Below are 121,896 nucleotides of genomic sequence, written 5' to 3' on the forward strand. Positions count from 1 at the left end.
AGGAAAGGCAAACCTACCTTTCTAGCATTTGTAGATTAGAGAAAGCTTTTGACAAAGTTGACTGGAATACTCTCTTTCAAATTCTGAAGGTGGCAGGGGTAAAATACAGGGAGCGAAAGGCTATTTACAATTAGAACAGAAAGCAGAGGGCAGTTATAAGAGTCGAGGGGCATGAAAAGGAAGCAGTGGTTGGGAAGGGAGTGAGACAAGGTTGTAGCCTCTCCCCGGTGTTATTCAATCTGTATATTGAGCAAGCAGTAAAGGAAACAAAAGAAAAATTTGGAGTAGGTATTAAAATCCAGGGAGAAGAAATAAAAACTTTGAGTTTCGCCGATGACATTGTAATTCTGTCAGAGACAGGAAAGGACTTGGAAGAGCAGTTGAATGGAATGGACTGTGTCTTGAAAGGGGATATAAGATGAACATCAACAAAGCAAAACGATTATAATGGAATGCAGACGAATTAAGTCGGGTGATGCTGAGGGAATTAAAGTAAGAAATGAGACACTTAAAGTAGTAAAGGAGTTTTGCTATTTGGGGAGCAAAATAACTGATGATGGTCGAAGTAGAGAGGATATGAAATGTAGACAAGAAATGGCAAGGAAAGCGTTTCTGAAAAAGAGAAATTTGTTAACATCGTGTATAGATTTAAGTGTCACGATGTCGTTTCTGAAAGTATTTGTATGGAGTGTAGCCATGTATGGAAGTGAAACATGGACAATAAATAGTTCGGACAAGAAGAGAATAGAAGCTTTCGAAATGTGGTGGTACAGAAGAATGTTGAAGATTACATGGGTAGATCACGTAACTAATGAGGAGGTATTGAATAGGATTGGAGAGAATAGGAGTTTGTGGCACAACTTGACTAGAAGACGGGATCGGCTGGTAGGACATGTCCTGACGCATCAAGGGATCACAAATTTAGCATTGGAGGGCAGCGTGGAGGGTAAAAATCATAGAGGGAGACCAAGAGATGAATATACTAAGCAGATTCAGAAGGAGGTGGGTTGCAGTAGGTACTGGGGGATGAAGGAGCGTGCACAGGATAGATTAGCATGGAGAGCTGCATCAAACCAGTCTCCGGACTGAAGACCACAACAACAACAGTAATGGAATTCCATTCTCCCAGAATCGGGTTGAACAAATAAGGGTACTGACAGTACGCACAGCGTCCGCGGCATATTACACTCGACCAAGGATCACCTTTTTGAAGCCACATATCTGTCTCCCATCACGACACATAACTTTGAAATTTTCCTCAAAGGTGTCTACAACCTTCCTTCGTAATGGAACAAAAGTGTGGCGCCGAGGAGCGCCACCCTCGGGTTCGAAGACGCTTCAGACTGCAAGATGTCGACCCAAGTGAAAAGGCACCATAGCTCAGAAGTTATTCGGACGTGTAAAATGGGATACTGATCTCACATTGGCACCAAATTTCACCTGAATTCGGTTCATCGCCACTGTGGCGGCTTTTCCCAATGGGAAGGCCACCCTACCCTCTCTTACCCACTGTTTATCACCTCTAATGACGCCTCTGTGATGGAACACAATGCCCGGCGTTGAATCGCTCGGCTTTCTTATGAGTGCCAAGGAAAAGTTTTTAGGCAAACTGTCAATCGCAATCAGCAAGAAAACGTCTCAGGGGCTGCCATATAAGGAGCAAAGATAAAATCATACCTATCCTACGGACATTGATACCTACTCATCTCGCGGTCGAGGTGATGGATGAGCAACAGAAAGACGTTGTTGATAATCTTTGATACTGCTGACATCTTCCAGACGCTTCAACCCATCTCCAACAACATCGTAGGCTGGTAACCCCACTCATTTGGAGCGCATTGCGTGTGCAATTTGTGCTTTGTTGTACAGGGTGGAGCCACTGTGGATCGTTCGAAACCATTCGACGACGTCTGAAGGTAATCAGAAGCAGCAAAGAGTGTTTGGGCTTTATCAGTGCTCCTGTTTCACACCCCCCTTTGGTGTGATCACGGAGGGCTGTGGCATTGAGACATACGCAAAGAAAACTGTAAAGGGTCCCTCTAAGAAACCCTCCCCCAACTCCCAACTTCGGCAGAACCCACGGTGGCACCCGCCCACATTTATTGAGATCTTAAAAACTGTAACTTTACAGAGAAACCCTACAAAGTTATCCTAGGGGTTTGCACGCAGGAAACCACTTGACACTCCTCTGATGCCATTTTCCCGCCTGCAGGTGCCTAGGGCTACTTCTCTGGTTTTCTCTGGAAAGGCACATTTTAACAATCCTCGGTAATTCAGGGAGTGTGACCCCGGCGATACTGCCAAACGTTAAGAGGGGAGGCTTTGTCCTTATATTCAAGCGTTTGTCACACCGTTCCACGGTCTGTCCACAAGAGCACTGGAAAACCGTAATCACCGTTTTCTGCATTGGGCCACGTTCACATTTCGTGGGAGAGTTTTGAACGATAAATAGTGGTTTCAGCCTGTACACCAGAGCAAAAATTGCGCTCACACCGAAGTCAATATTGATGAGATAACGTTAAATAGGATTGTTAGCCCACGATGTCCATAGAAACGGGATGATGCTTTAGGGAGATGTCAGCAGGATCAAAGATTGTCAGGAACGTCTTCCTGTTAATCATCACACTGCAAACTGCTGTTTTCGACGGCGAAATGTGTGAGAGTCAACGCCGAAGGGAAAGATGTGATTTCATTGACGCCTGCTATGCCATCCCCTTAGGCCTTCTCGTTTTGATTCTGAGCGCCAGTGTGATATAAATGCTTTCCTCGGTCACACATAAAAACTCGTTTGATTTCAACGCTGAGTGACGCAGATGTGAGCTCCGTCGCAGAGGCATCAAAAGGAGTGAAATGTGTTTAAGACGACCTTCCCATCATGTGACACGTCCATGGTAATGTAGGGCAGAATTGTGGTGAAATTTGATGCTGCTGTGACATCATTAACTCATTTTACATGTTACGTGAGGTTGTGACCTTTGTTCATTTTTCGCGTACGTCGGCACCATGATCTTTGATGCGTCGTCGACCCAGAATATGACATAACAACAGTTCCACGCTTTTTCACCGTTACAGAGGAACGCTGCAGACACCTTTGAGTGAAATTTCATATTTATGAGTCGCAATGGGAGACACCCCCCCATGAACCATGGACCTTGCCGTTGGTGGGGAGGCTTGCGTGCCTCAGCGATACAGATGGCCGTACCGTAGGTGCAACCACAACGGAGGGGTATCTGTTGAGAGGCCAGACAAACGTGTGGTTCCTGAAGAGGGGCAGCAGCCTTTTCAGTAGTTGCAGGGGCAACAGTCTGGATGATTGACTGATCTGGCCTTGCAACATTAACCAAAACGGCCTTGCTGTTCTGGTACTGCGAACGGCTGAAAGCAAGGGGAAACTACAGCCGTACTTTTTCCCGAGGACATGCAGCTTTACTGTATGATTAAATGATGATGGCATCCTCTTGGGTAAAATATTCCGGAGGTAAAATAGTCCCCCATTCGGATCTCCGGGCGGGGACTACTCAGGAGGATGTCGTTATCAGGAGAAAGAAAACTGGCGTTCTACGGATCGGAGCGTGGAATGTCAGATCCCTTAATCGGGCAGGTAGGTTAGAAAATTTAAAAAGGGAAATGGATAGGTTAAAGTTAGATATAGTGGGAATTAGTGAAGTTCGGTGGCAGGAGGAACAAGACTTCTGTTCGGGTGACTACAGGGTTATAAACACAAAATCAAATAGGGGTAATGCAGGAGTAGGTTTAATAATGAATAGGAAAATAGGAATGCGGGTAAGCTACTACAAACAGCATAGTGAACGCATTATTGTGGCCAAGATAGATACGAAGCCCACACCTATTACAGTAGTACAAGTTTATATGCCAACTAGCTCTGCAGATGATGAAGAAATTGAAGAAATGTACGATGAAATAAAAGAAATTATTCAGATAGTGAAGGGAGACGAAAATTTAATAGTAATGGGTGACTGGAATTCGAGTGTAGGAAAAGCGAGAGAAGGAAACATAGTAGGTGAATATGGATTGGGGCTAAGAAATGAAAGAGGAAGCCGCCTAGTAGAATTTTGCACAGAGCACAACTTAATCATAGCTAACACTTGGTTTAAGAATCATGAAAGAAGGTTGTATACGTGGAAGAACCCTGGAGATACTAAAAGGTATCAGATAGATTATATAATGGTAAGACAGAGATTTAGGAACCAGGTTTTAAGTTGTAAGACATTTCCAGGTGCAGATGTGGACTCTGACCACAATCTATTGGTTATGACCTGTAGATTAAAACTGAAGGAACTGCAAAAATGTGGGAAATTAAGGAGATGGGACCTGGATAAACTGAAAGAACCAGAGGTTGTACAGAGTTTCAGGGAGAGCATAAGGGAACAATTGACAGGAATAGGGGAAAGAAATACAGTAGAAGAAGAATGGGTAGCTCTCAGGGATGTAGTAGTGAAGGCAGCAGAGGATAAAGTAGGTACTAAGACGAGGGCTGCTAGAAATCCTTGGGTAACAGAAGAAATATTGAATTTAATTGATGAAAGGAGAAAATATAAAAATGCAGTAAATGAAGCAGGCAAAAAGGAATACAAACGTATCAAAAATGAGATCGATAGGAAGTGCAAAATGGCTAAACAGGGATGGCTAGAGGACAAATGTAAGGATGTAGAAGCTTATCTCACTAGGGGTAAGATAGATACTGCCTACAGGAAAATTAAAGAGACCTTTGGAGAGAAGAGAACCAAGTGTATGAATATCAAGAGCTCAGATGGCAGCACAGTTCTAAGCAAAGAAGGGAAGGCAGAAAGGTGGAAGGAGTATATAGAAGGTTTATACAAGGGCGATGTACTTGAGGACAATATTATGGAAATGGAAGAGGATGTAGATGAAGACGAAATGGGAGATACGATACTGCGTGAAGAGTTTGACAGAGCACTGAAAGACCTGAGTCGAAACAAGGCCCCCGGAGTAGACAACATTCCATTAGAACTACTGACGGCCTTGGGACAACCAGCCCTGACGAAACTCTACCAGCTGGTGAGCAAGATGTATGAGACAGGCGAAATACCCTCAGACTTCAAGAAGAATATAATAATTCCAATCCCAAAGAAAGCAGGTGCTGACAGATGTGAAAATTACCGAACTATCAGTTTAATAAGCCACGGCTGCAAAGTACTAACGCGAATTCTTTACAGACGAATGGAAAAACTGGTAGATGCAGACCTCGGGGAGGATCAGTTTGGATTCCGTCGAAATGTTGGAACACGTGAGGCAATACTGACCTTACGACTTATCTTAGAAGAAAGATTAAGGAAGGGCAAACCTACGTTTCTAGCATTTGTAGACATAGAGAAAGCTTTTGACAATGTTGACTGGAATACTCTTTTTCAAATTCTAAAGGTGGCAGGGGTAAAATACAGGGAGCGAAAGGCTATTTATAATTTGTACAGAAACCAGATGGCAGTCATAAGAGTCGAGGGGCATGAAAGGGAAGCAGTGGTTGGGAAAGGAGTGAGACAGGGTTGTAGCCTCTCCCCGATGTTATTCAATCTGTATATTGAGCAAGCAGTAAAGGAAACAAAAGAAAAATTCGGGATAGGTATTAAAATTCATGGAGACGAAGTAAAAACTTTGAGGTTCGCCGATGACATTGTAATTCTGTCAGAGACGGCAAAGGACTTGGAAGAGCAGTTGAACGGAATGGACAGTGTCTTGAAAGGAGGATATAAGATGAACATTAACAAAAGCAAAACGAGGATAATGGAATGTAGTCAAATTAAATCGGGTGATGCTGAGGGAATTAGATTAGGAAATGAGACACTTAAAGTAGTAAAGGAGTTTTGCTATTTAGGAAGTAAAATAACTGATGATGGTCGAAGTAGAGAGGATATAAAATGTAGACTGGCAATGGCAAGGAAAGCGTTTCTGAAGAAGAGAAATTTGTTAACATCGAATATAGATTTATGGATCAGGAAGTCGTTTCTGAAAGTATTTGTTTGGAGTGTAGCCATGTATGGAAGTGAAACATGGACGATAACTAGTTTGGACAAGAAGAGAATAGAAGCTTTCGAAATGTGGTGCTACAGAAGAATACTGAAGATAAGGTGGATAGATCACGTAACTAATGAGGAGGTATTGAATAGGATTGGGGAGAAGAGAAGTTTGTGGCACAACTTGACTAGAAGAAGGGATCGGTTGGTAGGACATGTTTTGAGGCATCAAGGGATCACAAATTTAGCATTGGAGGGCAGCGTGGAGGGTAAAAATCGTAGAGGGAAACCGAGAGATGAGTACACTAAGCAGATTCAGAAGGATGTAGGTTGCAGTAGGTACTGGGAGATGAAGCAGCTTGCACAGGATAGAGTAGCATGGAGAGCTGCATCAAACCAGTCTCAGGACTGAAGACAACAACAACAAACAACAACAATGGGAGACAATCACGGCGTACCGCAAAACTGAATCCTTAATTCGGTTGCGCAGTGTAGTTGCAAAATAGGACAAGGAAGAGTAGGCAGTAAAACTGAAAATGATATAAAGACACATTGGCTGTAAGGTGATCGCAGTTCACGACAGAGTGTAACGTAAAAGTACAAAAATTTGTTCATACCCTTGAAAGGAAACGATGGATATATTAGTACATCATGATACAACGAAAGATGTTTTCCTTTGGTAAATTTTGGGTTATTTCTATCATAAATATTCGGAACTTCCAACACTTATCAACGAATCACTCATTTTATTTGTCATTAGTAGAGAACGATGCATTTCCACTTGTATTCTCTGCTTCGAAGATTCCGTTGTAGCTGACTGATGCAAGCAATTTTTGCGAAGAATGCACCTGAATTATTGAGAATATTCCTAATTACCAAGATTTAATGATAAAGTTTGTTCGTGAGCGAGGGCGTAGTGATAAAATTATTAACGAGCTAGATATTCACACTTCAACGACGACAGCAGTTACACTAACAACACTACCTTCCGTGTGTAACGTATTATTTTCATACGCCAGACTAGGCCACTTGAAACCTTGCAATGGAGTGATTCTGTTACTCCTTACGTAGCTCATACTTAAGAATTACGGACATCACGGAGCATCAAATACTTACCCGAAACTAGACTACAATCATGTTCTGACTGCTCTTGTTCATGACTGTATAGTAGAGTTGGACATTTCTCCACGGTATAATGTATCGACAGTTAATATTCTTGTCAGTACAGAATGTGGTTGTGCGTATTATGTAGTCCGTCAGATATTTTAGTAACAGTATTTTAGTAATGGAGCAAAGAGGGATTGGGGCGGTATTGTGACTGCATGACACAAAGTCAGGTGCTACAGATTTTAGCGAGTTAAATCTTTTCTAAAATTACGGTTTTGTAACATATAAACAAACATTGTAGGTCTTTGTTAGCCAAACATAAATTGTAAGTGATACGACTTTGTCTCTCTTCAACGTTTGTATCGCCTCAAGCAATTCAGCGACTAGCAAGTCCATGTGAATCCAAAACATAAGACACCTTTTGTTGACACACATGTCACATATGACGTAGTTAAATTTCGCGTTAACTGCCAAGCATGCATGGAGTCGACTGTTTTTCAAATCGTGAGTCTTTCAGAAGCTGACTGTTGCATAAGCAACAAAGGCAAATATGACTCGTTCCTCTAAATTTAACATACAGGGTGACAAATATTGAATAGTATGAAGTAAAATCGCCACAACTTTTGATCGGGTTGCGTTAGGCCATTCAACCTGCACAGCTGGCACGGCCATGATGGTAATTAGTATGCGCATGCCCTCGCGCCTTGACGTCCCGGCCATTTTCAGCTGAAAATGTTACGATACACCGCGTCTGAGCATATAGACATTTTTGAAGACCTACTATGCGAGCAATAACAGCCCAGCTGCGGCACAAAGGAACTCTGCTACCGAGTTGAAGCTGAAGACAACTGGTCCAAGTGTGCTAACAATCAAGAATTTGATTCGCAAGTTTGAGAGAACGGGTAGTGTCCGTGATTACAATGTTGGCAATGGTGGTCATCCAAAAAGAGTCAAAACGCCTGCAAACATTGAAAACACACTCGCTGTGTTCCAAACTAGCCCCAACGAAACGATCAGATGAGCTGCATAACAGGTGGGAATCAACTAGGAGACAGTCCGACAATTTGTTGTTGATGACCTTCACCTTTTCCCATATTAAATTCAAACCCATCAGCCTTAAGCCCCAGGGACATGGAACAGCGGTTATGTTTCGCCAACACTATTGTCCACAGAACTGACGAATAGGATTTTGAGATGAACAAGGTTTGTTTTAGCGACGAAGCCCACTTTCATTTGCATGGGTTCGTCAAAAATCGAAACTGGCGCATTTGTGGGACTGAGAATCCGCATTCCGCGATCGAGAAGTTTCCTCACCCTCAATAGGTTGTTGTGCAATGTCCAGCTCCGGAATAATCTGTGTGATATTCCTTTATAGCACAGTGACTACCTAAAGGTATGTCTACGTTTTGGAAGATACTTTCTTCCCCATTAACCAACGTGACCCTGATTTCGAGAAGATGTTGGTGCAGCAACACGGAGCTCGACCCTATGGAAGAAGGAGAGTGACTTATCTGGAAGAGCAGTTTGGGGGACCGCATTTTGGCTCTGGGGCACTCAGGGGCCACTGGCAGGGGGCTCGATAGGCCGCCATATTCCCCGGACCGGAACAAATGCGAGTCGTTTTATGGGGCTATATTAAAGACAAGGTGTACAGCAAAAACCCTACTGTTGAGATGAAAACAGCCATTCTTGTGGCCATCGGCGGCATCGATGTTAGGGCGCTTCCGCGGGTCATGAAGAATTTCGCTATTCATCTGTGCCACATCATTGCCACTGATGCCAGACAAATCGGGCATGTCATAATGGTAAATCCGAATATTTGTGATGACGCTTACATGTTGAATAAAGTCTGTGCACCCCGTAGTTTGTAACTAATTTACGTTTCTTTCATGTAGTTCAATAATTATCACCTTGGATGTGAGATTTCATGTTCTTTGATTGGTACCAACATCACTTGGACTGAACATATTCTAGGAAGGTAGTATAGTTTTAAGAAAATTACTCTAAGACGCTACAATTCAGTATCCACCCACAATTTGCCAGATAAACATGTAAAATCGATGGCGGCTAACAGTACCTGACCACGTTTTTGTTGTAGGTAAAATGGTGGACCACATTCAACGAGCCAATAACGTTCGTACGCGTCTACTCAACAAGCGGAGGCCAGGCTCCGTCGCAGAAAGCTCGCGGCATCGGTTACTATTTGGCTACACACACCGTCATCAGAGCCCACGCCAATGTCTACCGCCTCTACGACGAGTGGTGAGTTGACCTTCTTCATGACAGCTTTGAAAATTATCCGTCTAAATAACTGACAGAGAACAGAAGACATTGGCAGAGTATATGATTATTGGTGTAAATCACACAACACTTTTAGGAAGGTGCTGTAAATTGCAAGACTGGACTTATTTTGAAATCAATCGAATAATGATGCGTGACAGCTAGTGTTTCAGAACAGTTTGACTCGCAGGCAACGAGCGAGGTGGCGTAGTGGTTAGCACACTGGACGTGCATTTCCCTAAATCACTTCATGCAATCGCTGGGATGTTTCTTTTTACAGGGCACTGCCGACTTTGTTCCCCATCCTTCCCTAAACCGATGAGACCGACGACCTCACTATTTGGTCTCCTTGCCCCCCCCCCCTCCCCAAAATCAACCCAACTCCTTAGGTACAAATTCTTCTGAGATCAGCTAATATCTGTTTAAAAACAGAAACATCAGTTTCTTGTGCTACTGTTATTGGGAGGGCGGCAGAGTTATCTTTCTATGTCGTCAGAGGAGGCAGTACTGAATGATTCGACAGAACCACCAGAAGGAGCTCTACCTTTTCGTAGACGCACTATACATCATTTGATTTATAATAATTTGGTCTCGGGATTGAAACTGTTTCCCGGAAGATGTCACACGAATTTCGCTAGATATTTCAGTTTCATATTTTCTGTTGTTTTATTTGCTGTAATAGACTACAATCCGAAGACTGGTTCGATGCAGCTTTCCACGCTAGTCTGACCTGTGCAAGACTCGTCATCTCTGTACAAGTGCTGAGAACTTCATCCATCCAGCCATAAACAAACTGACGATTCCTCGATAAATGAGGATGCTTCATATCAGATGATCTTTTCACCAGGCTGTGCCTTAAAGGTCTGTTTCTTTCACATTTTATTCAGTACGTCCTCTATCCACAAATTCTTCAAAATTATTCTGTGACCCCACATTTAAAAAGATTCTATTCTCTTTCTGTGAGAGACTGTTACCATTCACACTTCGATTCAACACAAGGCTACACTCCAAACGAATCTTCAGAAAATACTTCCTAACATTCGACGTTAAGAAATATCTATCTTTCAGAAATGCTTTTCCTGCTGTCACCCGTCCCCATTTTATATCCTCTCTACTTTTGATACCATAAGTTATTTTTCTGCCCGAACATGACAACTCTTTTAGTACTTTTAGTATTTATTTTCCGAATCTCATTCCATTTGCAGTACTGATGTACTTAATCTACATTTCCTTACCATTCCTCTTGTCTTAATTTTCTAGATATTCATCTTAAAACTCTTACATACTGTTATTCATTGCTCCAACTCTCGTTTCAAGTTGTTCCCTGTCTCTGACCAAATCATACAACTTTTATTTTTTATCCCTGAACCGTAATTCCCTCTACACACTCTTTCTTGGTTTCATTCACAGCTCGCTCAATATCTAGACTGAACTGGCTATACATTTTTCTTTTCCCAACTACTGATTGCCTTCCATGCCCTTCGACACTTATGATATAGTTAATCTTTCGCTCCTTCACAATTTAAAAGATCTTACTCTGTTCAGTATTAGAGAAAGCGTTTACTAGATCGACAAACGAATATGAAGATAGGTATTCCTTCCTTCAACCTATCTTCTAAAATAATTCGTAAGATACATATTGCCTCACGTGTTCTTGTACTTTTACGAGCCCAAATTGATCTTCCTCTCTAAATAACTCACGTCACTATATTCCAACCATGTCCTATCAAACTGATAATTCCGAAATATTTACGTCTGTCAACGCCTACCAATTTTGAAACTGGAGTTATTATATTTTCCTGTGAGAATTTTGTTTGTATACCTTGTACATATATCATGCTAGGGGAACAGTTTTGCCAAGGCATGCTATCCCAAGAATCTCAGTAACTCTCAGGGAGTGTCGTCTGTTCCAATGCTGTCACTTCGACTTTGGTCGGTTAGTCCTCTGTCAAATTCTTCTCCCACTAACGTGTCTGTCTCCCCTCGTTATTTAATTCCTCTTGTCTATCTGTAATATCGAATAACGTTTCATTCAGATCAAGTATATATACAAGCACATACAATGTACTAGCACAGCACGTAGTTTCTGCACTTTTTCCTTGAAAATGACACGGTGGTCACCCGTCGAAATACCGGCGGTTTTCAACATCATCCGGCTGACTTCCCCTTAAGTTATTTAAAGAACATGTATACACATCATACTCACATAAAATTTTATTTTTGCCTCGGTCAACGTCCTCATCGACAAAGTCCCAGAAATAAATTAATATGGTTCCAGTACCCCGGTGACAACCAAGGTTTTCGGAAGGTTTCCGTTGATAGTAGGGCGACTGCCGCAGCTGGTAAGCCACATTTATGCCCAGTTGGTATCCCCATCTGCCCTACCATCAGTTTGTCTGATAATTAGTTGAACAGAACGGCGTCTCTTTAATGGTCTGGATTTGGAGCACCCCACTCCACTTCTGGAGTGACGAATGAAAAAAAAAGTCTGTAATTTTGTCTACATTTCCCTCGAACAGCCACTTCAGCTTCCCCTTCTTTGCTTAGTAACGGATCTTTATACTAATATAAATGTTTACGTTAACTACAAAGGTGTCTAGTGATTCTATAGGTGGCATCAAACTTTTCCCTAGTCGTTAATGCTTCTACAGCCTTACATTTGTCCCATGTTCATATATAAACAGCCATTTTGGACTTCCCGTCATTCTCATTTGTTCTCTACCCCTATCTGATTGGCCACTGTGGCCTTCCCGCCAATCTCATTAATAGTACTCACATTACTTTTTGATATTCTTGTGTAAAAGTTTTTAGTATTTTAACTTTTTTTTAAAATCTTAATTTAACTTGCGAAACAAGTTTATACACTATTGCTACAACAAGAAGAAATGCAGATGATAAACGGGTATTCATTGGACAAATATATTATACTAGAAATTACATGTGATAATCTTTTCATGCAATATGGAACACTGATCCTGAAAATTAAGTACCCAGAAAAACCACCTGTGCCCGTAATAACGGCCTTGATACGCTTGGTCACTGAGTCAAACAGAGCTTGTATGGTGTCTACAGGTACAGCTGCCCATGCAGCTTCGACACGATACCACAGTTCATCAAGAATAGTGACTGGCGTATTGTGACGAGCCAGTTGCTCGGCCACCATTGCACAGACGTTTTCAGTTGATAGAGATTTGGAGAATGTGCTGGCCAGGGCAGCAGTGGAACATTTTCTGTATCCAGTAAGGCCCGTACAGAATCTGCAACATGCGGTCGAGCATTATCCTACTGAAATGTAAAGTTTCGCAGGGATCGAATGAAGGCTACAGTAACGAGTCGTAACACATCTAAAATGTAACGTCTACTGTTCAAAGTGACATCAATGCGAACAAGAGATGATCGACACGTGTAATCAATGGCGCCCCTAATCATAACGCCGGTGATACGCCAGTATGTCGATGACGAATACACGCTTCCAATGTGCGTTCACAACGATGTCGTCAAATACGGATGCGAGTATCATGATGTTGCAAACAGAACCTTGAATCATCCGAAAAAATGACATTTTTTCATTCGTGCACCCAGGTTCCTCATTGAGTACATCTTCGCAGGCCCTTCTGTCTGTGATGCAGCGTCAAGGGTAACCGCAGTCATGGTCTCCGAACTGATAGTCCATGCTGGTGCAAACGTCGTCGAACTGTTCGTGCAGGTGGTTGTTGTCTTGCAAACGTTCCCATCTGTCGACTCAGGGATCGAGACGTGGCTGCAGGATCCGTTACAGCCACGCGGATAAGATGCCTGTCATCTCGACTGCTAGTGATACGAGGCCATTGGGATCCAGCACGGCGTTTCGTATTACCCTTCTGAACTCACCGATTCCAGATTCTGCTACCAGTCATTGTATCTCGACCAACGTGTGCAACAGTGTCGTGATACAATAAACCGCAATCGCGATAGGCTACAATCCGACCTTTATCAAAGTCGGAAACGTGATGGTATGCATTTCTCTTCCTTACACGAGGCATCACAACGTTTTACCAGGCAACGCCGACCAACTATTGTTTGTGTATGAGAAATCGGTTGGAAACTTTCCTCATGTCAGCACGATGTAGGTGTTTCCACCGGCGCCAACCTTGTGTGAATGCTATGAAAAGGTAATCATTTGCATCTTCTTCCTGTCTGTTAAATTTCGCGTCTGTAGCACGTCATCTTCGTGGTGTAGAACTTTTAATGGCCAGTAGTGTATGGCAGGGTTGTTATTCCTTCTGGATTTACTGTTATACAGATATTCACCTGAAAATATTTTGTGCCACGAAACCGATAGCGATCCAATGATAAAAGACCGAATACAGCTAAAGCTGTGTATGAGGACCCAAAATTACTTCTCACAGCTGTTGTTGCTCTCCATTCGGAGACGTGAACGAGTACTTGTCCACTTCGAATATTTTGCGCAGCAGGATGCTATCATCATTAAGTTATACAACAGAGTCACATGATCTCACAAAAAAAAATAATGGCTTCTTCCTTTCATTCATTCGCAGTACCAGCACAGCAACAACGTACTGGCGAAATGTTCCAAACCCAAATCAGTCAGTCGTTAAGACTGTTGCCTGCTCAAAAGGCTGCAGTCCCTCTTGAGGAAACATGGGCTTGTCTTGGCTGTCCAAGGACACCCTTCCGTTGATGTTGCACCTACGGTAGCGTTATCTGTATTGTTGAGTCACGCAAGTCACGACATGATCTGTGGTTGATGGAGTTATGTTATCTACTGCCGTAAATCTCTTCCTGAAGCAGAAGACTGTCGGACTATGTACCAGCATCTATTACTGTATTTCGATAAACTCTGTGCTTTTCCTTCCTGACGATTAAATGGTTATTCTCGTCAGAAGTTTAATTTTTTTTTTCTGGAAGTATATGGATCCCAGGGTAAAAAGAATTTCTAGTAATTGCTGGTGTTCCACGCGGAATTCAGTCTGTAACTGTCACATGTATCTCCGTTTCCGATTCTGCAGTTTTTATAATTAAATATCTATGCGCTGCTCCGTTATTCTGTAATATTGGTTTCTATGTTAATTATGTTGAAATGTAGGCAGGAGACATACCTGCTCCACGTTATGCAACGCTTCTGGAATGGTTTTGCCATTTTTATGTCTGTTCCAGTTCTTCTCTAAATATTAGGCCATTAAGAAAATGTTTCAGACGAGTTTTGTGGAATACGTTGTTTTTTTTTTTTTTTTTTTTTTTTTGCGTAGCGTGCTTAGTTTTCAGTGTTTTCCATTTAAGACAAATTCAAGTGACATTCTCAAGTGATCATTATTGTCACAATTGCAGTTGTTTTATAGCGAGCATGTCATCAAAAGTACTAGTTTGTTACATGATAGATACTGACGACGAAGCTGTATAAAAGACAATGTATATCTGCAGTTTACTTAGTGGTATCGCCAATAAAAAAAGCAATTTCTCAATGCGAAAAGGAGAAGCCGTTGACTTCGGCGCCAAAGCGTGCGAGAATTGTTCAAGTGCCATCGTCTAAAGTGCTGTCGCATTCTACCCGAAAATGATGTCAGGTAATCTACTTCTCCAGTACAATAAGTAAATATGTGTGTATTAAGTGCGATCATTATTTATTCATAAATTAAAATGAAAGGTAAAAACAACTCCGTATTGACAGTATTACGCACAATTTCTCAAACGTGTGACATTTTTCCGCTTCATATTTCGGGATTACATAATCCCATTATCAAGTGCTATAAAACAAGGAAGCAACTCATCAAAAATGTTTCAAATGGCTCTGAGCACTATGCGACTTAACTTCTGAGGTCATTAGTCGCCTAGAACTTAGAACTAATTAAATATAACTAACCTAAGGACATCACACACATCCATGCCCGAGGCAGGATTCGAACCTGTGACCGTAGCGGTCGCTTGGCTCCAGACTGTAGCGCCCAGAACCGCACGGCCACTCCGGCCGGCGCAAGTCAACAGACCGTAATTCTATACGTACTGACACCCATCTCAAAATACTTCTATTGTCCTGTAATGAAACATACGTCAAAACTTCTGTACCATTGATAACATCAGAAGTAAAAATCCAGCAGCCAACATTCATTGTAACATGAAGCTCCTCATAGGACAGCTCATGTTGACGTATTATACTCTCAAGGCGCAGGTGTAAACTGAAGGCAGAGTCTTTCACCTATAAAAGTTAGCCCTATGCACAGAATTTTTGAAGAAAGCTGATGTATGTTTATGAGGGTGGCAAGAGTTCTTATTTACTGGGCCTGTTAACTTATGTTTCCTAAATATTCTTCTCTTAAGCTTGTTGTTCATGTTTTCGAGCCTCAGCCCAAGGCAATTTACAACTAATCGTTGCTCATAGTCCACTGTAAACATTATATTCCTTTACATTTTTTAAGGTCCCTCCCCAATTCGTTGATTTCTTATTCCGATCCCTGGTACCTTGTCAGTATATTTACAAAAATGTTCCGTGCATGAATATTTTACAAAAGCACTTAACGTTTTCCTTAAAAAAAGCTATTTCATGTGTCAAGGAATCCGAGGACTTAATACATTAATGAGCCAGAAAGTTATGACCAGCGACGAACTATCGATATAAACTCATCCAGGCTCTAGCAGTGTCAAATGGTGAGGAATGACTGCTAGTGAAACACCCGGTCGGTGCATGTACTATGTGAGCGTGCTGTCTGTGAGCAGAATGGGGAGGCTCATGACCTATCTGAGTTTGAACGAGGACAGATTGTAGTGACCCGGTGGCTCGGTATGAGCATTTCGGAAGGTGCACAGCTTGCCGGGTGTTCAGGGGGCGTTGTGGTGAGTGTTTTCAACAAGTGGCGAAACAAATTGAAAGCACGTCTACAGGTCATGGAATTGGGCGACCATCCCTCATGACAGATGTCGGATGTCGTTGGTTGGGCAGACCGATAAAACAAGACAGGCGGTTATCTGCTGGGCAGTGTATAAATTTGTCTGAAGACACTGTGCACCTAACACTCCCAACGACGTGCCACTGCAGCTGATGACCCAAGCATGTGCCAATGTTGACACAACGGCATCGACAACTACGACTGAAACGGGCACGTAAACCTCGGCACTGGACGTTGCCGCAGTGGCAGAGCGTTGAATGGTCTGGTGAATCTCGATGCCTTCTTCATCATGCCGATGGGAGGCCGCAAATTCATCGCCTCCCAGGGGAAAAACTTGTTGGCATCTGTACTGTGGGATAGAGACAAGCTGGCGGTGGCTCCATTATACTCTGGGAAACATTCACGTAGGCATCCATTAGTCCAGCGGAGTCGTGTGAAGCACCATGACGTCACGGAGTATCGTGCACAGGTTGCAGACTACTTACACCCCTTGCGGACGATCATGTTTCCCGACGGTCGCGATACTTTTAAACAAGATAATGCACTCTGTCACAAGATCAGGAGTGTGATGGAGTGGTTCGAGGAATACAGTGGCTGTGCTGGCCTCTCAGCTCACCAGATCTGAACCCAATCGAACACATCTGGGATGAGATTGAACGTGACGTCAGAGATGATTTGCCCCTCCTCGGAATTGGCGAGAATTAGGGGACTTGTATGTACAGTGGTGCCAACTCCCTTCAGTGGCCGACCAAGGCCTCAAGGCCTCATTACTTCTACGTCCCGATGCGTCGTCGCTGTTAACTGTGCCAAAGATGGACATACCAGATATACGGCAGACGCTCATTATGTTCTGGCTGAACAGTGTAACTGAACTGATGAGTGACATTAACAAAATCCATCCGTAGAAATAGAGGCTCAGGTGCCTGCACAGTTGCCATCTGGTGGCACCAGTGCCGCACACCGTAATAAAAGAGAGGTCTCGCGCCGAGAAAAACAGCCATGCTATTAGACATGGCACAGGAAAGCTTATATTGTATTTATTAACGATTCATATGGGCTTTGAAAGTGGTAGGTAGACGAATGGGACCTGCTACATAGGAAAGAAGGCTTGCAAAAGAATTCATCATGTAATGGAGAACTAAGGCGTCCCTTTTACATCAGTAAATGCGTTCGACGGTCTCTGATGCTACATCATTTGTTGGCGGTGTAATCTACTGTGATTTATTTTACCGTATCTTTTGCAGGCAGAATCGGCATCGCGGTGAGCACCAACTGGTACGAACCTTTCAACGATGAGGAGAATAACCTGGCTGCCCAGGAGCGTATTTTCTAGTTTGAGGTAGGGGAACTTCACCTTCCTATCGCGGTCTGCTTGACATTGACTGAAGTTTAAATAGTTTATAGTCAATGATTTATTGATATAATTAGGTCTCTTTTAATACTCTAACATTTATAATAGAGTAAGTGACTAGCTCATAGTGTGTCCTTACAAATGCTTTCACATAAGGCATGTGTCAAAAGCCGCTGTAAATCGAAAATGATACATGACTCTGGAGGATTCATGTTTTCTGAAGGTTTTCTACATCTACATCTACATATGTACTCCGCAGGCCACCCAACGGTATGTGGCGGAGGGCACTTTACGCGCCACTGTCATTACCTCCCTTTCCTGTTCCAGTCGCGTATGGATCGCGGGAAGAACGACTGTCAGAAAGCCTCCGTGTTCGCTCTAATCTCTCTGATTTTACATTCATGATCTCCTCGGGAGGTATAAGCAGGGGGAAGCAATATATTCGATGCCTCATCCAGAAACGCACCCTCTCGAAACCTGGCGAGCAAGCTACACCGCGATGCAGAGTGCCTCTCTTGCAGAGTCTGCCACTTGAGTTTGTTAAACATCTCCGTAACGCTATCACGCTTACCAAATAGCCCTGTGATGAAACGCGCCGCTCTTCTTGGGATCTTCTCTAACTCCTCCGTCAAACCGATCTGGTACGGATGCCACACTGATGAGCAATACTCAAGTACAGGTCGAACGAGTGTTTTGTAAGCCACCTCCTTTACCATTATACGCCCGAAATTTATGAATTAAACAGTGCAAGTACCAAAAACACGCAAAGAAATTAAGAATTAAACTACGTAACAAAGAAGTGAGCTAGGAGTATACGACTTTCTGCTGGCAGCTGCTTATCCAACGGCGGCAGGGAGCACACAGTCCGTTTATTCCTTTCGTTGGATCATTTGTTGAAGAAGGTCCCTTAGCGATCAAAAACATACCAATTAATTCCTACTATCCGTTATCATAGCCCTGACACATTAATGAAAGAACACTTTAGAATCAGCGTTTTCGACAGGAATACAATGTAGACTATTTACTATATTGCTTATTCCTGTTGAATATCGCAAATATATACCTATTAACTTATTATTATGTTAAGGGTACACAACAGGAGTCATATTTGAAGCAGTAATTGAAATTCAAGGATGAGAGATATTTAGTTGAAGATGTAGGTGCTACGTAGAATTTGTGCACCAGACAGAATATTGAGACACTGTCGATTGTGTAATATAGGGATCTGTCCCTATACCTGACACTGTCTGTTCTAAAGAAGAACAATGGCAAAATGATAATATTGCTTCAGTAACTAGGGGATGTAGAGGAATCAATGAAAAATACCAGCTTGCGGACACACATAAAAATGCAGTTATTAGTGTTATAAGACTTGAGACAGTCAAGGTCTAGCAACTTCAGTGTAAAATTTATTTGAGTTGATTGCTCATCTATAAAATGATGACTCGTTTATACTGTTCTAGCAATCATATTCAACAGATAAAAATGTCGTTACAATAAGCAAGTCGTCACATGTAATACCAACATGTACTGTGTTAATAAAACTCACCCGCTACATGTTTCTGCTGCACATGCCGAGTTATTCACAGTAAAGAAATTTTAATTATTTGAGGATGATTGCTCGAGCAATCGAAACCAGTCATCATCTGACGAATGTGCGATGAAGATAACAAAATATATTGCACTTGTTGGTACTGCATGAAAATTTTCACAGAAAATTCCGTGAACCAGCTTTCGTAGTAGAATGGGAGAATTTCATCCAGCAACATACAACTCAGACAGACGCTACAAATTTACATTTAGTATAATAAGAGGCGATGATCAAGGAAATGAGCAGCCATTAGACTGTTTGAGACGTTACAGATGTACTTATACCCATGAAACCCATGCTGCACCTTATTAGCTCCATAAGCATAATTTCTTAAACATGGTTTTTGCATTATTATGTACGTAATATTACTGTCCCATTCGTTATCACGATGACGTAATTAACACCTAAGTCACCGAATTTGACATAAAAAGCTACAAAATGGATGAGAGTCACAGAGGTTGTGCTAGTAATGAAATCAGAGATTTTCATAGCAGATCACAGCGTTTTCTTTCTCTCGCTCACCTCTAACTGAAAACATAGACATCAAGGTTTACAAAATGTATATCGTATGTCTGTCAGAATATTTATTAGTTGTGTAAGAAACTGAAGTAAATCAGTCAAGAATTTTTTGATCATTTTGCTTAACAACGTTTCACCTTGTACAGGATGCCCTGGAAATGTTGCGACAAATTTCGAGGAATTGTACAGAGTAACTCGAGGACCAAACAGAGGATAGAAATCATTGTCTGGACACGTCATCTAATGACTCTACAAAGCGTCGAAATAATAGGTGCCGATTCCTGCCATTAGGGCACTCCTTCGACAGAAAGCGTGACCGTAGGTGGAGGGTCTCGCAAAGTTGTTTGTTACTCAGCGATTGTGACTGATTGGCGCGATTGTCAGTGGAGATGATGGAGGTAGGTGCTCCGTAAAAAGGCCAAGTCTCTTACGAAGGCAGTGCTCTGTTGCCTTGGTGGATGACAGTTTAGAACGCGGGTTTACCATACTCAGTGTAAACCAGGGCGGTATTCAATAAGATGCGTAACCTTTTCAAGAATCATGGCTTAGCAATGACGACGAAGATCAGACTTCAACGCTGCTACGTATTTACCACCCACTTCTATGCTGTTGAAACATTGACAGAATCGTTTTGTAAGCGGATGGAGGCTTTTGAGATGTGGCTATACAGGAAAGTGTTAAAAATTCCGTGGACAGTGCATATCAAAAATGTCGAGGCCCTACGTAGAATGAAGAAAGAGAAAGAAGTACTGGCCAAAGTAAAAGCAAGAAAGATTCAGTACCTAGGACACGTCATGTGGAACAACAACAGTTACCATCTCCTCCAGACCGTCCAGCAAGGAAAAATACCAGGGAAGAGAAGCTTTAACCGGAGAAGAATATCCTGGTTTAAGAACATCACAACGTGGACCTCGAAACATCTACAGACCTAATTAGAGCTGTGAGTGCCAGGAAAGGCAAGAAAGTTGCCAACATCCGGAACGGATAGGAACCACAAGAAGACGAAAGTAAGTGTATTTTGCTTCTGTACAACAAAAACATCGTAGATTTTATAGGGCACTGGGAGAAAAATAGACTGCAGGTGGGTACTCCTGTCCAAAGTCATCATAAACAGAGCCAACAGAGCATCCCATTCGTAACAGGCAGGGTCCTTCCACGCAGCAACTAAATCTATTTTCTCCGTTTTCCATCGCGACAATAAGTTGTGATGACTGACTAACAGATAACATTGCGAGACATTCCGCCTGTAGTCCGTCAGTGTTCAAAGTCACGTTTACTGCTGAAGGGGTGGCATAGTGGCAGGCGCTGGCCCCTATCACTTCGACATTCTGTAGCTTGGTTGGATGACTTTGCTGGGCACAGGTTCCAATTCTCTATTTGTTTCTCAACACTCCCTCTACAACTCCTAGGGGTTTGTCACAACATTTCTTGGGCATCCTGTATATTGGCATAAATTTAGGGTTTCACTGTGTTCCTCAGAATACCAGTGTTGTGTGGGAAGTTAATTTTTTAATAACATTGCGTTTTCTCGGCATTAACGTCTTTAATTGGTTATCAATTTTGTTATGGTATCTTTGTTATTAGTTATGATCTGAAATTGTAGCTTTCAATGAATAAAACAAGTGTTCGTCATTCTTTTTACATTCTATTAACCATAAAAATGAAAAGATATTCAGGTAAAGTACCAGGCTTCGCACAGTATTCCGTTACAGGAACAGTTCAGTAACACTTGACGGATAATGTGAAGACAGACTCGGGTCCAAAATTGTTGTTGATAGCAGACGACAGTATCAGAATGTAGCTCTGAATGTGAGACAGAGTTTCTTATTAATTCTCACCTTGTTCCTCGATTTTGCTCGGTGTTCTAGTTTAAGACGTAGAGACGAGCTTATATAGTCAGTCTACTATATCGCTCGCTATTTTGCGAGACAAGGACGTTAGTCAGATCCAGACAGAAACTGCATATTCAGATTAATTAGCATTGTTCTGATGCACCAGCCTACCTGATCCTGGTTCTTATTTGATTTACCACGCTCGTTTAGGCAGATGCTGGGCTTGTCCTCTATCTCCGCCTCATAAAATACGATACAAGAGCATTTAAGACATGATAACTAGGAGAACAATATTAGACGTTTTGCAAACAGATGTGGCACTTAACTCAACTCCCTTACGTCAACTGACGACTTTTGGAAGAGACTCCAGTTGAAAATTACAAATAAAATAATTTCGTATCATCATGAAAACAGCGATCTTAATGGAGTGGGCCAAACGCTAGGAAAGAGAACATACGTTAAACGAACAGACAGATTTCACTAGCCATGTGTGAATCAGATATCATACGGTGCATCTGTTACAGTTTGGTCTGTTCGCGAACCCTATCTTCGTGGACGGCGACTACCCGGCTCTGGTGCGGGAACGTGTGGACAACAGCGGAGCCGAGGGGCGACCCAGGTCACGCCTGCCCAGCTTCACAGACGAGGAGAAAAAGATTATCAACGGTCATTACACCTACTAAGGGGCAGCAAGTGCAGTCATACTTCCTGTCTCAGTTCTGATACTCATTCCTGCAGTTCCTCCTGGCACTGTGTAGTGTTTTCGATTCTACGCTCTGCCTTAGTTGAATGCTGGAAACATTGGAGGTCTTGGGTATCCAATTTACGTGTACAACACGAGCGATGTATATCGAATACCTCACAGTCGAGGCAGCGAATTTGTTTTCTGCATTTCCAGGGGAATATCATACAATGCTATAAATAGTAGTGACTCTATTATGATATCAATGGAAAGTACAGTGACGGAAATTAATTCCTCGAATATATGGTGCGGAAAAGTGCTTGGAGTTTTGTTGGGAGTACATCTTGTTGCCAAATACGGAACCAAAAAAAAAAAAATGCGTCCAATGTCACTGTCTGACAAGCGCTAAATTCTACAAGCAAACCTGTGATGTCGAGTTATAATTCGAGTGTATTGCACAAAATTGTGCATTCCGACAGGCTTAGGCAATTTCAGCAGGACAATACGACACCCCACACATCCAGAATTGATACAGAGTGGCTCCAGGAGCGCTCTTCTGAGTTTAGTCGCTTCCGCTGACCACTGAACTCCCCAGACATGAACATTATCGAGCATATTTGGGATGCCTTGCATGTTGTTAGTTCCCTCCAGCACTACTTTAGACATTAGTCGATTCCATGCCACGTCGTGTTGTGGCACTTCTGCGTGCTCACTGTGGTGCTTTACTATGTTAGGCTCTTCACTGTAGACGAAGTTAAGGAATTTTACTACCTAGGCAGAAAAATACGCCATGTAGGACGCAGCAATGAGGACATAAAAAGCGGACTATCATTGGCTAAAAGGGCATTCCTAGCCAAGAGAAAACTGCTAATACCAGGAAGAGATTCCTGAAGAACGTACATTTTGTAGCACAGCATTTTATGGCAGTGGGACATGTACTATGGGAAAACTGAAAAGAAGAGAATAGAAGGATTTGAGATGTAGGCTATATAAAAATAGATTAGGTGGTCTGTCAAGGCAAGGAATGAGGAGGAGGTTCTTTGCCGAATCGGCGATGCAAGGAATATATGGAAAATACTGACAAGAAGAAGAGACCGGATGATAGGACATGTGTTAAGAAATCAGAGAATAGCTTCCGTGATACTACAGACAGTTATAGAGGGTAAAAACTGTAGAAGTAGACAGAGATTGGGATACATGCAGAAAATAATGTACAATGTCAAGAATGTCGTCTTTTTGTTCATCGCTCAGCAAACCGTCGTTTTCGACCGCTAAATGTGTGAGTGTCAATGTTCCAAGGGTAAGGATGGTTCCACGGACGCCATTTAAGCCACCCCCTTGGCCTCCTCGTGTCACTTGTTAGCGACGGTGTGTCTAAAATGTTTTCCTCAACCACCCACGAGAAAGCTGCGTGATTTCAACCGTGGGAGTCGCGAATCTGACCCCCATAGCAGAGTGGACACTAGAAGTGGTGCATTGTGTGTAAGACGGTGTGTGACGACCTTCTCATGTTGGGACACGTCCTCGGTGGCGTTAGGCAGAATTATGGTGACATTTGGCGCCAATATGCCGTCATTAACTTACCTTTTAGCTCACCTGGATTTCAGAACTGTAGTCTTTTCTTGCATGTATCGAGAAATTGCAGTAAGAAGCGTTGCAGGACGCCACGATTTTACATCGTTACAGAACTTAATTTCGAACTTATGCGTCAGACTGGGAGACAGTTATCGGGTTTCGAAGGAGCGGTGCTTTAATTTTGTTTCTCATTGTATATAGACCCTCAAGATCCACTGAAATCATACGTGTGCAGTATATATAAATTCTCAAGGCTCGCTAAACACATAGGTACAGTTCATATAGTAATTATTGTAACCATTCCCTCAGATATATTTGTCACTGAGATAGAGCGCATTATTTAGCCTACATTACGACATTACGACCCGAAGGGCAAATGCCATCTTTGCTAAGCCAGTGACCTAAGTATTGCACTTCCGGTTGAAATAAACAACACTTCTCCAGCTGACAGTGTAAACCAGTTGATTGCACAGCATGAAATAAGGCGCTGAGGTTTTGCAAATGTTCCTGGAGGGGACGCCCGGTGACCAAGATGTCATCCAGGTAATTCACACAGGCGGGGATAGGCCGAATAAGCTGCTCCAGGAACCCCTGGAAAACGGCCGGCGCTGAAGAGACACCAAAGGGAAGGCGCATATACTTTTACAGTCCGAAAGGCGTACTGATAACAATGATGTTCTGAGATTCGGCATCCATGGGTAACTGGTAGTATGCCTGACCCAGGTTGATCTTTGAAAAATACTCTCCCCTGGAGAGCTTGGCGAGGAGGTCTTCCTGTCGTGGAATGGGGTAAGTGTCTACGAGGGACTGAGCATTGACTGTAGCGCCGAAGTCCTCACAGAGCCGAAAGAACCCATTGGGTTTCATTATGACCACCAATAGCGTCACCCAGGCACTGTAAGTCACAGGCTCCAGAACGCTAGCTGCCTGGAGCCGATAAAGGTTCTGCTTGACCGCTGGCCGTAAGGCCACCGGATGGGGCCGGGCCCGGAAAAAGCGAGGCTGTCCATCCGGCCATAGGATGACGTGCACCTGAAAACCGGAAGCACCGGAGCACAGATCGTCCAAGTCCTGAAAAGGAAAAGCCGTGGAAACGACCTTCGTCGGAAATTGAAAAGCCAAACAGTTGAAACCCATCCAGGCCAAAAATATTCGAAGCCGATGGATGGTCGACGACAAAGAGGGTAAGGAGCCAGGGAACACGCTTGTACATCGCCCACAAAGGGGAATGGAACTGTCTCCGTAGGAGACCAAACGGCGAGAGGGAGATGACAACTCAGGAGAGTCCAGCAGGGTATATGTCACCATATTAAACAGGAAGACAATGGCCCCAGCTTCCACGCTGACGGTTCATCCTGTGGAAAGACCGATTGCAGAGCATGGACTGTATCTAGAGGCCCAGGGAATGGTGGGGGGGGGGGGGGGGGGAGTGGGGGCAGGACAGGAGCGAGTCGAGCGACAACGACAAACCGATCGGATATGGCCCTCCTTGTTACCCAGCGTGCACGTTTTCCAGCGGTAGGGCAATCAGATCGAGAATGTGCAGTAAAGCACCGTGGGAAAGATGGAAGTAGGCCACGCCACCGATGACGAGGGCCTACTGGAGGCGCTGATGCCTTAGAGACGTGGGAGAACGAGGAGTCCCGACGGCGCTGGCCTCTGTCGGCCGGGCCACGTCAACATCGCTAGGGCGGAACCCGCCGTGACGCCTCGATTGTCGCCACCTGCGGCTACGCCCTAAGGCGCTCGTTATCCGCTTGAACAATTTCAAAGGAGTGGGCAATGCGAAGAACCTCTTCCAAGGAGGAGTTGTCGAGTTTCAACACCGCAGTATGGACCTCAGTATTGGGAGCCAGCTGAACCACCACACCACTGATCAGAGAGTCCGCATACGAAGTCTTACACTGCTGATTTGTGCACGTAAAATCGCATCGACAGCTGAGACCCTGCAAGTCCGTGTCCCAGGAACAATGCAATTGACCAGGCCGTTTGTGGTGCTGGTAGAACTCCAGCCGAGAGGCGACCACGTGGTAGCGTTGGACATAATAGTTGGTCAGCAAACGGCAGATCCTCTGGAAAGAGAGAGTCACAGGATCGGACAACAGTGCCAACTTGCAGAGAAGAAAGAACGTGTCTGAGGAGGCCGAAGACAAAAACCACTACCGCTTTAAGGAGTCGTCCGTGACTTCAAAACTGAACTGCTGTTTCTGTCGATGTAAGTCGTCTCCAAGTCTTCTTTAGCGTCATTAAATGGTGGGAACGGCGGCGGACGTGGGAAGGCATCGGATACCTGAGGACTCGCAAGCTGTGGTGGTAATGCGACCGAGGCATGGAATTTGCCCGTTAGCAGTCGCAGCGAATACTGTGAGATGTGTACCTGGAGCGGCGGCTGCTGTATGAGCTGCAGCTGTTGCTCCAGCAAACAGACCAACTTCGCCTCCATACCAACAACGAGCACCCGTTACCTCGTCGCCAAAATGTTGTAACTGCGACCGGAACAGTCGTGGGGTTGACATGACGGAAAGCGCGGCGGGACGCACGGAGCGGCCCGCGAATGACAACTCAAACGGGAGAGGACGGACACGAGCAACGAAAGACCAAACAAACAACAAGATCAAAACAACAGAACCACAAGAGAACCACGTTCACTCGTACACAAAACAAGAAAGTAAAGACGCTGTCTAAGGTAAGTCCAGAGACGCAAACAAGGTTAGAATGGCTGGCTGAGCTTTTATTTTTTTTTCCTTTATTGAGTTTCGATTCCCACCCGAAGGGGGCGGGCTGGCAGCAGCTTAGTACGCAACTCTTCAGCCTACTGCATTTGTTTTTTTAAAAATGAAGATAATAAATAATAAAAGCAGGTGATCAAGTCGGTGACTTAAATGGTAAAATGGCGCAAGATTGTGGAACTTAAAACATAAAACAAAGGGTTGGTGATGCTAATAAAATACACTGGAAGCACAGGTAAAATAATAGACAGACAATTAAAAAACACGACGACAGTCTGGTTTCTGTTCTCAGGATATAAAAAAAAATCACACCCACCGACAGCATGATTTCTGTTCTCAGGAGATAAAAAAAAATCACACCCAGCGACAGCATGATATCTGTTCGCAACAATATGCAAAGATGCACAACACTGAAGGGGGGGGGGGGGCACAAGAGTGAAGGTGTGGCAGAAGGCAGGGGTTGGAGAGGAGAGGAGCAACCAGGAGATGAGGGCGATCAAGGCCACAGGAGATGTAGAGTATGCGGATATGTTCGAGGAATAGGAGCAGATGGGGGAAAGGAATCAGGTCATAGAGCATCTACTTGGGGGACGGGAGGTGCATTTGGAAGGCGAGATGGAGTGCATGGTGCTCGAGGATCTGGGGGGACTTATAGAATTTGGGGGGGGGGGGGAATAAAAACGGATGGGATGGATTAAGAATACATAGGTGTGGAGGATGGTAGTGGAGTTCAACCTTCATCTCTGGTCAGAGAGGAATTTGAGGAGTTGGAGTTGGTTGTGGGCCTTGGATTGGATGGAGCCGAGATGAGGGATCCAGGTGAGGTGATGGTCAATGGTGAGGGTGGGGGAGAGACGGATAGGACGGCTGCAGATAGTAAGGGAAAAATCCAGGAGCTGGAACGAGCGTGTGGTATGACCTACGATGCTTGCCTGGGTCTTGGAAGGATTGATTTTCAGGAGCCACTGGTTACACCGTGCAGCACAAAGGTCAAGGTGATTGCGGAGAAGGCGTTGCGACCGTTGGGGGGTAGGGCAATGAATGCGGTGTCATTGGCATACTGCAGGAGGAGTACTGGAGGGGGAGGTGGCTTGGGGTATATCTGCCGTGTACAGGAGGTAGAGGTGTTGTGAGAGGACCGAGTCCTGGGGCACACCTGCAGAGAGGTAGAAGGTGCGGGAATCGGAGTTATGGATGGTAACGTAGGAGGGACGGCGGGAGAGGAAGGAGGCAATCAGAAGGACGTTGTTGACAGGAAGGGCGTAAGCCTAAACAGGAGACCGGGAGGCCAGACACGGTCGTAGGCCTTTTCGAGGTCGAGGGAGACAAAAATGGTGGAGCAACGGGAGTTAACCTGGAGAGAGAGGAGTGAGGCGTAGGAGTTGGTCATCGGCAGAGAAGGAAGGTCGAAAGCCACATGGGGTATTGGGGAGAAGGTGGTTTCGGTGGAGGTGGTGATGGATGCGCCGCGTAACGATGTAGCTGGCTGAGCGAGAGGCAGGCGCCGTTATTGGCTGCTGGGACACCGTCATCCACTGTGGTGCACTCACACAAAACATGGGCAAGGAGGCACGCGCCGCCACAGCTTACGGCGCTACAGTGCAGAGACCTCTAGGGGTCTTCGCATCGATGCCATCTGGCGTGGATTCAAATTCCGCTGCGCGCGGTACCAGACTTACATTTGTAACAAGAGATACACGCCTACAATCAACTACAACTTGTCCTGCTAATACACCATGAAAACGGCAACATGCCATACAGCGCACAGGAATATTCAGTTTTTGAATGTAGATGTTCAGATAATTCATATTTGGACTATTGAGGTAGGTTTATTTGTTTTATTTTTAAATAAACCTGGTTGAATACCACCGCGCTAGAGTATGTAACTGCACTCAGAACAATAGCCGTGGAGGGAAAATCTATACGACTCTTTTTACGTCTTGTATTCCGATTGTGAAAATCACGGTATAGCTGAAACACAATTTTAATATCAGCAACAAAGACCATCAAGGAGTAAATGTACTTGGAAGTGAGTGTAATAACTCCGAGCTCCTCAAAATGATCATTTCACCCTGCTCGATCATCTACTTTACATAATATGATGTGATTATGTACTTCACACAATATTCTTACTACTTGTTCTTGAAAAATATAAACCTTTTTTCATATCGTGTTCACTGCCACAGGAGATAATTCCAAAAGACGACACTTTGTGAAAACATGCATCCTAAGCGAAGGCTCTTGTGTTTAGTTCTGAATGATGAGAGATACTGGTACAGTTACAGAATCAGATCTTAGTCCACATATCCAACCATCGTGCAACGCTTTTCGGTTTTGGTGATTTTTGAAACATTCCAATTTTCTTTCCGGACTTAGCCCCTTCAAAATAGATTCCCTTGTACAATTATACCCCTTATCTTGCATATCCATTTCATAGATTATTTTCGAATCTCCTTCTGGCTTGATCGCTCGCTTTTAAATTCTCTTAAGTGGTTAGTGCTTCATACTTTCCCAAGAAAAGACAAAAATTTTTGCATCTGCGTTCCATGTTTAATGTTTCTCAGAGTTTCGTGTGTTTCCTCGTAACATATAACAACCAGTCTCTATCTTTTGTAATATGACTTTTATTGTTTCATTAGCTGCATTCATCACTCACAGTTCCAGTTTATTTCAATAAGCAAAATTTTTAGAAAATGATTAATGCGGAAGAATTTCCTTACACACATATAGATAATAAACAGCTGCGACTACTGGCCTCTCCAGCAACGACATTCGTAGAGAACCCTCAATTTTTGGGCAGATACGTTTCACAAACGCTTATGCAGCTTACACTCGGTACAGGGTGTAAGGGTATAAATGCAGATGTCTCTATTGGTTACTAAAGACGACGTAATGAACAATTACATCAATATTTACTTCATTTGAAGACTAATAATTATACGAGTACCGATTACGAGTATATTTTTTTTTTTTTTAGATTTGTTAGTGCCTCCAAGTACATGTGGCAAGAGCAAGCCAGTAATGCAGTTCATACTGACGAGCGTAGCTCACTTAGTGGTGCAGTTACCACCATTCAGCAAAACATCAGACTGTAAATTTCGTGACCTGTTTGTGGGAAGACTGTTCGACGCAAAGAAACAAAGAAACAACAACCAACATATCTATGTCCGTACTTATTTAGGTACCACAGATAAAAAATTTGCACTTATGCCCGTTACATCCCGAATGAGCCTTTAACCAGCTGAACTCGTCTATCGAGATCTGGCAAGGCAAGCTAAGCAATACTTTAATTGTTGTCTGTTCCAAATATATACACATAAAAACATTTATTGTCTCTCTCTGAAACAGAGTTCGATATTCAGATTAAACAAACAGTTAGGCGCATGATCCACTCCTTCTCATATCCGTGCTATCAGTTTCACCTAATTTTGATTTGCAATGCTTTGTGTGCAGTACACCATATTATGACAAAAATAATAGCAGATTTTGTTTTATGTAATATTTTTCGTTGAATGTCTCTTCCTGTAGGTTGTGCCGTGGGGTTTCCGAAACGTATGAACTGGGTGTCGACGAGGTACCCGAACTATCTAATCTTTATCACGGAGAATGGCTACATTGATTCGGGAGAACTGGACGATCAAGGGCGCATTAGCTATTATGGCGTAAGTACAACGTATTAATAGTAACATGGAAATCTTAGTAAATAATTGCTACTCTTCTGTCACGTAAGCTAAATCTATTGTCGCATAATAACAAATGAGAAGCACTATATTGCGTACGTTCTACAGCATTTAGTGTATTCTGCACCACATGTAGTTCTGTTTATATGGAGGATGGGAAGGATTGTATTAAAATTCTTCATCTTACATCTTTTGTTCAGTTGTCGGAAGGATCGAGGCTGAGAGGTTAATTTCACTTTGTAAAAATTTTGTTTGCAATTTTGGGTTAGATGTAAATTCACATTATTAATCGTCGCTATTTCCCGTTTTGTTCCAAAAATATATCATGAGAAAGATCACTCACACAATGACCAACTTCCCTAACAAAAATAGAAAATCACATGGGTGCCGCTTCGCCCTCATCTAGTGGTCGTACGGTAGCGTTCCCGGGTTAGATTCCCGGCGGGGTCAGGGATTTTCTCTGCCTCGTGATGGCTGGGCATTGTGTGCTGTCCTTACGTTAGTTAGGTTTAAGTATTTCTAAGTTCTAGGGGACTGATGACCATAGAAGTTTAGTCCCATAGTGCTCAGAGCCATTTGAACCATTTTTTGGTCGCCGCTTGGATGTCATTATGAGTACGCACTTTGTCAAGAATACGAGTTCCTCCTGACTATGTGGTGACGTTATTTTGCGCTGTTAACACTGTTTGTTGAACCAGATGTGTTGTGTTGACTTTGCTTTTTGTCTCAGTAAAAGACGGATATTTGTGATGTGGTGGCACATTTTGTCATATTAATTTAGACATCTGTCTGTTCTGGGTAAAGATACATAATAATGAATGCAATATTGTATACTTCTTTCGAACGTCATGTATTATTCGTAGGTGGTATTATATGTAGATTTTACCGAGAAGGAACTACTATGGAATACTTAGTCTCGACCTGTATTTAAGTATTCTTCGTAAATCTGTCATTACTATCAGCTATAATGAATTAGTGATAGATGAGTTCCCATTTGGTCTTCGCACGAGGCATTCGGGAGTGGTATAGTTAGGAAAGGATGATACTCGTGTTCCATTTACGATAGCTGGGGGAAGATAACATTGAGTTTACGTGTACCGTCAACTAGAAAACACAGCCCTTGAAGTTCAAATGTATCTGACTGCTTGCTGTGTAATCTACCGCATGCTTCCTTTGTCAGCATATAGCAAAAGAGACAAAGATGGGAAATAGATTGCGTCCACTAGCACTGCCTTCTTCCCATGAAATAGACAACCGTCGTTAACGCAACATGTATATCTACCCTGTTACAGACTGGAATTCTTTGCCGTATTTTCCTGTCTCTATCTGCCGTCTAATCTCAGTTACACTGTAAGTATTTTGATACTGTTTTCGCTAATAGATTAGCTTATTCAGTAATGGGATAGTAAGTATACCTCGTAAATCGGGGGTCGTTTAGTTGATCTGTATTTTTACCGATACAATCAAATAATGATTTATTGAATGACCGAATTTTGTGATCTGGTCCTCACATTCTTGTTTATGATTTCCAAGTTGCTCATTAATTTTTACAAACTGCTCATTACTCGTTTTGTTAACAATGCCAACATGGTACTTATGTCATTATGAGCATCTCCTTTTACTAATTTACAAAATTTATTGCCGTCATTTTTCTGTCCTATTGCTTCATCAATAAAGCTTTTCTGTCCTTAATTCTCCCATGTCTGTATTACTGACCACTATTTCAGATTCGTATTCAATGACTGTTATTGTTAATGATTATTCAACAAAGCACTCCATCAGTAAAAGACAAAAAGGAAAGAAAATACTTCCAATACTTAACTTTGTTGTTTACGCCTACGTTGTTAATTGTTCACCTCATTGTTTATTTTTCACCCCTCCCTCTTATTGACTGCGAACTCCTTTTGGTGCTATTGTTGCTGTTTCGTACCTATGGTTCATATTTCGCCACTCGTTCACATAAAATTTTTGCAGTATATATATATATATATATATATATATATATATATATATATATATATATACTTTTAAACTGGAATAAGAAAAAAAGCACAAAACAATATTCAGATTTCACTTTCAGAAAATCCCGAACGATTTCACCATATTCTGACCATCACCACACTCTTGTAGCCCTAAGTCGATTTATTAAGTTTGAGTTAAATTAATAATTTGGTCAGCTGGTCACAGAGTTCCACAGCACTTGCCACGGTGAGTTAGTGACACCCTGCAGGGAGAGATAGCAACTGTAGAATCTGAATTAACAGTTTTCATAATACTCATCTCTTATTCTTCTTCTCTGTTGTAAGTTGTAGGCTCGTAGTCCATTTTGAAACGCAATTTCTTATCCTTGTCTAGAAGATGCTCGGCTTCATTTTGTTGAATAATATGAACACTGTTGGAGTCTCTGTTGTCGAATAGACATATTTTCAGTCATTTCACTTCACTATAGGTATTAACATCAACCAACATGCTAACACAATAAACACGAAACTTATATTTCATTCTTGCACTTCAAACTCGTGCTTCGAACTGCCCAAGGAAAAGATTTACCTCTAACAACATGTAGCAAAAGAAAATCACCTTGCAAAATCACCTTTGAAACATACATTTCAAAAATGGAGTACAAATAATTATTTATTACTACTTGTCTATAGTAATTACATTATATTATATATGTTGAAGTTTATACTTTTTCATCTAGATACAAATGGACTTCTGGCCTTCAAGTCTTCAACCTGGAAGATGGTCATTTCATGATCCTAGATCGGTTCGTACTGTCACCAGTTTTACTGCAGTTGACAGACGTTTCAAGAGAAATTTTGTGTATCACGGAGAAGCTTGCAACAGAAGTTTCGAGAGAATACTTTCCGCGAAGAGCAGGACACACAATATTTCCTCTCACATGCTTTTCTCGAAATTAGCACGACGTGAAAATTCTGGTAATTAGAGCTAATAAAGAGCCTTAACGTGAATCACTCTTGATAGGGGCCATTGGCAAGTGGGAGAGAGCCGGGGGGATCAGTTAGTAGTACCATAGGTACACTTATCTTCTTAAATATTTGTTTTTGTCATTTCTTTGGGTAATATATTTCAGAAATAGTTCTCCCCTTACCACGTCTTACATTACAGTATACCATAATTAGATGTTACACACTTTCTTTGCCAAAGGTTATTTCAGTAATTACTTTGTAGAACAATTATGTTTAGATATGGTAAATTATCTAGGAGCAGTGAGTTTGCACATAACATTATATAGCTGATATTCATGGTATTTCTTTCTCACAGTTCGTTATCAACTTACTGAATACGGCATGAGATACTCAACCAAGATGTCATATTTGAATGAAACATTACTAGACAAGAATGACATTTATTAAGATAGCTCCATATTTTCTCTCACTACTCATAGGATACACTTAGATTTTAATCGGTTCTTTAGCTGGAAGCAATTATTTTACTGAAAAACATGTTTGGCTTGATATCATTAAGTGAACTTCCACACCTGTTGTTCAGTCTTTATATGGAAGAATGTATGACGGAAATAAAAACAAGATTCTGGAGTGAGATTAAGATTGAGGATGAAAGGATATAGAGATATATAGATACCCTTTCATCCTTGTTAGCTTGTGTTATTGACAGCAGGCAACCAGAACGAAGAATTTCTTCAATAATTTGTCTGTCACAGAAGCGTTTGAATGTACGAATGACGACACCGGTTCACCTGTAATTTCGAGTGCTGGCAACCAACGCTCTAAGCTTGACAATATCTTCCGCTACATTTCATAGACGTTAAGTAACGGCCAGAAAAGTGGTCCCATTTAGAATTCGAGACACGGGCTCTCTATCGAACTACGCTAAAGAAGCTGCTTTACTTTCACATTCATGACAGATGTGTCTATATATAGCAGTATTGAGTAATAGCCTGCATCTGTGGCCGAGCGTTTACATTGGGAACATAAATTAGACTTGCATGGCCGGCCGGTGTGGCTGAGCGGTTCTCGGCGCTTAAGTCTGGAACCGCGCTACGGCTACGGTAGCAGGTTCGAATCCTGCCTCGAGCATGGATGTGTGTGATGTTCTTAGGTTAGTTAGGTTTAAATAGTTCTAATTCTAGGGGATTGATGACCTCAGATGTTGAATCCCATAGTGCATAGAGCCATTTGAACCATTTTTATAGTAATACCCAGGTCATTTATTCAACAGTTTAAATGCAATTTGAAATTTGGTACTGCAATAATTTGCCGTTTCTGAAAAAAATTGAAATTCATTCTTCTGTTCTTTCTTTCACAGTGAAATTCGGAATCTACCACGTGTATTTCAACAGTACTGAAAGGACAAGAACACCCAAGGCATCTGCGAGCTTCCTTGCTGGTAGCTACAGCAACTAGAGTGTACCAGAAGAATAATTCACATAATTATTTCGCCGTAAATGTGTCAAGGAGAACTTGAAAATAAACACTGTAAATATTATTTGCTTTTACATATTAGTGTTACACACGCAGCGACGTCGTGCCGATATATGTGAAATCCATTTGTGAAGGACCAATTACATTTTTGTCTGTAGAAATCATTAACTCGTAACTATTAAACATATTTTGCATTAAGCCCGTTACTGTTGACGGTTCACATGCTATCTGATCCAGACAGCTGGTGGATTCATAAACATACATCAATGGCCATTAAAATTGCTACACCACGAAGATGACGTGCTACAGACGCGAATTTCACCGACAGGAAGAAGTTGCTGTGATATGCAAGTGATTAGCTTCTCAGAGCATTTACACAAGGTTGGCGCCGCTGGCGACACCTACAACGTGATGACATGAGGAAAGTTTCCAACAGATTTCCCATACTCCAACAACAGTTGACCGGCGTTGCCTGGTGAAACGTTGATGTGATGCCTCGTGTAAGGAGGAGAAATGCGTACCATCACGTTTCCGACTTTCGGATAGGTCGGATTGTAGCTTATCGCGATTTCGGTTTGTCGTATCGCGACATTGCTGCTCGCGTTGGCCGAGACCGAATGACTGTTAGCAGAATATGGAATCGGCGGGTTTAGGAGGGTATTATGAACGCCGTGCTGGATCCCAACGGCCTCGTATCACTAGCAGTAGCGATGATTGGCATCTTATCCGCATAGCTGTAACGGATAGTGCAGCTACGTCACGATCCCTGAGTCAACAGATCGGGACTTTTGCAAGACAACGACCATCTGCAGGAACAGTTCGACGAGGTGTGCAGCAGCACGGACTATCAGCTCGGAGACCATGGCTGCGGTTACCCTTGACGCTGCATCACAGACAGGAGTGCCTGCGGTAGTGTACTCAACGACGAACCTGGGTGCACGAGTGGCAAAACGTCATTTTTTTGGGAGGAATCCAGTTTCTGTTTACAGCATGATGATGGTCGCACCCCTGTTTGGCGACAACGCGGTGAACTTACATTGGAAGCGTGTATTCGTCATCGCCATGCTGGCGTATCAGCTGGCGTGATGGTATGAGGTGCCATTGGTTACACGTCTCGATCACCTCTTGTTCGCATTGCCGGCATTTTGAACAGTGGACGTTGCATTTCAGATGTGTTACGAACCGTGGCTCTACCCTTCAAAACCCAACATTTCAGCATGATAGTGCACGACCGCATGTTGCAGGTCCTGTACGGGCCTTTTAGGATACAGAAAATGTTCGACTGCTGCCCTGGCCAGCACATTCTCCAGATCTCTCACCAATTGAAAACGTCTGGTCATTGGTGGTCGAGCAACTGGCTCGTCATAATACGTCAATCACTACTCTTGATGAACTGTGGTATCGTGTTGAAGCTCCATGTACACGCTATCCAAGCTCTGTTTGACTCAATGCCCAGGCGTATCAAGTGAGTTATTACGGCCAGAGATGATTGTTCTGGGTTCTGATGTCTCAGGATCTATGCTCCCAAATTGTGTGAAAATGCAATCACATGTCAGTTCTAGTATAATATATCTGTCCAATGAATACCCGTTTATCATCTGCATTTCTTCTTGTTGTAGCAATTTTAATGGCCAGTAGCGTAAATATCGTTTTCATAATGTAGGATTTTGACAAAGAATAAGTCTCTCGTGTGCAAGCAGTTTTAAGTCTTTTAATCAGCTGAAGAATGATATGCTACACTCTAATGACAGGCCTACATTTCTTATACATATATGAGAGGAGGCAGACGTTGCATTACTGCATCGACATTGTTCTTATTTTGCTTCCTTACTCACATTCTTCCTCTTCTAGTCTACCGTTCAGTGATAAAATTGCATTTAGAACGCTTTGCGAGACAGTGATTCTTAGTGGGTTGGGGATCTGAAGGATATTTTGTAATTTACTGTCCTATGCCTCCACAGGCGTTGACGCAGCTGCAGAACACGCCGCCGTCCGCAGCGACCCTAGCGATAGAGCATGCACCAGCTGTCAGATGTACAAGCATCAGCTTCCTCAGCGGCGCCAGTGTTTCATCTACTTGTGAAGCTGGATGAACGTCGTACCACGGCTTTCTCGGCAGATGTTGTCGGTTATTCGCAAGACAAATGTGGGTACGTGAGTTGGTAGGCGCCATCTACCATCGCACCACAGTCAATCCAAGTAGCAGCCCCACGGCTCGGACCCCGTCCTCAGAATCTGCACTATGCACCGACGGTGCACTAATTTATGAAAGGTCATGGGAGGAATGCGAAAATAACTTGTCGCGTATATACCTTAACACTTTACTAAGCTCTGAAGAAAATTCGTTCATTAAGTTTCTCGATATTTTACCACAACCAGTATAATTTTTTCATTATTTTATTTTCATTATTATAAGTGACGACGAAAAAATTTCCATTCGTGAGCGTTGCTGCTGCGTATGTGCAACGTAACGAGACTCCCACGCGGGCACGTAAGTACCGACATGTAGGCAAGTGATTATTGTTGCTTTTGTTGCTTTCGTGTCTTTCCGAAGTGTATACAGTACATGTGGAAAGCTGTACTATGGTCACGCTACAAGTCCAAACAGGATCAACGTGCCGTTCTTGGCTACCGAAGCACAAACACATCGGAGAGTGAAGAACGTTTATGGCGCAGCATGTTCCTCGAAACCCACCGACTTGGAATGGTGTACTGCTGCTTCTTTATAATTCACTCCCCCATATCGCAAATGTCATGACACAGACGTTCCAACCGTAGTGGGAGACACTCAAGAACATGCTCTACAGTCCTCATCTCTCCCCATGCGAGTAACAAACCTTCGTTGCCTCAATAAAAGGCTTGAAGTGTCAACGATTTCTGTCGGATGAGGATGGACAGCAGGCATTCACGGACTTACTGATCTAAGAGGACACGGCGTTCTATCAGCCGGGTATCTTCTAACAGACACATCGGTGGGATGATTCTCTCAATGCTCAATGCAGTTTAGCGTGGATAGTGTACCGGTTCTGGACTGTACGGAGTCTTCACGATCATCTCTTATCTATTTCTACTGCTGGCAGTGGATGCTCTATATATTCTTTGGCAGCAACTGTTGAACCTTGCACACACATATCTTCTGTAACAATTGTGATATACTTCTTAAAACCATTTGCAGTACTGCACACATTTGTTGCCTATTTATCACTTGCTCATAGTACTTTCTCCTGCTCTTTATTTATGTTTGTAGCAATGTTTATCACCACTACAAACCTTTTGATTTAATTTTCTTGTGCAACTATGTTTTTGATGTAATGCATTTGCTTTCATATCGGTGTTACTATCTTCATGTGTCTTTAATGAGCTATAATATCCAATTCAGAGCTGTTTATGACTGACAGATAAATCTTAGTTGCAGCCTTCCTTGATTCCTGTCTTCCTTAGGTAATACGTGTTTCCTTTTTTTTCTTTTTTTCTAAAGCAGTCAGTTTTTGACTCACTTACTACCATCCCGACTTCGTATTTAGTAGATTTTACATCCTGATCAGTGATAACATTTAGAGTGAGGCAATGCTTGTCATAGACAGTTGACTCTTGGTTCTGTAGCATAATTTTGTTCCGTAGATCATTCCTTACAAACATTATCAATGTTTTTTTGAGCAGTTAGCTACTCTGGGTGAGAAGTTTATTGAAGGGGAAGAGTTCAGTCATAGGTTACTGACTGCAATGAAGCCTGACTCGATGAGTTTTTAGGAAATCTGGATAAAGATCTCCATTAACAAAATATTCCCAATATATTTTACTGTTAAGTAAGCAAATAGATCGACGAGGTTATTTAAAAAAAAATCTTAAAATATTATGTAGGTGCTACTTACTATTTTAAAAGAAAGAATGAGAAACTCTGGCAACCAACTACATAAGACATGTTTATTAGAACTGTTGACACAGGTTTCGATAGTTATAAAATTATCATCTTCAGAAGTAGACTGTGACGCCTATAAATTACACACTTGTTACAAAACATCCCAGGAATAAAGAAATAGCAGATGCGGGTAAAACACTAGAAGTTTCGAGTACACACTCACTTGTTACATGTAGTTTTGAAAACATAACGAAGTAGACTCACAAGTTAAGATAACTTCCCTATAGGCGGCACCACGTGTATAGCATGCAATAATGCACAAATAAGGACACTTCGTTGCTGACATGAAATCAATTGATACACAAAAGCTGGACGTGATTAAATGCGAATATTATCGACAAAATTAGTGCGTGATTATCGAACACTGTGAGCTTACCGTTAATAGTGCAGTATCTTAGGTAAAATATTTTAGAAAATAAATGTGGTAGCAAAACATTTAAAAAAACCTTGTCTTCAAATTCATTATAGGAGAAAAATTCTATAAACCATAATGTCCTTAAAACGACTGTAGGCACAATGGATATATATTTCTCCCTATCAACATAGATTATTGCCTTAGGTAGATGAAATGTAAAGCTGAATTTTATTTTGATTGTAATTAAAACTCTGACGATGTAAAAAATACATTACAGCTTGTAATAGCTGTAATAGCTGTGGATACTGGATCTTCTTCTTTCCAAGACTATCGTTTTACAGTTAATGTTTACAATAAAAAGCACGAGCACTATTTCTATCGCATATGGTTTCATATGCTGCTCCACAAAGAAATTTATAAATATCTATATTTTTATACTTATGGTAATTTTACATTTGGGGGTCTACAAAAGTGATTTGCTGAATTAAGTTTTATAACACTACCTGTTTCTCTATACCGATGAGTATATTATGTTCCAGGAGGCACATTATGTCCACTGGGTTTGGAGACTAATGCATCAAATTGTTATTTAATTATTTTACTCCTCAGTCCTCGAATACTCGATGAAAAAACAGTTCTGTCACTTCACACCGTCTGATACATAGCAGGAGGGAAATAATATTTCTCGTCATTGCTGAATATTTTTCATTTACAACTCTTTTTATTGATGAAGTAGGCTATAAAGTATGCTGTTTAATTTGTTCCTCAATGAAACTCGAGGTTTGTTTCAATCGTGGCCCCTTTTTTATACACTCCTGGAAATTGAAATAAGAACACCGTGAATTCATTGTCCCAGGAAGGGGAAACTTTATTGACACATTCCTGTGGTCAGATACATCACATAATCACACTGACAGAACCACAGGCACATAGACACAGGCAACAGAGCATGCACAATGTCGGCACTAGTACAGTGTATATCCACCTTTCGCAGCAATGCAGGCTGCTATTCTCCCATGGAGACAATCGTAGAGGTACTGGATGTAGTCCTGTGAAACGGCTTGCCATGCCATTTCCACCTGGCGCCTCAGTTGGACCAGCGTTCGTGTTGGACGTGCAGACCGCGTGAGACGACGCTTCATCCAGTCCCAAACATGCTCAATGGGGGACACATCCGGAGATCTTGCTAGCCAGGGTAATTGACTTACACCTTCTAGAGCACGTTGGGTGGCACGGGATACATGCGGACTTGCATTGTCCTGTTGGAACAGCAAGTTCCCTTGCCGGTCTAGGAATGGTAGAACGATGGGTTCGATGACGGTTTGGATGTACCGTGCACTATTCAGTGTCCCCTCGACGATCACCAGAGGTGTACGGCCAGTGTGTGAGATCGCTCCCCACACCATGATGCAGGGTGTTGGCCCTGTGTGCCTCGGTCGTATGCAGTCCTGATTGTGGCGCTCACCTGCACGGCGCCAAACACGCATACGACCATCATTGGCACCAAGGCAGAAGCGACTCTCATCGCTGAAGACGACACGTCTCCATTCGTCCCTCCATTCACGCCTGTCGCGACACCACTGGAGGCGGGCTGCACGATGTTGGGGCGTGAGCGGAAGACGGCCTAACGGTGTGCGGGACCGTAGCCCAGCTTCATGGAGACGGTTGCGAATGGTCCTCGCCGATACCCCAGGAGCAACAGTGTCCCTAATTTGCTGGGAAGTGGCGGTGCGGTCCCCTACGGCACTGCGTAGGATCCTACGGTCTTGGCGTGCATCCGTGCGTCGCTGTGGTCCGGTCCCAGGTCGACGGGCACGTGCACCTTCCGCCGACCACTTGCGACAACATCGATGTACTGTGGAGACCTCACGCCCCACGTATTGAGAAACTCGGCGGTACGTCCACCCGGCCTCCCGCATGCCCACTATACGCCCTAGCTCAAAGTCCGTGAACTGCACATACGGTTCACGTCCACGCTGTCGCGGCATGCTACCATTGTTAAAGACTGCGATGGAGCTCCGTATGCCACGGCAAACTGACTGACACTGACGGCGGCGGTGCACAAATGCTGCGCAGCTAGCGCCATTCGACGGCCAACACCGCGGTTCCTGGTGTGTCCGCTGTGCCGTGCGTGTGATCATTGCTTGTACAGCCCTCTCGCAGTGTCCGGAGCAAGTATGGTGGGTCTGACACACCGGTGTCAATGTGTTCTTTTTTTCATTTCCAGGAGTGTATCTACGTTTTATTATATCCTACCTGATCTAAAAAAAATGTGCTGCACCTGCAAACTTTGGTATTTTACGCCTCATGACAATATTTTCCGCTCTCATCCCTCTTAGTTCCATGCTATTAGCCCAGGTAGTTAAGGCTGAAGGAAAGCTCTAGCACAGTTACATCTTCTGATAGAACAAGCTGGATCTATGCCAATGTGCGAACCTTTATCCATCATAACCAGCTCCTAATTTACTCCTGTAACTGATAAGTTAACGGCTTCTGAGGACAAGTTCGTTACTTTTATATCATGACACAGGACTTGTAACATTGTTCGCCTTTTTTCCCTTCTAATTGTACTGTGATTTAATGTAATCAACAATCAATGAAACTTGCGTTTTTAGTTCTTTTTGGAGTGGTCGTAATGTTCTCCACCCCTCCCCCTTACCTCCTCACCACCCTGCCCCCCCCCTCTCCTTGGTATTACCCATTACTGAAAGTGAGGTGATATTGCTAAGAGTGTTTCAAAATAGATTCTGAATTCCCAGTTCTGATTTCTGCAGTACAAATAAAGAGAGCTTTCCGAAAGATCTAAATATTCATATTATCCTTCTGCATCGCATTCAGAAACATGTAACATAGTGTATCTTCACTTTAGAGGTAGTCTCATTCTCTTCCAATCCTACGTCACTGAACACAGCTCGTTTCTAAGAGTTATTAGTGGCTCAAAGAAGCCGTAGCTACAATTTTTACACTGCCTGCTCAACGTTCCTGTTTATTCGTCATAATTTAAGCTTTACTAATGGACGCATTCAATTGCGAAATAATATGAAGAAGTTAAGTGCTGTATACAGGGTGTCCAGAAATTCCCGTTAGAGACTTCTAGGACTGGTAGAGGGGAGTGTGTACATGATATTTTGAATAGGAACACATGTCGGGAAACGAAACGCTCCCGTTCTATGACATTTTCACTTCACATCATTAATTCAGCCTCTTCTGGGAACTAAATTAGGGGTGACGCAGTACAGTTATTAAGTAACAATTCGGAGAGAAACATAACGAAACATTCATTTAGCACTTAAGCATATTTTCTTGTATTAACACTTAAAGATTACATGTTTACATTATTTCAAAACAGAAAATACACCTGCATAGTTTACTTACAGAACAGTGGTGACGCATTACAACAATGGTTCGATATGCCGACCACCAATGTTGTTACAGACATTGTACCTACTAAGCATGTTCTGGCACATACTCCCCATTCCACTTCGTGCCTATTCAGTTGCTACTCCAGGAACTTGAACTCGTGCCAGCCGAACTTCCTCTGTCTCTACAGGAGTCTCGTAAGCTAAACTCAGACTTTAAGTGACACCAGGTGGTGTGTGTTACATACCAGGACGAGCAGCTCTGAGACTTTTCTCATTTCCTCAACAGACGTGGATGAATTAAACATCTGAACAGAAACCATTGCAGAAACGAATATGGCACGTATCCGGACATGGGTTCCTATTCAGAATACTAAGCACTCACTCGCCTCTAAAAGTCCGTGAAGTTTGTTTCGGGAATTCCCTAACACCTTAAATGTTGGGTTTGTCCTGAGTGACTAGTTTACTTAGTAAACAGTAAGCGGTATTCGCAGCGTAGTGTTGTAAATATTTGAAATGAACTGAAACGCGGGTCGACAATGCATTGTTGGTGGTACAGGGTCATGAAGGCAGTGGGTCTTGTTATCTTATTTCTCGTTTGTTACTTTCAAACAAGAAAACACTGCTTTTCCTGTACTAGCTTTGAAGCTGATAACGCATATCCAATATAACAGGTCTTCGATCAAAACATTCTAATCATTCCAGTTGTGCAATCTGCAAAACTCTTCACATGTTCTTGTGATTCATCGTAGTGATCCAAGTGAATATTTGTTATCGATCAATCGCTCATCCTAGCAAGGTTTCCTGGTTCCAATTATATCCTGTGAGAGATGACAACAGGATGGGCATTAGGCCACTCTCTACTGCTAAGATTTCCAATGCCAGCTTAACATGACGACTCCGTGTAAATAAGAGATAAGATCAGGAGAAAGAAAGAGAATTACATATGCGCAACTGTAGCTTCCTGGGCAAGGTAAATCTCTGGTCTTACTCAGGATGCAAAATTTAGTTCTCAGCTTCACTGGCTGTTGTAAACACATCTATATAATCGTTCTTTTGGCCCCACAGCCGCTGTTTGTTCCTTAACAAGACCCCTATCAATTCTGGCAACATATTACGTGAGCACGGTGCATGATTTTCAATGTTAAAGTAGTCGGAAAATTGAACTTCATGTTTGACGAACGGGTACAAGCCTTGGTATCTTTGCAGTTACCTACCTTGTACCTGTGTTTCCCTCTCCAACGCTTCGTTATTACTTTTTTTAGTGCTGTCCATTTCCACGAAAATGAATTGCCTACTGCAGTATTCTACATCTACATCTACATGACTACTCTGCAATTCACATTTAAGTGCTTGGCAGAGGGTTCATCGAACAACAATCATACTATCTCTCTACTATTCCACTCCCGAACAGCGAGCGGGAAAAACGAACACCTAAACCTTTCTGTTCGAGCTCTGATTTCTCTTATTTTATTTTCATGATAATTCCTACCTGTGTAGGTTGGGCTCAACAAAATATTTTCGCATTCGGAAGAGAAAGTTGGTGACTGAAATTTCGTAAAAAGGTCTCGCCGCGACGAAAAACGTCTATGCTGTAATGACTTCCATCCCAACTCGTGTATTATATCTGCCACACTCTCTCCCCTATAACGTAATAATACAAAACGAGCGTAGCTCAGATGCTAGAGCGCTCGCTTGGTATGCGAGAGGTACTGGGATCGATACCCAGTGCCTCCAGAATTTTTAACACAACTACATGCGCAGCTTGCCATGCAAGTGGAATAATTCACAGCCAGCAGATGTGTCTAGGAAGATACAAGCGAATGATTAGCATCCACAATTGGCAAGCGTGCTGTTATTCGTGCGCAGTAAGCACCCTCCTCCCTTTCGATGTCCTCCGTCAATCCCACCTGGTAAGGATCCCACACCGCGCAGCAATATTCTAACAGAGGACGAACGAGTGTAGTGTCAGCTGTCTCTTTAGTGGATTTGTTGCATCTTCTAAGTGTCCTGCCAATGAAACGCAACCTTTGGCTCGCCTTCCCGACAATATTATCTATTTGGTCCTTCCAACTGAACTTGTTCGTAATTTTAACACCCAGGTACTTAGTTGAATTGACAGCCATGAGAATTGTACTATTTATCGAAAATCGAATTCCAACGGATTTCTTTAGGAACTCATGTGGATCATCTCACACTTTTCGTTATTTAGCGTCAACTGCCACCTGACACTCCATACAGCAATCTTTTCTAAATCACTTTGCAACTGATACTGGTCTTCGGATGACCTTACTAGACGGTAAATTACAGCATCATCTGCGATCAATCTAAGAGAACTGCTCAGATTGTCACCCAGGTCATTTATATAGATCAGGAACAGCAGAGGTCCCAGGACGCTTCCCTGGGGAACACCTGATATCACTCAGTTTTACTCGATGACTTGCCGTCTATTACTACGAACTGCGACCTTCCTGACAGGAAATCGCGAATCCAGTCGCACAACTGAGACGATACCCCATAGCTCCGCAGCTTGATTACAAGTCACTTGTGAGGAACGGTGTCAAAAGCTTTCCGGAAATCTAGAAATACGGAATCAACTTGAGATCCCCTGTCGATAGCGGCCATTACTTCGTGCGAATAAAGAGCTAGCTGCGTTGCACAAGAGCGATGTTTTCTGAAGCCATGCTGATTACGCGTCAATAGATCGTTCCGTTCGAGGTGATTCATGATGTTTGAATACAGTACATGCTCCAAAACCCTACTGCAAACCGACGTCAATGATATAGGTCTGTAGTTAAATGGATTACTCCTACTACCCTTCTTGAACACTGGTGCGACCTGCGCAATTTTCCAATCTGTAGGTACAGATCCATCGGTGAGCGAGCGGTTGTATATGAGTGCTAAGTAGGGAGCTATAGTATCAGCGTAATCTGAAAGGAACCTAATCGCTATACAATCTGGACCTGAAGACTTGCCCGTATCAAGCGATTTGAGTTGCTTCGCAACCCCTAAGGTATCTACTTCTGAGAAACTCATGCTAGCAGATGTTTGTGTTTCAAATTCTGGAATATTCCATTCGTCTTCCCTGGTGAAGGAATTTCGGAAAACTGCGTTCAATAACTCCGCTTTAGCGGCACAGTCGTCGATAACAGTACCATCGGCACTGCGCAGTGAAGGTATTGATTGACTGCGTCTTGCCGCTTGTGTACTTTACATACGACCAGAATGTCTTCGGATTTTCTACCAAATTTCGAGACAATGTTTCGTTGTGGAACCTATTAAAGGCATCTTGCATCGAAGTGCGTGCCAAATTTCGCGCGTCTGTAAATTTTAGCCCATCTTCGGGATTTCGCGTTCTTCTGAACTTCGCATGCTTTTTCCGTTGCCTCTGCAACAGCGTTCGGACCTTTTTTGTGTACCACGGGGGATCCGTTCCATGTCTTACCAATTTATGAGGTATGAATCTCTCAATTGCTGTTGCTACTATATCTTTGAATTTGAGCCACATCTCGTCTACATTCGCATAGTCAGTTTGGAAGGAATGGAAATTGTCTTTTAGGAAGGCTTCTAGTGACACTTTATTCGCTTTTTTAAATAAAATTATTTTGCGTTTGTTTCTGATGGATTTGGAAGAAATGGTATTGAGCCTAGCTACAACGACCTTGTGATCACTAATCCTTGTATCAGTCATGATGCTCTCTATCAGCTCTGGATTGTTTGTGGCTAAGAGGTCAAGTGTGTTTTCGCAACCATTTAAAATTCGCGTGGGTTCGTGGACTAACTGCTCGAAATAATTTTCGGAGAAAGCATTTAGGACAATCTCGGAAGACGTTTTCTGCCTACCACTGGTTTTGAACAAGTTTTTTTGCCAACATACCGAGGGTACGTTGAAGTCCCCACCAACTATAACCGTATGAGTGGGGTATTTATTTGTTACGAGACTCAAACTTTCTCTGAACTGTTCCGCAACTGTATCATCGGAGTCTGGGGGTCGGTAGAAGGAGCCAATTATTAACTTAATTCGGCTGTTAAGTATAACCTCCACCCATACCAATTCGCACGGAGTATCTACTTCTACTTCACTACAAGATAAACCACTACTGACAGACACAAACACTCCACCACCAATTCTGCCTAATCTATCTTTCCTGAACACCGTCTGAGACTTCGTAAAAATTTCTGCAGAACTTATTTCAGGCTTTAGCCAGCTTTCTGTACCTACAACGATATCAGCTTCAGTGCTTTCAATTAGCGCTTGAAGCTCAGGACTTTTCCAGCGCAACTACAACAATTTACAACTATAATTCCGACTGTTCCTTGATCCAAGCACGTCCTGTAATTGCCAAGCACCCTTTGAAATTGCAGCCCATCCCATCCTTACCCAAGTATCCACATCTTCACCGATCCTAAACGAGTCTCATAATTCCTCAGTATTTCCTGCTTGTCTATAGGAAAGTGATATCTTGTGCCAGTAGCCCACTCATTGAACCTCTTTACTACGAGTTGTACATGACGAGTTTCCATTACAAAATCGTCCACAAACAGGGCACACTGCTTGGCATTTCTTAATCTAGACTTTGTACTGTTTACGACTATGGTAAGGAAGGTAACAAATCACCTCGCAGTGAGTAACATTCTCCTGCCCAAAGCATTGAGAGAGCACATCAGGTGCAACTGTCCTAGAATAATTTTTCTTGGAGAAGTATCATACGTCATATTTCCGTAAAAGTATATTCATATACAACGCTGTCTTTGTAGGAAAGTTGGCTGTGTAGCCTCGCTTGTCAGAGTCAGGTTGTCGACATTCGAACGACATCTCCTGAACCCTCAATAAGCGTAGCTAAGGCGCTATGTTGTCGCTAGAATCCAAATCATTCGCTCCGTCATGGCTGCACAGCTCCTAAAGGCGGATTTTCTGTATCTACTGGGCAAGATGGATCCTTTCTGTCTCCCTCTGAGAACTGGATAACTGCAGTGGCTGACATACAACATAGTTGAGGTATTTAGTTTGATACCGTTTGTCGCAGCATGCTGTTCTTGATTCGATCGCGCCCAGGTGCAGTATCACGACTGTAAGACAGAGCCGAATCCAGTACCTGCTGGAGAAGGAAGAGGAATGTGACTCAGACTTGTTGGACCTAAAGTCCATTCCAGCCCAGCCCATTCCTCCAGCAGACTACAGAGTGCTTTCATAGTGGCAGTAGTCGCCGAAAAATGCTTTGACATACCATACCCTGTGCGATATCTCTGGGTGTTGTTTGGAGGCGCCACTGCTGCAGGTGACTCACAGCATTTAGGGGAGACCCTGTAACAGTTGTCAAGAGCTTGTCTCGCTGCTCGAAAGCCTGCAAGAGCTTTTGCTGCTGCGGAGCCACAAGGTTGCGACTGATAACTGAACGGCACTAACCATTTCACCAAACTCACGCTGCCTGATAAGACCACAAGAGGGCTTTAGCATGGATTAGTCGTGCGATGAAATAATCTGGACATTTCTTTCGTAATAAATGACAATTGCTGGAAATACGTCTGCCTTACGCGCTGCTACAAAAATGAGAAAATGTTCACTTCATCCAGGCACGGCTAACTGTGTACTGTATGGTTTGACTGCTGTGCTGGCCGTCAGACGTTTGTCCACTTTCTCTAAAATAGCTAAAACAAACAATAACGAAATTCAGAATGGAAATCTCAAGAAAACATTTCATCTCGTACAGCCGGTGCTACGTAGAGTTGATAATCGTCAGCTTTTCTTCTGGAATGTGTCAGACATAATCAATACTTTCCAGATTATAATTATTTATTTTTCTTTTCCATCTTTGGAATTGTGGAGCTGTAAGACAGGGAGCGTTGGTTGTTTTACACATAGAATATCTGCATTTACCTTAGCGATTCATCACGTCTACAGAGTAATAGCAGATTACGCAGTCAGAAAAGCTGATAACTGGAAACTGGTACTTTAGTTATAAATGTGCAATTATTTCTAATGATTTATTACAGTCAGGTAACCAACTTCTGAATGAGTAACATGTGTTAAAGCTAACAGAAAACCACGAATTCACGGGTTTCAAAAGCTTGGCGATTTCATGTTGTTTCAGTTGTTGGCTCCACTGAATTAAATGTAAATTGAAGACAACTTTTTATGACACTGAGATTCTAGTGCCTTGTTAATAAGATAAGCAAATATCTTAAAACAGGAGACTTCTCGCTTTTAACTTCCGAACTAACGTCGGAATACGTGAGTTTCTGAGTGCAAGTTACAGTAATAGTATATGGTACTGAATACTATTGATAAGTCTTGTGACAAACTCGATGCAATATTTTGTCGGGTTAGTAATTGTTGCATGCTCAGTGCATCTAGAGCGACTTTGTAACATATTATTCACGAACGTATCGGCAGAAGAATTATTTCTCCCCATTTCTCGTTTATATTGTTAAATTGCGAATCATTTCAACAACACGAAGAGCGGTGGGGGTCCAGGTAATCTGAAGAGCTGTGGGTTGTGGTTGGCAAGCAGAACGGATGCATCCATTTTTATATATTGTTTGTATCTCCCTTACAGTATATAAACATGGAAGCATGTTGTATGGGGGCAGGTTTGTGAACCCCTTACCCTCCTCAAACAAACCATGGACCTTTCCGTTGGTGGGGAGACTTACGGGCCTCAGTGTTACAGATAGCCGTATCATAGTTGCAACCACCACGGAGAGGTTTGTGGTGAGACGCCAGAAAAACGTGTGGCCTCTGAAGAGGGGCAGCAGCCTTTCCAGTAGTTGCAAGGACAATAGTCTGGATGACTGACTGATCTGGCCTTGTAACATTAAGCAAAATGGTCTCGCTGTGCTGGTACTGCGAACGGCTGGAAACAAAGGGATACTACAGCCGTATTTTTTCCCAGGGCCATGCAGCTTTCCTGTACGGTTAAATGATGACAGCGTTCGCTTGGGTAAAATACTCCGGAGGTAAAATAGTCCCCCATTCACATCTGCGGGCGCGGACTACTCAGGAGGACGTTGTTATCAGGACAAAGAAAACTGGTGTTCTACGGATCGGAGCGTGGAATGTCAGATACCTTAATTGGGTAGGTAGGTTACAAAATTTGAAAAGGGAAAGGTTAAAGCTAGTTATAGTGGGAATTACTGACGTTCAGTGGCAGGAGGAATAAGACTTCTGGTCACTGAATACAGAATTATAAATACAAAATCAAATAGGGTAATGCAGGAGTGGCTTTAATAACGAATAAAGAAGAGGAGCGGGGGTAAGCTACTATGAACAGCATAGTGAACACATTATTGTAGCCAAGATAGACACGAGGCCCATGCTTACCACAGTAGTAAAAGTTTGTATGCAAACTAGCTCTGCAGACTACGAAGAGACTGAAGAAATGTACGAGGAGATAAAAGAATTTATTCAGGTAGTGAAGGAAAACGAAAAATAATAGTTATGGGAACTGCAATTCGATAGTAGGACAAGGAAGAGAAGGAAAATTAGTAGGTGAATATGGAACGGAGGTAAGGAATGAAAGAGGAAGCCTCCTGGCAGAATTTTGCACAGAGCATAACGTAATCATAGCTAAACTTGGTTTAATAACAATGAAAGAATGCTGTATCCTTGGAAGAGGCCTGGTGACACTGGAATGTTTCAGACTGATTACATAATGGTAAGACAGAGATATAGGAACCAGGGTTTAAGTTGTAAGGTATTTCAAGGGGCAGATGTAGACTCTGACCAGAATCTATTGGTTATGAACTGTAGATCAAAACTGAAGAAACTGAAAAAGGTGGAAATTTAAGGAGATGGGACGTGGATAAACTGACAGAACGAAAGGTTGTAGAGAGTTTGAGGAAGAGCATTAGGGAACGATAGACAAGAACTGGGGAAAGAAATACAGAGAAGAAGAATGGGAAGCTTTGAGAGATGAAATGGTGAAGGCAGCAGAGGATCAAGTAGGTAAGACGACAAGAACTGATAGAAATCCTTGGGTAACTCAAGAGATATTGAATTAAATTGATGAAAGGAGGAAATATAAAAGTGCAGTAAATAAAACAGGCAAAAAGGAACACAAAAGTCTAAAAAATTTGTGCAAAATGGCTAAGCAGGTATGTAAGAATGTAGAGGCGTATATCACTAGGGGTGAGATAGATAGTGCGTACAGAAAAATTACAAACACCTTTGCAGAAAAGAGAACCACTTGTATGAATATCAAGAGCCCAGAAGGAAAACCAGTTTTGACCAAAGAAGGGAAGGTAGAAAGGTGGAAGGAGTGTATAGATGGTCTCTACAAGGGCGATGTACTTGAGGGAAATATTATGGAAATGGAAGAGGACGTGGATGAAAGTAAAATGAGAGATAGGATGATGCGTGAAGAGTTTGACAGAGAACTGAAATAACAAACTCGATTCAAGGTCCTGGGAGTAGAGAATATTCCATTAGAACTACTGATACCTTTGGGAGAGCCAGCCCTGACCAAACTCTACCATATGGCGAGCACGATGTATGAGACAGGCGAAATACCCTCAAACTTCAATAATAATGTAATAACTCCAATCCCAAAGAAAGCAGGTGTTGTCAGATGTGAAAACCGTAGAAATATCAGTTTAATAAGTCGTGACTTCAAAATACTAACTCGAATTCTTTACAGACGAATGAAAAAAATGGTAGAAGCCGATATGGGAGAACATCAGTTTGATTTCCGCAGAAATGTTGGAACACGTGAGGCAATACTGTCTCGACGACTCATCTTAGAAGATAGATTAAGGAACGGCAAATCTAAGTTTCTCGCATTTGTGGACAGTTTTGACTGGAATACCAACTGTCATATTCTGGAGATGGGAGCGGTCAAACACAGGTAGCGAAAGGCTATTTACAATTCGTAAAGTCTGTGGGGCACGAGAGGGAAACAGTGGTTGAGAAGGAAGTGAGCCTATTTTCGATGTTATTCAATCTGTATATTGAGCAAGCAGTTATTGTTGTTGTTGTGGTCTTCAGTCCTGAGACTGGTTTGATGCTTCTCTCCATGCTACTCTATCCTGTGCAAGCTTCTTCATCTCCCAGTACTCACTGCCCTCCAATGCTAAACTGGTGATCCCTTGATGCCTCAGAACATGTCCTACCAACCGATCCCTTCTTCTGGTCAAGTTGTGCCACCAACTTCTCTTCTCCCCAATCCTATTCAATACTTCCTCATTAGTTACGTGATCTGCCCATCTAATCTTCAGCATTCAACTGTAACACCACATTTCGAAAGCTTTTATTCTCTTCTTGTCCAAACCATTTATCGTCCATGTTTCACTTCCATACATGGCTACACTCCATGCAAATACTTTCAGAAACGACTTCCTGACACTTAAATCTATACTCGATGTTAATAAATTTTTCTTCTTCAGAAACGCTTTCCTTGCCATTTCTTGTCTACATTTTATATCCTCTCTACTTCGACCATCATCAGTTACTTTGCTCCCCTAATAGCAAAACTCCTTTACTACTTTAAGTGTCTCATTTCCTAATCTAATTCCCTCAGCATCAGCCGATTTAATTAGACTACATTCCATTATCCTCGTTTTTGTTTAGTTGATGTTCATCTTATATCCTCCTTTCAAGACACTATCTATTCCGTTCAACTGCTCTTCCAAGTCCTTTGCTGTCTCTGACAGAATTACAATATCATCGGCGAACCAACGTTTTTATTTCTACTCCATGGATTTTAATACCTACTCCAAATTTTTCATTTGTTTCCTTCACTGCAGTAAAACAGTAAAGGAAACAAAAGAAAAATCTGGAATAGGAATTAAAATCCTTCGAGAAGAAATTAAAACTCTAAGGTTTGCCGAAGACATTGTAATTCTACCAGAGACAGCAAAGGACCTGGGAGAGCAGTTGAACGGAATAGACAGTATCTTGAAAGGAGTGATAAGTTAAATATCAACAAAAACAAAACAAGGATAATGGAATGTATCTAAGTAAATCAGGTGATGCTTAAGAAATGTGAAACTTAAAGTAATAGACGAGTTTTGCTACTTGGGGAGCAAAATAACTGATGATGGTCGAAGCAGAAAGATATATAATGTAGACTGGTAGTGGCAAGGAAAGCTTTTCTGAAGTAGAGAACATTGTTAACATCAAGTATAATTTAAGTGTCAGGAAGTCTTTTCAGAAAGTAGAAGCTTTCTTAATGTGGTGCTACAGGACACTGCTGAAGATCAGATGGGTAGATCACGTTACTAATGAGGAGGCGTTGGTTAGAGTTAGGAAGAAGATGAATTTGTGTGATAGCTTGGCTAGAAGAAGGGATCGGTTTATAGGACGCATTCTGAGGCATCAAGGGATCATCAATTTAGTATTGGAGGGAAGCGCGGAGGGTAAATATCGTAGAGGTAGACCAAGAGTTGAATACAGTAAGGAGATACAGAGGGTTGTAGGCTGCAGTAGTTATTCGGAGATGAAGAGGCTTGAACACGACAGAGTACCATGGAGAGCTGCATCAATCCAGTCTCTGGCCTGAGGACCACAACAACATCCCCCTTACCACGTAGTCTTCACTTAGGAGTATCTGTCTCTACAACGATCATATGCAGGCGTTTCTGCAGTTTCTGTGGCCTGTTTTTAGTGCTATCATGATTTTAAACTGTCCTGTTGTTCATGTTCAGAATTACAGAATTTCTCTTGGAACATGGCTTTCGCATAAGTAGCTTGCCATGTTTTAGTTTTTGGATCATGGTCCAATATTCCACGTGCTTCCTTGTGATCCGACTACGAAGTTTTAATTTTATTGCCTTGGCGATAGTTCGGACAGGTTATCGTCCAGTAAATGGAGTCTTTGTACCTTTCCTGCTCAGCCTATCAACTTGCTCATTGCGGCTCATCTCTGAGTGACATGAGACTAGAGGAAAGCAACAGGGTGAACCTGCTGTAGGTCCTCAAAGCCTGTCATGGTATTCTGGTACGATCTTTGATCTTGTCGCGGTCGTTGATAGCAATTTCGAAATTGCTTAGCTACCTGAATAAATGTAGATGCTACAATCCTTGTAGCACTCAGGCAAATACTCCTATGTGCAAATTTGGCCAGAGTATTCCAGGGGAAAATATCCTCTATCAGTTTTCCTAGAGATATTGCTCTCTCTAGTACAGATTGCGTACTAAAAACCCGGGCCCAGCTCCTTCATTTGTTTTTGACCCATCAGTAAACTGGACTGACCCCTGAATGATGATGTGATTCGTTCTTCCACTGTTGCTTGCTTCAGCTGAAAGTTATTTTATGGCCAGCTGGCCTTTCCCCGAACATTCCCGCACTCAATATAACGGTGTGAGATCCTGCATATCCTGAAGTCTCCAGTTATCTTTAGTATTTAATCTGTTTGTCCCAGCTGTCTCTATCATGACCCAAGATGTAATGGGGGATGTGCAGCATCGTCTCCATCCCAGCAATCGGTGTTCTGCTAATTCTACCTGTCAAGGCTAAGCAGGACAATCTCTGCACCTTGCCAAGCCCCTTAGAAACCACCTTCTGCTCTACTTTTTTCCACAAAGCTATAATCCCTCAAATTGTTATATGTCATATTACAGTGCTTTGTATCCAGTCTATACTGCAGGTGTTTAGGCTCCAGTTTATACCACAGACCCTTCCAGTGCTCATAAGAGTACACGTGGGGAGAGCCCATGGTAGTTTCATATCCAGTGTAACTCTCGATACTTCACTACCTTCTCTAAGGTAGTCATTTGTGACCGGGTGTCCACATTTTATGTTTGTCGTGGGGTTGACGTAATGTTTCTCCATAGTGTTGTGGAATATTTCTGATGATTGTGGCGAGAATTATATTTAACTTACCTGTCCTGGAGACATCACGTTACCTACTGCCATGGGTATTGGCTCTTTCTTGCGTGGCCATGGCAGTCAAACTGTAGTTGCAGCTGTGCTTAGCTGAAATGCTTAGTGTTGTATCATGACCTAACAGCAACCTGAGCTATGACTCAGACAGCGATGTCGACACAGCGAAGTCGCTGACAGACGCCGCCTCCCGCACTGCGAGGCGTTCGTAACATGTTTGCTGAATATGAAAAGTATAGTCATACTTTTCCCGCTGTATGCCGCCATCTGCGTTTGGTAATTATTTGGAATCGAGTCACAGGTCAGTGAGAGGTTTGTGCTCAGGACTCGCTCACCGAAGTTTCCGTACACAATTCTTTATAAAGACAATTCATCCATTCTGGAAATCTAAGATCTGGACCATTTTCGCCTACTACCGGTAACGATCTTGGCGTGTTATCAGTCTCGGGAAATCCAAGGCTTTAACGAATGTTTTAGTTGTAATAAATTTAATGTTACATATGGAGACAGTAACTGTTCTCGAAAGAACAGGTACTGTTGATGACCGTGCAGCTTGATGGTTAAGTGAAACCCTCAGCTCCCGACAGGTGTTGTTGATTTACCTCGATGTGGACAGCTGAAAATGTGTGCCCCGACCGGGACTCGAACCGGACACCTCCTGCTTACATGGCAGACGCTCTATCCATCTGAGACACCGAAGACACATATGAACAGCGCCACTGCAGGGACTTATCCCTTGCACGCTTCCCGTGAGACCCACATTCCCATATACACTCCTGGAAATGGAAAAAAGAACACATTGACACCGGTGTGTCAGACCCACCATACTTGCTCCGGACACTGCGAGAGGGCTGTACAAGCAATGATCACACGCACGGCACAGCGGACACACCAGGAACCGCGGTGTTGGCCGTCGAATGGCTCTAGCTGCGCAGCATTTGTGCACCGCCGCCGTCAGTGTCAGTCAGTTTCCGTGGCATACGGAGCTCCATCGCAGTCTTTAACACTGGTAGCATGCCGCGACAGCATGGACGTGAACCGTATGTGCAGTTGACGGACTTTGAGCGAGGGCGCATAGTGGGCATGCGGGAGGCCGGGTGGACGTACCGCCGAATTGCTCAACACGTGGGGCGTGAGGTCTCCACAATACATCGATGTTGTCGCCAGTGGTCGGCGGAAGGTGCACGTGCCCGTCGACCTGGGACCGGACCACAGCGACGCACGGATGCACGCCAAGACCGTAGGATCCTACGCAGTGCCGTAGGGGACCGCACCGCCACTTCCCAGCAAATTAGGGACACTGTTGCTCCTGGGGGACCATTCGCAACCGTCTCCATGTAGCTGGGCTACGGTCCCGCACACCGTTAGGCCGTCTTCCGCTCACGCCCCAACATCGTGTAGCCCGCCTCCAGTGGTGTCGCGACAGGCGTGAATGGAGGGACGAATGGAGACGTGTCGTCTTCAGCGATGAGAGTCGCTTCTGCCTTGGTGCCAATGATGGTCGTATGCATGTTTGGCGCTGTGCAGGTGAGCGCCACAATCAGGACTGCATACCACCGAGGCACACAGGGCCAACACCCGGCATCATGGTGTGGGGAGCGATCTCCTACACTGGCCGTACACCTCTGGTGATCGTCGAGGGGACACTGAATAGTGCACGGTTCATCCAAACCGTCATCGAACCCATCGTTCTACCATTCCTAGACCGGCAAGGGAACTTGCTGTTCCAACAGGACAATGCATGTCCGCATGTATCCCGTGCCACACAACGAGCGCTAGAAGGTATAAGTCAACTACCCTGGCCAGCAAAATCTCCGGATCTGTCCCCCATTGAGCATGTTTGGGACTAGATGAAGCATCGTCTCACGCGGTCTGCACCTCCAGCACGAACGCTGGTCCAACTGAGGCGCCAGGCTGAAATGGCATGCCAAGCCGTTCCACAGGACTACATCCAGCATCTCTACGATCGTCTCCATGAGAGAATAGCAGCCTGCATTGCTGCGAAAGGTGGATATACACTGTACTAGTGCCGACATTGTGCATGCTCTGTCGCCTGTGTCTATGTGCCTGTGGTTCTGTCAATGTGATCATGTGATGTATCTGACCCCAGGAATGTGTCAATAAAGTTTCCCCTTCCTGGGACAATGAATTCACGGTGTTCTTATTTCAATTTCCAGGAGTGTATATACTTAAAGGCTACTCAGCCATTGACCTTCTTCTGTGCGAATACTCACAGGTTGCCCAAACTCTTACGGGAATCGCCAAAGTGTGCGCGAGTAATGAGTGCATTGGCAAATATCTATAAAATACATTACATATGTAGAATTGTGGACAGATGGGAATGTGAGTCTGACGGGAAGCGTGCAAGGGATAAGTCCCTGCAATCATTTATAAATTTTATTTTTTGTATAAATTCACATTTGTCACTGTGCTTTTCATTCGTCTTGTAACTTTGGAGTTATATTAAAATGATATTTTCATTGACAATAGAAGATGTATTCATTTCGTCTGCTCTCGTCTCTGTTGCGATTAATGGTAAGATGTGAAGGAAGTCTCCCGAGGAGACAACGGTACCGTCGGCCATATGGCTACTGTTGTTACCCAAATGACGAGCTGTTCTCTGAAAGGCTTCCGTGTATTTTGAGGCCTAGAGTATGAGCGAGTAGTCGGAGGCCTTATGCCTGTTATCGCTGAATGGTAAAAGGCAACGTTTTAATAGCGGCAGGGGACTTTATTTGGTCGTGGGTTATCGAATTACCATGAAGTATTTGTAAAACAAATATACAAACCTTGAAAATATCCATATAAGGGCACACTCGGCAGCAGAGTGAAAATCTCATTCTGGAAACATCCCCCTGTCTGTGACTAAGCCATGTCTCCGCATTATCCGTTCTTCCAGGAGTGCTAGTTCTGCAAGGTTCGAAGAAGAGCGTTAGTGAAGTTTGGAAGGTAGGAAACAAGGTACTGACTTAATTACGGCTATGAGGATGGCTCGTGAATAGTGCTTGGTTAGCTCAGTTGGTAGAGCACTTGCCCGCGAAAGGCAAAGGTTCCGAGTTCGAGTCTCCCTCCGGCACACAGTTATTATCTGCCAGGAAGTTTCTTATCAGCTCACACTCTGCAGCAGAGTGAAAATCACGTTCTGGAAATAAACCTTGCCCGTGAATAAATTTGGCTGAAACGAACTCCGTTGTATTAGTTTAAAATTTTGATTACTTTACGAACGAGTTAACGTGATGTTCTGCATGCGATATTGAGCATAAAAGCGAAAAAACCAAAACTAGAAAATGATTGAAATTATATTTAAAATTGGCTGGAGGTCGCTAAGTACTCTCATTATCCAACACAGGTTGCTGGTCGTCTCGGTAATGTTAGCTCTGTTTTAAGGAAACTTAGTTTATTACGTCTCATCCTTTATGTGTAATATAATGATATAATTTTGCAGCTACATTCAGTGGTATACATTGATATGATCTGTAATTTTTTGTGAATACAGTTAGTAGTAAAGAAGTAAAATGCCGAAGCTTCATGCCTCACTCGGTAGTTCTTCATCCATCTCAGTGTCAGTGTCGTCTTGAACTAAATTCCGTACAATCAGTGTTGTATGTCGATGCTGTCAATCAAGTGTGTTGCAGTTAGTGGCAAAGAAGTACTAGTTAAAAAGTCCTGCGTGATACAGGCACTTTCACTTCGTGGGCAGCGAGGAAGCAGTAATCGATCCACTTTTTTTCCTTTCCTCATTTTTTAGGGCTGTCAGCGAGGAAAAGCTTCGGAAGAGTTTGAAATTATGTGTAACGTTTGCCCCAAGTCGCTAAGAGATCCCATTCTCAAGTACTAGATGAATATGATATGGATATTTGAGCGCTGTTTTATACGCTACTTTTTCATCCGCACCCCTATCACCCCTACCACTTTGAGAGGCAGCTGATTCTTACTTCCACATTGCTTCTATCCAGATTTTGTTCAAGTCGATGCAATTCATTAACAGAACGTATTGAACATTAAGAGCTACGTATATTTTATAAGGTCTTGAGATACTGCCAGAGAAGCAGGTAAATGTTAATTCTCTCAGTAACAAAATGGGTTCAAATGGCTCTGAGCACTATGGGACTTAACATCTATGGTCATCAGTCCCCTAGAACTTAGAACTACTTAAACCTAATTAACCTAAGGACAGCACACAACACCCAGCCATCACGAGGCAGAGAAAATCACTGACCCCGCCGGGAATCGAACCCGGGAACCCGAGTGGGAAGCGAGAACGCTACCGCAAGACCACGAGATGCGGGCAACAAATTGGGGAACATTTCGTTTTACTGTACCAAAAGATTGGTGATTTATGCCCAAATATACGTAGTTCGTGTCTTCTGTTATCCGTACATCTGCAAACGAAAGGGTATTATTTTATGAATGGCAATAAATGGTATATTCGATATGGATTAGTAATATTGTTTTATTGTCGAAACCTATACTGTAACAAGAACTATCTATATGGCATGTTATTGATGATAGCTTTGACATACAAGGTACCTGTAGTCTTGGTCTCGCATGTTATTATGTTACGTACATATATCGACTATTCATATTAAAATAGCCATAGACTGTTGTTTTATTACGCAATTACGTAAAGTATTCTTCTGGTACACTCATGTTGCTGTAGATCCCATGTAGGAAGCTTACTGAAGCCTTTGGCGTTCTTATTCTCTCAGTGCTGTTGAAATCCACGTGGTAGATGCCGAACTTCGGTCTGTAAAAGTATAAGAAATGACACAAATATCTACAGACTCATTAACAAAGTAATACAGGATTAGTTACAACGCTGTATGTCAACAAAAGTAATAAAACAGTCTGTATGTGAATATAGAATCACCCTAAAAGCTTAGTATAAAGTGAAACAGGAAGAAAGTTTCTTATCCACTGCTGGGCTACCCGATAAGAAAGGGAACAAAAAAGAATACTCATCTAAAGGAGCAGCTAAATGAAGATCGCGCTTTGACTACTGGTGTACGGGTGACTTTTTTCCCTCAAGCAAGTGACAGCAGATATATGTTCTAAAAAACAAATGAATAGAGGTAGTGGAGGCAACACTTTAAATTTACCTCCTTATAGAGTAAGAAAACAAATTCCTTACTTACATTCGGTATATAACATAACAGCGGCTTACCTGAAACCAGAATTCCACTCCAAGTTGTCGAGAAGACTCCAAGCTGTATAACCAATTACATTGGCCCCATCTTCATTGATAGCTTTCAGTAATTCTGCCAAGTATTGCTAATAAGAGAAGATGTTCTTTTAGACGTTACATTACTCTGATTATTCGTAGAAATCGTTCGTATCTTTCATGATATGCAGAACACAAGAAGCAAAACTTGCTAAAATATTGCCACATTACATTTATCGTTTTTAAATACCATGTAACCAGTTTTGGGAATTTTCTTTATAACGACGGTGGTCATATTCCTGTTAAATTATATTTATTTGATTCTTAGGAACTACTTATAATCTTTCAACATGACTTGCGAGTTTTATTGTGATACAAAATCACGTAGTGAGCAATGCGACAACTGACCGGCTTATTTACTGAAGAGACAAGGAAACTGGCACACCTTCCTAATATCGCTTTGGGCCCTCGCGAGCACACAGAAGTGCCAGAACACGACGTGGCATGAACTTGACTGATGTCTGAAGCAGTGCTGGAGAAATTGACATCATGAACCGTGCAGGACTGTCCACAAATCCGTAAAAGTACGAGGGGGGGGGGGGGGGGGTTGAGATTTCTTCTGAACAGGAGGTTGCAAGGCTTCTCAGATATGTTGAATAATGTTCATGTCTGGGGAGTATGGAGGCCGGCGGAAGTGCTTAAAATCAGAAGAGTGTCCCTGGAGCCACTCTGTAGCAATTCTGAGGGTGTGGGACATCGAATTGTCCAGGTGGAATTACCCAACGCACAATGGACATGGATAGATTCAGTAGATCAGGCAGGATTCTTCCTTACGTGTCACCTGTCAGAGTCGTATCTAGGCAGCACTCACGATACACCATTACGGAGCTTCCACCAGCTTGAAGAGTCCCTGGATGACATGTAGGGTCCATGGATTCATGAGGTAGTCTCCATACACGTACACGAACATCCCCTCGATATAATTTGAAACGACACTAGTCCGAACAGGCAACATGTTGCAGTCACTAACAATCTAACTTCGGTGTTGACGGGCCCAGGCGAGGCGTAAAGCTTTGTGCCGTGCAGTCATCAAGAGTACACGAGTGGGGCTTTGCCTCCTAAAGTCCGTATCGATACTCTTTCGTTGTATGGTTCTCACGCTGACGCTTGTTGGTGGCCCACAATTGAAATATGCAGGAATTTGCGGAAGGGTTGCATTTCTGTCACGACGAAAGATTCTGTTCAGTCGTCGTTGATCCCGTTCTTGCAGGATCTTTTTCCGGCCGCAGCTATAGTGGAGATTTGATTTTTACCCGATTTCTAATATTCACGGGACTCTCGTGAAGTGGTCGTACGGGAAAATCCGCACTTCCTCCCTACCTCGGAGATGCTGTGTCTTATCGCTCGTGCGCCGATTATAACACCACATTCAAACTCACTGAAGTATTGATAACCTGTCATTGTAGAAGCAGTAACCGATTTCACAACTGCGCTGGACACTTGTTGACTTATATAGGCGTCGCCGTTTTCCGCCTGTTCCCATATCTCTGTATTTGAATACGCATGCCTATACGAGTTTCTTTGGCGTTTCTGTGTAACTTGACAGAGTTGACTAACACTGATTAGGACAGGAGATAAGATGATTGGATACTTAATAAGACATCAGGTAGTAACCTCCACAGTACTAGATGGCTTCTAAACGGTACTAAAACGTACAGGAAGACTACACTGGAATAAACACAACTAATGATTAGGCCGTTGAGTATGAGAACTACACTAAGCGAAGAGTTTGGAACAAGAGGAGAAGACCAACGTTAGATAAATTTAAAGAAAGTAAAAATTTAGAGCTGTACTTTGCAAGGCAGATTACGATTTAACGTCGTGTTGATGGTGAGGTAATTAGGGACGCAGCACAAGCCCTCATAATGGAAGGATGGGAAGGGAATTTGTTCATCTCGTTTCTGAAGTTTTTACTTTCAGTGACTTAGGAAAATCATGGAAAACCTAACTACATATGGTAGGACGGGAATTTGAAAATCTGAAAATTGGGTAGTTCTAATACATCTATGACACCCAGTTAACAATATTTCGGAAATCCGGTGGAACAACCTGAATGGAGTATTGAAAAAGTGTTAGAGTAGGTGAAACGATGAGAGATAACCATTTACTACATTTAACTACTGCGCCACTTTGCTAGCTATTAATATGAAACGTTTTTGACGTTTCTTACTCATTGAATCATACCTGCACCTTCAATTTTTGTTTTATGTCTTTGTTTTCTGATTATATTGTGTTTTCTCGAAAGACACTCGAAAACTTTGAAGTTGTATGTGAATATTCGATACTTACCCCGTAATAACTGATGCGTTTTTCATCTTCGAGTCCTCCCAGATCGGGATAGCCATTCTCCGTGATGAAAATAGGGTAGTTCGGATATCTCGATGAAACCCAGTTAACAATATTACGGAAACCCCATGGCACAACCTGAAGGGAGTAATTAAAAATAGAATAGGTGAAACGATGACTGATATATATTTACTACATTTAACTACTAGCCTCTACTAGCCTAAACATAATGATCATTCCATTAAAGATAAGAATCAAACGTCGTGGTACTAATAACTTGAAAACCGTAAGTACAGTTCAGAAACATAACTCCAAAGATTTTACGAGGCCTCTTGACACGTGAAAGCGATGCGTCTGTTCGTAAGTCGAATTAGGACATTTCGTACTTGCTTAATAAGTGCAATGCTTTAACCGACATGAGCTGTTTCTCTACTGAAATTTATTTCAATATATAAATGAGCAGGAAACCACTTTGTAAAAGGCAGATATAAGTAGAAAAAATGCCGTTTACTTGCCTTTCAACATTACATATGAAACATGAATTAATCAAAGAATCCCAGCAAGATATGGAGTAAAATAAGGATTTGCATGTTTCCCTAACATAAGGATGCATCTGTTAAGAGGATTAAAATGCCAGCAGTAAATAAGTAAACAAAGACACAGAAGAAGTTGTAATATGTGTAGGAGGGATTTTAAGTGTATTTCCATTGTTACGTAAATCCTCCAGCATCTCTAACTATCAGGCTTTGTTAGACAATTAAATTACTTAGGCGTCACTCCCAGTAAACAGTTTTTCTACCTACGCTCGTGGAACAATTGACGAATTTGTGACGGAACAGATACAGGTCGTAGTAGGTAAGTGACCCTAAACGTATGATTTAACTTAGTGCAGAACTGGTCTGCCTGACTATTAACATAGTGTAGACGTGGTACATCGCTGTAGGTTCAAAAACATAACAATAATTTTCGGGAGAGGGGGGTGGGATGCGGAATTGTCTTCTGACTGAACAGAAACGGCACACCTCGATTTTCTGTTTTGGGGCAATGATTTCATCTCAGAGTGAAACTTATTCACAACTTCCGCAGTTATTAGTTTTATATGATCTAATCTCTTCGGCTAACTACAAGTTTTCTCTTTGCGTTTCCTTCCACTATTATGGAATTATTTCGTCATGTCGTAAGACATATCCTCCCTACTTCTAGCTCATATATTTTTTTACACTATTTATCTTGCTTATATGCAGAAAACTCTTTATTCCTTGTTGCCTTTTAAGGCCTCTTGATTTTTAAAGTCCTTTCGTTTTCTGTTTTTCTTGATTTTCACTTCAACGCAGCGCCGCACTCTATACGCAAATTCTTTCCAAATTTGGGAGTATTTTTGGCACTACATTTGCTTTGGCGAGGACTGCTCCCTTCACCTCTGCTATTCTGCTTACAGTTTTTCCTCCCTTCTTGTTTTCTGGCCTGCTTACAGCATGTCTTCCTTGTTTTGTGGACCTCAGTTCTGACGTCCAGTTACTCGTTAATCTCATATCTGCCGTTCCCCAAAGCTGTTTTCTTTCTTTGGTTTGCTCCTAATTCATCGACTGTACCAGTACCCTGCTTATTACATACTACACGTCATATTTCTCACATTCATACTGGACGTTTTTGTCGTCAGATAATCTTATTAACGATATCCTCATCCTATATTTTCATCAGTCTTTTTTTTTTTTTAATACATCTTTTATTTTCCTCAGTACTTCGCCGAGATTCTAGTTAACAACACAGAAGAAATTATACTGGTGGTCATTACATTTGGAATACCGGAAAGGGTATCAAGTATTTAAATTCTCCTTATTATGTGTTTGCAGTATATTATAACGGCAGAAAACTGAAAACGAGACAGAATGAAGAAAAGTACGTAGACTGTTTATCATTTCAGAGGTAACCGCCATAACTGTGAATACATCTACCCCACTGTGAAACAAGGCGGTCAGTGCCTTCATGGAAAAATGTTTGCGGCTGCCTACGGAAGCATGATCGTACGCAGTCGTGCACCTCTGCACCGAAGCCAACAGACGGCCACGAATGTCTTCCTTGAGGGCTCTAAAAATATGGAATAGGGAGAGATTGGGACTGTATGGAGGATGTTTAAGGACTTCCCAACAAAAATTTTGCAGCGTACTCGAAGTAACTGGTACCAAGTGGGCGGGCATTTTATTGGGAGTTTGCTTAGACTACGGTGTAGATGTTTCGCAGGGAAAAGCCCATAAAATACTCCATTAAGTCCCAATCTCTCACCCATGCGATTTCCGTATTTTTGGGGCCCTGAAGAAGAAGACATTCATCCCCATTGATTTGCTTCTGGCGGACAGGTGCACACATAGGTACGATCGTAGCTTCGTAGGCAACCGAAAACATTTTTCCACCAAAGTACTCATTGCCATGTCTCACAGTGGGGTAAATGCATTAACAGTTGTGGTGATTGCTTTTAAATTATTAACAGATTACCTTTTTTCTGATATGTTTCGTTTTCATATGACTATCCTTTATAAGAGCAAATGATGAAACTTTTAGGTGCTTCGTGGGTGGAGAGTATGCGAAATTTTAATACGAAGTATTTGCACCTCTGGCAGCAACAACTTCTCTAACGTAGCTGGACATCATGTCAAACTGTGGTCGCATGACGCTGCCTCTACGCCAAACGTCATCAATAGTAGTGACTGGAAATTGGTGGTGTACCAGTGTTTAAGCAACACGTTAGCAGAGAGAACAAGTAGTCTTGTATTATCTCGCTGACATACGTCACGGAGGCCTGGAAGTCACTGGTATTAACGTTCCAGAAATAAAATAGTTGCTGCTCAGAGTACCAGCTATGCAAATCAGAGGTAAACACGTTGCATACCTAACGGCACCTCATACCATCAAGGGAGGTGATGGACCCAATGTTGACAACTGTACGAAGGCCGTTCAGTAAGTAATGCAACTCATTTTTTTCCTTGATTAGTTTCGGCTGAAAAAATGCGGTAAGTGTTGTGAGTGAAACATCCCCTTAGAAAAATTAATGAATTACTGTGCTGATAAACCTCTTACGTTATTTGATTTTCAAGCAGCTGAGCAGAACTGAACGTACTCAGACATTTTTCTCTTTACTTATTCTGATCAATACTAAACTGACACACAAAATTCTTAGGGCAACGCAGTCTGACTTTAAATAATCCCTACAAAAGAATGGCCCTGACTGACAGTAACGTATACCTTTCATGAATCACTTACCTCACAAAAATCTTCGTTAGTTGAACTACTGCAATACAGCTAGTGCCAATATTGCCAGCTAAATAAAAGATTCTAACTACTGAAGGCACTAACTACTGACAGGCATAGTTAGAAAATGAAAGATTTTGATAGAGAACAAACAACGTATTTACCTTAATAATGTTCAAAAGTCGTCATATATATATATATATATATATATATATATATATATATATATATATATATCAGTTCATGATATCCAGTATTACAAATTTACTTTTTCTGATGGCCACACGTCCAGATCGTCTGGTCTCAAAATTCTGCCATCTCTCTCCCCACATTCACCACTGCTGGCGGCTGACCTCCAACTGCCCAACGCTACGCGCTGTTAACATCCAGCTGCCCAACACTACAATAGCAAATATTCCAACAATGCAAACCAGCCAGAGACTGCACACAGCACAGTCAGTGATTTTCATACAGAGCTCTACGTGCCGTTACCAAAATAAAAACCTAAACAGACTACTTACATGAGACGTAGTGTAATATTACCACTGCAGCCCATAGAGTTTCATGACGCTCCTATTAGTGTCGGGCGCTAGACAGAGCCTTCAAAGTGGCGTCTCTGACTGAGATGCGTCCCTTGTCATCAGCTGTCTACGGGTTTCTCTTGGTGGCAAACCAGAGCATCGCAGATCTGAATAGGCTACTACAGTTTGTCTGTGGAGATCTGGCAGTGAGCAAAGGCACGCTTTCTTTGGGCGAGGTGTCTGTCATCATTGCAAAAAGGTCGCGAAAACTTGTCCAATCTCCCGGGTGCTAGCCAGCCGCGCACAGCTGTGACTCCTGCAATGCTGGCACGTGAGGACACACTCTTACGAGGTGATCGACGGATCGCAATCAAATATCTCACTGCTCTACATGTCTGTGTTAGTAATTTTGACACAATCGTTCACATGTTGTAGTACTAAAAGGTGGGTGCCAGGTGGGTTCTTCGCCGCCTAAAAGGAGACGACAAAACGCAACGAAGGACCATCTGAGAATAATTTTTTGCATGTTACGAGGTTGACCGTTAAAATTTTTTGTCTAAAATAGAAACATCGGTTCATCGAATCGGATACAAATCGGGTATCCATGGAGTGGCACCACACCGTCTGTCCCAGGGAAAATGTCAAAGCGACAACCTCAGCTGGTCAAGTCATGGCGACGGTGTTCTAGGACTCTGATATCTTCCTTCTTCATGCAACGATCAACCCTGAAGTGTGTTGTACGGTCCTGAGGAAAGTGAAGAAACGATTTGAGCGTGCTTGTCGCCACAAAATTCAAAATTAACTTCTCCTACCTCGTGATAACCCAAGGCATCACGCAGGTCTGCATATCCGAGAGAAGCCCAGAGAACATCATTTGACTGTTCTTAATCATCCGATCTACAGTCCAGATGTCGCATGTTCCGGTTTCCATCTGTTTGGCCCAGCGAAGGAAGCACTCCACGGGAAGCAGTACGTGCATAGTGGGGAGGTTATTGATATAGCAAGATAATGGCTCCGGCATTGACCAATAGAGTGGCACAATGCGGGCATACAGTCTTTCACGGTAAGGTGGCGTAGTGTCATAGCATTGAACGAGGCTGAAAAATAAGTTTTTATACCCGAAAGAGTGGTGAATAATATGGTGGACTGGAATCTTGAAGAAATCCAACCTGCACTGAGAAAATATGGGTTGCATTACTTATTGAATGCCCCTAGTAGTCTGACAGCGTTCAGTCTCCTCAGAGTCTCTACAAACAAAGATTTCTACTGTGAAGTTATTTGCAGAAACGTAGCGCCATTTAACAGATGCCGTGTACTAGCGAACGGACGTGCAGCTGTTGAGCAAATGACCTTCTAGATAAACGAAGGGGATACCAAAAGTGTTTCCCCATCGACTGTTCAGCAAACGTTGCTCCGTTTGGGCCTCCTCAACATGCACATACTTCATGCACCCTTGATGACCTATATTCATCGTAGATGGAGAATGGAATTAGCACGTTAAAACCCCAAGTGGACATCCAATGAGTGGCGAGAGGTGGACTTTTCTGATGAATCATGTTTTATGCTCTCACAGGACAGAAGACTACTGGCGTACACAGCGTGAAAATAGCAATATTTATGGCCTAGGGAATGTCTGCGCGCATTTCCTGCGTGATCTCATCGTTATGCAAGTCACAGTGGATCAACACTAGAACGCATCTATCCCTTGGGACCATATCTAGTCCTACTTGCAGTTCGATTTTCCTCTGCAGGATGGCATCTATCAGCAGAACAATTCAACGTGACACACAGGTCGCACTACATGTGCCTGGATCGAAAAACACGAGTACACTTCTCTGACCACCATCTACCCCAGATTTAAACCAGAGTATCTGTGGGACCACTTAACTCGAGCTGTTTCCCGCCTGTAACATCAACCGACGAATGTCGCACAACCGGCCACGATACTGGAGTCAATATGGCTCTACATTCTTGCCAGTACCTACAAAACCTCACTAACTATTTTCCTGTATATCTTGCAGCGGTCAGCGTTGCAAAAGTTGGTTATTTATGTTTTTTACAGGTGGTCACGTTATTGTGTCTAGACAGTGTATACTGCTGCCGGTAAACCTGGGCGAAAGAGTGTTCGGACACGGCTAGAAATATGAAGACCGTCACGAAGATATGAATTCCCTTCCATCCTGTTGACAGCTTTCATTTCCTATTCTGAACTTATAAGAACTATTACTCGAAGAGGACTCCCTTATTCTAAGTAGCTAGACAGTATTCTGACATTACGTAGCCTTCTCTCCTTCCCTACAAAATATTTCTACTCATACTTGATTATCATCTTCCTTTCCATGCTTAATTGCCTGCTTGTCGTCCTTGTTTACTTTCTATCGTCATTCTAATACACCTACGTCCTCACTTCTCTCATGATTTCTAATTTCCGCAGCTGCTACTACCTCTATAACCTCAAACGGATTATACAAGGTGAGCCGTTATGATGTTACAAACTTTCTAAGACAACGGGAAAGCTAAATGCATCAGTGTAGGGTAACTGACACTAGTTCGAAAACGACTGAGTCCAGTGTTACAACCGAGAATCGTTCTGGTACCTTCAACGATAGAATATTTATAACAGCACTTTTCGTGCTAAAATTGGGCTTAAGACTACAGGAGCAACAATTTCAGAGGTGTTAGTGTGTAGAAGAAGGAGGAAAAAAATCTAGTTAACCTGGATTCTAAAGTACACACCTTACGAGCTATGAGCACTTGATCATCTGCGCTAAGCCGGTCGGTGTGGCCGAGCGGTTTTAGGCTCTACAGTAAGGAACCGCGCGACCACTATGGTCGCAGGTTCGAATCCTGCCTCGTGCATGGATGTGTGTGATGTCCTTAGGTTTGTTAGGTTTAAGTAGTTCTAAGTTCTAGAGGACTGATAACCTCAGCAGTTAAGTCCCATAGTGCTCAGAGCCATTTGAACCCATTTTTAAGCCATTTGTGCTACAGTGGAACACACATCTTCTGCTGAACAAGTTCCACAGCTCTTAAGGCACACAGTATGCAGCCCATATTTACTGTTTTTTTTTTTTCGTGTTTTGGTCCATACTGACACCTTTGCAGGTTGCCTATCCTACAGTATTAGCAACAACAGTACTTGTACATGTATTCCACTATCAGAAGTATGAGACTCACTTTCGCTTCCAAACTTTCAACACGGTCGTTTCCGGACAGGGGCACCTTATCTCAAATTTTTACATTTATTTTCTATCATCCCTAAAGGCTTGTAATATCATTCCGTAATCACACCATATAATGTGAAGGTTGTTTTATCAGTCAAGTATAGAGCGGAGATATTAGCCCAACTAATGTTTATTGCTTCAGTCAGTCACGTAAGCAAACCAGCATTCCGACTTGCATTCGCTCTACCTGATGGCCTTAAGAAATGAGAGCATGAAAATAGTTTAATCATTTGCCACAATCACATGTTTTTCTAAAGAAGTGATCTGTTTTGAACTGAACCTTGGTATGTATTTTAAGACCTGAGGATGCTAATACCGGCCGAAATGAGTACATTTCGTAAAAACTAAATGTGATTTGGTCACATAATTACCTTGGTCAGTAGCTCGACCGAAATTTCAGTATTCCGAAAAAGAGAGCATTTTCAGTTTTTCTTTATTTTCATCCTTCGGAGCTGACAACAGAAGCAGTAATCGATTCCAAGAGATATAAAACGAAAGAGAAATATATGAAGCTACTTCAAACGACGAGACGAAATGGCGTTGGGTTTTGATGTAGAAGGGGGAGTCGGGTGACATTACGTCGTCTTCTTCTTATGAACCAATTGCTGGCCTGGTATGTGGTGTGGTGGTTGTGGTTCTATTGCACATGACACTGAGATGCAAAAGTGAAGTCCACATGACCGGAAAGCTGAGTGAAGCTCCCTGCAAAATTATGTGAATTTACTTTTAAAAGGGAGTGACTCAAATCGCGCAGTAGATAATGTCTTATTAAGAATGAATTTAATAGGGGTAGGCTCAGCATCAAAAGTTGATAGTTATTCATGAAATACAGAGGTCATCCGTCACACTAAAGCACATGTTACTTTAGGGAGGCACCTAACTATTAAATGAAAACGCACGCTTATGAAAGATGCTATTTCTTTCCTTCAACGAGCTTCCAAGTGGGACAACCTACAACAAGACAGCAATGAATGCACAGGTAGAGAACGGTTATATTTAATTCCTATCTTCGTATGAATATTAGGATCGCGTGATGAATATTGTCAATGGTCAAGAGAAGAACATTTCAGAAAGCGCTGACGAAAAATGAGCTACAAAGAATAAACCCCATTCACAGATGCAAAGCGCATACCGAAAATCAAACATCTAATTGTGGTCATGAGTTACCGAAACGGCAATCCCAGCTATGTTAACGAATAGTGCGCCCTGTAAACTACTCCACCTTCAAAAGTATTGATAGTTGAATCTCACCAAATAAACTTCCAGTACTCGACTGCAAGCACGCCGGCTGTGAGCGGCAGTTTATAATCTACTGGGACCGTCTTCGCGTGTGCGGCCCACGAGGATACCAGCTAGGCCTCGTTCTTGGAGGCAGGAGGCAGTATGTCCCTAAAAAGAAATTCTAACGTCTGTATCAGGTCTTGCTGAAGCTCCAAATCATCCATCAATGACGGTAATTATTTCGACGGCCGCTCGGTCTCTGTCGAAGCTTTGCCGAGATTGCGACCACTACCATAGTGAGATTTCGGCAGAGCGCCAGCAAGAGTGAGACTTTTTGTTTCTTATATGGGTGGGGTCATGGGTAGAAGCCAAAACTCTTTGCACCCAAGCTTCATGGCAGCCGTTGAAACGCTATGTCTTGCAGATAACACGGAAAATTTCCAATAGCCGCTTTCCTTAAATGAGACCTTCCTCCATGTAGCGATCGCTCCTTTGCACGAGGGTTTTCAAGCAACTAGGGGTATTGCCTTTCATTACTTTAACATGGACTGCTCCGTGTCAGTTGACGAGCAAGGGTGTGGGTTGCAATGGCCCAGAAGACCCTCTAAAGCAACACGTTTATGGCTGTGACGAAGGTCGAACGCTTGCATCCCTCCACCGTCTGTCTCTGATAGACTGCTGTGCCAAATAAACAGAAGAATACATCTTCCCAAAAACCGAGGTAAACAACTAATTCTATTCTTAGTCTGACCATAGGCAACACGTGGAATTACAAGTGCATCGATTCTGATGGCACTTATCCTTGATCTACTTTCCTTTTCACGACAAGTACCAGTCCTGTTGTACCACTTTCAGCTATGGTTGACCTTATTATATCTTCGTCCGACCAGTTGATAGCGAAACTCACCCTGAACCATATTAAGCCGCTGCCAGGCCAAGTGAAGTTGATTATTCGCTGAACGCCAGTGTCGTGTTCCAATGATGGTGAGCCACCCACGTCTCCAGACTTCACAAGACTTGCTGTGTATGAATTCAGTCCAAAGAAATCAGAAGAACCTGTAAATGAAACGTCAAATTTAATGATTTACTCTTCAGAGAGATATTACATATTAGCTAGTATTTGTTCTCTTGTAGGAATAGTAAGTAGCCAATCACTTGCGAAATAGAAGGTTTACTGAAAATTCTTTACCAAGGTTTCAACGTTTGTACAAAGGTCTTCTACAGAAAGAAATGTAAACAAGTGGAATACATGTTGTGGTGGATGTGCTGCAAGGCATCAGTACAAAAATGGATCCACAATTCAACCGTGTTGAGATACAACAAATTTTCAGTTGCACTTTATCAATTTCTAAGAACACATGACATATCTAAACGTTAAAGTAGGTGTTCGAAATGTTGTCCATACGTCTGAACGCAACATTAAACTAGATTTGAAATGAATTGCGAACACTCTCAGGCAGTCCCGAGGAATTCTGTAAACTCTGGAAGATTGCTGCAATCCGCAAGCGTAATTCCTCAGAGAGTTGACTTCGGTAGCGGAGACCAGGCTTTCGACGTGACCTCGTACACAGAAATCCAAGGGACTTAGGGGCCATGGACATGGAAAAGGCCCTCCTCTACCTATCCATGCCGATCATGAGTACGAGTTAGAAGCCGCCGCACTCGTAAATGAAAACACATGTTCAGGCGTTGGTTCAGTCGGATATCATCATGTACATCCGGAAGAACAGTCCGCCAAATCCGCATGTACTGTTGTGCAGTTAGTCTCTCTGGTAGGAAGTGTGATCCAATTATGCGGTATCCGAGCAGACCTGCCAAGATGTTCAACGAACAATGTTACCGAAGTTGTGATATGTGTGTCGCATTAGGATTGACGTCGGCCCAAATGTTATAGGTATGGGAGGTAAATCCAGCATCATCAGTGAACAGAATACTGCTTACAAACAGGGAATTCAGTATATACTGTCGTTGCACATATTAGCAGAAATTTCTCTAGGAGGGAAGTTGCGTTGTTGGGCGCTTGCACTCGCTGGAGGTGATACAAATAGAGTACTTGCCGATGTAACATCCGCCACACACTGCTATGACTCAGGACACGCTCTTGGTTACCAAAACTCCTTGTTGAAGTACTCAGACCTTTGAGTACAATGCGTAAGACGCTTCCCTCACCATCGGGTGTTATTTGTCTGGGTCTACCTTCTTGTACGTGGTATACGAAACTCCCGGTTTCTCTAACTCGCTGATGTAAGCAGCTAAATGTACGTCTGTAGGGCTGCGTGCAGAGAAGAGAATCTTCTTCATACACTCCTGCAGCCTCAAGGGCGCTGCCATTTGTTCTATCTTACATTATGTGCATGTAATCCTACTCTTCACGGGTGTAACCTCTGTCCATGGTGCCTTCACGTTTGTATCTGATTGCGAGGCCGGTAAGGCACAGTGCACGGAGGGTGAAAGGAAAGTAGTTCCCCATGCGTAAAAAAAAAAAAAAAAAAAAACAGATCGCCGATCCCAAACCTTGAGATACCAACATGAATACTGCGGTATCCAGAGGTGTTTACAGTTGGTTCCCAAGAAAAATTAATGCGATAGTTCAGCAATGATTGATTTGCTGACCCATGTTTATTGGAGTTTTTTAGGCCTGTATTTTCCATATGTGACTTATTGACCATTACTTCTGAAACACTTGGTACATATTACTGCTGCTTTTCGGCTGTGTTTGTATTTTAATCTACCTCTGCCGCAACATGAAATACAGCCGTGTATTTCGTTCTGAACAAGACGTTTTTGTAAACGTTGAAACCATTGTAAAGGGATTTTTTAAAAAACCTCTAATTTGCAACTGATTGGCTGTTTGCTATTTGTAAATGAGGATTTCATTCTTAGTTACTGCTCGAGCCATGTACAAAATTTTATGTTATCTTTCTTTAAAATATGTACCAATGTGACGAGGTACCTGTATGACTCAAATACTTGCACACCAGATGAAATATCACATACAATGTGAATACAATGCCCCAGTTACTCTGTTGTATAGTATCGATACATCAGGTGCCTTGTACGAGCAGGAGTTCGCAAATTGATAATTCGGAAGTAAGAAGCCAACGGATGGAATTGAATACGAGGCAGTATGAGGAGTTGAATGAGCAGAATATTTATGGGACAAGTATGTAAACTGATATCCCGTAATTAGTCGTTCTTTATGTGCCCATAGGGCGACGTCAAAGCTTCTGAGTAGTCTTCCAAAAATATTCTTGGGTAATTTTCACAGCATAGATTTTACAACATCTGTGATAACTTCACTTCATCTCGTACAGCTTAAATATCTTATGTCCGAAATATCGATAGTATATCAACGGGAGACTGTCAGTGAGATAGTATTGTGCAACTCAACTTAAAAAGAAAACTAGGAATGATATAACATGACAGAATGTAACCTGCATTCCCAGTATAAGAATCGTGAGGCTACTTTATGACATTGTTCGACACAGTCTTTCTGCCACAATAAACACACGATGGTTCAAGTTGTATAAATGTATAGAAAAGAGTAAGTTGTGATCTAAGCAGATAAGGAATATAATAGAAATGAAGAGGGAAGCCGGCCCGGTGGCCGAGCGGTTCTAGGCGCTACAGTCTGGAACCGAGCGACCGCTACGGTCGCATGTTAGAATCCTGCCTCGGGCATGGATGTGTGTGACGTCCTTAGGTTAGTTAAGTTTAAGTTCTAAGTTCTAGAGTACTGATGACCTCAGCAGTTAAGTCCCATAGTGCTCAGAGCCATTTTTGAAGAAGGAAATTTGTAAAAGTTAAATCGGAGAACAAAAGCCTCACCAACGTTTTCAACATGAAGTTTACCATACCGTAGAATTAGTAGAGGTACTTTTGGACATTTTGTACAAGCTTACCATAACTTTCCACGTGGTCATTTCATATTTTGACTTTTTGTGAAACAACCCATGTCCATGAGGACTGTAGTATCATGTAACAATACCAGACTACTGGCTTACTAAAGTTGACAATGGAATTGAAAATTTTCGTTCAGCGCTGATAGGGTCATGTGGGATCCAGTAGACCCAATGGAGAACACCCACTGAGCCATGCCTCTGGCTCTGTACCATGAGCACCCTCTGCCGCAGCAATACAGGAGGGCTGGCGGCAGCCACATATCCTGCTTTGGCTCAGAACCACTTTGCTATGGGTCACTGCGCAGAAGGAGCACTGTCACAGCTCCAATTCCATTTGCTTGTGCTTACTTCAAGGAGCCTCATCATCAGTTTCTTGCTGCATTATTTGTGATCACTCTCCATTCGCGTGGAGAATACTAGATAAGTATATCTTCTGTTTGTTGTGTTAACTTGTTCACTAATCATTTCTGCTACTGTCTTGCTGCCCCTCGACTGCACTCCGTAACCCACATCTCCTTACCATTGTCTACAAAGTCGTATACAACAGCGATGACTCATGTGTTCCACAAAAGGACAGAAACATCCTGGGAAATTAAACTTCGGAGTATTTGGCACTCATATTTCCGAAGCTCAATGAACCATCTACGAAGGAGGCTTTAACAAGTGCTCTGAGAAAAATGGAGCCCTCTAGTAGGATAGGTAGAGATAGTTATGTAGATTCAAAACGTTAGGGGAGGCCTGAATAGTTAATATTATTCAAATCTAATATTTGTGCTAGTATTGCATGGGTCAAGGAAAGGTTTTACACAATTGAAATCGGCAAGAACAACATGAATCAGAAAATGACAAAGATTGATTGTAACAGGAGTGTAGTAGTCCAGTGAAACGGTCAGAAAAAAAGCCTGTACGTGGAAAAAGGTGGGGGTAGAAGATTTTATTTTTTTAACTCGTTCATATTGTTGGAAAGGTTAGAAAACCATGTTTTGCCAACAAAATTTCTCTTGGGAAAACTTTCTGCAGTCAAAAAACTTCGAAAATTTCGGACTTTTTTCAGTTTTTTCAAAATATCTCAGTTTCATTTACTCCTATCGCTTTGACGTCTATTTTCGTTTTTAAAGAGTGCAAAATTCTCTACAAATTTTATTCTTGCCATTTCTTTCTACTCCCAGTATCTAAGGCGCTACAGCGCGTCACATAATACCAATTTTTCAAATTTCGAGCAGAGAATAGTTGGTGACAATTTCCACGAAGTAAAATTCTGTAGAAAAGGTAAAGTTGTGACTCTCCTTTCTGCGTTCAATTCTGTAAAAGCTGGGAGCACTAAAATTACTCCTGTTGATCCTTTTTTCCAAAGGATTTGGTTAGTGAAACAAAGTGAAGAAGAGTTAAAAGCCTTTCTGAAATATGAACTTGCTCCTTACCCAATGTCCCTATTCTCAGAAAAAGTCATACGAAAAGGAACAAAATCTTCATTCGACAATGCCTTCGTTCCAGTGGAGGATGTGAAGTCAGGTGGACCGAGTAAATTTTTTGTCATTGATGGAGGGTACCTTATCCGCAAAGTGACTTGGACTCGAAATGTTTGCTTCATGTCAATAGCCCAAAGCTATGTTTCTTACCTGCAACGTCAGTTTGGATCTCAATTTGCTATTGTATTTGATGGGTATCCGTGTGAGGGAGACAAATGTAGCACAAAGAGTGCTGAGAGGATTCGTAGGTCCTAACAACATTCTTCGGTTGACGTTGTGGTTGAATCAGAGATAGTGAACTAAGTCCCTGAGGACAAGTTCTTGTACCACGAACGAAACAAGATGCGTTTCATCACACTTCTTAAATTGGAATTTCTCGTGTCTAGCATTGAAGTGCACCAGGCACAAGAAGGTACTGACGTTATAATTGTAACATCTGCCATTTCAAGAACCAAAGATTTTGGAAGTGTGGTCATTGTAGGAGAAAATTTTGACCTGCTTGTGCTCATGATCGGTTTGGGGCAAGGCATTGAAAACTTATTTTTCTTAAAGCCAGGAAGAGGAAATGCAGAAGACAAGTTGTTTTCCACTGCATCTTACAAGTTTGACAGTGAATATATTCTGTTCACTCACGCCTTTAGCGGATGTGATACAACATCTGCTTTTTTTGGTCAAGGAAAAATTAAGTGCCGCAATATTGTTGTGAAAAATGAACACCTAACCTCAGCGCTTTGCACCTTCAATAAACCACATGCTACCCGTGAAGAAATAATAACTGCAGGAGAACAGGTTACTATCGCATCAACTCTATGTATAGTGGAGGCGTCAGCAGTACCCACACACTAGACCATTTGCGGTACCAGCTATTCGCCAAGTCAGCCACAAAAAGCAAACTGAATCTTGCACGGTTGCCATCTACACGAGATGCTGCACAACATCATTCGATGCGGACTTACCAACAAGTCCAAAGTTGGATGGGAACCTGGAAACCTCCTGAGAAATGAGGCTGGAATCACAGTGACCACGGTCCAATACCCGTTATAATGAGTCAAGATCCAGCAGCTGAAGCACTTCTTCACATTGTTTCATGCTTAAGCAATCTGAACTGTGCTCCTGTAGAAAAGTGGGTTTGAAATGTTCGTCAATTTGCAAGAAATGTATTGGGGTCAACTGTGAAAACGTGCCAAAATTTTTAGATGAAGAGAGTGAAGAAGATGTTATGGAGGATGTTGAGGAAACCGCTGACGAAACCAACGAACTTGCTGAGGCTGACTCGCTGTTTAAATAAGAGGTCAATCTGCGATCAACTCTATGTACAGACCCTGAATCCGTAACTCAAGGTATTTCTGGTGACACTGAGGAACCTGGCCCATCAAAAAGTAGGCAGTGATGCTCATATCTGTCTCAAGTGCGCTTAAGTGCGATATGACAAGTATTACACACCCAGAACTGTCAACATTTTTTAGTAACTGTCAATACATTTTAATTGTTATAAAGCTACTTATTTTTAATGTCAACTGTGTGGATTTTATACACAAGAATAATTACCTACCTAATTAGGTTACCTATTGCAGCTAATAATAGTTCAGTTTCCCTGCTCATTTTGTGTGTGTGTGTGTGTGTGTGTGTGTGTGTGTGTGTGTGTGTTTATGTCTCTTAATAATGTATTTTTATACTTATTGTTTTACAAATACCAGGGCTGAGGTGGCCCATAGTGAACTTCAGGTAGTGATATAAGAATCACAATAGTTGGGTGCCCAGCAATTCTCATGTTGCATACAGAGAAATTGAATACCTGAAAGTGAGGTGGTAAATTCCAACTTACAACATGATGTATAATGTATTTATACTACACAAACAGAAACTGAAAAAATAATGTTCAAAAATTAGGTATCTTGCCACTATGCTCAAAATTTGAAAAACTAGTATTTTTGAGGCGCTGTAGCGCTTTAGATATGGGAAGTAGAAAAAAAATTGCAAGAATCAAATTTGTAGAGAATTTTGTGCTCTTTAAAAAAGAAACTAGACGTTAAAGCGATACGACCAAATAAAACTGAGATATTTTGAAAAAACTGAAAAAAGTCCCAAAGTTTCAAAGTTTTTTGACTGTCGAAAGTTTTCCCAAGCGAAATTTTGTTGGCAAAACTCGGTTTTCTAATCTTTCCTACCACATGATCGAGTTGAAAAAATAAAGTCTTCTACCCACCTTTTGCAAGGAATATCTACTATTTGACTGGACTATAGGTAATATACAGAAACTAAGGAAACAGTCATACGATCTTAAAACAAACACATTAGAGTTATAAGTCAACAGTCCAGAGAATAAATCCGCACCAAATGTGATAGATTGGAACAATTAAATACAATAAATTTCATATTCATGAATTTCTTTATTAATCAAACCGCTGAGAAAATGGTACATCCTCAAAAGTGTTCTTTACTCAGCAAACATTATCCAAGTTTTCTGTAGTGTACGAGAACAGAAGACATCATAATGGTCGCACAGAGGAGTCTGTGAATACCCAACAAATATAGCTTGAAACTATAAAAACACCAATGGTCCGATCTCAACAGAAAAGGAATAGCAGCATTTGTACTTGCAGTATGATATATCAGCGAAAGCAACTGCATGAGGGAGCAGAGACTATCTAAATAAAGAACTGGAAGTTGCATAGGAGCAGAAACATATGTGCAAAAAGAAACATACAAGAAGTCTCAAGATTTCTGCATCATCTAGTGCTGGTGTACTAACCATTGATCATCCGCTTCTCCTCCTCTGTGAAGCTGGGCAGCCGAGACCTGGGTCGACCTTCGGCTCTGCTGTTGTTGTCCACACGTTCTCGCACCACAGCCGGGTAGTCGCCGTCGACGTAGATAGGGTTGGCGTACAGGCCCAGCTGTAAGGTGTTCATAATGCAGCAAGTGCTTGAAGCCAAACCATAGAATCTGAACAAAGAAAAAGTCAAACTGTGCAACGCAAACAAGGTGTCTGGGCTACAGATACACACAAAACCTAATCCTTATAATGAAATGACTTCTAATGCTGTTGGGTAAATATGAAATCGATAAAGACACTCTCAAACATGTGATTCTCACTCTTTCCTGAACAGCGCTAAGTCGCACAGCGCATGCTCATCAGTGACAGAGAACACCTATCTCGACATGCTGTCGATCTAAGCATTTCCACTCAGGCCTCCCGACGTCATTTTCCAGTAGGATGTCCCTCCTCCCCCTCCCCCCTCCCCCCCCCCCCCCAACCCCCGTCACACATGATCATGGGGATGTTACCACATTTCCCTGTGAGGCATTTCTTAATCGGACTCCTATGGGTTTTGAAGCATGAGGGCTTATCAGGACTCTGCATACAGAACTGAGTTTCTGTTAGATTTCAGACAATGGATCTAAGTAGTAGCAGAGAACATGACATCTGTCATGATTATGAACATGTGACGAGAGTGGGGTACCTCTTCGATGTCTGCCAAAACAACAAACGCTGCCCACTTTAAACATACAAAACCCTTTATTATTTTGTGCGAGATAGTAACATGTGGATATGAAATTTTGTTTACTGATTGTACTTGCATAAGCAGATTTATCCCTAGGGGTGTCTCCGAAATCTCATATTTAACTTTGTCCACAACTGATATCATACCAAGATCTTTACTTTTATTATGCCTATGTGGAACCTAATTAGTCTTCAATAGTTATTTAAATCATTTGAATTGACACTTGCCTGTATACAGGGTGATTCACAATTCCTGTTACAGGCTTATAGGGTCTATAAAGTGACTTTGAGGATAAAGCCTTGATGATTAGCCCGTGTCCGAAAATGTACTGTCTGGAAAATAGGTTTGAATATCGGATCACTTTCAAATTTCCCATTTCACCATACACATACAACGGACGTAATGAGGGCTGACCAGTGCTCGTCTACAGGAGCACATGACAAGGGCAACGTTTCGTAGTCAGCTTGTCTCCTACATAATGTAGGACGCCCTCTTCACACTCGAGAGTCGGAGCGCCTGTGGAACACCAGAGTACACTCTTCTATCTGTGAGTTTGCCAGTTCCTCGCAGCTACCGCTGAAGTGGGACGAAAACAGTATGTGGTGTCTAGGCCCGGGATTTTAATGACATAAAAACAGATAAATATGCAGGCATACATGTCCTAAAACTTACATAAAGATGACCTTAAAAAATAAAATAATTCTTTTCATAAGCTAATTATCATTTTTATTTGCTCATACACCTTCCGACATGAAATTCAATTCCGAACAAACGCTTAATACAGTACATATTTTTTGGAGAGTTTGAAGCTAACTAGCAGTTATTTTTGAAATTTTTGCTTGTATGTGAAAAAAAGCAGTATACAGTGAAAACAATGACACCTTTCCAAACAATTAAGCTACATTCTTACCACAGCACACCACTAGTTTAAAGTATTCCCAATTAGTTCACATGCCCTGCCAATCTTCAGTTTCTACACAGCTACACTGGATCTCAATATGAATTTCTTAGACTCGCTTCTCACAGGAGAGCTTCTGTAAAGCTTGGAAGGTAGGAGACGACGTACTGCTGGAATTAAAGGTGTGAAGGCGGGTCGTGAGTTGTGCTTCGGTAGCTCAGATGGTAGAGCACTTGCCCGCAAAAGGCAATGTTACCGAGTTCGAGTCTCAGACACACAGTTTTAATCTGTGAAGAAGTTTCATATCAGCGCACACTCCGCTATAGAGTGAAAATCTCATTCTGGAATATTTAGCCATGTAATGACTACAGAAACTATCAGGATTCTGGAACAACTTCTCCGGTAATCACGATGTTTTCTTTCAAAACTCATATCATTTTTGTATCTCCTCTTGCATGGACTCTCACTGCTTAAACAATGACTAAAGAGACGGATACAACAATGGATTTTTCATTGATTTTTGACATCTACAACGCCCTGACATTATCTTTTGATTTTACCTTGTACTAAGGCATCTCTAAAAATGCTATGAGTCATCAGCACCTATTGTCATTTCTGGTGAGGTGTTGATTTATCACTGTATCGGTTCTTTCTACAGGGAAAATGGCGCTTATCTGTTGAATCCCAGAAATCTATCGAAAAGCTTGTAGTGGTACACAGAGTTACGCTAGTTAACGTCACGATGGCAGTCAGAGTTGAAGGGGGCACTTTACTGGTAGTTTTATCATGCTACCTACGGAAGATGACACTACAGCTGAACGACATAGCCACTACTTTGTGGCCCGGAAGTTCGATACTACTGTTAATTTTTATGAAATGAGTTGGATAATGTAATAACTACTCATGACAGGGAAGGGTCAAAGAGAGATATCAGCTGTCGCTTTGCTATGATACATACAAAAATGTGATTTAATTTCTCGGCAAAAATGTGGTTTAATTCCTCGTCAAAAGTTGTTTTCCGATTGATAACGGCCTGTTACGCTCTGTAGACAAAGATCACCATTTTATAACTTGTTACTCACCTTTCATTAATGAGTGGCTACAATCCCTCATTTCGTTGGCATAACTATGAATCTAACAGCATTTACTACTTCAACAAAATGAGTAAGGTTTAGTTACTACATAATCTCCTGAAAAATATCACCATTCAGTCATATTTACTACACAATCTGACAAAAAATATCATCTTTCAGTCATAACCCCATGTAGAGAGAAATAAAACCTCCAAACGAATTTCCCATCTAAAAAAGTTTATTGAGCATCTACTTAAAATTGGTAATATCTCATACCATTGTAAAAGTCAGATTATGCAGTATCACCCATTCCTGTTAAACGGATAACCGTGTTGACAAGACAGGGCTTGAGATCAAACAGTTTATGGTGCGGTTCCCCTACCTGGAACTGAATCACACGTTCCTGAGCCTCCAGGGATTCCTCCTGGTCATCATATGGTACGAACCAGTCACAGTTTAGTGTGATTCCGACTTTACCTGAAAAAAAGACGATAATTACCAATAAAGGCCAAACCACTACTACATTTCATGGTTTTTTGTGTCAGAAAAATGGAAAACAATGGCCGTATGAATGCATCGAGAGTAGACTAGCTTTACAGTGCATGAATGTTAAACTTTATCGGAAATATACTGACATCCTATTACATAATTAAACTAATATCACAGAGCTTTTAGCATTCTTGGAAGATGGGCAACAGCTTCGTGATCTGAAACATCAAAGGCATAATTAGGGCTATTAGCCCTGCATTTAATTCTTTGTGTTGAGGGTCGGCAACCGTTGTGTGCTCGTTGCTGATGAGAAATTGGTGAAAGATGACCAGATCAGCCGTGGCCAATAATAAGCAGAGGCATGACACAGGCATGAGTACAACACTGGATGTTGGCCGGTAGAGCTAACTATCAACCACTTGGGGTGATGTCGGTACCAATTAGCAACCCTGGACTCTCACTACAATCACGGAACTACAAGTAGAGGTAGAAGACTGATGCCGAGGTGGTCATGCTTATGACACTGTCCTGACGTGGCCTCCGTTGGACGGCGGTCTGGAGGTCCTTCATTGGCGGCGATGTTCAAAGAGCCTCTCGCAGAGCCCCAGGAACCTTCGAGACACCCTCTCTGGCAGTATCGATAACCCACGATACTGCGTAACGGAACAGTGTAGCGTGGAAAGACATGAGAACGTTCAACAAATTTTGTTGTGCTTCGTTTTGGTATCAAATGCAACCAGATATTTTACTGCACACGACCTTCTGCCATTGTCTTTCCCTGTCAAAGTACATTGGCCAGTCAAATAAAAAGGAGACAAATGTGAAAAAGTAAGTATAATGTGGTGTGCGTACTGTACGACCTTCGGTACACACACCGTCAGATTATTCGACTTGTCGCTCTAATGAAATAGGCGAGTGTCAGCAATATATCTCGTGGTCTTATCGTAGCGTGTTTATCTTCTGCCGCTAGATCAGACGATAGGAATGCCACTTGCACGCTTAGAGTAGCAGATTGACGGTGGCCAACTTTAAACAGAACTTGATTAATTTTCACACACATTCATTAAAATAATAAAAATCATAGATATTACGTAACTTGATTCTGGATGCTGTTTACAATCGAAAATCTGATTTTCGTCTGGTCTTGGTACGTTAATCTTATTCTCACATATCTCTGATACTTGACAAAGTGTCTAGACATTTATCTTCAGGGCTATGTACAGGAACATGATAATATTATTAGGCGCAGACTAAAAATTGACTACAGGCTAATGCAGACTGACGCAGACTGACTAATTGGAGGTCTGTACACTCGTTATAATACCTCGATAGTTCAGGTATCACTGTGCTAGTGTGATCCGCGAGGAGAAAAGGTTCTACGTTAGCAGCAATCTCATTGGCTGCGTTACATATTAATACGCGGATCGGCGGAAGCAGAATTTGGTCCGTCTCTAAGACAGCGCCATCTCGTAGTTCGGAGACGGACGAGCGCTGCGCCTGCGCTGTTGTGCTTAGCGGGGCGCGATCTATTGGGATAGTTGTGTACGCGCTGACTACGCTGAACTATTTACTCAACATATACTATTGTTTGAGAAGTAATAACCATGATTCTTAATGCTGTTTTCCTACAGAGAGACAAAATGGTAAGTGCTTCATGGAAAAATGTTTGCAGTTGCCTATAAGAATCATGACTGTATCCAGGTGTGCTCCTCTATGTCTGAATCAGATAGAGGGTCAGGAATGTCTTTCGTCGCTGCTCAAAAATGTGAAAATCATTTTGGGATATATCGAAACTTTATGGAGGACGCTTAAAGGCCCACCAGCGGAACTTCTGAAGCGTAATGGAAACAACCTGCAATAAAAATGTCCGTCACACATTCCTAACGCTGCGTCGACTATGCTGACCATAATTTACAATGATGAAGATTGTGTATATATTTTTATGAGGATTACGCAGTGTCGAGGCAAGTCATCATCTATGATCAGCCGTCAGACTATATTCGAAAGCGTTTTACTGTTAATAGAAGCAAGACTTCAACTGTGATATATTCGACGGTTTTATGGCAGAGTGGAACATTTAACGTCAGGAAATCTGACTGTTTTATAAGTGTAGTAATTGATCATTATGCTGCTTGAAGATAACTGATAATGACATTGCGTTACACCAGCAGGCATTTGTAAAGAAATATATAGAACGATGCAACCAAGAAAAGAGTAAAACAGCTGTTTTAGCTCTCTGTTTTTCTCTGTCTTCTGCTGCTTCCTTTTGCAATTGCAAAAACACCTTGTGTGCCCATAAAAATAGTTATACAATTTTAGTTATAGAACGAATAAAACGATATCGGCTGGTCAGTTTTAAGTAAACGGCAGTACACATTTAACTGTAAGTTCTGGACTCTTTAATATGCTACCAGTTTCGAAGCTACATTACTTCTCTATGAGACTATGCGACACAAATAGATCGGGTAAAATCCATTTGAATGTGATCACTGTAGGATCAAAAATAAGATAACTGGTGTCTGCAGATATCTGATATAAACGATGTGATCTGTTCGTGCAATTACTGCTGAAGGTGCATTGATGCGACGGATACAATATCCGAAGATACCTACGGTGTGTTATTCAGCAATTACAGGATGACTCAGCCGGCCGATGTGGCTGAGCGATTCTAGGCGCTTCAGTCTGGAACGGTGATGCTGCTACGATCGCAGGTTCGAATCCTGCCACGGGCATGGATGTGTGGTCCTTAGGTTAGTTAGGTTTAAGTAGCTCTAAGTCTAGGAGACTGATGACCTCAGATGGTAAGTCCCAAACTGCTAGAGCCATTTCAACCAGCATGCCTCACAACTAACGCGATAGCTGTGCCCGACGCTTCCGTGCAACCAATTGAAACGAGGAAACCCCTGGCAGCTGATGATGTGGCCTTTCCTAGGAAACTGACACGTGGCGTATCGCTTTGGCAAGCGAGCGCGCTCACACGCACACAAGCACACAGACACACACACAGACACACACACACACACACACACACACACACACACACACATACACACAAACCTTACATCTACATCTATATTTATACTCCGCAAGCCACCTAACGGTGCGTGGCGGAGGGAACTTTACGTGCCACTGTCATTACCTCCCTTTTCTGTTCCAGTCGCGTATGGTTCGCGGGAAGAACGACTCGAATGTCTCTAATGTTACATTCGTGATCTCCTCGGGACGCATAAGTAGGGGGAAGCAATATATTCGATACCTCATCCAGAAACGCACCCTCTCGAAACCTGGCGAGCAAGCTCCACCGCGATGCAGAGCGCGTCTCTTGCAGAGTCTGCCACTTGAGTTTGCTAAATATCTCCGTAACGCTATCACGGTTACCAAATAACCCTGTGACGAAAAGCGCCGATCTTCTTTGGATCTTCTCTATCTCCTCCGTCAACCCGATCTGTTACATTGAGCCACGGGATCCTCTTAATCTTTAGCTCGAGATAGTGCAGCAACTCAACATGGCATCGACTGAACAAGTGGTTGGACGTCACCTGCAGAAATATTGAGCCGTGCTGCCTCTAAAGCCGTGCATATTTGCGAAAGTGTTTCCGGAGCAGGAATTTCTGCTCGGAGTGACGTTTCGAATGTATCCCATAAGTGTTCAGTGACACTCGGGCAGTCCGGGTGACCAAATCATTTACTCGATGTGTCCAGAATGTTTTTCAATCAAATCGCGGCCTATTGTGGCCCGGCGACATGGCGCATTGACATACATAAAAACGCACCAGGAATAGCGGCAAATGGCCTTCAGGTAGCCGAAGATCAATATCTGCAGTCAAAGATCGGTTCAGTTGGAACACAGGACCCAGTCTTTCCCTTGTAAGCACAGCCCACACCATTATGGAGCCACCACCAACTGGCACAGTGCATTGTTGACAAGTTAGGTCCATGGCTTCGTGGGGTCTGCGCCAGAACCGAAACCGGTTCTTACCAAATGAAATCGGGACTCATGGGACCAGGCCATGGTTTTCCAGTCGTCTAGGGTCCCATCTATACGGACACAAGCGCAGGTGAGGCGCTGCAGACGATCTCGTGCTGTTAGCATAGGCACTCGCGTTGTTCGCCTGCTGGCATAGCCCATTAACGTCTGTTTCTGCGGCACCGTCCTAACGGATATGTTCGTCTTACGTTACACATTGATTTCTGCGGTTATTCTACGCAGTGTTGCCTGTCTATTAGCACTGACAATTCCACGCTACTCTCGGTCGTGAAGACTACATTTCACATGAATTGCGTGAGTACAAATGACATCTTGACCATTGCGCTGCAAAAAATGTTCTGATATGTGTGAAATCTTATGCGACTTAACTGCTAAGGTCATCAGTCCCTAAGTTTACACACTACTTTACCTAAATTATCATAAGGACAAACACACACATCCATGCCCGAGGGCGGACTCGAACCTCCGCCGGGACCAGCCGGACAGTCCATTACTGCAGCGCCCCAAACCCGCTCGGCTAGTCCCGTGCGGCACGCACTGCACTTTTGTACCTTATGTAAGGGATACTGTTGCCATCTGTATACAGGCACGTCTCCATACCAAGTCTTATGTCACTTCATCGTAAAAAAAATAGCAGTATAGCGCCCTCTGATAAATTGAAAATGTTGCTAGTCTTAAGTACTATAACTAGTAATATTAATCTGTGGATGACGGAGAGCTTGATCCTCAAATCTGCAAATCTTTCTAATAAAGCATTTCTGCCCTTGTTGGGCTAACTGAACTTGCAGAACATCAGAAGGTGGAGTTCTGAAAACACTTGTTGGTTGTAGCACTAGCGTCTGCATAATGTCAGAGCAGGAATGTGGCGCGCAATGAATACTACCGGGATAATGAAGACGAAGTTTTTCATCAGTCCATAAATTCTGATGACTGTGTGAATAAATATATTAAAGCACTCTAACTGATCAATAATTCCAGAACACATATTAATGAACGTTAATCTAGGGTGGGTCAACGCTTCGCCATTATGACGGTTTTAAATCTGTTTAGGACATATAATTTGAGGTGCCAGCATGTCTGGCAGTCCATTCTTCATCAACAGCGGAATTCTGAGAAGGCAGTCATGCATCTTGAGCAAGTTCTAAGTTCTAACTCATCCCAAAGGTGTTGTGTTGGGTTCAGACCGCGATCATGGGCTTGTTAGTTCATTTCAGGAATTTCTTGAAGGAATACACTGACACTTGAGTGTATATATCTGTATATTCCCTGTGTTTATTCTAGATTTGGGCTCTTACTCCATTACTGAATAAAATGCTAGATACTTGAAAATGCAAATATCTGAATTTTTTTAAAAAAAATCGAAATATCAGATGCAAGTTAGTATAAAATTACAAGATATACAGTTTCATCTTAGACCAGTGACGTGTTTTGATGTGTAGAATGGTAAAAACGTGGTGAAATAAAATGGCATCCTGCACAGTACACAGAAAAATACGGTAGTGGGATGAGATGTAAGGGCATATATTGTAATTTCATATCAGCCTGCCCCCAAAGGAATCTTCGCTAGGTGTGTCGGTGGTGGAAGGCACGTTGGTCTCCTGCTGGTTAGGACACTGCTGCTGGGTGCTGTAGAGTGACACCACCTGGCACTGAATGATGGGAAACGAGTGACTTCGTGTGATTACACACGCTCTACCCTGTTGCAAACCGCTGGTAGAGTCGGGGTTTGGTGATGACCTTACCAGCCATCACATGTAGCGGTGCAGTGAAGTACAGAGGAGGTGTTTCTCCTGGTTAGTGTGGAGCTCCCTTATTACGCTTAAGAAGACACTAACTGCAGAGTCACATGATCACCTGTTATTGAAGCGGCTCGGAGACGATGAGTGGTTCTATCAGATTGAGAATGCTCCCTGCCATAAAGCGGCTTCTTTCCAACAACAGTTTGTGGACTGTTCTGACCAGAATCCCCACCTCAACCCAAAAAAACACCTACGGTATGCGTCAAACGTCGACATCGCCCCAGACACCAGCGTCCATTACCTTCTCTGATTTCGGCTCTTGAGAAAGAATGGGCTGCCAGACATTCAGACATCTAATTGGACGCATCCCAGGCAGAGTTAAAGCCATCATAAAGGCGAAGGGAGGACACAGCCCACATTAATGTCCATTAGTGTGTGTTTGAATACTTTTGATCATATAGTGCAGGTGGTTATTGAAGCAATGGTCACTGAAGTCCGCATCTTGTTCCAAAGTAAATGACGTTAAAACTTGCTTACTGTGAATGGAATTTTGCACATGGATTTGAGAACAGGTGATTTCTTTGGGGAACAGTTGAGAAAGAAAGTGCGAACTCACCGTTCTGCGTGGAGCGGTACTGCTCGTCGTAGAGGCGGTAGACTTTTGCGTGGGCTCTGATGACGGTGTGTGCTGCCAGGTAGTCGCCAATGCCAGGAGCTTCCTGCGACGGAGCGTGGCCGCCGGTGGTGGCGTAGCCTTTCGTAAACTCGTAAGGCTCGTTGAATGTCAGCCACATCTTCACCTGTGACAGAAAAAGAGCACCACAATACAGGTAGATGTCGATGACTGTATATGTTCGTGGGTAGGAAATAGACATTGAACAGAAACATCGTCTAGTATCTTTGGTTAGTTAAAAAGGGGAGGTATGAAAAATTTCCTTCCTTCTCAGCACAGTTTAGTATAGGTAGGAATTCGCCGAACCTATACCGTTATTCTCCATCCCCAACCACCCCATGTTCCATAAACCTCAATATTTCTGTCGAATTACGTGTGCGCGTACATCCAAGATGTGGGAAAACAGATTAGTGACGAAGTTGATTTTAGAAATCATGTACACTTTTTTCAAAGACTGGTATGAATGTTCCATGACAGCAGTTCCTAAGATCCTGGACATTCTGGGAAAAATACCGCACATAACATTCCCTTGCTTCACTGTGGTAAAATTAATTGAGACGATGTTGATTCTTGGCAAATTCGTCAAAACTGGGTGTGCTCCAATGAAATAAAGGAGTTATATATATTCAGCATGTGAAATTATTTCCGAACATCTTGAATGAAACAGTAACATTTGCACTAATTCTTTTTTTTTAGGTAAGATTTACTATCCAAAACACGGTTCTGAGTCCGGGTCGTGAGCGCGGTTGCCAAGTTTTGCACGTATAGTACAAGGTTTGACTTGCCATGGACTTTATAACAATTGTTTGACATCTTCTTCTGAATGTTAGCGCTGATCTCCATTGGCGGCTATCTGATACAAAAACTACCAATGATAACATACATTTGCCGTTCAAAGTTAAAAATGCATTAAGTGTAACTCAAATTCCCTCATCATCTTTATTCTCGAGAACAGAAACTTACGAAATTTATTTCATACGAGAATGTAGATTTTTTCGAAATATTAGATTTCTGTCCAGTACAACATTCTTGTATTTAGTAATTGTAGCTGGATATAGGATTCATCTTCACTTACATAAATATAGCTTTGATAAGCAACCTCTACGTCTCTGTTTTAGTCTGATATCAAAGCTCTAACATTTAATATTCGAATTATATAAAACCAACTTAAAACACCACCTTCGTTGTTTAGTCTCTTGAAAATTACCTCAAGACTGGAGTTCTTGCTTGTGGAATTGATTCGAAGGCGATGATGTACAGACAGTGTCATTTTTTTTGTCCCTCTTTATATTCTCGTTTTGAGTAATAACAGTAGCTGGATTTGAACTTCATATTTATTTCTGTAAATACTGTTTTCATAAGCAACTAATAACAGATAGTTGGTATATTAATTTAATATCAAGTTTTAGCTTACACATTAGTTACTTGAAAAAGTTAGTTTTGGAGGAAGGCTACAAACCTGTTTGAGACGTTCGTTCTTTTTAATCATTGTAATAACTGAGAATAGAATATCACTTTCACCTTCACTTTTCTACGCAGATCGTGGATTCACTGTGTACCCACCTTCTTATGAATCCACCTAAAATTTTTTACTAAGTAAATGTGATATGAGTCTCTAAGGTAGCGCCAGCTAGGGTGGCCGAGCGGTTCTAGGCGCTACAGTCTGGAACCGCGTACAGCTACGGTCGCAGGTTCGAACCCTGCCTCGGGCAGGGATGTGTGTGAAGTCCTTAGGTTAGTTAGGTTTAAGTAGTTCTAGGGGACTGATGACCTTATTCGTTAAGTCCCATAGTGCTAAGATCCATTTGAACCATTTTTTCTAAGGTAGGATTCCTCTTTGTTTATATAATTTAGTTCAGAATGAAATGCGGATACTCTGCAGTCGATGCACCTATAGTAAGTTCAATAATTCGAAGTCATCTTTCTCTGACAGCAAAAATGACGGCAGCTGTTCACTTCTTACTTCGCTGCGCTGTCAAATCAGTGACGATCACAACCTATTCACATCAGAAAGTTTCTTCGTCCCCTCACCTGAATTTGCAAATGCTTCTTTTAACTGCGCCTTAGTTCTTAAGATTTATTTGACAGTCGGTTTTGCAACCCGCTTCCACATCGTAGGTTACTCTAAGTCAATTTTTAACTATACTATTAAAGATCTGACATTCAGTACCCCGATAACAAAAACAGTAACTTATAACACTAAATTCGTTGTTTCACCTCTCGAAAGCCCTACGAATTTCCCATCAGTGCATGCCTTACAACGTTTTTCGTAGGACGATGACGTAGAGACAGTATGAAGATAATCTCAGCCATATTTAATGGAACGCGATTTTTGCTGGCTACAGTATCGCTACGACGAAACTTATTATTGGATCTTAGGCTGACCGAAGCCAAGAAGAGGAGAAACGTTTTGAACAGAAATGCACTCACCCTGTCACCGAAGTTGTCAAAGAGCACCCTGGCGTACTCGAGGAAGTAGTCCGCTAGGATGGGGTTGGGCCAGCCCCCTATGTACTGCAGGGCTTGCGGTAGGTCCCAGTGGTACATCGTCACCTGGAAAGGAGAGAGTGGAGTGACGCACATAGTGGCTAAGGTATCGCTGGAGTTTCATCTTCTATTGGTTCTACAAACTTTCTGAAATATACTGACTACACTAAAAAGGCATGAATAAATCCTTTTTTGGCGCAGCAACCAACTGTAGTACGTCGAAAATTCCACTGTGCAACCCAAAATAAATGTACTACAGTCGTGTAAGGTTATTTACTACGTTCTTAGAGAAAGTAACTAACATTCAATACACAAAAGGCTGCTTGACAGGAAATAAATAAAGAAGAAATCCGAAAAATGGCTTGATACAAAAATCCAGTTCCACTGATCCCGAGGAAAACACACAGTGTACGGACAACGGAAGATTCAGGCTTAACTTGTCACAGACCAGGAGGTAATCAGGCCTTCCAGATGGATCACAGGTTCGAACTGAGGAAGCGAGGGAGCGAAATTTGCCGCGTCCTTATCAAAGGGCTGATCCCAACATTCACTTTGAATTGCTTAAGGAATTAATAGAAAACCGAAATGTTGATGGACTGACGGTGATTTCACTACTGTTAGTTCAAATTGTTTTCTAGTATCTTAACTCATACGTTACCTTTGTCGATGATGAGTACAAAGAAAGTCCTGGAAATGTAAAATCTAAGCAGTGACGAGAAATGTGAAAGTATAAAACGAGAAGACTAAGCAAGGTGTGTATAGTAAATTTCATTTGGAATGCGATGCATGTGTGGCAAGTTGGTATATAATGATGGACAAGTAAACTTCTCGTCTAATGTAGGATTCTTTGTAACATTCGTATGTTCCTGTAAGTTGTCCTTTATTGACGTTGTTCCATTTGCAGCGGATTACAGTGAACATTATCCTTTGTCTAGCCTCAGCAGCCTTAAGACAATATGATGCTGATGATGAAGTCCCATACTCCGTAAGAGCGTAGGAGACAATGCGGGAGACCCGTACCGCCGTGCTAGGCAAGGTCCTAGTGAAGGTCTTCCGCGATTGCCTTCCTCCTACCGTAATGGGGATGAATGATGATGATGAAGGCGACACAACCACAGCCAGTCATCTCGAGACAGGTGAAAATCCCTGACGCCGCCTGGAATCGAACCCGTGACCCCATGGTCGGGAAGCGAGAACGCTATGGCGAGACCGTGAACTGCGGACTATAAGACAGTATGGAAGAGTAGAAATGTCAAACTTTCTAAGTGCCTAGCCTCACATTAATAAAGAGTAACAGAAAACAATGTATCTCTTCTTTCCTTTCTTTTGTTTTATGGTAACAATTTTTAATAGCTATTTGCATCCAAAAAATTGGAAATGCCTTCTGGTACCACAACATTATATTGCAGATCTCATCACTGCAAAACAATAAAGAGACAGCTTGGATTATAAATAACTTAGTGGGAATGTTCTGAGGGCTGTATCAGGAATTAATTGGTTGTAGGCGCCAATAACAGACATTTTGTTTCAAGTGCCACTAAAACTGAGGCATTACGTTTCATTACTGACAATACAAGTACAGAAAAGCATTATTGCTTTACCTAGCACAACTGCAGTAAACGAAAATGATTACTAATATATTTTAAAATTTTTACGGGAGAATAAGTAAACTACATTCAAGTAAAAAGTCCCTCTGCAATGACTTCCGTTTCTTATTAATCGAAATTTAGATTTTCCAAAGATGACTGTAGAGCCCCTTGTGCTGTGGAGGATGAAATGACAACGTCTTTCTGTTGCTACTGACCGGCACTCTTTCAGACATCTTTCTGATGAATTACGGGATGGCATACTTTAGCCATGGCCTTTGCTCTTTTGAATACATTATCATTTTCCCATCTTCTGTTTCAAAGTAAGTATTATTAAGCTGCTGTTTGAGGTGGATGAGTACGAGACAGTTTGATCATGCTGTGCTTGGAGCTCTTACACATCTACATTGACCACAATGTTGCAGCAGCATATTTAAAATTAAAGAAAATAATTCTATTCCATGGAATGGACCCATAGCATTAGCAGACACAACAACAATTCAGTCTGAATAGTGTGGAACAGAGGTCTTGATTACCTTCCTTTGTTTCTTCAAAATTGCAACACCTCTGTCTCTGAAAAGGTGTGCCCAGTCACCATATACTTGTATCTTATCTTTACAAACCAATCAAGTCTACATAGAGGACACCATGAAAAGTGGCACTCGGTATACGGAACGGAAGCACTGTCAGACTCAATGACGATGTGCGATCTAGCAGTTAATGTTTAAAACACTTGGTGCACGATTTGGCACGTGGAAAAAGTCTTGACAAATGCAACAGAGAACCGAGAACACGTTTTGTTAAAAGATTAACATTGTATTTTTGACATTTCCACAGTAAATTACGGCCAGTTCGGCTAAGTGATTGCGATATTTATAATAACTGAATGCAGTGATCTGCAGTTGAGCATCACCGGCGGAAACAGGCCATGATTTATTATAAACTGAGGTGAACGACTAGAAAGAGGAGCAGTTTCAACTACTTCGTTTTGCTGTCCAATAAGGAAACATATAGTGTCATCTGATAATTTTCTGGTGAATGGAGACAAGGCTATATTCATTTATTTCATTTTTATTTCATTTATTTCTTACGAATGTATTCTCTAACGTAGAAAGTACCGTTTATTGCTGAGACCACAGAACTACTAGGTACTTTCGGAGATAGCAACTACTGTATGCTCAATACTCTCCCAGTTTGTTTTCATATTAGAGATCGGTTATATTGACATTCATCTTCCTGCTTCCGATTACTGATGGTGGACTTATTATTAAATTGTTCATACCTCATCATAATGTAATTTTTATGTGAAATGGATGAAACTGGTAAAATATATTTTCTACTAGCTCACCCTCGCGACGCAGGATGCATTAAAATCCGGATCAAACCTATAAAAGCAACTATACGTCACTTTCAAAGAGAAAATCTCGAAAAATGTAATCAAAACCTAGGGGAATATGAAGAAAATTTTCGTAAGCAAAGATGGGCGTAAAAGACGAAAAGACAACAATATCTAAAAAAAATTAATAAATAATCTGACTAATACGATTTTTAATCGGTATATGCGCGGATAGATGCTAATCAAAAGAGTGTAATGGTAATTTGTTTCTTACCATTTAAAGAGTAAACCAACACACCTATAAAAACGTGTTGTTTCTGTGATAACACGTTCCATCGAACAGGTTCTCTTGTGTACGTACCAACGGTTGAATGTCATTCTCCAGTAGCAGGTTGATGAGGTTGTTGTAGTAGTCAATCCCCGCCTGGTTGATCACGTCTATGTCCCCGTTAGGCAGTATACGCGACCAAGAGATGGAGAAACGGTATACTTTAGCCTGGAACAAATATAGTCTTATACTAGCGTTTTTGCCAACTGCCAAGGTGGTAGCATTCAGCGTAACGAATCTATGGAAGAATATGTAGAGTACAGCAAACTTCAGAACAGATACTATCAAGATAATTCCAACAACATGGAAGCAGCAAGCGCGTTTTTCTATGAAACCTAAGCGCTTCGTAAGAATACGATTTCTCCCACTCTTCATTCAAGGCCACCTCATACGATCTGAACGATCTGTTATGCGATCACTGGCTCCTTATGTCAAAATAATTAGTTTAAGATCCTCTATCGTTTGGATAATTTTGAGTCTAAGGATTCCCAAAACAATAGGCATTAATTTTGACGCAAGGGTCAATGTCAGAATACTCAGGATTGGATAAGAGGTTACACCACTTATTACCCAAAACACCCGTTTCTGAGCCAAAAATATCCTTTTAGGAAGAGATGAGTTACCTCAAGATATAATACCATACGCAATAAGCGAACGAAAATAAGCAAAGTAGACTAATATTCGTGTCGGGCGATCACTCACTTCAGATAACGTTCGAAGAGTAAAAATGGCAGTATTATGTGTTTGAAAAAAATTCTGAACGTAGGTTTTCAACGACAGTTTAGTATCTGTCTGAACACCTAGAAATTTCAGCTGTTCAGTTCTACTAATTATATGTCCATTCTGTGAAATTAAAAAGGTCGTATTTTGTTGGATTGTGTGTTAGAAACTGTAAAAACTGTCTGTTCTATGCGAAATTCCTCCGCGTAATCTCTATCATCGATTTAAAACCTACTTATAAGGGGACCAAATTCAACTATTTACAGGACTGGGGAGGTGACCAGAGGTTCCAACATCGAAAATCATTGTAATTAGTTTCCATAAATTTAAATAAATTTAATTAATATAGTTGAGAGCAGCGCTCTTAAATGTACTGAACGTATTTTCAAAAGAGACTGACATTAACACATGCCAAAAAGTTAGCACACAAAATAAAATACTACTGGTATTTAATCAAAAGGAACGGGCATTACTTCCTGTATTACAGCTTGGTAGCAGAAAGATTTTGGTAACATAAGGAAAGGACGGGGAGGGGGGAGATTCGGTGCATAATTACCACATGACAATTCTGTGGCCAGTTTTCTGAATGTGAAAGGCTGCCTCACTGCATATGCATGATGTAATTGCACCCACTGTGTCAAATGGTGGGGCTTAACCATGGGCGACGTTGCAAAATTCTGCCCTGGAAAATGTACAGTGAAACTGCTTAATGACCCAAGGCAACTACTGTCATGGACTGACTATTATCTCACATCCAACTGCAACCTCTGAAGTCTGGGAAGGCGGATGAGGCGGCCGTGTGCCAGAGATCCATGAACTAGGACTGATTGCTCATCACTGTACCAACAGCTGTGACGAGTAGCGACCAAGGTCTACCTGCACGGACACCGACTGCAAAAAATGAGATTCTCTGTTCTACGCTCCCAACAACAGACGATAGTGGAGTCATATTTTCGTTCACTGCCACTTCTTGAATAATAAATTTGTAGAGGATTTTAACGGTTGTCATTATTTTAAGGAAATAGGTAAGGCCTGTTACTATGGTCGTAGCAGAAATGGATTCTGAGCTACTGCTCTCCAGTACATATGGACTCTGCTTTTTATTCCTTTCTCTCTATATTTTTCTTTGGAAAAATTTGCGTATGGTGATATACACACTTCGAAATAAAATCAATAGTAAATAAAAGGTTGTTCAGCAGTATTAGTAGTAAAGAATAGAACAAGATTCTAAATTCCACAGAGACGATTTTTAATTACTTACTTGGAGGTCTCTGCCATTGTTAATAGCCTTGTACGAAAGCATATCTACGCATCTCAGTAAATGGCGAGGCTGGCTAGAGCCGTCTTGCGACAAGATGAGTTTAATGAAATTGTGTTTTGTGGGGTATTTATGTAGCTAACCATGACAACGCGGAGAGGATGACACACGAAAGAGCTCCAACGCAGATGCCGCACCTATGTCTCCATCCGATAGACAGAACATTTATATCGAAAATATGAGGAATTGCAGAGAGGTTGGGAATTCAATTTGATCCTTTTCGCTTCCTGTCTGATAGGCCATCTCTTCTCCTTCTATGGCAGGCTAATTAATGTTGATGGAAATGGCTACTACGAGGGGGACTTCAAACTTCCATTCTTAGCTGAACGCCATCTCACGTGCTTGAGTTAATGAATACGGATGAGGAGGTAGTTTGGTTGCTCTGCTGTGTGATTAGCGTTTCTACCAGTGATATTGAGGAATAGTATGAGTTTCGGAAACTGGATCATCAGTGTTGTTACTCCTGTTGACAACAAACTGGTAAGTGTAAGTTCGTTGACTTTGTCTTAGTCTAACAGATAAAGGGTGAATTTCGCTATACCATCGTCTGGTATAACAATGAGGAAGAGCCTCTGTACCTCTGATCTCAGCTACAATTCCGTCCCTGCCCAACCATTCAGTGCTGTCGGTTTGAGGTGTCACTCTTCGCAAATGGTGTCATTAGGAAGTGGTATGAATGGACATCGAATCAACATACCGCGTTGTCTGTCGTTGTCATTGTCGCACCACCCTATGCCAGTACACTCACCAAGGCCCTTGCATTAAAGGGATTGCAAGCCGATTCTCCGTATGGCAGTTACACACATACACCTATGTAGTCGGACTGTAGCTTTCAGTTGCTGCCCTAGATGTCAAACAGCAGTGAAATTAAATTTTGGACGATAGACTTAAATTTTTTGCACTCACCCCCAAATCCTTGAGCGCCTGTACGTCCTCAGCATAATGGTGGTACGAATCGCAGGTTACGTCTCCGTTCTCCCCTCTGTGGCCGTACTCTGGATGTTCGTGCAGCATGTGGTCCCAGATGCTCTCTCCTTTGCCTGTAAAGATATATCAAGTCTTACTACACAGAGGTTGGCTTTATATGTGGACTCTTCCATTTGACTTAAGAAAAAACGGTAAAGATGCTGAGTGTTTTTAGAAAGTGTTCAATTTTCCAGCGTTTCATGACAGCGGAAGAAAATTATTGCGATTAAGCTGTTTTCGGATATAATTCCATCAAGTACATATCTGAAATTCTTAGATAAGAGGCATTGCTGATGGAAAATCTTGAGCATTTCTCATTGTGTTACCGAAGCACATGATGTGTTGTCACGATAGGATGCGAGTGCTCTTGTCTGTTTGTTTTTACTCGTATTATATGTTGTATGTAGAGGTGTTTCAGAAAAAAAAGACACTCACGTTATAAAAACGCATACGACAGTATATGACTGAAACCCTACCACACCTTTAAGCTCTTCTACCGATTGATCTTTGTCTGGAGAAAAACTGTATGATATCTGCGGGTTCAATTATCAGTGCGTTTTATTTTGTTTATAGATGCAATGTCTCGTAAGTAAAATGAAGGACACAATGATCTATTATTCGAAATTTGTAGAAACACAACACTATTCGCTAGCATTTTTTTTTAATTTTAACTTTATGTTGTCAGATAGGACTCTCTTCCAAAACTAATAACATGCAGCCGATTACTTCCCAGGATACATTTCTTTTTTGGGAAACACATGACCACGTACATAGAAACCCACCGTAAAACAAAATAAGTAATCTCGATCTAAGAGTTCTAAATTGTACTTTCTCCTTTGGTGTTCCTTACGTGCCGCCACCGTAACTATAGTGTCAGGAATAACGATATCACTATCAGCGTATGTAAACATGTTATGTCTAAAGCAGAAAAAGCCACTGGCGGTTATTATACACTTGGCTTCCGACATCGTTGAATTTTCCGATTGGAAGTGTTATTTAAAATTTGCTGTAGTTTGATGTCACCAGGGCATGTGATGCTGTCAAACAGTATTGGACAGCAATGTTTTTCATCGATTGTACGAGTTTCAACAATTGTATAGCCCAAAGTAAATGCTTTTAAACCTGAGGAGATACCCCATCTTCTTCATCATATTCTCCACAAACGGAGTAAAAACAATTCTTCTAATTTCAGATGCTATCGCTTTTGAATTAACATTAAAATGACAGAATGTCTAGAGGGTTCACTTTCTTCCACATTTAACACCATAGGTAACCTCCCTCACCCAACTATTCAACGAAATACTTTTTTATGATACAATTAAGGATTCTGTGCTGATATATATACAGGTTATTTCAAAGTCTTCGCCTCAGAGTCAGATGGGTGATTGGGGAATATCATTTGTTAAAGGCAAAATGTCCACTGACACTATAATAGTTTATCCTCCTTCGAGGCGGCAGAGCATAGACACTCTGCAGCGCGTGTATGCATTCTTTGTTGCCTACAATCCAGCGATCTGCTCCCCGTACGTAAGCCAAGCAAAATTGAAGTTACTGATTCTTATGATTTTCTTGTTAAAAATCACTTTGCCATTGCACTCGAATAGCTATATGCACACCGCAGAATGTCAACGCCTTACGCCTCTCTGATGGATAGTCAATAGTAACCCGACCCCCAGCTTCGACGGGGAACATCAACAAACATTTTTTGACCAACAATTGTTGTTCCTCGTGACTGATGAGTCTTAGACTTTAGATACAAAGACTTCGAACCACCGTCTATGTGACCAATCTGTTGGTGACTAGGAGTAAAGGTGACCAGAAAGAGTAGCACATCGCAGCTAGCGGCTGTTAACAGAAGACTACCACAGAAAATGAAGTTACAAGATTAACTATGATGTAAATGGCAAATAATTTAGTTTAAGTGAAAGTGAGTAAACGTAAGATTGGAACAGTCTGATGTTTTAATTTAATGTGGTTGTTTGTTGAATATAAGCAAATTTTTTCTTATGCTGTGATCAAGCGCGAATTGCTCGTCCGTAATCTTTGCCAAGAAACTTATTCTAGAAAGTACGCCATCTTCAAGACTTGATTACGTTCCTTAGTTCTTTCACGGCTCAAATTACGAGCATCATGCCAAAGTATTCTATCACGATACCTGAGTAAGCAAAAAGCCGTTACGGAGGTTCAGTGTAGAGTCTCACAGAGCCGTTGGGACTGTTAATCTGTTCGCACTCAGACAGAGATGAACTTTATACAGGCAGACGCATTGTCATAAAGAGAAGCAACATCTATTAACGAGTTGCAACTATTCTTCTTCAGTAATGGCAGCTTTATAAATTTTGTGTCATTTGCAGGAATTCACGGCATCGACTCTGACGTGGTGGTACACTGCAACTAACCAGGCGAGATCAGAAGATTGACTCCGACAGCAACAACCGGTGATTGTCGCTCACGTCGCTAGGTAGCTATGACTGACATAAACAGCTAGTCACGACAAGCCGTATGAATGAACCTCTACCTGCAGATAAAATGTACTGTGACGAGTGTGAAAAGACTGCGTAGACGTAAAACATACTAGCAAAGACATTCATTGGACGCATGACCCAATTTATGGCTAATAATCCACTTGAAAATGTTCCGCAACATCTTCAATATCTTCTAGTGAAACGGAAATCCTAGCGGTGAAAAAAAACTCCTGGCTACATTTACTACGTAAACAGAACAGAGATACTGCTGTCCTTCCTGTGGGGGGGGGGGGGGGGGGGAGGGGAAGTCACCCAATAATCGTTATATTTCTGTAAAGAACACTAGCGCTTGAGTGCATCGTATGTTCCTCCATTGCCAGTCACATATCCATAAGAACACTCTGTAAGCTCGTATTTTGGAAAAATTTGTAAATTTGTGGTACGGACTATGGGACCAAACTGCTGAAGTCATCGGTCCTTAGGCTTACCCAAAACTTTAATCTAACTGAAACTAACTTACGATATGGGCAGCACACACACCCATGAACGAGGGAGGACTCGAACCTCCGATGGGAGGAACCGCGAGAACCGTTCAAGACGCCCCAGTCCGCACGGCTACCCCGTGCGTCCACTCGTACGTTGATTAGTAGTCTTACGGGAATCTAGAAAGGCTTATTCTACGTATTCATCTAATTCTGTTGTTTGCAAAACAGCGTGAATGAATGAAGCTGTGTTTGATATGAGTAATTCTTTTCTAAATCTTTGCTGATACTTTTTGACAATTTTTTCAGGAACGCCATAACGTTTGGGCGTAGATTACGCTCTAGGATACCGACGTTGGTCAGAACCTCTACCAATGGCGATATTGCTAGTGACACGTCAGTACCGGGTGAACGTTTCTCGACACTCTTTTCAAAACAGTCCTCATGTAGCAACTACCATTCTAATTTCTTGAGTCATAAATGCCAGCGGTTCCAGAACAATTTATTTTAAATACGCAACGCCTGTAGTCATACAACGTTCCATTAAGTGAATGGGAGACCTGCAGTACTTTCACAGAGTGCAGAGAGACACGTCCTGTAGACCCAACAGAATCTATAACCAACTCCTTTAACACGTTAATAATTACATCATAATACACCATCTCGGGAATTTTAAAGGCATTTTGCAAGAAGAGGCATTTCCCCACCGTCATTGTAGGGTTTTATTACTACGGTACTGAAACCAGGCAGATAGTTATGAATTCTGACTAATTAAGGATTAAAATGCTTAATGAATATGCTACAAAAATTATTTAAAACGTCTGTCAGTCTATAAATGTTGGTGCCTGGCAGTCGGAGAACATCTATTCCTATTTCAAAATAGGTTTTGGATTCTCCGGTCCACTGCAGACCACATAATGCATCTGGAATTGAAGTGCAGAATGCTTTCGTACATCATCAACACTGATTATAATCTTCTGTGATTTGCAAAAGGCATATATAACATTTTCTGCCATCACATTCTATTCACATTATACAAATAGTTTTGGGGGTTCCTTACAAATTTTTCTGCAGAAATTTTTAGCCCTCTGACTGTTCCAGGTCAGTTCAATCCTAGTGGCAAGCGAGCAAGAGAAGAGGCCCTCATGGTTCGATGTTGAGTGTTATCCTCTTTATCACTGCAATTAACGATGTAGTAGCCATCTTGATTGTCAGTTTAACCCTCCGTATCCAAGGATATCTCAAGCACAGTAGTCCCACTCATTGCCCACCTCAGTACACCAACTGAGGGGAGCCAAATGGAAAGCACAACCTTTGCCCTAAACCACGTGCATAAATTTTCTTTTAGAAACACTCTGGGCAGCATTTTTCTCACCACAGGATTTAGCATCCTCAAACCAGAACCATGTGTGAGCAGCAGTGACCTGTGCTGTCTTACGATCACAAGGAACTGTTCCTTGTGAAAACGATCATCGATATGCGTGAGCAAGGAAACGAGCCAACTACGTGACGTATTGAATCCGGAGTCATGCTGCCTAGTGATATGTTTGCGGCGCCTGATGATATGTTCGCTTTAAGTAGTCTTAAATGCTTTTCAATATTGCGGTAAAGGAATTGATATCCTTTATTTGTGAGTTAGTTCGAGGGTCAGACTTCCGTGCGATAATATGCTCTTGCATGAATAACTTTTAACTTAAATTCCAATAGCTGTGGATTTAGCTATGGATTGTCAGTTTTGTTTCGATGATCGAGTTGTAAAGTTGTGCTTCAGTTTACACAACTTAATTTTTAACTCATTGTGTGATTGTGTTTTCTTGACCATTTCTACTCTGTCATTTATGCATGCTTCATGTGATTGCAAATTCTGGTTAAGCAGATATGGTTTTTTTTGTACTGGTTTTGTAATGGAAACACTGTTGCTCCTTGCATGGAACACGATAGACAATTTCCTGGCGGCCGAGTACCTAGTTCAACGGATGTTGACTCGTATTTTCACTGAAATGCGTTACACAGGAGCATTTCCCCTCAAACTAACGAGAAAGTGAATAGTTTTTGAATGAAGTAGATGAAAATGTTCAGTTGGTAGAATGTCACATTTCAGTAAAGACACCCAGAATTTCTACAAGTATCTGTGTTCCATTTGCAAGAATAAGACGGACAATTCGTATGCACGTTGTCTATCTTGACGGTGTACACAGGACTAAACTCCTTCAAGAAGAACATGGAGGTAGTCCATTACAGTTTTGTCGTTGTCTGGTTGCAAATCGCGTGAGTAGTCCCGTTAATAGTCGTTTACTGATAAAGCCACTTTCAGATGGTACTGTCCAATAAAAGACTCATGTAATACATGTTTTCATTGAAAACTCCCAACTCTTTGCGAAGACACAGTTTTAACAACTCTTTTCTATACAAGAGTGGTGTGCTATGATAAACAGCTCTTGCTTAGGCCTGTCGTGTTACCGCGTCGTCGAACAGCGTGTCGTTATTTTGACGTTCTTGAAAATGAGCTTCCTGCGTTTACTTTGGCTATAAGAGTGGGTATGTAGTTCCACCATGACCGTGTTCCTGCTCATTCTAGTTGCCATGTGACGACTTATGTGAGAATATAGGTCCCAGAACACAAGTGACGAATTCGTCTTTCGGTTTATAATTAAAACGACGCCAAGACTATCTGAGATAACTACACACCCTTTTGACCAAAAATTAAATGTGTAAGTGTTTTGATGTCGGAGGTGGAACTCTTGCGACTTAACTTTGAAATTATACACTTCCTTTGCTTGAGACCTAAGAGTATTTATTTGTGTTCCCTTCGAACGGTTGTAACTCTGTTATTACTAAAAATTTCAGCACATGTAACATACACTGTATTATTCTAATTCGTCTATACAACCTTATTTACGACCACCTCCTCGATTTTTTATTACTTCTTCCGAAACATTTGATATTATTAATGTACTCTACATATCCCTCAAACAATTATACGGTTTCCTGGATACGCAGTTAGTCTGCTTGCTTTAACTGCTTTCAGGTGATTTCCTTGGTATTAGGGCAAGTGCCGAAACTAGATACCCCCTTTCCAAAAATATTCTAATTTGCGCCTCTCTCTCTCTCTCTCTCTCTCTCTCTCTCTGCACCGCTACTGGCTCGCCTTCTGACTGAAAACTTTCTGTGTCAACAGTGGCTCAGATCACTAACCTCCAAACCTATTTTTACGGACAGAAAACAGAAAATAAATACCATTTATAGAAGTAGAGATGCATGTGACGGGTGCCCAAAATGTACAATCAGTTTATCCTTTGTAATTTTTCGTTGCAGCATTATTAGAGTTATTACTATATTCTTGGAGTCCAAGATAATGCTGATGAACACAAAAAGTTCCACTCACCGTCTTCGTTCCAGGCGCCCTCTACCTGGTAGGCTGAAGTGGCAGCTCCAAACAGGAAACCCTCTGGAAACTCATTGAACGCTCTGCTTTCACTCCCGTGGATGGCTGCTAACAGGCAAGAAATGCTCAGCAGTGCCAAGTACGACAGTGGTGCCATAGTGCTGCTTACCGTGCCAGTAGCACAGCACATTACTTGCTTATAAAGCATTATTTATCTGATAACGCTTTCCAAGGGCATGTCCTGATTGCTGTTGTTGATTTAATACCGGACGTGTAACATATTGAGAAACATTCTCTAGTTATCGTAACTAGAGTGACTTGCTGCAGACTGGCCGTGTATGTTGCTGCACTTCTTATCGGACCAGTATACGCTGTTACCATCAGTTTTCATCACAGGTACCAGCTCACATTTTTATCAGTTTTAGCCCCCAGTCGCGATTACTTGGAAATTACAACCGAAATGACAACAAACTCATATACTAGACTTACGCATGCAATGTGCCGCGAATTAATCTTGAAAGGCCGACGGAACCATTAACACCACATGTAATTTTGCTACTGCAATGTAGTAATTTCTTGGTAGTGGACTTTATATAGCACGTAAAACGTGACATATCTTCACAGCTCTGTGGATGCTCTGTGATGTCATATCTATGACTCTTCAATAAACACTACTTCGTACGAAAAAATTAATCTCATGTTTGTATCACGTTAGATACGAGGAAAGAACTGCATGCAAGCAATATGTGCATAGAGGTTTTCAGCCATAGAAATTTCCTTGAAAAATTTCTAAATTAGAAGTGTGCTGTATGTTGAAATATACCTACAGTTTGTCCCTAAACCGAAATTTCATTCCTATATTTGTGTTACCTGTTCTGATGAACTCCACTGGGGACAGCGACCTTATAATAATTCCTCTTCCAATAAAACGGGGAATACATGGTGTCGAGCATCATTCAAAGGCGAGTCAATTATTCCTTTAATTTATGTTATCTTTTAGCTTTAGACAAAGAATTTTACAAAGCATTTGATTGACTCTTTCAGCTTTTTTCATTTTCAAATGATTAAATTTTTCAGTTTTCCTTTCAGAGCACAGAACTATTTCCTCACATAATGGTGGAAAAGACACAGCCATACTTCACAATCTGTGTTAGAGCCCTACTCGACAATCTCTGCTACTTAACGAACCAACAAGCGGAAATTATAGTTAGTGCAGTTTAAATGTCACTGCTTGAAAGAGCTTTGAGAAAAATCACTTGTATTTCAATTCACAGCACTTTATGACTATCATGATGGGAAGACTTTGCACTGCTAAATCACTGAGAAATTCAGGCAGTGTTTCCAGTTCACGTTACGACATATTTACTTGACATTGTATGGGGTTGCATACTCGTTTGATATAATATCTGCAGTCGCATGACAGATTGATGCTGGCAGACGTCACTCAGATGTTTATGCCCCTGAAGAAACTCATTGGACATCAGCAGCTCTTCATTGAGTACGAAATACACGGTACAGTCACATTAACGTGACAACCGGCTATGCTCGACGTCAAACTACAATAAACATTCATAGACGACAGGGGACAGCGCAAGGAATGAATGGTATACAAAGAGTGTTGGGAAAACGCGGAAACAGTGCAGTCGTTGTCTTAAGACGGTAACGGAGCGATTTACTTGACTCTCAAAAGGGCATTAACACTGGCTTTTGGGCCAGCGGTGAAAGCAATTCCGAAATGGCTACGTGTATAAAGTATTTGCCTGCCGCTATGATTAAAGCATACCATGCAGGGTAGAATGGCACTAACATAAGTGGTGCGCAATCGGCGGTGGACAAAGGGGTGAAAGACGACCGCGGAGATGTGTGCGGGCGATTAGACGCGAAAATGTTGAGTGACTAAGTTACCAGATGAACTGAGAGTCTGTCAGCAGGGTCTCCTTAACAACCGTTCAGCTAATTTTCTGCGTATGGGTCACTGCAGAATGCACCTGGTTCATGCACCCAGGCTGACTACAGTTCATTGGCGAGGAAGTGTAGAACTAGCATACCAGTAACCCAACTGGACGTCGAATGAGTATGAAACGAGAGGTCATTTCAGATGAATAACGTTTTATACTCTATCAGCGTGGAACGCCTGAAAGCAAACACATGGCAACAATCTTCGGAAGTGGGAATGCTAGTGGCATTGCCTGGGGGACCTAATCATTCTGAAGGGCTCAATGGGTCAGCAAAGGTATGCATCTAAGCTTGGGCGATGAGCCCACTTCTACGTGATGTTGTTTCTCTTCAGCACTGGAGCTTCCACCAGCAGGGCAACGCAACGTGTCACACTGCTCGCAGTGTTCAATCGTGTTTCAGAGAGCACCAGGGTGACTTTACTTCACTCTCCTGACCACCAGCCTCCAGATTTAAAAGTACACTAGCATCTAGAGGAGAATTTCTCGAACGAGAAACATAGCCACAGCTGGCCATGGCAGTGGAGTCGGCATGTATTCACATTCCTGTCAGTAACCTGAAGAACATAATTGACTCTCTTCCTGTGCGTCTCGCAGCGATACGCGCAGCAAAAGACACTTATTCAGGCTTTTGACTGCGGTCATATTAAAGTGGCTGGACAGCATATATTCCACTGGACAGGTAAGGACGTACATACGTCGTGGCTGTCGTCATGCATGACCTAGAAACCGCTGACCTCACCCATGTATATTAATAACGAGCAGATCACTTCTCACCTAGTCCTGACCAGATTATAATCTGTACTTGCATATGTAAAGATGACAGGCACTATGCGTGAACGATAGATTACTTTCTACCAATACATGTGTAGTAAATACTTGTTTAAACGAGCTGGTACTTTTCCATAATGGCAAAATAGCTAAGATTTTTGGTTCATTCTCTAAACAGTACAAGTACACTCATGGAAATGGAAAAAAGAACACATTGACACCGGTGTGTCAGACCCACCATACTTGCTCCGGACACTGCGAGAGGGCTGTACAAGCAATGATCACACGCACGGCACAGTGGACACACCAGGAACCGCGGTGTTGGGCGTCGAATGGCGCTAGCTGCGCAGCATTTGTGCACCGCCGCCGTCAGTGTCAGCCAGTTTGCCGTGACATACGGAGCTCCTTCGCAGTCTTTAACACTGGTAGCATGTCGCGACAACGTGGACGTGAACCGTATGTGCAGTTGACGGACTTTGAGCGAGGGCTTATAGTGGGCATGCGGGAGGCCGGGTGGACGTACCGCCGAATTGCTCAACACGTGGGGCGTGAGGTCTCCACAGTACATCGATGTTGTCGCCAGTGGTCGGCGGAAGGAGCACGTGCCCGTCGACCTGGGACCGGACCGCAGCGACGCACAGATGCACGCCAAGACCGTAGGATCCTACGCAGTGCCGTAGGGGACCGCACCGCCACTTCCCAGCAAATTAGGGACACTGTTGCTCCTGGGGTATGAAGCTGGGCTACGGTCCCGCACACCGTTAGGCCGTCTTCCGCTCACGCCTCAACATCGTGCAGCCCGCCTCCAGTGGTGTCGCGACAGGCGTGAATGGAGGGACGAATGGAGACGTGTCGTCTTCAACGATGAGAGTCTCTTCTGCCTTGGTGCCAATGATGGTCGTATGCGTGTTTGGCGCCGTGCAGGTGAGCGCCACAATCAGGACTGCATACGACCGAGGCACACAGGGCCAACACCCGGCATCATGGTGTGGGGAGCGATCTCCTACATTGGCCGTAAACCTCTGGTGATCGTCGAGGGGATACTGAATAGTGCACGGTACATCCAAACCGTCATCGAATCCATCGTTCTACCATTCCTATCCCGTGCCACCCAACGTGCTCTAGAAGGTGTAAGTCAACTACCCTGGCCTGCAAGATCTCCGGATCTGTCCCCCATTGAGCATGTTTGGGACTGGATGAAGCGTCGTCTCACGCGGTCTGCACGTCCAACACGAACGCTGGTCCAACTGAGGCGCCAGGTAGAAATGGCATGGCAAGCCGTTCCACAGGACTACATCCAACATCTCTACGATCGTCTCCATGGGAGAATAGCAGCCTGCATTGCTGCGAAAGGTGGATATACACTGTACTAGAGCCGACATTGTGCATGCTCTGTTGCCTGTGTCTATGTGCCTGTGGTTCTGTCAGTGTGATCATGTGATGTATCTGACCCCAGGAATTTGTCAATAAAGTTTCCCCTTCCTGGGACATTGAAGTCACGGTGTTCTTATTTCAATTTCCCGGAGTGTATATATTATGATCACATGTCCTTACGTATTGAAAACATATGAAATATATGAAGACAAATCAACATGACTTAATCATACGGAGTGTCGTTTCAAGCAGATATTGATAGCTTCAGAATATGCTTAGGTTTCACCAAAATCAAATGACTTGTGTCATTATTAATGGATAAATGAATGATTAGTCAACTAGCAAACTTCGATAAGTACTGTACGTATTAAGTAGTGGGAAATGGTAAAAGTTATGGGTATTAGATGCTGCTTTCATTATGACTAGTTTTATGGAGGAACCTTCATTCCATCTGATTCTGAATAATGAGCTGCAATTAAAATGCACTGTGATTTAAGCTGTACATTGCTTAGTGATGCGAGATAATCATAGGAATCTGCCACGGCTATCGTCTGACACCTTGACTATTGTTATCGCGCAATAGCTCTACTGTTAATTAATTTTTAAAATTAATTAAAATTGGTTATACAACTGCAGTGACGTAACTTCTATAGTTTTTGAAGTACAGATGTCATTCAAGGAGCAGTGCGTGCATCTCACTGTCTCTATCACTCTGGTGTAACACGGTGTATCATAACACGCTCCTATGATTAATTAATTAATTTCGAAATTATCAGCTACAGCAGTTTATCCTACAAGTTGCGAAGTCCCCCATATTTGCCGCATTCAACCCTGTCAATACTAAAACAGTCTTCCGCTTCAACCACGCTTGGGAAAAGTTCAGGCGATAGGCAAAGCATGTCCAGTTTCTTACTCGCCAACCTTTGTTAACTCGAACCACCAGGTAGCTCGCTTCTCCTGTTTGCAAAACCCTGCATCTGGGCATTAAGGCTCAAAATAATGAATAGTCAGAAATACAGAAATTACTAAAACTTTCTGGATGAATTTAGAAAACAGTATTTACATGAAAACATTCCTAATGAGTTCCTTCGAACTGTTCACTTATCTTTAAATAAATTCAAAAGGGGATAATATATTGCCTGACAACAAAAATAAGACCATACACGGATGTCACTATAACTTCAAATACATACGCACCATTGAGGAGTGCGTGAATGATTATATACAAAATTCTCGGTGATATAAGTAATAGCCGCCTGCATGCTTTAGTGTTGTTCCAGCTTAGTGTCGTTTCCACGACAACTGTGGAGTACACAATGACGCGACAGAAGATGTGAGATACCTCAGAACATCGTGTCGCACCTTCTTTTGCCCGGCGTAGTGCAGCAAAACAAAAGTGGACGTGGCATGGACTCAACAAGTCGTTGAAACTCGCAAGCAGAAATATTGAGCAGTGACGTCTCTACAGGCATCCATAATTTCGAAAAAGTTCCCGGTGTAGGAGTTTGTGCACTAACTGATCTCTCGTTTATATCCCCAAAATTTTCGACGGGGTACGTGTCGGTCGATCACGGTGGCCAAATAATTCGCTGGAATTGTCCAGAGTCTTCTTCGAACCAGTCGCGAACAGTTGCGGCTCGCTGACATAACGAATTTTCACCCCTAAAAACTACATCTTTGCTTGGGAACATGAAGTCCAAGAATGTCTGCAAAAGCCGAAAATATCCATTTTTGGTCAATGATCGGCCCAGTTGGTCTAGAGGACCCGCCCCTTCCATGTAAGCACAGCCCACACCGTTATGGATGCACCGCCACCTTGCACAGTGCCTTGACAACTCGGGTCCGTGGCTTTGTAGGGCCTGCACCACACTCGAATCCTGACATGAAATCTTACCAACTGAAATCAGGACTCATCTGACCAGCCCTCGGTTCTCCTGTCGTCTAGGGTCCAACCGATGTACTGAAGAGCCCAGAAGAGGCACTGCAGGTGATGCCGTGCTGTTAGCAGGACACTCGCATCGGTCGTCTGCTGCTAAAGCACGTTAACACCATATTTCGTCACACTGTGCTAACGGATACGTTCGTCGTACGTGCCACATTGATTTCTGCTGTTATTTCTCTCAGTGTTGCTTGTCTGTCAGCACTGATAAATCTAAGGAAACGTCGCTGCTCTCGGTCGTTAGCCATTGCTTTGTCCGTAAAGAGAGGCAATGCCTCAAATTTATATTCACGGCACACTATTGACACTGTTTAACACGGAATACTGAATTCCCTAACAATTTCCGAAGTGGATTGTTCCGTGCGTCTACCTGCAACTGCCATTCCGCTTTCAGAGTCCACAATCAGAATGGAGGACGGAAACATTTTCACATAAATAAGCTAACAGGACAACTCCGTCAGTGCACTGCCCTTTTATACCTCATGTACGTGTTACTACCGCTATCTGTATTCGTGCATATCGCTATCCCATGACTTTCGACGCCCGAAAAGAGCGGAAACAGCCTCAGCTTTTGAGTGACCACGGAGGTGCCGAATACTCGAGTGAGGCAGCGTTTCAGCAGCTGACAGAGTTTGGAAGGTGCTCCGTTAGGAGATATGCATTTGGCCAGCTGGTCGAATCGTACAACATCCAGATTTGCGGGGCATTCGGAAGTGACAATAATCCAATGTTGGACTTCACGGGAAAGTGGGTGCAGGAATACTCGTCATCAAGATTCCGAACGACCACATGTGACAACCACAAAGGAGGATCACAGTACTGTGAGCCAAGCACACCCTATCTAATCCTGCATGCGCCTGCTATCTGCAAAATACGAATTACCTTCAACATCCTGTGTGACCCCAACCATTGGTTGGAGACTAGTAGCCCACAGACTAGTGAATGACCATCCTGTGGACAGGCTGCCCTCAACACCACATTAACAACGGCTGCATTTATAGTGACTGGGATAAATGGACTGCTGACGATTGTCGTCGTTCTGTGCTACCCCAGATGACTATCGTCGGCTGGTATGGCGGCGACCTGGGTGGAAGTCATCGTGTTTTGGAGAGGACACCAGTGTAACATCTGGCGTTATGTTCTGAAGAGCCATCAGGTATGACTTCAGGTCACGGTTGGTAGTGATTGAGGGGACTCTGACGGCACAGCGGTACGCTACAGACATCCTGAGTACTCACGTGTTACGTCCCATGCGACGGTATTGTGATGACAATTTTCAGTAGGACAATGCTCGTCCACACATGGTACACGTTTCTATAAACTGACTCCTTGAGGTACACTGTTTTCTTATCTGTCACGGTGAGCCGCCTTAAGTAACAAGGACTGTCACGAATGTATCACGCTCCAGTAGGGATGCTATACGTTGCCGCTTGTGTGCCATATACCTAACTCGGCAAATTTTTTCCACGTAATGCTGTCACCTATGGTGTAGTGCCAAGATACTGCACTCTCATTTCGAACTTGAAATAATTCATAGTGATGCAGTAATTAACGGTTATGCAAGTATGTGAATTCCTCAAATCCCATAAAAGTAGTATTATCTGAATGAAATATCAGGTAGAAACAATCTGAATCGACAAACTCACACAAGTACCTGACAGGATGATGCTACAGAAATGCACACCAGGTGGTGTCATAGATGAAGCTAGCAGCACAGACTCATTGGCAGCATAGTCTACTGGGGAAAATACTGTTAGTTTACAAAGGAGATTACTTATAAAACAGTTTTGTGTCTCATCTCAGAATATCACTGAACTGTGAGGGATCCATTTCAAATACGACTAAGGGGGTGTTGAACGTTTTAAACTAAAGGCAATACGAAAGATCACTAGATTATGGTCACACGTGAGAGTGTCACGGAAATGCTGGAAAGCATGTACTGGCACACGCCAGAACAAATAGTCCCACTTTCGAAGATTCAAGAAGCAATATTAGGAGCCTAGAAATATACTTCACTTTGATATCCTCATCCCCTCCGTATCACAACTGTACGGAAAACGTGGATGAAATTAGACTAACTATATCTTGCACTGTGACGTTTAAAAAGCTGTTCGTCACACATGATTTGAACGTGAAGAAACCGTAACATATGTTGTAGTACTCCCTCCCATGCACTTCATAATAGTTTGTAGAGTATGTACGTGAACGTAGATCGTTCAGCAGCAGGAGTACACGGCTACACGGTAAAAGCCTGTCATCAAAATGGCGAGTGTTTAGTGAAAAAACGACGTGCCTTTCGATGTCATTTTAAAACGCCGCGTAACCAACCCATTACGTCAGGTAATGTAATTCGATTGTGGATAAGCAACTTCCGGCATTTGGGTCGATATCTACAAAACGGGAGCGAGTGTAATCAACACTGAAAACATTGCTGCTATTTAACAGGGAACGGTAACAAATCCATGCTGATCAGGAAGCAAGCCATTCGCTTTGGAATACTGAACACATCAGTGAGAAGGAATCTCCATGATCTCAGATTTAATCCTCACAAACATCACTGGGTCTCATCTCTTAATCCGCTCACAAAATCATTGCGATGCACAATGACGGAAGTTTTCATAAAATAATTTTCTTTGTGTTGTAAATCTGGTTCCTATTTTCGTACTTTCAGATTATGTTGACTGTTAAACAATTTTTCCACAACCTACTAATTTTAGAAGAGCAAGAAACCAAAATGTGAGGATATCTATTTAGAATTTATCATAGGTACAGGGGAGGCCGAGAATTTCACGCAGGGCATTTGTGGTCTATCAATCTGAAAATAACGTCATATTGTTCTGTAAAATGTAAAATTACAGAGTCGGGAATGTCACAATTAATAATATGTTCCGGGCTGTTATGCTGTTGTCGAATGGATTTCACCTTAAAACCCAGTGTTTCGTCCAGTGGATGCACGTCGAGCTAGATTTTCAATATCCTCTCCCTCTCTGCCGCCTTCGGTTTAGTTGGCTGTATATTAATTTATAGCTTCCCCTTGAGGATAATGAAAGAAAAAAGTTTTAAATGTTATGTAATAGTCAATTACCCTTAAAATTCGATCTAAATTTAACAGATACAACCACAGTACTTTTATAATAAGGAAGCCAGGTAAACAAACCTATTTAATAATTGATATTAAGTTCTTAAAACATATAAATTTTTTATTTAAAACTTTGACAAACGTCAATTTTACATTTTGTAAGTGCAAGACCAATATGTTTTTAATATTCATGGACAATTTTAACAAAATCTCGCGTGGCTCTCATGTGGATAGCTTAGGTGTGTTTCGTAGACCTATCTGAGCCTGCTACCCAACTTCACAGATGAAAAGTGTCCTACATCAATTTATTAGTGACGGATCCACCTATGCGACTGTGGTACGCTGTAAACAATTATCATTTACGGTATGTGAATAGTTACTGTGAAGGGAAAATACAACTAAAGCCTAACTGCCTTTCCCTTCCAATTTTTCAAAGCAATTGTATGTAGCTTATGCTCTGTTTTTTCTAATATTCTTGTTCTTTCGTTAACTGAGACCTGTTTATTTTTCAGACCTACTTGTACAGGGTGACAATTATTCAACTACATAAAAAAACGTATATTACTTACAAACTACGGCGTCACACACTTTATTCGACATTTAAACGTCACTACAGAGATTCGGATCTAGGTTAGAATATGATCAATTTGCTTGCCATCATTGGCGATGAAGTGTCGCAGAGGAATAGCGAAATTCTACATGACCCGCTGAAGTGTCGAAACATCGATGCTGTCGATGACCTCCTAATGGCTTCTTTCAGCTCAACAATGTTTTTGAGTTATTGCTATACATCTTGTATTTAATGTAGTATCACAAATAGGAGTAGCATTTGTTCAGATCTGGAGAATATGGCGGCCAATCGAGGCCTATGCCAGTAGCCTCTGGGAAACCAAAGTGCTCCTCCAGAACATCGATCTCCTACTTCGATAAAGTCGAGCATTCAGTAGCTACAGTGTCATCAAGAAATGCGTCACCAGTTATTCAGTCATTGTATATTACACACCACACAGTCACCAGTCTAAGGTGAAGGGATTTCTCCATCGCGAAAAGCGGATTCTCAGTCAACCAAATGCTCCACCATCTAGATGAAGGTGGGTTTCGTCGCTAAACGAAATCGTACTAATTCCTACCATGCCCTGTGGCCAACGGTTCAGTTTTAACGTCCTAACGCAAAGTGTTCAGAAGTCGTATAGGTCAGTAATTGTCACTCTGTATCTTCATAGTGTATTTACTTTTAACTTGCCGGCATGTGCATGTACCTCAAACATGAAGTTCAGATCTTAAATATATTCAGGTACAATTAAGATGTCATTTGATAAATTTCCGTACTACTTTAACACTGTAAATAAAGCACCGTGTTCAATGATTATGTTGCCAAAATTGATAGGGGCCTTGTTAAGAAACAAATGGCAGCTGTGTGGCCTACATAACAGCATACAGATATGTTTACAACAGTCAGAGAAGCTGAAAATTAAATTTTGCATCCTGAGTGACAACCAAAAATTTACATTGCCCATGAAGGTAGAGTGTCGCAGGATGTAATTCTTTTTCTTACTCCTGGCCTTATCTCGTATCTTCAAGGAGTCATGTTAATCCGGCATTGGAAATCTTAGCAGTAGAAAGTGGCCTAATGCCCATCCTGTTGACATCTCTCGCAGGATGTAATTGAAAGCAGGAAACTTTCTTGCGTGGAGCGATTGATCGATAACAAATATTCACTTGAAACACTACGATGAATCACAAGAACATGTGAAGAGTTCTGTAGATTGCTCAACTGGAATAATGAGAATGTTTTGATCGAAGACTTTTTATATTGCGTATTCGTTATCAGCTTCAAAGCGTTTACAGGAAACGCACTGTTTTCTTGTTTGAAAGTAACCAACGAGAAGTAAGATAACTAGACCCACTGCCTTCATGACCCTGTAACATCAGCAAAGAGCAATGCATTGTCCATCCGCGTTTCAGTAAATTTCAAATGTTTACAACATTACGCTGCGAATACCGCTTACTGTTTACTAAGAAACTAGTCATTACGAATAAACATTTAAAGTGTTAAGGAAGTCCCGTAACAAACTTCAAGGGCTATATAGGGGAAAGAGTGAGTAGTATTTTGAATAGGAACCCATGCTCGGAAACGTACCGTTACCGTTGCTGCGACGGTTTCTGTTCAGATGTGTAATTCATCCACGTCTGCCGAGGAAAAGTGAAAAGTCTCAGAGCTGCTCGTCCTGGTATGCAATACGGTAGACAGTATGATGCGAAGTATGTCAAATGGATACCTGGTGTCACTTAACGTCTGTGTTAGCTTACAACACTGCTGTAGAGACAGAACAAGATCTGCTGGCACGAGTTCAAGCTGTTGCACTAGAAACTAAAGAGGCACGAAGTGGAATGGAGAGTATGTACCACGACAAGCTTTGTAGATACAATGTCCGTAACAACGTTGGTGGTCGCTACATCTAACCACTGTTGTAAAGCGTCACCACTGTTCTGGAAGTAAACTATGCTGGTTTCTTTTCTATTTTGATATTATGTAAACACGTAATCTTTAAGTGTTAATACAAGAAAGATGCTTAAGTGATATATGAATGTTTCGTTGTGTTTCCCTCCGAATTGTTTTCTAATAACTGTAATGCGTCACACCCAATTCAGTTACCCAAGCAGAAGACGCTGAATTAAGCATCTGAAATGAAAATGTCGTACAACGGGAACGTTACGTTTCCGGGCATAAGTGTCTATTCAAAATATTATATACACACTCCCCTCTACCAGGTATGGAAGTCTATACCGAGAATCTCTGAACACCATGAATACAGCACTTGTTTTGTATGTAAACAGGGGACCTAGAAACGACGGAGAGGCTCCGTCCCCTCCGCAGCTGCAGTGGTTTACAAACCCACGACGACTACCGTAGTCCACTTCAGCCTTCCGCCACCCCACACCGAACCCAGGGTTATTGTGATGTTGGACCCCTGCTGCCCCCCCCCCCCCCCCCCCCCGCTCCCCGCCCCGCCTCCGGGAATGTCTTATACCAGATGAGTGTAACCCATAAGTTTGAGTGGTAGAGAAATGGTGGTGTACCCGTACGTGGTGAACTTGTTTGCACAGTAATCACCGACATAGCGTAGCTGAGGCGGAATAAAGGGAACGACCCCACATTCGCCGAGGCAGATGGAAAACCGCCTAAAAATAATCCACAGACTGGCCGGCAGACCGGACCTCGACACAAGTCCGCCAGGCGGATTCGGCCAGGCTATACAGCACTTAACTTTATCATCTCATTTTGCAATTAAAAGTCTTCATTAGGAAAGCTTAAATGATGACGAATAAATAGGAACTCTGAGCGGGCAGTGTAAACATTACAGCTACGGCTTCTTTGAGTCATTAGCAATTCTCAGGAACGAGCTGTGTTCGGTGGCGTAGGATTGTAAGAGAACGAGACTACCTTTTAAGTGATGATACAGCATGTTACATGCTTCTGAATACGATAAATAAGAGTAAGATGTATAATTCGATCGTTCGGAAAGCTCTCTTTGTTTGCACTGCAGAAATCATTACTGGGAATTTTGAATCTCTAACCGCTAGGTTCTTTGTGGAAAGATATTGGCTCAGCTTGGGTCCAAAACACCCAATAGCCTGTTGTGTCAACTCTGTAAGAGAATAAAGAACGAAAGAGGAAACGAAACAAAAAACAAATCCAAATTGAAACAAAGCAGGTTCAAATGGTTCAAATGGCTCTGAGCACTATGGGACTTAACATCTATGGTCATCAGTCCCCTTGAACTTAGAACTATTTAAGCCTAAGGACATCACACAGCACCTAGTCATCACGAGGCAGAGAAAATCCCTGAGCCCGCCGGGAATCGAACCCGGGAACCCAGGCCTTGGAGCTGCGGACAAGCAGGTTCACATAATTACTTCTCGAGTAATTCATTCTCTTAATTCCTTGAAACCAAAGAACTAAATATCATACAACCACTCCACCAAACATATTTTTTCCTAAAACAATAGTGTCTCATCAACAACTAAACACGTTTATCAGTTTCATATTTGAGACACTAGTTATCCGAGACTACGGTATATTAAAAGTTATTTATAAGGAACTTCATCAGTCGAAGTTATGGATTATCTGTTGTCTAACATTAATTGGTTTGTGAAGCCTCAGCTTTTCTTGAGGAATCATTGCATACAAATAATCTCGAAAATTATATCACTTTAAAAGAATATTTCCTAGATTAACAGTAGGTCAAAAATGTTCAAATGTGTTTGAAATCATATGGGACTTAACTGCTAAGGTCATCAGTCCCTAAGCTTAAACACTACTTAACCTAAATTATCCTATGGACAAACACACACACCCAAGCCCGAGGGAGGACTCGAACCTCCATCGGAACCACCCGCACAGTACACTAGTTAAGCTGCCGTTGTCTTTATTACAGTGTAATGTTCTCCATCTCAGTTGACTGCGAAACTACATGTTATGCGTCTTATGCACTTATATTCAACATGAGTTGGTAATCAGAAGTTATAACATTTTTAAAATTTTCTGTGTTTGGCTGCAGTTTAATCGTCACTGCTGTAGTTATTCATTATACATTGCGTTCAGGACCACATGGGCAGTATTTCATGATAAATAACTAGTTGTGTTGGGAGTTTACTTTAACAATCACAGTACCATCGCATTTTATAAATGCGCATTACCAAGGAAGGGGGCGGCTTTATGCCTACCATCTAACAACTGAAAAATAAAATTTGTTTATTCTTCTTGATTTATGTTAATAATGTACTATTCAATTATGTATCCAATGTGTATCTAGGTCCCATATCCTCAAAATTATTGTGAAACACTCGTAGCAATATCATGGCACTTGCAGTAATGCGTAATACCAAAGACGGAGGGGGACATTATGACCACTACAAAAAATCAAAAAAATACCAGTTTCATTAATTCACAATAAACTTTTTTATGAGATACTGAAGTGTAAGTATGTTCATCAGAGTGGAAATACGAATATTATATTCATTGAAGGAAGGGACATTTACTATTAAAAAATTAGCCCATTCCACTGTGGCGTGGTGATAAAGTAACTTTATTATGGAGGAATTCGTGATACGTTCCACGTCACGTCATCCTCGTAACTACAAGACGAGTTACTTAAGATCAGTTATACATCATATCACCGACAATTCTCTTAGTGGTGAATCTCGTACAAAGGTTTGGAAAACCTTAAATATGTCTGTTTTAACAAAGGCTACAGCCTCCCCATGATTGACAAGTTATGTACGTTAAAAAAAATATCACCGTGTGACGAAGAATCTATTCTTAATCATGCACCTCGGAACTGCGAATTTTCCATTAGTACATTTTAAGGTGATGTGTCTCATCGTCTAGCTAAACTTTTTTTCAGTTAAAATATAAGAATAGTGTTAACAGATTTAACATATTCCAATGTATGCGCCTTCTGCCTTAACTGAACTTGAGTGCTATGACTGTCAAGCAACCTGAATTTTCCAGGGCTTTTAAAACTAGGTTTCAGGACATTTGCTCAGAAGGATGGCCCAGTTTAAACGTAACTTCGTCTTTCCGGAATACCTTAAATCTGGTAGCTACCAGGCATCCATACTAGGGAACCTAATGATTTTACCACACGATCCCAAAGGCAGAGATTAAAATTGTTAAACATCCATGCACTAAGAATGATGTGTTACCTGATGAATAGTTTACCAGTAAGAAATCTCATGTTCTATGATTCCATGTTTCCAATTCTTAAATAATTTGTGCCTTCGTAGTATCTCTTGTTCTTTACGACCAAGGCATCTGTTACTTATCATGCATGTTTCATTGTGTTTTCCTTGTTTCTTTTTACCTTTATGTTTGTCAGTCTTTTCATTTATTATTACATTTACCTTTATTCTATTGTAATGCGCTTGCATCTGTGAACCCTACTGTGTAGGCTTCTACACTTACTTTTTGCGCTTGTACGTCCAGAGCTGTATATATTTTAGTACAGTTTACTTTTATTTGTCAAACTGTTCATTATTATTTTAGCCGGCGGGGGTGGCCGAGCGGTTCTAGGCGCTACAGTCTGGAACCGCGTGACCGCTACGGTCGCAGGTTCGAACCCTGCCTCGGTCATGGATGTGTGTGATGTCCTTAGGTTAGGTTTAAGTAGTTCTAGGGGACTTATGACCTCAGAAGTTGAGTCCCATTGTGCTCAGAGCTATTTGAACCATTATTGTTTTACGTTTTTTTCCTGGTATAACATTTCATCACGTTTATAGCGCCGACTATTGCCTGTCATGACTTCTAGCCCAATACTTGGCTCGTGCTCTTATCATTCACATACATATGCTCCGTGTGAGTGCGAACGGGTCTCATGGGCCGTTTTGGTCAGGGGTCATATTTAAAGCACGTGGTTTTCTCCTGCACTGCTGTGACTGTTGTCACCAATCATGAAGTACCACGGTTCTCTGGTGTTCTCCTCTTCTCTTTTCTTCTCTACCACTCCCTGTTCCCGTTGTTGGAAACAGGTTGTAGACTATGGGTCAAGCTGCTGGAAAACCAATCTGGAATGTAATTAGCAGTCTTCGAAAGGGAGGTAAGAAGGAAATGACAGGTATTTTGGACAGGTCAGGAAAACTGCTGGTGAATCCTGTGGATGCCTTGGGCAGATGGAGGGAATATTTTGAAGAGTTGCTCAATGTAGGTGAAAATACAATGAGTAATGTTTCAGATTTCGGGGTAGAATGGGATAGGAATGATGGCGGAAATAGGATCACATTTGAGGAAGTGGAGAAAATGGTCAATAGATTGCAGTGCAATAAAGCAGCTGGAGTGGATGAAATTAAGTCGGAACTCATTAAATACAGTGGAATGTCAGGTCTTAAATGGCAACACAGGATAAATGAAATGGCCTGGGAGTCGGGACAGGTTCCATCAGACTGGACAAAAGCAGTAATCACATCAATCTTTAAACATGGAAACAGAAAAGATTGTAACAACTACAGAGGTATCTCTTTAATCAGCGTTGAAGGTAATATCTTATCAGATATTGTTGAAAGGAAAGTGAGAGTATTAGTTGTGGACCAATTGGATGAAAATCAGTGTGGGTTTAGGCCTCTTAGAGGTTGTCAGGACCAGATCTTTAGTTCACGGCAAATAATGGAGAAGTGTTATGAGTGGAACAGGGAACTGTATCTATGCTTTATAGATCTAGAAAAGGATATGACCGGGTTCCTAGGAGGAAGTTATTGTCTGTTCTACGAGATTACGGAATAGGAGGCAAATTTTTGCAAGCAATTAAAGGTCTTTAGATGGATAGTCAGGCAGCAGTTAGAGTTGAGGGTAAATTGAGTTCATGGTTCAGAGTAGTTTCAGGGGTAACACAAGGCTGCAAGCTGTCGCCCCTGTTGTTCATATTATCTATGGATCATATGTTGAAAAGAATAGACTGGCTGGGTGAGATTAAAATATGTGAACACAAAATAAGCAGTCTTGCATATGCGGATGACTTAGTTGTGATGGCAGATTCGATCTAAAGTTTACAAAGTAATATTTCAGAGCTAGATCAGAAATGTAAGGAGTATGGTATGAAGATAAGCATTTCCAAAACGAAAGTAATGTCAGTGGGAAAGAAATATAAACGGATTGAGTGCCAAATAGGAGGAACAAAGTTAGGACAGGTGGACGGTTTCAAGTACTTAGGATGCATATTCTCACAGGATGGCAACATAGTGAAAGAACTGAAAGCGAGGTGTAGCAAAGCTAATGCAGTGAGCGCTCAGCTACGATCTACTCTCTTCTGCAAGAAAGAAGTCAGTACCAAGACTAAGTTATCTGTGAACCGCTCAATCTTTCGACCAATTTTGTTGTATGGGAGCGAAAGCTGGGTGGATTCAGGTTGCCTTATCAACAAGGTTGAGGTTACGGATATGAAAGTAGCTAGGATGATTGCAGGTACTAGTAGATGGAAACAATGGCAGGAGGGTGTCCACAATGAGGAAATCAAAGAAAAACTGGGAATGAGCTCTATAGATGTAGCAGTGGGGTCATGTTACACGCATGGGAGAAGCAAGGTTACCCAAGAGACTCATGGGTTCAGCAGTAGAGGATAGGAGGAGTCGGGGCAGACCAAGGAGAGGGTTCCTGGATTCGGTTAAGAATGATTTTGAAGTAATAGGTTTAACATCAGAAGAGGCAACAATGTTAGCACTGAATAGGGGATCGTGGAGGAATTTTATAAGGGGGCTATGCTCCAGAATGAACGCTGAAAGGCATAATCAGTTTTAAATTATGTGTCGTTTCATTCGGCCTCTTTTCTAATTCTCACTTTGCTGTGAGGGATAGGATCATACCTGCGATGTTTTTAACGTCATTTATTACACTGGGCAACAGAATTAAAGTATCACTTTTTCTAAACTACTTAATTGTCTCCCACCGCGACGCATAAATTTGAAATATGGCTCAAAGGTGCCTACACATCCCCTCTGTAAAGGTGCAAGGCGTGATGCCCTGGGACGTCAGCGTTGTGCTCGACTACGCTTCAGACAGCGAAGAGTCGACACTTGGGAGAAAATGCAACAGCTCAGAAGTGCACTTGACGGGTAGAAAGGTTTAACGGTACTACATTGGCACCAAATTTCACTACAATTCTTCGCAATGTCGCCGAGGGGAAGATCGTCACAACTTCTCCTAACCACATTTCACCCATTTCTTTGATGTCTCTGCGACTAAGGTCAACACCACGACACCCAGCATTGAAATCACGTGGGTTGGGTGGACAAAGTCGTCGCAGGTAATCGACACACAAAAGCCTCAAGAAATAGCAGTTGATTCCCAAAGATTTCGCTGTCAGAACGACAGTTCACAGTCCCATGATGAGTAGCAGGAGACGTTATTGAAAACCTTTCACTCTGTTGACGCCCCCACCTCCTCCAGCCGTTTCGAACCTTGCCTAAGGACATTGTGGGGCTGTGTCCCCTAAACGATATCGCAAACTTTTTAGTGCATCTATATGACAGATTTTATTCTCGTGTACAGGCTGGAACCACTATCAACAATTCAAAATCTTGCGGCGAAATTTGAAGTTCATCTGAAGCAGTAAAGGGTGCTTATTCTTTTTCACCCCTCCTGTGGCGTGATCACATGGGGGTGCGACACTGGCACATGTTTGAACGAAACAGCAGAGGATCGTTCTAAGACCCCCCCTCCCCCCCCCCCCCCACGATTTTGACAAGACCCTCGATGCCACCCCTCCCTCCCACCATATTTATTAAAAATTTAGAAATGACCATGTACAGAGACAACCTGTAGAGCAGCCCAAGTAGCCAGCAGGCAGGTAGAGGTGTCAAGCGATTGCGTGCCTGCTGGCACCTTAGACTACTTCACAGGTTTTTAAAATTGTCAATAAGTTTGGATGAGGGAGGGGTGGCATCGAGGGTTTTGCAAAAATGGGAGGTCCTAGGTGCAAGTCATACTATTACCGCATGTGTCAATGTAACGACCGCGTTTAATGGTAGTACACGCTCATAATGTCTTTAGAATAAGGAATGAACGGCCCTGGATCTCAGCAGTGTCAAAGGCTGTCAAGCACGTAGTCATATTCCACTACAAAATGTTGTTTTGAGAGAAAAAGATGTAGGAATCAACAAATCACGGTAAATGGTGCTTTCGCTGATGTCCTCTATGCCATCCCCTGTTGCCTTTCCATGCGGAGACAGAGCTGCGGTTTTTGTGAAATGTTTTCTTCGTCCACTCATAAGAATATCGATTGATTTCAACTCTGGGCTTATTGTTGTTGACCTCAACCGCAGAAACTTCAAAAGAGGGGGTGAAGTCTGAGTAAGTGGTGCGGTGACCACTTTCATGTCGTGTGAACTCCTACGATTGCGTTCCGCAAATAATGTGGTGAAATTTGGTGCCAGTGTGATATCATTAATCCACTTTATACATCTGTTTTCTACAGGTGCCGACTCCTTGCTGTTTCTAGCGTCGTCGAGTCGCAAGGTGACGTTGCAAGGGTGCCACGCTTTTCCTCCATTACACAGGAAGGTTGTAGACATATTTGAGCCGTTTCAAACTAATGTGTCGCAATGGGAGGAAATTAAAGAATTTCTAAGAACCTATCCTTTAATTCTGTTGCACAGGGTGCTACGATTTTAAATTTTTGGG

General features: G+C 42.3%; 1 protein-coding gene across 2 annotated transcripts; it reads right to left on the minus strand.

Moving 5' to 3' along the window:
• Positions 1–58,513: 58,513 nt before the first annotated feature.
• Positions 58,514–102,776, minus strand: LOC126281471 (myrosinase 1-like). 2 transcript variants are annotated; one of them, XM_049980465.1, is made up of 11 exons: positions 102,608–102,776; positions 96,216–96,349; positions 93,305–93,439; positions 89,965–90,087; positions 87,478–87,661; positions 81,028–81,122; positions 77,921–78,065; positions 70,705–70,853; positions 61,589–61,723; positions 59,243–59,349; positions 58,514–58,825 (listed from the first exon to the last, which is right to left on the minus strand). In XM_049980465.1, exons 1-11 carry the CDS (start codon positions 102,762–102,764, stop codon positions 58,699–58,701), a joined length of 1,491 nt encoding a protein of 496 aa, XP_049836422.1. In that variant the 5' UTR covers positions 102,765–102,776; the 3' UTR covers positions 58,514–58,698. The 2 variants fall into 2 exon arrangements, with proteins under 2 accessions (XP_049836422.1, XP_049836423.1); XM_049980466.1 differs by having other exon boundaries at positions 58,514–59,129.
• Positions 102,777–121,896: the final 19,120 nt, after the last annotated feature.

The sequence above is a fragment of the Schistocerca gregaria genome, chromosome 7 (assembly GCF_023897955.1).
Source record: "Schistocerca gregaria isolate iqSchGreg1 chromosome 7, iqSchGreg1.2, whole genome shotgun sequence".
NCBI classification, from domain to species: Eukaryota; Metazoa; Arthropoda; class Insecta; order Orthoptera; family Acrididae; genus Schistocerca; species Schistocerca gregaria.

Bases quoted from the DNA above. Each gene is read 5' to 3' on its own strand.
- LOC126281471 (XM_049980465.1), bottom strand. From the start codon at position 102,764: ATGGCACCACTGTCGTACTTGGCACTGCTGAGCATTTCTTGCCTGTTA. The intron at 96,350-102,607 runs GTGAGTGGAACT...ATATCTTTACAG, and splicing joins GGGCGCCTGGAACGAAGACG to GCAAAGGAGAGAGCATCTGG. The intron at 78,066-81,027 runs GTAGGGGAACCG...AACACCTTACAG, and splicing joins AACGTGTGATTCAGTTCCAG to CTGGGCCTGTACGCCAACCC.